Source organism: Eleutherodactylus coqui, chromosome 8 (assembly GCF_035609145.1).
Source record: "Eleutherodactylus coqui strain aEleCoq1 chromosome 8, aEleCoq1.hap1, whole genome shotgun sequence".
In the NCBI taxonomy this organism is placed as follows: domain Eukaryota; kingdom Metazoa; phylum Chordata; class Amphibia; order Anura; family Eleutherodactylidae; genus Eleutherodactylus; species Eleutherodactylus coqui.
Window position 1 is genome coordinate 137,997,520 of NC_089844.1, and position 144,179 is coordinate 138,141,698.

The window sequence follows — 144,179 nt, forward strand, 5'->3', positions numbered from 1 at the left end:
CCTTGTTCCTTCCCGCTCTCCCCCGCCACTCCCCACTCCCCGCCGACACCCGAATCTTTAGAGACGAGCGGGCAGGTACTCGCATAAGGCACTACTTGCTCGAGTAGTTTGCATTAGCTAGTACGCTCGCTTATCTCTAATAGGGATTGTGGGACAAAAGATTAAAAATGTTGAATTTCAGCACCTGATCTTTTTGATCCCTGGGACATAAACTGGCACCAGAGCCTAACTCCAAAGACACACAAACATTGGGCTGAGACAAACATTCATGTGTGGAGGGGGAGCTGGAAAAAACAGCAATCAGATGAACAATCGTTCACCTGACAGTTGTTAATGGTGTATGTAAGCCATGGCTGTACTAAATACAGTAACAGAAACACTCATACAGATCTAATATCTGAATAAAATTGCACAGCTGTTGTTTATATTAACCGCATAAAAATGCAAGGTTTTTAACACATATTTTGATCAAAACCTATAGGCCCATCTGTGGTTAATATAAACAAAGGTTGCGCAGTTTTATTAAGCTGCTAAATATGTATTAGTGCTGAAGCTTGTGCTTCTATTACTGAATTTGTCACAGCCAAAGCATGTGTTTCTGTTACTGATTTGGTCGCAGCCATGGTTTGCTTGCATCTTTATATTCAATTTATTTGTTGGAAGTGCTGCCTTTTTATTTGCTGTGGTTGATGGTGTCTGAACATCACACTTTGTTATAGCATGCCACACAATGTGGCTTCATGTGGTCATCATTTGGTGCTAAGTGGACAGTTTTTGGCTTTATGTACCCACAGGATGACCTTCTATGGGAAATTTAATATTCTCTTTGTCTCCTCTTTCCATCCCACCTTCACATTCCAGCTTGCAACCACCGTCGCTTTACACACAACTGTGGACCACTAACATCTCCATTGGCTCCAATGATGTCTTTCTTTTTGTTTATGTGTCAGCTGGGCGGTCCTCAATAACATGGACATCACCCACTGACAGTGAGCAGCAGCCACCGCCGCCCATTGGACACATTTACAAGGGCATATGTGGGAATGGGGGGGAGGGAGGATGAACAAAAAAGAAAGTTGGAATCAGTGGGGCTGTGGATACAAAGCTATGCAATTGGCCTTGCCTATATGAGCATATTACAGGTCTTCTTCATGGGTGGAAAACACGTGATTTGGTAGCACATCTCATGTGGAAACGGTACGTGCTGACGACAGTGATAAAATAGTATGGTGGGTGATGGACGATCGTTCATCCGCTATACAATCTGAATCAGCCTGTGTGAAGTCCTGACAAACAAGCACCGATCTCGTTGATCAGCACTTGATACACGACTCCGATTGAGACGTTATAGTAAAGGGTCCATGGATACTGCAACTCGGCACCTAAAACCAACTGCAACTCAAGGATCCAGTTCTCTAGTGAGGACTGTAGCAGTGGAACATATGTAACTGTTTGGCACTATATGGGACTATATAGCAATATGTGAGCAAAGTATGAGCACTATATAGCACTATCTGGGCAAGGCAGTAAGTATTATGTATTTGAGCACTGTATGCAGTAACTGGGTGCTTGATGTCACTCCCCTGGCAATATATGCGCTGTTTATCGGAGCACTAGCGCTATTTACCGACAACAGAATGGACGCTTACAATGTATGTTTGTGAAAAAAAAGTGAAATAAGGAATATGTGCAAAACAGAAAACCGAAAGCTGCATCATTATCTCTGGGTTGATTCTGGAGACATTTACATCCCTTGATGCTTTTATACATTGACCTGAGCTGCTGCTCTCATAGCAGGGAAGGAAGGATCAAGGTGCTGCAGGCTCACAGCACAGAATAATGGGATTCAGAAGACGAATCCAAGCAGCTGAACCAAACACAGAGCAGAGGGAGACGGAGGAAAAAGCTCCTTGTTTTTGTATGAGGCAAATGATGCATTTATCTCCCTGAATGGCAAAAAGCTCGGCTTCCTCTTTGAACATCTCTTGATGAGTTCCTGTTATTACTGTGTTTTCAGGATCTTGGCTGCCTCGTCATATTGGCTGTGGGAAACAAGATTCTGAATATCTCTTGTCAGTGTCGATTTCCTTTCTAATCACAGCAGCTGGAGACGAGGAACATGTTTATTGCTGCATTGTCAACCATGGAGGACACCGCCAAAATGGAAGATACAAAGAAAAGTAGTCGAGCCCAAAATAAACCAACTGATTCATCATACTAAGGAGTTGTGTCTTCAAAGCTGGTTTAAATATTAGCCCAGGGAATTGTATTAAAAGCAGCCCTTTTTTTTAAAATTAAAAATGTCAAAAATAATGGGGTATAGTAATTAAGAACAGGATGCAGTAGTAAGTATATTCTTCTACGTAGGAGGACAGTATTATAGTAGTTATATTCTTGTACGTAGGAGGACAGTATTATAGTAGTTATATTCTTGTACATAGGGGCAGTATTATAGTAGTTATATTCTTGTACATAGGGGGCAGTATTATAGTAGTTATATTCTTGTACACAGGGGCAGTATTATAGTAGTTATATTCTTGTACATAGGAGCAGTATTATAGTAGTTATATTCTTGTACATACGGGGCAGTATTATAGTAGTTATATTCTTGTACATAGGGAGCAGTATTATAGTAGTTATATTCTTGTATATAGGAGGCAGTATTATAGTAGCTATATTCTTGTACATAGGGGGCAGTATTATAGTAGTTATATTCTTGTACATAGGAGGCAGTATTATAGTAGTTATACTCTTGTACATAGGGAGCAGTATTATAGTAGTTATATTCTTGTACATAGGAGGCAGTATTACAGTAGTTATACTCTTGTACATAGGGAGCAGTATTATAGTAGTTATATTCTTGTACATGGGAGGCAGTATTATAGTAGCTATATTCTTGTACATAGGGGGCAGTATTATAGTAGTTATATTCTTGTACACAGGAGGCAGTATTATAGTAGTTATATTCTTGTACATAGGGGGCAGTATTATAGTAGTTATATTCTTGTACTTAGGAGCAGTATTATAGTAGTTATATTCTTGTACACAGGAGGCAGTATTATAGTAGTTATATTCTTGTACATAGGAGCAGTATTATAGTAGCTATATTCTTGTACATAGGGGGCAGTATTATAGTAGTTATATTCTTGTACATAGGGGGCAGTATTATAGTAGTTATATTCTTGTACATAGGGGCAGTATTATAGTAGTTATATTCTTGTACATAGGGGGCAGTATTATAGTAGTTATATTCTTGTACATAGGGGGCAGTATTATAGTAGTTATATTCTTGTACATAGGGGGCAGTATTATAGTAGTTATATTCTTGTGCATATGGGGCAGTATTATAGTAGTTATATTCTTGTACATAGGGAGCAGTATTAAAGTAGTTATATTCTTGTACATAGGGAGCAGTATTATAGTAGTTATATTCTTGTACATAGGAGGCAGTATTATAGTAGTTATATTCTTGTACATAGGTAACAGTATTATAGTACTTATATTCTTGTACATAGGGGGTAGTATTATAGTAGTTCCATTTTTGTACATAGAGGCAGTATTATATTAGTTATATGCTTATACATAGGAGCAGTATTATAGTAGTTACATTTTTGTACATAGGAGACAGTATTAAAGTACTTAAATTCTTGGACATAGGTGGCAATATTATAGTAGTTATATACTTGTACATAGGCGGCAGTATTATAGTAGTTATATTCTTGTACATGGAAGGCAGCATTAGAGTAGTTAAATTCTTGTACATTGGAGGCAGTATTATAGTAGTTACATTCCTGTACATAGGGGGCAGTATTATAGTAGTTATATTCTTGTACATTGGAGGCAGTATTATAGTAGTAATATTCCTGTACATAGGAACAGTATTATAGTAGTCATATTCTTGTACATCGGTCGTAATATTATAGTAGTTATATTCTTGTATATGGGAGGCACTATCATATTAGCTATATTCTTGTTAAAATTTATGTAAATAGGAGGCAGTATTATACCGTGTTTCCCCAAAAATAAGACCTACTTCGATAATATGCCCTAGCCAGTGTTTTTTTGGGGGGGGGGCCTACACTGAAAATAAGCACTAATACGCTTGTTGTGAAAAAAGCAGTTCTCATCTAGCAGGTGCTGCCTGGGTCCCTGTTGCTGTTCTCTGGCAGTCCTGCAGGCTTGCGTGCATTCCTCAACAACGATGGAGCATCTCTTGCTGGTATTGTGGCTTGAGTACCCCACCTTCAGCAACGATTACTGTGATTGGTAATTAGTGCTGCCTCAGCCAATCAGAGGCGGCGCTCAATGGACCGATTATAGCCATTCATTGAATGGCTGTGATTGGTTCATTGAGTGATGGCTTTCATTGGCCACGGCGGCACTCCTGAACCAATCAGAGTAATCGCTTGCTGGAGGCAGGGTATACAAGCCACATTAGCAGAAAGAGATTTTCTGTCTGTGTTGGGAATCCTGGTAGGTGAGGCTGCAGGAGTGAGCACCTGAGACCAGTATGATAGACTTGTATGGCGCCTGCTAGGTGAGTATAAGACACCCACAGAAAATGAGACCCTGTGCCTCCTTTGGGGCAAAAACTAATAGAAGACAGTGTCTTATTTTTTGGGAAACACGGTATCAGCTATATTCTTGTACATAGGAAGCAGTATTATAGTAGTTATATACTTGTAGATAGAGGGCAGTATTATAGTAGTTATATTTTGATACATAGGGGGCAGTTTTATAGTAGTTATATTCTTGTACATAAAGCGTAGTATTATAGTAGTTATATTCTTGTACACAGGGGACAGTATTATAGTAGTTATATTCTTGTACATATGAGCAGTATTATAGTAGTTATATTCGTGTACATAGGAGGCAGTATTATAGCAGTTATATTCTTGTACATAGGGAGCAGTATTATAGTATTTATTTTCTTGTACATAGGAGGCAGTATTATAGTAGTTACATTCTTGTACATAGGAGCAATATTATAGTAGTAATATGCTTCTACATAGGGGACAGTATTATAGTGGTTATATTCTTGTACATAGGCGAGCAGTATTATAGTAGTTATATTCTTGTACATAAGAGCAGTATTATAGTAGTTATATTCTTGTACATGGGAGGCAGTATTATAGTAGTTATATTCTTGTACATAGGAGGCAGTATTATAGTAGTTATATTCTTGTACATAGGGAGCAGTATTAGAGTAATTATATTTTTGTATATAGGAGGCACTATTATAGTAGTTATATTCTTGTACATAGGGGGCAGTATTATATTAGTTATATTATTGTACATAGGAGGCAGTATTATAGTAGTTATATTCTTGTCGACAGGAGGCAGTATTATTGTAGTTATATTCTTGTACATAGGGGGGCAGTATTATAGTAGTTATATTCTTTGACATAGGGGGCAGTATTATAGTGGTTATATTCTTGTACATAGGGGGCAGTATTATAGTAGTTATATTCTTGTACAATAGGGACAGTATTATAATAATTATATTCTTGTAGATAGGAGCAGTATTGTAGTAGTTATATTCTTGTACATAGGGGGCAGTATTATAGTAGTTATATTCTTGTACATAGGGGGCAGTATTATAGTGGTTATATTCTTGTACATAGGGGGCAGTATTATAGTAGTTATATTCTTGTACAATAGGGACAGTATTATAATAATTATATTCTTGTACATAGGAGCAGTATTGTAGTAGTTATATTCTTGTACATAGGGGGCAGTATTATAGTAGTTATATTCTTGTACATAGGGGGCAGTATTATAGTAGTTATATTCTTGTACATTGGAGGCAGTATTATAGTAGTAATATTCCTGTACATAGGAACAGTATTATAGTAGTCATATTCTTGTACATCGGTCGTAATATTATAGTATTTATATTCTTGTATATGGGAGGCACTATCATATTAGCTATATTCTTGTTAAATTCATGTAAATAGGAGGCAGTATTATACCGTGTTTCCCCAAAAATAAGACCTACTTCGATAATATGCCCTAGCCAGTGGTTTTTTTTGGGGGGGGGGGGGCGGGCCTACACCGAAAATAAGCACTAATACGCTTGTTGTGAAAAAAGCAGTTCTCATCTAGCAGGTGCTGCCTGGGTCCCTGCTGCTGTTCTCTGGCAGTCCTGCAGGCTTGCGTGCATTCCTCAACAACGATGGAGCATCTCTTGCTGGTATTGTGGCTTGCATACCCCACCTTCAGCAACGATTACTGTGATTGGTAATTAGTGCTGCCTCAGCCAATCAGAGGCGGCGCTCAATGAACCGATTATAGCCATTCATTGAATGGCTGTGATTGGTTCATTGAGTGATGGCTTTCATTGGCCGCGGCGGCACTCCTGAACCAATCAGAGTAATCGCTTGCTGGAGGCAGGGTATACAAGCCACATTAGCAGAAAGAGATTTTCTGTCTGTGTTGGGAATCCTGGTAGGTGAGGCTGCAGGAGTGAGCACCTGAGACCAGTATGATAGACTTGTATGGCGCCTGCTAGGTGAGTATAAGACACCCACAGAAAATGAGACCCTGTGCCTCCTTTGGGGCAAAAACTAATAGAAGACAGTGTCTTATTTTTTGGGAAACACGGTATCAGCTATATTCTTGTACATAGGAAGCAGTATTATAGTAGTTATATACTTGTAGATAGAGGGCAGTATTATAGTAGTTATATTTTGATACATAGGGGGCAGTTTTATAGTAGTTATATTCTTGTACATAGGGGTCAGTATTATAGTAGTTACATTCTTGTACATAAAGTGTAGTATTATAGTAGCTATATTCTTGTACACAGGGGACAGTATTATAGTAGTTATATTCTTGTACATATGAGCAGTATTATAGTAGTTATATTCGTGTACATAGGAGGCAGTATTATAGCAGTTATATTCTTGTACATAGGGAGCAGTATTATAGTATTTATTTTCTTGTACATAGGAGGCAGTATTATAGTAGTTACATTCTTGTACATAGGAGCAATATTATAGTAGTAATATGCTTCTACATAGGGGACAGTATTATAGTGGTTATATTCTTGTACATAGGCGAGCAGTATTATAGTAGTTATATTCTTGTACATAGTGGGCAGTTTTATAGTAGTTATATTCTTGTGCATAGGGGCAGTATTATAGTAGTTATATTCTTGTACATAAGAGCAGTATTATAGTAGTTATATTCTTGTACATAGGAGGCAGTATTATAGTAGTTATGTTCTTGTACATAGGAGGCAGTATTATAGTAGTTATATTCTTGTACATAGGGAGCAGTATTAGAGTAATTATATTCTTGTATATAGGAGGCACTATTATAGTAGTTATATTCTTGTACATAGGGGGCAGTATTATATTAGTTATATTATTGTACATAGGAGGCAGTATTATAGTGGTTATATTCTTGTACATAGGGGGCAGTATTATAGTAGTTATATTCTTGTACAATAGGGACAGTATTATAATAATTATATTCTTGTACATAGAGTGCAGCATTATAGAAGTTATATTCTTGTACATAGGAGCAGTATTGTAGTAGTCATATTCTTGTACATAGGGGGCAGTATTATAGTAGTTATATTCTTGTACATAAGGGAAAGTATTATAATAATTACATTCTTGTACATAGAGTGCAGTATTATAGCAGTTATATTCTTGTACGCAGGAGCAGTATTGTAGTAGTTATATTCTTGTACAAAGGAGCCAGTATTATAGTAGTTATATTCTTGTACATAGGGGGCAGTATTATAGTAGTTATATTCTTGTACATAGGAGCCAGTATTCTAGTAGTTATATTCTTGTACATAGGCGGACAGTATTATAGTAGATATATACTTGTACATAGGGGCAGTATTATAGTAATTATATTCTTGTACATAGAGGGCAGTATTCTAGTAGTTATATTCTTGTACACAGGGGACAGTATTCTAGTAGTTATATTTTTACATAGGGGCAGTATTCTAGTAGTTATATTCTTGTACATTGGAGCAGTATTATAGTAGTTATATTCTTGTACATAGGGGGCAGTATTATAGTAGTTATATTCTTGTAAATAGGGGGCAGTATTATAGTAGATATATACTTGTACATAGGGGCAGTATTATAGTAGTTATATTCTTGTACATAAGGGACAGTATTATAATAATTATATTCTTGTACATAGAGTGCAGTATTATAGCAGTTATATTCTTGTACATAGGAGCAGTATTGTAGTAGTTATATTCTTGTACATAGGGGGCAGTATTATAGTAGTTATATTCTTGTACATAAGGGACAGTATTATAATAATTACATTCTTGTACATAGAGTGCAGTATTATAGCAGTTATATTCTTGTACGCAGGAGCAGTATTGTAGTAGTTATATTCTTGTACAAAGGAGCCAGTATTATAGTAGTTATATTCTTGTACATAGGGGGCAGTATTATAGTAGTTATATTCTTGTACATAGGAGCCAGTATTCTATTAGTTATATTCTTGTACATAGGCGGACAGTATTATAGTAGATATATACTTGTACATAGGGGCAGTATTATAGTAATTATATTCTTGTACATAGAGGGCAGTATTCTAGTAGTTATATTCTTGTACACAGGGGACAGTATTCTAGTAGTTATATTTTTACATAGGGGCAGTATTCTAGTAGTTATATTCTTGTACATTGGAGCAGTATTATAGTAGTTATATTCTTGTACATAGGGGGCAGTATTATAGTAGTTATATTCTTGTAAATAGGGGGCAGTATTATAGTAGATATATACTTGTACATAGGGGCAGTATTATAGTAGTTATATTCTTGTACATAAGGGACAGTATTATAATAATTATATTCTTGTACATAGAGTGCAGTATTATAGCAGTTATATTCTTGTACATAGGAGCAGTATTGTAGTAGTTATATTCTTGTACATAGGGAGCAGTATTAGAGTAATTATATTCTTGTATATAGGAGGCACTATTATAGTAGTTATATTCTTGTACATAGGGGGCAGTATTATATTAGTTATATTATTGTACATAGGAGGCAGTATTATAGTGGTTATATTCTTGTACATAGGGGGCAGTATTATAGTAGTTATATTCTTGTACAATAGGGACAGTATTATAATAATTATATTCTTGTACATAGAGTGCAGCATTATAGAAGTTATATTCTTGTACATAGGAGCAGTATTGTAGTAGTCATATTCTTGTACATAGGGGGCAGTATTATAGTAGTTATATTCTTGTACATAAGGGAAAGTATTATAATAATTACATTCTTGTACATAGAGTGCAGTATTATAGCAGTTATATTCTTGTACGCAGGAGCAGTATTGTAGTAGTTATATTCTTGTACAAAGGAGCCAGTATTATAGTAGTTATATTCTTGTACATAGGGGGCAGTATTATAGTAGTTATATTCTTGTACATAGGAGCCAGTATTCTAGTAGTTATATTCTTGTACATAGGCGGACAGTATTATAGTAGATATATACTTGTACATAGGGGCAGTATTATAGTAATTATATTCTTGTACATAGAGGGCAGTATTCTAGTAGTTATATTCTTGTACACAGGGGACAGTATTCTAGTAGTTATATTTTTACATAGGGGCAGTATTCTAGTAGTTATATTCTTGTACATTGGAGCAGTATTATAGTAGTTATATTCTTGTACATAGGGGGCAGTATTATAGTAGTTATATTCTTGTAAATAGGGGGCAGTATTATAGTAGATATATACTTGTACATAGGGGCAGTATTATAGTAGTTATATTCTTGTACATAAGGGACAGTATTATAATAATTATATTCTTGTACATAGAGTGCAGTATTATAGCAGTTATATTCTTGTACATAGGAGCAGTATTGTAGTAGTTATATTCTTGTACATAGGGGGCAGTATTATAGTAGTTATATTCTTGTACATAAGGGACAGTATTATAATAATTACATTCTTGTACATAGAGTGCAGTATTATAGCAGTTATATTCTTGTACGCAGGAGCAGTATTGTAGTAGTTATATTCTTGTACAAAGGAGCCAGTATTATAGTAGTTATATTCTTGTACATAGGGGGCAGTATTATAGTAGTTATATTCTTGTACATAGGAGCCAGTATTCTATTAGTTATATTCTTGTACATAGGCGGACAGTATTATAGTAGATATATACTTGTACATAGGGGCAGTATTATAGTAATTATATTCTTGTACATAGAGGGCAGTATTCTAGTAGTTATATTCTTGTACACAGGGGACAGTATTCTAGTAGTTATATTTTTACATAGGGGCAGTATTCTAGTAGTTATATTCTTGTACATTGGAGCAGTATTATAGTAGTTATATTCTTGTACATAGGGGGCAGTATTATAGTAGTTATATTCTTGTAAATAGGGGGCAGTAATATAGTAGATATATACTTGTACATAGGGGCAGTATTATAGTAGTTATATTCTTGTACATAAGGGACAGTATTATAATAATTATATTCTTGTACATAGAGTGCAGTATTATAGCAGTTATATTCTTGTACATAGGAGCAGTATTGTAGTAGTTATATTCTTGTACATAGGGGGCAGTATTATAGTAGTTATATTCTTGTACATAAGGGACAGTATTATAATAATTACATTCTTGTACATAGAGTGCAGTATTATAGCAGTTATATTCTTGTACGCAGGAGCAGTATTGTAGTAGTTATATTCTTGTACAAAGGAGCCAGTATTATAGTAGTTATATTCTTGTACATAGGGGGCAGTATTATAGTAGTTATATTCTTGTACATAGGAGCCAGTATTCTAGTAGTTATATTCTTGTACATAGGCGGACAGTATTATAGTAGATATATACTTGTACATAGGGGCAGTATTATAGTAATTATATTCTTGTACATAGAGGGCAGTATTCTAGTAGTTATATTCTTGTACACAGGGGACAGTATTCTAGTAGTTATATTTTTACATAGGGGCAGTATTCTAGTAGTTATATTCTTTTACATTGGAGCAGTATTATAGTTGTTATATTCTTGTACATAGGGGGCAGTATTATAGTAGTTATATTCTTGTAAATAGGGGCAGTATTATAGTAGATATATACTTGTACATAGGGGCAGTATTATAGTAGTTATATTCTTGTACATAAGGGACAGTATTATAATAATTATATTCTTGTACATAGAGAGCAGTATTATAGTAGTTATATTCTTGTACATAGGAGCAGTATTATAGTAGTTATATTCTTGTACGTAGGGGGCAGTATTATATTAGTTATATACTTGTACATAGGGGGCAGTATTATAGTAGTTATATTCTTGTACATAGGGGGCAGTATTATAGTAGTTATATTCTTGTACATAGGAGCAGTATTATAGTAGTAATATTCTTGTACATAGGAGCAGTATTATAGTAGTTATATTCTTGTACATAGGTGGCAGTATTATAGTAGTTATGCTCCTGTACATAGGGGGCAGTATTATAGTAGTTATAGTATTGTACATAGGAGCAGTATTATAATAATTATATTCTTGTACATAGAGAGCAGTATTATAGTAGTTATATTCTTGTACATAGGGGGCAGTATTATAGTAGTTATAGTATTGTACATAGGAGCAGTATTATAATAATTATATTCTTGTACATAGAGTGCAGTATTATAGTAGTTATATTCTTGTACATAGGGGGCAGTATTATAGTAGTTATAGTATTGTACATAGGAGCAGTATTATAATAATTATATTCTTGTACATAGAGTGCAGTATTATAGTAGTTATATTCTTGTACATAGGGGGCAGTATTATAGTAGTTATAGTATTGTACATAGGAGCAGTATTATAATAATTATATTCTTGTACATAGAGTGCAGTATTATAGCAGTTATATTCTTGTACATAGGAGCAGTATTGTAGTAGTTATATTCTTGTACATAGGGGCAGTATTATAGTAGTTATATTCTTGTACATAAGGGACAGAATTATAATAATTACATTCTTGTACATAGAGTGCAGTATTATAGCAGTTATATTCTTGTACGCAGGAGCAGTATTGTAGTAGTTATATTCTTGTACAAAGGAGCCAGTATTATATTGATTATATTCTTGTACATAGGGGGCAGTATTATAGTAGTTATATTCTTGTACATAGGGGGCAGTATTATAGTAGTTATAGTATTGTACATAGGAGCAGTATTATAATAATTATATTCTTGTACATAGAGAGCAGTACTGTAGTACTTATATTGCTGGCATTTGTTCTATTGAAATGGATGTGTGTTGCAAGAATCTATGTGATCTTAGCCTGCTTCAGAAATCATTGACCTGCCATAAAACATGTTCAGCTTAAACCCCACTTAGAGAAAATAAAACAATTTTATAATTCCTGTAAATAACTAAATTGCAGTGTCCTTCAGGAAGCTGAGCCATTTGAAGCAAATCGCCCACAGAAATTAAGAAGGACTAGCAAGAAGATCTGCACTGAGCTGCTGCTGACTAAAGACTGCAAAAAGAGAAATCTTCTGAGTAGGAACAAGGGATAAACAGCTGCCTTCCCCCACACAGCAGCATACCCAAGCTTAGAGTGTTTGATGATAACTGCACTGATCATAAGATGTACCCAAAAATCCTCACAGCTTTCATCCACAAACAAAGCTGGGGCAAAACAACAATGTCAGTGATAAACCAAAATCACACTATTGTTATATTGCACAAAGATAGACTGGCAGCTGATAGCTATCAAATATGCAGCACTCTGTATGGCACAAAGCTGTTTGGAATGGCATGTAGGACAAAAAAATCAGACATAAAGGGGTTGTCTGGATATTTTTAAAACAGAAATCCAAATGTATAAAAACGATGAAAGTAGCAGTACTTACCATCCCTCAGCCCTCCGTGAACTTCAACAGTCAATGCTACTTTCACTTCATCGCTTACCTAGGCACAGCGGATCGCCTAGGACTGCATGGGACTGAACCAAATGAGCCGCGTTACCAGAGTTAACTACTTGTACAGTTGAGCTGCTGCACCCAGGCAAGCAATGAAGAGGATGTAGTGCTGCCATTTAAATGGGCTCCCCAGACATTATGGCCAGGTTGGACCCCCATCAATCAAACATTGATAGCCTATTCTAAAAGATAAATGTCCTAGAAAACTTTTTAAAGTTATGAGACACAGGTTACCGATTTAAAGCCCTTTTACAATTATCATGCAAATACCGTATATACTCGAGTATTAGCCGACCCGAGTATAAGCCGAGTCAATATGTTTTACCACAAAAACTTGGTAAAACTTATTGACTTGAGTATAAGCCTAGCTATACTCGAGTATATACTAGGTAAAGAAAAAATACAATACTCACCTCCTAGCCGGTGTCTGTGTCCCTGGTGCGATGATCTCCCCAGCGGTGCGATGAGCTGCTTCAGACTTCTCCCCATTGTCATCTCCTTGCCTGACTTTGAATTCCCCCGCTGTCAGTGCTGTGTAGGTAAGCGCTGTGATAGGATCAAGCACCAGCCAATCACAGCCAGCACTCGATAAACCAATCGCAGCCATTCAGTGATGTCATCCACTAAATGGCTGTGAATAATCGAGCGCCGGCTGTGATTGGCTGGTGCTCGATCCAATCACAGCGCTTACCTACACAGCTCTGATGGCGGTGGATTTCTAAGCTGAGCAGGGAGCTGACAGCGGGGAGAATTCTCAAACAGCTTGCCACTTGCACCACTGGGGAGACTATCACGCCGGGGACACAGATGCAGGCTGGATGATGAGTATTGTTGTTTTTTTTTTTTTACCTCACTCGAGTATAAGCCGAGGGGGGCTTTTTCAGCATAAAAAAATGTGATGAAAAACTAGGCTTATACTCGAGTATATATGGTAATCTTTATATGGTGTAGTTTGCACGATAATTGTTAGGTGTGAATATGTGCAGCAAGCGAGAGACCAGCGATAAATCATTATATTAACGATTGGCTCTTTCATGGGGACCTGAAAATCATCGTTGGTCTGCATCGTTTGGTAAAAACAGGTGTTGTATGATTTCTCGAAGGCAGAAGGGTTGACTAGAAGTGTGGTTGTGTTCAAATGAATGATTGAAACCACCCAATTACTGTTCAGTGTAGATGTATGCCTAGTGAACGATATGTGATCGCTACATCACCGCTGATTGCGTATTCACTTCACTTTATCTTCCCGTGTAAATGGGCCCTTAGTCTAACTAGGTGTTGGCCACAGTCTGCTTCCCCTGTGCCCAGTGAACCGAATAATCAGACCACAATAGTTGCTATTATTTATTATAATTAATTATATAACCAAAAAATATTGGAATGTTGACTTGGAGCCCAACCAGGAATCTCTCCCACTCATCACTGTTCAATATATCTACTAGAGATCAGCCTTTAAATTTCCATGTAAATGGATGTACGTTCCAAGTCTTTCTGACATTCCATAAACGGTCATTGGAAGCCATTGCTCACACCATGAAGTCCTTCGTTGTCTGTGACGTGTGCATCAAATTTGTTAAGCTGTTCAACTAAGTATTAGGAATTAGAATATCTGAGAAACATATTGCATCCCTGACAAAGTCTCGATTTAATTGCGTTGTGTGCTCCAGTCAAAAACTTCTGTCTGAAGACCTTTACAAAAATTGTTGATGCACAGTCTACGTTCTCTGATTGGCCCATCATGCCTTCATCAACAGTGTACCCGTCAGTGCCACCCCCACACTTGTCAAAACAACACTTTAAAATCCTCTCAAATGTTGCGTGGGGGAGATCACCTAGCATCACTTTTCTCAACGCACAATTTTTTTCTTCTTTTTTTTGGTTTAAGAAAATAAATGGAATTTTGAATATTGATAGCACCAATTGTGCGGCATCTCGTAAGATTCTTCACTCTCGCATCATTGTGTATTTTTGTACCTCTAAGATACATAATAATATATTCTAGACAGGCACTACACACTCCATCGTGCAGTGTTATCCACCGCCACTCATCTATAACTCAAAAGTTTGGCTATACAATCATTAGGAGGATATTTCATTGTTCCGTTTTCAGTCTACCTCTCAATAAGAAATTTAGTAAAAAAAAAATTTGGGGGGTGACGTCTCCTTTTTCCCTTGTCTGCAGAATCCCCCATAAACAGTATCAATTATGCACAACTATCTAACACATTGAACTTTCTCATTGGCTTGGAGGGTTGTCTTGATGACCAAGCTCTGCCTTTTATGACCTTAACTTCTCCTACGAAGGGCAGATGTCATGGTATATGTATAATGTACTTTCAAATCATACATATAGATTCTTAAAAAATGTTCCTACATCATCCTAAAACACAAACACTTATATAACATAGGCAGTTTTCCCAGCGTCCTACAGGTCATTAGTTACAACATACGGGTTATCATATAAGCTCCTTGCTTAGACTCTGGCAACGTTGTAACATTCCATATAGGAAGTAACATTCCAAACAGGAAGTGACAAGTATTGCGGATTTTTTGTATCCTGCCGCTTTGTGGTTTGTGGTTTTATTGGAATAACATGTAAAGAGTAAACAGCTCTGTGACCGTCTTCTGTTGCCACCATATTTTTTTTTCTAGGTCACATTTCCCCTTTAACACAAGCTTCAAACTGGTGTGGTGCGCCTGTTGGAAGGATTGTTGTGTAGGGTGTCCTTGTAGTCTTTGGGAATAGAGTTATGAACTTGAAGAAAGTTATGCTCCCTTTCAGAATTCAGTAAAGAACCAACAGTCATCTTAGTAGGGTCTCGGGCGGTTAGCGTGTAGAGGGAGATATCGCTAGTGGGAATGGGGTTGAAACTTTTACCTACGGGAGAAGGGTCTCTAGAGCGAGGCTCTGTAGAACGGGAGCTGGAACGCCTACGGAAACGATACCGGTAGCTTGGTATCCGGGTAAAGGCAGATTTCTTGAAGAGGTCAGAATGGGATTTAGCTCTTATTTGCCGATGCTTTTCAATAAACATGTGTACAGCTAAAACTCCAACCATTTCAGCAATAATGAACGACAGAGCCCCGAAATAAAAAGACCAGCCATAAGAATAGTTGCTCTTCTTGGAGTCACTCTGGCCAGGGTCTCCGGCATTGGCAGAAATGTAGACAATTATTCCAATAATATTGCTCAGACCTGAAAGAGAAAAGAATCATTAGGGGAATCCAAAAACATTCAGAGAGTGGTTCTTAATTGTCATGATCGTATAAACCAGAGATTCTCAGTCTTTTTCTATTGGGGCTTCATCACTGCAGTTGGGTAAACAGAGCCTGGTGGGGAGTAGTGGTACTGGACTAATGAGTAAGTAATGCCTGTTTTATTCAGTTTCCCAACAGTGACTTTTTTGGCTGAAATCGGACAACCCATTTAACTAGTTACAAGCCACTTATTAGAGAGGATTAAACAGCTGAGGATTTTCTGCTGTAACTGCACTGTATGGTTGGGGTCACACAGGATGGAATTCCAGCGGGATTCTCGTGGAATGGCCGCACCAAAAAACCAAGAGAATTCTGCTGGAAAAGCGCAGCTTCCAAACCTGCAGCCCATAGCCACTGGTTTTGTAGCAGTTTTGCTGTCGGCATTCCACTGCGGTTTTCTCTCCCTATAGAGAGGAGAGAGGCCGCTGCGGAAAAGAGAAAAGAATTGACATACTGCGGAGTTGAATTCCGCGCCGCATGTCAGTTTTTGTGCGGCTTGGCCACAACAGATTGGCCGCAGCGTGTGGACAAGATTTTTGCAAAATCTTGTCCACTTCGCTGGCTAATCCCGTGATTAGGATCCGCAAGCGGAACTGCTGTGCAGACTTTCCGCGGTAACTCTGACCCGTGTGATCGCAGCCTAACTCTACCTGCGTTTTTGCTGCGGAAATTTCACAAAAAATCCGTAGCATCTCTGCAACATGACCCTTGTGGGGTCTTCTTGTGCAGTGGTGTTAAAGTATACCAAGAATGGCGTGATCGAGGGAAAACATTCACCTTGGGTCTAATATTCTTGTAGAACAATTTTAACACCTAGTGGAATCTATGCCACAACAGATTGCTGCAGTTCTACAGGCCAAAGGAGGTCCAACGCACTACTAGATGGGGACTCTAATACAGTGGCCTTTCAATGTATGTCTATGCAGGGAGTTTGGAGCTCGATAGCAGAAAAATGTAGCGCAGATGGCGATTGTACCTATCAGGTATTGCATTTTTTGACTCTTTAAATGAATGTCCTTGTTTTTTTTCTCTCATCTCTGTGATTTTGCTACTGAGTTGGGGTCAGGATATGAGTCTGTAATACGGATACACAAATGCACCTGTAATATGCTTGCATGGAATTGGCCTAATACTGAACTCAGTTCTAGTTTTGGGACTGTACTCACCTGCAGAGACAAAGAAGATCCCTGCACTGAGAATGACATTGTGCTTATTTTTGTAAAACTCACTGGCAGCAACACATAGACCTCCAAAGAATAGAAGGCCAACACTGAGGATAGGAAAGATACTGGAGGCCCGTACTGCACCTACAGGAGACAGAGCAGAGATATACAGTATATTAACACAGGGAGGAATTAAAAACACATAAGCGCAATATATAATCTATATCAAAATCTATAGGTGTAGCTTGAAGCTCCTGAGCGCCAATGCAAAATCTATAAAAAGCCCCCCTACCCACCATGTGCTGTTTATAATACATGTGCCTTCTTAAGAGGCATAGGGGTCTTTGGGTCTGGGTATGACTGCGGTCTTTGCACCCCCTGCAGCTACAGATTAGATTGTTAGATAAATATGAAATGGAGAGTTGCTCAACTTTCATATATATTTTGAGTTTTAACCTCTCACCATTTTTGGGCTCACTGCTTGCGATCAGTAAATAAAAAGATTCTTCTTTACAACAGAGGCTGAAAATCAGCTCTGAATATGTACAAATGCCACCGCTGCAGGGCACGTTGCAGGAGAGAGCCACTAGGTGTGGCTTTAAAAGGGAATTTGTCCACACGGCCATTCAGATTTACTACTATTTATACCAGGAACTGGCGTAAATTACAGTGTACATCAGCATGGGTGGACTGAAAGATGCGCCAAATGTATTAAGAGGCTTGTTCCTAGTTATGCATTTGGTACACATCACGGCAGCAGCATTTTTACTTAGACTGGTGTCTAAAAATCAATCTAAAGGCCCATTTAGACAAAACAATAATCGCTCAAAAGCCATCTTTTGAGCGATAATCGTTGTGTGTAAATGTGCCCATCTTTCACTGTTCGGCCGAACGAGGAATTTCAGTTCTGCCTGAAAGCCATCCTTTGGCAGAACAGCTGATAAGATGGACTGCACGCTGTGATCTGCTCAGGAAGAGCTGATTACAGCTGATTGCTTTGTCTCAGCTGTTCTCAGCTGTCAGCTCTGCTGGTAGAACAAAGCAAAGGTAATCAGGGAACAGTGGGAGGTCTGTTCCCTGATTACAACTCTCGGCGGCTCACACGCAAATAGTTGGTACTAATAGGCATTAGTACCAAGTAGTAGTTTATGCAAAATGATCGCTCAAAAGCCATCTTTTGAGCGATCATCTTTGTGGTGTGAATGCACCATAAATCAATATACTCCACTGTACATAGTGTGCACCTATATCAGTTGGATATACTCTGCCACTCTCTCATATCTATCTATCTATCTATCTATCTATCTATCTATCTATCTATCTATCTATCTATCTGTGACTTTACATGGGACAACTATCATTCAAGTATTAGCTCAATAAAGCAGATGTAAGCAGCAGTTGCTCCATTTACATAACCACCCAGGTGACCAGTGAGAATCTGTTTGCTAGTTGCTTAGTTTGAGCTCACTTATAATAGTCACTGGCTGATTAATTATCCTCTGGTATAAACAAGTAATCATCTTTCAATGACTAGCCAACAGCTTTGCAGGGAAGTGTGCGCTTGTTCAGTATGTGCCTCCCACTGAATGCTGATTGGCTTCTGCCTTTTTTTAAAAAATTTTGCCTTCCTACTTAATGCTCATTGGTTCCCCAAAACATATAAATATATGCAAGTGATGCGCAACTGAACAGTCCTTGCTGGTCTTCGAAAGAACACTGGCTGCTGCGGTCTCTGGCTAGTTTTGGTCTTTGAAGATAAACTCCCTGCAGCACCAACTGTTCAGTCAAACCAGTAAGATGTAAGTGCGTTCAGTGGACATTGCAACCAGCGAGTGTGCATTGGGGAGGGGTCAAAAAAACCTCCCCCCCCTAAAATATGAATGATATTTTTGGCCCATGCAAATACTTCCAATTCAGTCAACGATCATGAAATTGAATGACAGGTGAACAACAATCACTCTGTGTAAAAGCACTCAAACAGTTGTTCTTACGCTTTAGCAATTATTTTGAGTGACTGTTCAGACAATAGTTTTCCTGTGCAGAGCCACCTTATCTCCATCTATCTCTATTCTCTTTATTTCATATATATCTATCTAATATTTATCATGTATCTCATATCTATCTATCTATCTATCTATCTATCTATCTATCTATCTATCTATCTATCTATCTCCTATCTATCTATCTCCTATCTATCTATCTATCTATCTATCTCATATCTATCTATCTATCTATCTCATATCTATCTATCTATCTCTCCATCTATCTATCTATCTATCTCATATCTATCTATCTATCTCCTATCTATCTATCTATCTATCTATCTATCTATCTCCTATCTATCTATCTATCTATCTATCTATCTATCTCATATCTATCTATCTATCTATCTATCTCATATCTATCTCTCCATCTATCTATCTATCTCATATCTATCTATCTATCTCCTATCTATCTATCTATCTATCTATCTATCTATCTATCTATCTATCTATCTATCTATCTATCTCATATCTATCTATCTCTCTCTCTCTCTATCTATCTATCTCATATCTATCTCTCCATCTATCTATCTATCTATCTCATATCTATCTATCTATCTCATATCTATCTATCTATCTCATATCTATCTCATATCTATCTATCTCATATCTATCTATCTATCTATCTATCTATCTATCTATCTATCTATCTATCTATCTATCTCATATCTATCTATCTATCTCCTATCTATCTATCTATCTATCTATCTATCTATCTATCTATCTATCTATCTATCTATCTATCTATCTATCTCCTATCCATCTATCTATCTATCTATCTATCTATCTATCTATCTATCTATCTCCTATCCATCTATCTATCCATCTATCTATCTCCTATCCATCTATCTATCTATCTATCTATCTATCTATCTCCCTTATCATATCAGTCTAGCTCATATCTACCTGATTATTACAAACATGAAATATATGCAATTGCCCTTTAATTGCCCTTCATGTTGCTTTGATTTTAGCTACAACACAGAAGATTCTAGTGAGAATTTCACCGTTCACCTGGGTGACTCGGATAAGAACCCCGTCCCTTTGATTAACGTTTTCCAGCTGTGAATGTGCTACCTGCCGGCGGTCTGTTCTTGCAGGTTTTTCTTTTTTTCCCACTGTAACAATTGTGTATCTACTTCTGTGCTATCTCTAATGCGAAAGAACAGGTTCAAAGTTCCGAGGGTATAAAAAGACACAAAGAAAAATAGACGTCTGTCTCTCAATAAATAAAAAGCTATCTAGCCAGGCCGAGAAATGCCCGGGGCATCCAGATTGCAAGAAACTTGTTACAGAGTATCTTTATTTATACAGAATCCCAGCAAGCATCTTGTTCCTATCAGCCAACTTGCTCGGGGCACTTAGAGCGGCGCACACGATTGGCTCTGGACCGGCAAGTACATTGACATGGATGTCACTGATTATTGACCGTTGAGTGGCTGAGCTCTGCAGCGGCTAGGCTGTTTTGCTTGCTTTTATTTAAATGTAGGCAGTTCACTACAGAGGGTGAAGGGTTGATCCGTTAATATACAGTATTCTCAATGCTATATTAATCACTTGCGTCTCAGGGGGGCGGTCATGAGGTCATGACGTGACAACAGATGTATTTGAAAGAACAGTAAATCTGAAGTATATACAGCAACATAACTAGTAGGGATGGTGTTGGGTGCCAGGAGGGCGCCAACAAGCCACTGTCTTGGCAAGGGTAATTTGATACAGGGGTAGGGCAGCAAACTAAATCCTTACCCCAGGCGAAGAAAGGCCTAGATACTCATATATAGCTCCTAAAAATGTCTCTTTTTGAACCGATCAATGGATCTACATTAATACATTTACTGTATTACATGGGCAAATGCAGGTCCAATTAAGGGAGGAGGGGTTCCAAGAGCTTTGGTGCTGACATAAGAGACTGCAAATTTCTGCAATTACTCTCACTTTACCAACTTTCTGTATATATTATATCACACATTTTTACATAAGGTGGTTGAGAGGTTAGTGATAACATACATGTCATACTCCTGCAGGTTCACAGTGGCTTGGCAGTTGATACATAGTATCTCTGGTGGTCTAGAGGGGTGAAGAAATTAACACTGATATTCATCATCCATGGTTGTCTAGGATAGGTAGGGGTTAAGCAGATAAGTATCTGATTGATAGGGATCTAATCTCTGGAATCCCCACCAGTTACATGACCTGGGGTCCTTAGTGCCCCTGAACAAATTGGGCGGTAGTCACACATGCACATTACTGCTCCATTCATTTCAATGGGACTGCCAGATATAGCCAAGCTCAAGCACTTGGCTAACTCCTATAGTTCCAATGAAATGAACGGAGAGGTAGTTCACATGTGTAATCACCACTCCATTTTTTGGGGGACACTTAGAACCCCTCTTCTCGTGATCAATGGCGGTACCAGCAGTTGGACCTCCACTGATCAGATACTTCTTCTCTATCCTGTGAATGAGGATAACTTCATTTCATGAAGCAACCCCTTTAATATCTAGGTTGCCTATGGTGAAGTGGTTAATACACCTAATGTTATATTTAACTATTTTACTGAACTGCTTAGACAGGGGTCTAAATCAACTGCGATTTTCTGCTGAAAATCAAAGAATGCTCTACTTTAAAGGTAGATTCCGCACGGACGGCATCCATTGAAGTCAATCAAAGCTATCCATCCCGCAGCCCTTTCCCAATCATCATTGAAAGGTCGCAGGATCCGCACCATCGCCTAGTGACAGCACGCCATCATCTATACTGCGCATGTGCGCCAGCCAGTGCATTCGCAGTATAGATAAAGAAGACTGCGGACAGGTACGTGGGGTAACCGGCTGGGCACCAGGTCGAATTCCGCTGCTGGATCCCGCACGCAGAATCCGACCGGGTCATGTGCAGTCAGCCTAAGTCATAAATATGTCATCCCCACCTCCCAGTGGCTTGCACTTCACTTTTCCCTTCAGGCTCTGTGTAAATGTTTAGAAAGCTCCTTAAGGTACATTTAGACAGAATAATCATTCAAAAAATCACTAGATCATTCGAATAAGAACGATAATCATTCAATGTAAATATGGCCAACAATTGAATGAGGAATGATAATTTGTTTGCTTATCATTCATTTCATGCAAGCTTGAAAATCATCGTTGGCTCGTTTGCTAATCGTTCTATTTAAAAACTGGTTGTACTTAGGGAAACAATGTGTGGCATTATTAAAAGTTTATTCTAATCTAGGAATTACTGATAAGAAAAAGTAAAAAGCCAAAGACATCTGTGTGACCACCCCTGAAGAGACGAGCTGTGTCCAAGAGAAGCTGTCACGCTAGTCTGGATGGACCTATCGGTATGCGGGACACCTGTATGTAGACTATTTTTCCAGTTTACAACAAAAAATAAATAACTTTTCGGTTGTGTTCTCTTGACACAAAAAACGGGTCTCCTTGTAATTATGTCTAGATGTTTGAGACTTGTTGTTATGCTTCCCCTTCACCACTTTCTTCCATTCTCTGCCTCTCTTCTGTCAGAAGAGAAATTGCTGAGGATGTATTAGTTGACCGTGAATATCCCAGACCGCTTTGTATTGAGGTTGAAGAGCAGACAGGGTGATGACTCAAAGTAAAGTCCTTACGCAGTAAATACTCTGCAGTGTCCTGCTCGTAATCTGCGTCCTCCGGAAAATGATCAATTTTCTTGCACATTCCTCTGAAGGCTCCTGCGGGAGAGAGATAACTAGTTACACAAAAGAAGTGACTGTGCCAAAAAATACTGGAACTTAAAATTCTGTCTTCAGAGATGAAGGGTCCTGCAAGGCACTAACATCCAAAACCACAAAACAGACGTCATCTTCTACTTAACACCTTATACTCATGAGACATTTACATCCTTGCATAGTAAAGAAGTCATCAACTCTCAGTAGAACAGGCGAGGACATATTGGGATTTGATTGGTTGGATTAATTTACATATTCCTACAGTATTTTGTATATTTGGGGTGGGCGAAGAGCCTCCCACACAATATTGAGACATGAAGCATAAAGTTCCCCAACTATTATTGACTGAGTGTTGTAAGAAACATTTCTGTCTAGCAGTCCATAAGATCTTGTGGTCCACCTAGGCAGTGATATTAGAAGATCTTCTCATTTATTTCCTCCAGACCATGACAACATAAGTAGGGCAGGGCAACATCACTTTCTTCAGTGGCTCTAAACACCTGGAAAACCATAGAGAGCTCTCCTACCAGCAAGGTTCTTCCATGGTTCTCTGCTAACTAATTGTCCGCTCTCCAAGATTTCTCCCTACCTCTCCCTTCTTCTGGACATACCATCTCTTGAATGTAACCCTAAAGCTCACCTTTTAAGACAAGCTTTGTAGTATTACACACTATTCTACCAAAAGTAAATAGACACCTGAGCAAGAATAAAAAGTAGTATTTATTTCCATATGTTACTAATTAGTGGGGCTCCTTTGGCCCTAATGACAGTGGATTCTCTCTGTGACATACTTTTTAGTAACTTCTGATGCACTTCAACTGGTATTTCCTTCCATTCACCCTGCAATTGTCTGGCAACTTCTCTGAAAGAAGATGCATCGCCCCATCTACAGTGGTACAAGGAGCGTCGTCAGTGGAAGAACATTCTATGGAGTGATAAATCCTGCTAGGCCATCTTCAAACCATCTTCTTTGAAAGAACTCAACAGGTATTTGCAGGATGAATAGAGGGAAATACCAGCTGAAGTGCATCAGATGTTAGTAGAAAGTATGCGCCGGAGAGTATCCAATGTCATTAGGGCCAAAGAAGCCCCACTAAGTAGTAACATATAGAAATACATATTACTTTTGATTCTTGCTCAGGTGTCCAATTACCTTTGCATAGGATAGTGCACGTGGGCTTTTTAAATGAATGTTGGATCATGCAATACATGGATGGGTTCTGTCCACCAGAGTGGGAGCCACTCTGGCACATAGTAGGGAGTACAACGTATATGGAAAGAGGAGTTTAGAGATGTAAGATGCAACTGTGAGGTGTTGCATTGATAAATACATAGGTCAGAAGCAAAGCATTCCATAGTCCAGGTGCAGCACGGAAGAGGTCTTGGAAATAGAAGTGGAAGAGTCAGATGAGGGCCGACAATGTCATATGTCATTGATCTAGCATTCAAAACAGGTAACTGGCAAGCTAAAAATCTGATGTAGAATGATATGGGAACATCTGAGTGAGCCTCAGTCTTCATGCCACACTGTTTACGTTTGCCCTTTGCCAACTCCTATATCTCTGCACAGATGCCACACTATGCCCTCTACAAGGCACTTTTATGTTCTGTACAGAACAGTGGTACTCTAAAGACATAAGCACTCACTAATAATTATTTGCAACTTCTAAGGAAGTTAGAACACATGCTGCTTATTGGAGAAAGAATCAAAGTTACTCTACTTAATACATTGTTAAAGGGGTTGTTCAGTTGTACCCTACCTTTAGGATAGGCCATCAATAATATAGATCAGTGGGCATCTGCCGCCTGGGATCCTCATTGATCAACTGCTTGCTGGGCTGATGCGCACATGCTTTGAACTGATTTCTGCAGAAAGCAGACAGCTCTGATCCCACTGCAGTGGCCAAACGTGGTATAACAGGCAAAGTTCCCATTGAAGTGTTTGGCCTGCAATACCAAGTCTGGCCACTGCTGCGGGAACAGTGCTGTCTGCTTCCCATAGAAGTCATCTTCAGCTCAATGAACAAGTGCCCAGTAGCTGATCAGTAGGGGGGGGGGGGCTCTGTTGATCTATTATTCTTGGCTTATCCTAAGAATTTAGGTACCTTTACATGGGGCGATTATCCTGGAAATAGCCAACTTGGGTAATAGTTATCCCATGTACACGCAGCCGCCGACAGGGCACTGAGTGAGAAACCACTCACCTGTGGGAGTCGCTTGCATTTTCAGAGAACTGAAAACTCAGTGACTATCAGGCTATGTAAATAGGAGTTGCTCAATCTTTGAATGCAGACGGGCGGATCGTAACGATGAGCGATCTGCTCTGTCCCGATTCACTTGAATAACTATCGCTCCTGTGTATAGCACAGGAGTGATAGTCACTGGTATGGCTGTTGGGCGTTAATGCGCCCGAGCGTCATACTGTGTAAAGGTTCCTTAAAACATCAATAGTTTACAATTGGACCACCCCTTTGAAGCCAATGTATAGATTATGAACCGGCCACATACAGGGCTGAAATCACAATTCTGCAGCTTATCACTAGAAATCTGTTGCCATTTTATTGACTGACACCCCTTATAGCATAGGGTACAGTGAGAATTGTAGTTTCACAACAGCTGTAGAGACAAAGATTGGGCACTACTACTCTATACAGGCATTGAGCTAGCACGCAACAGCAATAGCATGTAGGGTCATGCAGCCTATACTAGAGTCCATTATTCAGCTTTGGATGTGAATGGAGTATAGTATAAGCTAGGGGGTTCTCGAAGTGGTTTTTATGGACCCTCAGGGGTCAATTTTGACTTGCTGGTGGTCCATGTCAGCAAGAAAAACATTTGCAGTTGCACGAGATGTAAATGGGGGTCCACGTGAGCGAACCCCATTAAGGCAGGTCATCATCAACAATTAGGCATTCTGTAAATGACATAATACACCTCACACAGATTGTGTACCTAATACTTATAACAGACATAGAAATGACTTACCTCTTTGATATTTCATAAAATGGTTTATGTAGAGTTCACGCAAAACTTCTTGGGCCCTGGCAATGGACAAAACAGAAATGTGCCGTAGCTAATTTACCTATAAAGTTTCTACTGTGCATCGTTTTCACGTGATCCGCCAGAGCCCAAGAAGTTTTGCGTGAACTACTCCTATCTGCTTTGTGGTGTGTCATGTTCATGTGCAAGTTATTACAAGTTTTCATAGTGGCAGCAACGCATCGCGTGTATACCTGCTGCTTATCCTGCATTATGGACTATCGCAAAAAAAGGTTTTAATAGCTTTTCCATCTTCAGACCTCGTGGAAAGGAGTTGTAGCGCAGTCGCCAATCTTCTTACGAAAAAAAGAAATCGATTGCAAATCACTGGGCGTGGAGCTGTGAGACTATCAGAGCATCAGGCTCATCTCTCGCAGTAACAGCATTATTGGTGTATTAATAATATTAATAATAATAATCTTTATTTATATAGCGCCAACATATAACAATAGGGGTGAGGGTCCTGCTCCAACGAGCTTACATACTACAAATAATGGGGTGATACAGAAGGTAAAGGGGCTGGAGATGTGCACAGTATGGCGAGGTGGAGAGTGTGGGATGGCCGAGTCGAAATGACTGCAGGGGGCGGTTCATGGCGGGTATCAGGGATTGCTATCAGTAGGACAGGGAGCATGTTATTAGGCGGAGTACAGAGGGATTTGGTTTAGGGAATATGGTATGCCTCCCTGAAGAAGTGCGTTTTTAGGGCACGCCTGAAGTTTTGTGTGTCAGGGATTTCCTGGATAGTTTGGGGTAGTGTGTTCCAGAGGACTCGTGCTGCTCTGGAGAAGTCTTGGAGGTTTGAATTAAAGGGGCACTTAATCTAATTTCGTTAGCGGAGAGAGTCAATGTAGGGCGGCACGGTACTGTGGAGGGCTTTATAGATAAATGTAGTGCGTTTGAAATAAATTCTGTATTTGATGGGCAGCCAGTGCAGTGACCCGCACAGGGCAGAGGCGTCTGAGTAGTGGCTGGACAAAAAGATGAGCCTCGCTGCCGCATTCTGGATTTAGTTTGGCGTTGGGGGAGGCTGATCAGTAGTGAGTTGCAATAATCAAGCTGAGAGTGGATGAGGGCAACAGTGAGCATTTTTAGCATGTCCACAATGAGAAAAGGGTGGATTCTTGCGATGTTCTTGATGTTTGGACAAAAGATAGAATATAGGTGGTAAAGGAGAGATCGGAGTCGAATATAACCCCAGGGCAGCGGGCATGCTGTCTGGGAACTATGGTGGTGCCACACACTAAGATGGAGATATCAGGATGAGGTCGGTTAGTAGAGGATGGAAACACCAGTAGGTCAGTTTTTTGAGAGGTTCAGTTTTAGGTAGAGAGAGGACATAGTGTTAGAGACAGCGGACAGACAGTCGGTGGCATTCTGAAGGACTGGGGCTGTGATGTCACGGGAGGAGGTGTATAACTGAGTTTCGTCAGCATAGAGATAGTAGTGAAAGCCAAATTTCTGATGGTTTGTCCAGTAGGGCCTGTGTAGATCGAGAAGAAGAGGGGGCCAAGGACCGAGCCTTGGGGACCTCAACAGCAAGGAGAAGAGGAGGTAGAGCCATACACTGAATGAGCAATCAGAGAGGTAGGAGAACCAGTAGAGAGCAGTGTCCTTTAGTCCAATGGAGCAAAGAATACTGAGGAGGAGTTTGTGGTCAACAGTGTTAAATGGTGGAGGAGGATCAGTAGGGAGTAGCCCCCTCCTGATTTGGCTGTCAGGAGTTAATTTGACACTATTATAAGGGCCGTTTCTGTCGAGTATAGGGGTCGGAAGCCGGACTGTAAGGGGTCAAGGAGAGAGTTTTCTGATAGATAGCTAATAAGGCAGAAGAAATCCAGGCGTTCTAGTAGTTTGGAGATGAAGGGGAGATTTGAGATGGGTCGGTAGTTGGCACCATCAGTCGAGTCATGAGTCACTTTCTTTAGCAGTGGGGATATGATGGCGTGTTTGAATAAGGAGGATAAAACACCAGCTTAAGGCCTCCTTCACACGGGGACACGACATCACGGCGAGAAAATCGCAGCGATGTCGCATCGCTGCACCGTGCCATATCGCTGCGTCTTCTCACGGCAATACAAATTCGCATGTGGCGCTACAAAGTCATACAACGATTTTCTTTTTTTGGGTGGGTGGGGAGGGCTTGAAATATAAGCCCTACCTTGAAAATATACCCTAACTGCTGAAATTTTTTTAAAAAAAAAAGCATACATCACCTACACACGCTGTCCGTGGCTCCGCTATAGCTTCTCCCCAGTCCACTTGTCTGTTTCATCTCTTCTGGCCGGGGATTGTAAATCCCTGCTTCCTGGATGCTTAGCCAATCACAGCCAGTTTCAGCCAATCACAGCCAGCGCTTCCAGGAGGCGGGGATTTTTAATCCTTGGCCAGAAGATGATGAAGGAGAATAGTGTCAGAGACCTGGGGAGAAGATGCAGCCGGGCTGACAGCGCCGGAAAGGTGATGTACGTGTTTTTTAAAAATTTTTCTTGCAGCTAGGATTTAGATTAGGGCTTTAACAGTAAGATTTCCTATTGTCAAAGCTGCATCACATCGCACGAAAATCGCGTTTTTGTGCGATGCGAAAGAGAGGAAGGCTCCAAAGGAAAACATGGGCTACAAAACCTCGCGCGTCGTGGGCATATCTCCGGACACGCAAGGTTTTTGTGTTGGGTTGTTGCATTCTACAAAACATAGGAAAACATGGGCTTCACATACATGTGATTTGTAGCATTGTAGTAACGTGACAAAATCGCGTGACTTTATCGCCCGTGGGAAGAAGGCCTTAATATAGTGGTGAGATGGGAGATAACCACCGTGGAGAGGGACCAGAGGAGGTGTGGGGGAGAGGGTTGCTAGCGCAGGTGGTGGGGTGAGCAGAGAAAGCAATCTCTATTCATTTTATGTAAGAATTTTACTGGGTTCTGATTTGTTTCGTCCCAAATCCAAATAGTTACTTGCATTTTTTGTCTTTTCAATAAAGATCTGAAAACAAATTGTGCATATTTTTCTTTTCTTACAATTGTTCACTCTCCAAAAAACCCTATCAAAGTGAGCAGTACTGTGTCAGCCGTGAAAAACCTATTTGACTTTGAGGAAAATTCAATATTAGGCAGGCAGGGGGTCTACGGAAAACAAAAAAAAAAATCGGCAAGTTGACTACATGGTAAAAAAGTTTGGGAACCTCTGGTATAAACAAAATATTTGCATAATTTCTCAACACTGTATGTATATCTAAAGTGTAAAATAACGCCATGTCATGAATGCTCCCTAGTGAACTGAGATCCCAGTGTGTTATGAGGCATTGGATATCCTTTTCAAAAAGCTGCCATACAAATATCTACTATAATACCAAATGACTGGGGTGGGAATGGTTAACACACTTGGACACTCTAGTATTAGAGTGTATTTGGGCACCTTCCATTGTGTGTGAGGGAGGAAGAGAGCAAAATCAATTTTCTGCCAGAGGGAAGGGCAAACATAATGAACCAGACAGAATTTCCAAGTCCCCTGCATTTTTGTTGGATTAGGAAGAAGTGTTTACCTTGTGCGGCGGCTGTTATCTGGGTTCAGTTTACATCTGTATGTGGAATTATTCTCTGTGCCCACAGATAATAACTTAAGTGTCACTTGTATAATCCCTTCACACGCTGCAGGCAGCAAATGGCTGGTGTTAGTGACAAATTGATGGTCTATGATGATAGTACAGTAACAAGCAGATTATGGAATTAAAAGTTATATGACATTTATGTTAACCTATAAAGTTTTATCTATCTATCTATCTATCCATCTCATATTTATCTATCTCATAACTATCTATCTATCTCATATCTATCTCTCCATCTATCTATCTATCTATCTATCTCATATCTATCTATCTATCTATCTCATAACTATCTATCTATCTCATATCTATCTCTCCATCTATCTATCTATCTATCTATCTCATATCTATCTATCTATCTATCTCATATCCATCTATCTATCTATCTATCTATCTATCTATCTATCTATCTATCTATCTATCTATCTATCTCTCCATCTCATATCTATCTATCTATCTCTCCATCTCATATCTATCTATCTATCTATCTATCTATCTCTCCATCTCATATCTATCTATCTATCTCTCCATCTCATATCTATCTATCTATCTCTCCATCTCACATCTATCTATCTATCTCTCCATCTCACATCTATCTATCTCTCTATCTATCTCATATCTATCTCTCCATCTTTCTGTCTATCTATCTATCTATCTATCTCTATCTCATATCTATCTAACTATCTCTCCATCTCATATCTATCTATCTCCTATCTATCTACTATCTATCTATCTCATATCCATCTATCTATTTATCTCTCCATCTCATATCTATCTATTTATCTTTCCATCTCATATCTATCTATCTATCTATCTATCTCTCTATCCCATATTTATCTCATATCTATCTATCTATCTATCTCATATCCATCTATTTATCTTTCCATCTCATATCTATCTATCTCTCTATCCCATATCTATCTCATATCCATCTATCTATCTCTCCATCTCACATCTATCTACCTTTTTTTACCTCTCTCGATTGTCTATCTACCCCTTCCTTCCTTCTTTTTTTTCCTTCTCTCAATTACCTATCTAGCTGTGTTTTTCGTTTTCTTTCTTTCTTTCTTTCTATATCTACTCCATATGTATTAGTTTGTTAATTCATTCTTTACGGAATTTTATATAGATGTAAGAATATTCAATGCATACACATTTGCACAAGCCACTAAGTATTCTTGTCATTGATGGAGTAAGTCATGAGCTGTACCTTTAAAGGACATTTTCTGCCATTAGCTAACTAGCTTTGCAGACCAATATAACTGGCATATGTCACGGAACGAGGCTCCCTAACATCTCTGCATTCCATGACTTGAACTGCAGATGCTTTAGCAGCTCTGAGAGGCATGTCACCAAGGTTTGCTTCCTCTCATCTCCCCTCTAATTGTGCCCTCAGTGCAGAAAGGTAGAGAGGAGACTGAGCAGGTCTCAGCATGAGAGACATCAATGAAGAAAGAGGGAACAAGTCAGGGTGACTCTTCCTAATTACATGTGATTGATGGGTATTCTGTACTTGTAGTCAATGGACTGACCCATCACAGAGCCACCAGTCACTGGAATAGAAATAATTCAGGACACTGACAGTTTAGGGCAATGACCCACAAAATGGCCCAATGGGCTGTGTAGAACTTAGATCTACAGGGCATACAACAGTTTTAGAATTCAGATGCTCAATCTGATAATTCAGAATATTTAATTATGCAGCACCTGCTTGGTCCCATGAGCTTTTGAATCACCTAAGAAGCATGAAATGGGACGGCATAAAGGGAACCTGCCTCCAGAGGGCACTATTGAGATTAGAGTATATTTTTATGCCTTATTAATGGGAGTAATTGTGCTCCGTTCATAGCCCTCAGCAGTGTCAATTAGAGGGTAAGTCAATGTGGCGTCACCACTCACAGTGCTGTAAGAAGGTGAGTCATGTCTTAGCTGAGAGGGGTATAAAGACATGGGAATGCAAAGCTTGCAGTTTCAAGGAACATTGGTGCCAACCGCCCATCTGGCACACAAAAGTGCAGTAGATTTTGCATCGGAGGTCCAGGAGCTTTAAAGAGATTTTCTCACTTTTTATTATTGATGACCTATCTGCAGGATACGTCATCAATAACAGATTGGTGGGGATCCACCACTTGCGATCCCCGCTGGTCATCTTATCCTCCAGCTCCTCTATCAGTGTAGTGGTCTCAGGAATCGGATATGTCGAAACCCTAAAAGACTCTATGACACTTTTCACTCCCTTCTTTGCCCCTTTCCCCCCGCCCCTCCTTGTGACGGATCTCAGTGCTGAAGAGCTGGCTGCTTACTTCAAAAAGAAAAGAAATAACCTCCCAATCCCAGACTAGCCCCGACTCTAGTCTTTTCAGTACTGCATGTAGCTCCTGCTCACTCTCTGTACTCAAAACAATGACAGAGGAAGAAGTCTCCAGATTGCTTTCCTCTGCTCGCCCCACGGCCTGCGCTAGGGACCCCCTCCCCTCACACCTCCTCTGGTCCTATCTGACCTCTGGCATTTTTCCCTCCTCTTTCAAACATGCCATCCTATCCCCACTGCTAAAGAAACCAACTCTTGACTTGACTGATGCTGCCAACTACCGAACCATCTCAAATCTCCCCTTCATCTTTAAACTACTAGAACGCCTGACTAATTTACTCCTGCCTAATTAGCTATCTATCCGAAAACTCTCTTCTTGACCCCTTACAGTCCAGCTTCTGCTCCTTACACTTGTCAGAAACCGCCCTTACAAAAGTGTCATACAATGTCCTGATGGCTAAATTGAGGGGAGACTACTCCCTACTGATCCTCCTCGATTTCTCTGCAGCATTTGACACTGTTGACCACAAACTCCTCCTCAGTATGCTTCGCTCCATCGGCCTAAAGGACACTTCCCTCTCCTGGTTCTCCTCCTATCTATCTGACCGCTCATTCAGTGTATCCTTTGCAGGCTCTACCTCCTCTCATCTTCTCCATGCTCTTGGGGTCCCCCAGGGCTCGGTCCTCGGCCCCCTCCTTTTCTCTATCTACACAGCCCCTATTGGAAAACCATCAGAAGATTTGGCTTTCAGTACCACTTATACGCTGACGACATCCAGTTATACACCTCTTCCTGTGACATCACATCACCAGTCCTTCAGAATGTCACCGACTTTCTGTCCGCATTTTTTAAAAGTATGTCCTGTCTCTTCCTAAAACTGCCCTTCTGGCGTTTCCGCCCTCTGCTAACCGAACTCATCCTAACATCTCCATCTCAGTGTGTGGCACCATAACTCCCAGAAAGCGTGCCCGCAGTCTTGGGTTATATTCGACTCTGATCTCTCCTTTACTCCTTACATCCAATCTTTTGCCCGAACATGTCACCTACCTCAAGAACATCACAAGAATCCACCATTTTCTCACCGTGGACACACTAAAAATGCTCACTGTTGCTTTCATCCACTCTTGGCTGGATTATTGCAACTGCCGTCCCCGCAAAAGACTTTCCCCTCTCCAATCCATCCTGAATGCAGCAGCCAGGCTCATCTTCCTGTCCAGCCGCTACTCGGACGCCTCTGCCCTGTGCCAGTCACTGCACTGGCTGCCAGTTAAATACAGAATTCAATTTAAACTCACCACCCTCATCCACAAAGCTCTCAACAGCACCGCGCCGCCCTACATTGCTTCCCTCATCTCAATCTACCACCTAGCCCGCGCCCTCCACGCCACTAATGAAATCAGTGCCCCTTTAACCCAAACCTCTCATTCCCACCTCCAAGACTTCTCCAGAGCAACACCAGTCCTCTGGAACGCACTACCAAAAACTATCTGGGCAATCCCCCACACACAAAACTTCAGGCGTGATCTAAAAACACACCTCTTCAGGAGGCATACCATATCTCCTAAACTAAACCCTTTTTACTCCGCCTGATAACATGCTTTCTTTCCTAGTGAGTGCAATCCCTGCTAGCTGTAATCAACCGCCCCCTGCAGTCATACTGATTCAGCCACTATACTGACCATTGTCTATGTGTATACGAGCATCCCTCACTCTCCACCTCGCCATAACGTGCACATCTCCAGCCCTTTTACCTTCTGTATCACCCTATTATTTGTAGTATGTATGCTCGTTTGAGCAGGACCCTCGCCTCTACTATTTCCACCACTTGATTACTACATGTAACCGTGGTTTTGTATGTGTTCCCCCTGTCTTGTAAGGGTTGTGGAATATGATGGTGCTATATAAATAAAGATTATTGTTATTATTGAAATCAATGGGAGCAAAGCCATTTATTACAGGTCTGGCCCTGACCAGCAGGACCAGACGTCCTCATTGGTGGTCAGGGCCAGAAATGTAATAAACTGCTTCGCTCCCATTGATTTCAATAGGAGTAAAGCCATCTCTTACACTTTCAGCTCTTACCATTGATGTGGACATCCAGCCCGGATGCACTGACAGCGGGCCAGAGGATCAGATGATCAGTGGGAATTCCGAAGAGTGGATCTCCACCAATCTGCTATTGATGAGCTATTCTTAGAATAGGTCATCTATAGTAAAAAGTGAGAAAACCCCTTCAAATTACTCTTCTGTTGACAGGACTCTCATGGCAGAAGGGGCAAGCTTTTACCTGGCTAATTGATTGACATCTCACTGAGTATAAATGCTTCATTAGATCAGTGAGTTAATAGAGGGTGTCCCTTGTTCATAGCTCTTCTCTCTAAGAGAGAGTAACAAGCAGGTAAGAAGAGTGTCTCTCTCTAGAGTACCCAGCAAGTCTTTATAGTACACCAACAGCCCATTGAGTTCAATGAGAACTGTGTAATTATTCATTTCCCTGCAGAGTAATTGACAACCGCTGCTGAGCAGCTCACAGACTACAGCTGATCGTAGGGCATCCCAGCAGAGAGAGAACCTGTGATCAGCACATTGTTAAAAGGGTTTTTCAGGCATTTACTATTTATGACCTATCCTCAGGATCACTGGCGTACCGTCAGGGGTCGCAGGTGTTGCAATGGCGATTGAGCCCCTGCATTCTGGGGGCCCAAAGGCTGCCCTCCGCCATATCTAAATGCACATTCAGTGCATTACTGGCTGGTCGCACGGCCGTCCGCGTGATTGCTGCGGTGCAGTCAACCATGCGAGCCAGAGAATAAGCTTGCCAAAGCACAGAAGAAGGGGGGGAGGAGGAGGAGGGAGGAGAAGGAGGAGGGAGGAAGACACATGGCATGGCACGGAGCAGAGCAAGCTGATGATGTCATCACCCTGTTGCTCCTGCTGACACAGCGTACAGCGTCTGCGTGCCCTGCTGCTCTCCTCTTCAAAGAAGTGGTACCTATTTATCATCTATCTGTCCGTATATCCATGTATCTGTCTATCTTATAACTATCTATCTTTTCACGGCTGAAATAAGTTATACCTCCCCCTTTACATACTGTATATAATTGCACACTTTACACACAATTAAAAAACGCATCAAAACACATGAGTTTTAGTAGTATATGCAATATCTTAAAAACTTATGTGGTCTTTGAATACCGCATGCAGTTTTTTATGTGTTTTTCTTCATTGTGGTTCAAAAGTACAACAAAAAACCTAAACATACCCTAAGGCTACTCTCACACATGCGTTCAGAAAACACAGCTCGAAATTGTGGCATTTTTACAGCAATTTCGAGCAGCATTTTTAAACACATGGTACGGTGTTTGATAGCGCGTTTTAATGCACCCCATCATTGTGATGGGTGAGGAGGTGCGTTAAAACCCATGAAAATGCAAAACTAGAACAAACAGCTCTCAAAAAAGCATTACAAATACCGCATTAGAGCGCAGGTCTGAGTAACCTCATTAAAATCAATGTGAACATTGTACCACAGTTAGCATGACGCTCTGAATGCCATACTTTTTATCGGTGTGTGTGTGAGAGTGGCCTCTGGGGCTACAAATAAATTTTCATGTAGTGCAGGAAATGAGTCATGTTTGGAAAGATTAAACCAAAGGCTAGATCATGTATGTACATTCGTTTTGCAGCTGTATGCAGCATGATTTAGGTATGGCTATGGTGGGGGTGGAGGAGGAGGCCCCAAGCTGAACTTTTGCACCTGGGCCACTGAACCTTTAGTTACCCCCCTGTCAGGATAAGTCATAAGCAGCTGATTGGTGGGGGTCTGCTGCTCGGGATCCTAGCCGATCCCCTGATTCTCTGGCTTGCTGTCAGTGCAGAGGAGCCAAACATCTTCATCAGAGTCAGTAATAGATAGCTTTACTCCCATTGAAATCAATGGTAGCGATTACTTTTCAATAGTTAGTCGGCAAGGATCTGCCGCTCGGGATCTCCATTGATCAGCTAATCCTCTAGTGTCAGTGCAACCAAGCTGGATGTCTGCAGGCTTTACTCCCACTGAACTGAATGGGAGTTATGCCTTCTATTACATTTCTGGCTCTGACCACAATGAGGAGCGAGAAGTATAATAGGAAGCATCACTCCTACGGATTTTAGTCAATGCCTGGAAAACCCCTTTAAAGGGATTCTGTCATCAGATTCATATTGCCTGAACCACAGGCAGTATGACCCCGTGACATAGAAGCATATTGCCTCTGTAAGTGCTTTATTCTGAAACTCAAATGTCCGCTGCATGAAGACTGACAGCTGCACTCCCTGTTTGTGAAAAGTGAGAAAGCTGTCAGTTTTCATGATATGGGAGGGGAAAGGCTGGAACGGCCCACCCCCGTGACTCAAAGCTCAGCTCGGAGTCAAACTTCAAAGTGCATTTATTCTGAAACGCTGCAGCATTTCAGAAAAAAACACTCACTGAGACAATAGGCTTCTCTGTCTCAGGCAGCATGAATCTGATCACAGAACTCCTTTAAGGACTCTTATATTACAGAGGGTTATCCTTAGTGGAAAATTATTTTAACCTCTTAAGGACCAAGCACAGTTTATTTACAGTGCTTGGTCCTATGCTTTAATCCTGGATGATGGTAAAAATACGGTGCAGGATTAAAGCTCCTGTTCCTGTAGTGTAGCACAAGCAGGTCTGGTCCTCAGCTGTTAGTGAGGACCCAGGGGAGAAGGCAGAAACAGTTTTTAACCCCTTCTGTCTTCCCCTTTACAGGCTTTATAGCGCTCAATGAGCACTAAATTGTGAAGACAAAAGTGGAAGTGTCACTTATGCTATTCAACCTGACAATCATGTGACCGCTGGGTGCTCCCTGCCACAGCAAAGCTCCAGGGTTCTAACAGACCCTGATCAGTTCTGTTAGTGACTACTGTCACTACAGGGGAATGTTTTTCCCTGTAACTGGGGCTCCTATGGATACAGTGGAAAAGAGTGAAAAAAATGTGAATGACACCCAGTGGAGGACCTTGCTTTAAAAAAAATTACCAAAATAAGTAAAAAAAAAATTATAGAATAAAAGAAAAATATACATATAAAAAAGAAAATGACCCACCGCCAACACAAAAAAAAATGTTGCCGTATGCACCCTGTAATCCGTGTCTATACAAATTATATATCCAAATGTCCAAAACAAAATGTACTTTATTTTAATGTAAATATACTAATTTTAAAAATAAACAAGTAAAAATGTTTAGAAAAATCATGTTTTTAACTTTTTACCCCTAACAAAGCTAAAAAAATGAGGAAGAAAAAGTTAGTGAAAAGTTATACAAAAGCATAAGCTATCTTTTCTACACCAAGCAATGGTGACCAGCGTAATAGGAGAATTCATTAAGAGATATAAAGGGGCTAGACCTATGCTTCCCTTTGAGACTACCCTGAATAACAAAGACCCAAAAGTAAGGAAAATTGCTCCTCTACGTAAACGCTACATAACACCTCAGAGTATAACTAAACCAGCTTTCATTAGCTCCTGGGAGAAAGAGCTTGGCGTTTCTTTATCCCAAGAAGACATCAATTCAATATTAGCAACTTCATTTGGTATCTCCCCCTGCATTATGGCTCAGGAGGCGCACTATAAACTGCTTGTAAGGTGGTATAAGACCCCGCAGTGGCTCTATGCTTATAAATTAGCCTCCCACGATAAATGTTGGAGGTGCGGTAGAGAGGAGGGGTCATACCTCCATCTCTGGTGGAACTGCCCCCCCCTAAAATCCTACTGGAGGGGAGTTGAGGAGATCCTGAGGAAAATTAAACCAAACTTCACACTCTCACCAGAGATACTGTTCCTCTGGAGGCCTTCCGCAACATTCCACCCCAGAAAGGACAAACTGATGGCATTCCTGATAGACTCAGCTAAAGCATTAATACCACTGCACTGGCAATGCGAAGCACCCCCCTCACTAAAACAATGGAAAGAAAGAGTAGATAGTCTCTTCAATCTAGAAGAGCTGTCGAGTTGGAAGAATGGCACACATAACAGATTTATCAAAATCTGGAACCCCTGGCGCAGCTTGAGGCTCCTGAACATCTTTTCTCATAGAGGTACCTCTCCTACTACCACCACCACCTGAACCCCCCCCCCCCCTTCTCTCCCGTCCCCCCCTCCTTCCCCCCCCCCATTTACCCCCCCCCCCCAGTCTCCACTTAATTGTTTATTAAGAATTTTATGTTTGATGTTTTACCTCAACGCCTTGGTCTCAGGATTAGCGCTAAGTAGCGCGAAGCACCGGGATGATTGAGATGCAAAATGCGTACTTAGTATGAATGTAAGCAAACAGCTATACCTCAACCTAAGCTTGTAATTTGATCCAAATGATTGTTTGTTTCTTGCATTGAGTGAAAAGATAACTGTTTTTGATATCCTAGACGATTTGTCTGTTAGAAAACTTGAATAAAAATTGATTTAAAAAAAAAAAAAAGTTATACAAAAAAAATTGCCCTACCGTATATACCGGCGTATAAGGCGACGGGGCGTATAAGACGACCCCCCAACTTTCACCTTATACGCCGGTATACAGTGGAGAAAAAAAAATTTCATTACTCACCTGCCCCGGTGTTCTGTCGCGCTCCGGCAGGATGTCGCTCGCTCCTTGTCCCCGGCGCAGCATTGCTTTCTGAATGCGGGGCTTGAAATCCCCGCTTCCAGAAAGCTAATACACACGCCGGCAGCCATGACATCATTGAATGGCTGTGATTGGCTAAAACACACGTGGCTTCAGCCAATCACACTATTCAATGACATCATTGAATGGGTGTGATTGCTAACACGTGCGCCTTCAGCCAATCACAGCCATTCAATGCTGTCATGGCTGCCGGCGTGTGTATTAGCTTTCTGGAAGCGGGGATTTCAAGCCCCGCATTCAGAAAGCAATGCTGCGCCGGGGACGAGGAGCGAGCGACATCCTGCCGGAGCGCGACAGGACACCGGGGGAGGTGAGTAATGAATTTTTTTTTTTTACACTTTTTTTTTTTTTGTATTACCGGCGCATAAGACGACCCCCGACTTCAGAGCAACAAAAGCAACAAAAATTATTTTTGTAGCTGAAGAAAAAAAAATAGGGCAGTAAGACCACCACAAGTGACATCCCTAAAAAGTGTGTGGTCCTTAAGGGGTTAAACAAGTGTGACTACTGTGGCAATAGGGAATTAGTCGCTTTCCAAGACTGCCATCTTCTCTACCTAAAATGGTCATGGCACTCTCAGTAATTCACTTGACAATGCAAACTTCCGTAAAGTCTGGTGCCTGTCTGTTTTATTGCATCACAGCAACTATTCACAGCACTTCACATTGTACATTATTGGTACACAAAAATAAACCCTGGCCGTCTGGCCACGAGCTATACATTATCTTTGTACCTCACTAACAAAAAAGACTAATGCCTAAAACTATCACAGTTCATCTTATCAAAACCAGCATAATCAAAGTCTATTAACACTCAGTGGCACTACTAGTGGTGCTGATCCTGGGCTCGACACTCTGACGTCAGTGTGTGCATCCGAGATCCTCCTCCCCTGACCTCTCCTGCTTGGTTCCGCTGGAAAGAAGGAGGAAGGAACCGCTTCGGACACACACCTCAGACAGTATGTGCACCTGCAACAGCGCAGAGAAGAGGAGGAGCGGTGATTGGACTACAAGGAGGAGGTAAGTGTATGGGTTGCAGGGGAGGGGTGCTTGTACTACTGGGGTTACTGTGGAGTTAATATTATTACTGGGGCCAATATAGGGGAAACTATTAGTACTGAAGCCACTGTGGGAGTCACTATTACTACTCAGGCCACTCTGGGGGTCACTATTACTACTGAGGCCACTGTGGGAGGGGTTACTATTACTACTGAGGCCACTGTCGGGGTCACTATTACTACTGGGGCCGATATAGGAGACACTATTACTACTGAGGTCACTGTGGGGAACTCTGTTACTACTGGGGCCACAGTGGGGAGTACTATTATTACTGGGGCCGATATAGAGGATAATATTACTACTGATGCCACTCTGCACGTGGCAACATACCTCAGCAGGAAAACTATAGAGGAGGTGAGGGGGAGAGCAACATAGTATGAAATCAGCAGCGGAAACGTGGCCATTTTCCAGTCAAAATCTGCACCAATGCTGCAGCCAGGAAAAAACACAGGGAGTTGCTCCGTGTCTATTTTGAAGCGGCCCTGTCATTTTTATAACGACGGAGGTAAAAACCATACATTGTGATGAGCCCCGCCCCCTGACGTGTTTGCACTTTGCAATAAATAAGTGGGTTTTGGGTTGCCGTTTGGGCACTTGGTCTCTAAAAGGTTTCCCATCACTGACTTTCTCTGCAAAACAGACTACGACAGATACCTCTAGTGGCCATATCTGGTACTGATCTATCACATTACATAATACGACACCTATGTCTGTATGCCACCAGGCTCCAGTTGAGTACATCCAGCATTGTAAAGAAAAGGGTAGTGATGTTCAGATACAAGGGGTTTATTTTCAGACAAACAAAATTAAAGACCAAAATCGGGAAAAAAATCTGAAATACAAAAACAAGGAGCCGTCTTCTCTACTTGTTTTTGCTCTCAAGATCATGCCACACTTTCACAATGACAGCTAGAGTGCTCATATTGGACAGTGCCAAAGTATATGTGGTGCCAGATCATGCTCATCAAGAATGCCAGACAGAGAGTGTCCCTAGAAAACAGTTTCAGTCAAAGAGTGCCAAATGAAACAATCCCAGCCAGAGTGTCCCTATAAACAATGCCCTCATAAATGGGCACATGTGCTGCTCAATTAGCTTCCATAGAGTGCGGCGCTGTATAAACTTTATTTATTGCTTCCAATTGACACAGGAAACAATTACATGATTCATCTCATTATTACTAAATATCACGTCGGTTCGTCATCAAATCCTTCATCACTTCTCAGGAATATAAAATTAGTTAGGGCAGATTCACACAGCCATGTGCCTGAGAAACGTGTGTGCAACGCGCTTCAGACAGCACACGGACACCCGCCCATGTGCCGCCTGCTCTCCACATACCCTGCACATTGCTTGTGCTATTCGCATTGTGAAAATGAATAGCACTTGCAGATTTTACTTTGACATAGACCAATGTCACCCATGTGATGATGTGAATATCCTGATATTATGGGGCCGTATGCTATCCGTGGAAGACAGAGACAACACGTGGCTGACTATACAACTGTGAGAATGGGCCCTAATGAACTGATATCGAGCAGAGGACAGTGCATCTTCCTTGTACATAATAATAATCTGCTACTCCCGTAGTTGTTTCTTAGCTATATCTGTACCTGAGAAAGCTGGGTGACAATCAATATGATCACCATTATAGCTCCCAAATTTTCCGGGCCATTGATTGGAAATTTTCTTTAGATAGGTACTGATTATCCTAAAGTTGACTCTGCATTAACATGGTCATTTATAGGCCCCACTGTGCCCCCTGAGTCATTAATAAGGCCCCACTGTGCATCCTTAGTAATTTATAGGTCCTGCTGCGCTCCTGAGTAATTTATAGGCCCTGCTATGCCCCCTAAGTCATTTATAAGCCCTACTGTGCTTAGAGTCATTAATAAGGCCCCGATGTGCACCTTTAGTAATTTATAGGTCCCACTGTGCTCCCAGGTTCCCAGATACTGACGTTAGTCCACGATTATCTCCTTCCACTATTTCTTGCATAACAAAGCCGATTCACTGTTTTGTAGCCAGGGAAAGCTGAGTGACAATCAATGACTGTCATTGCAGCCACCACAAGAGAACTGCTCCCTTGTCTGGGAGTCAGAGACGTTGCTTGCCACTTTGAAGAGTCTGCAAGCTGGTGAAGAGGGTTTTGGTGATGCAGCGAGGGCACGGAGTCTTGTTTGTTAGTGATGGCAGAGATGACTGTTGAGGGGAATTGTACTGTGTATAATTGGGCTCCTCATGTATGAGATGGTACAAAGAGCGCTGTCTCTTCTCTCCGACTCGCACATTGTTAAGATACAATGCCCGGGGTCCGCTCTTTTCTTCCAGTCAGTGAGAGAAGTGAACACAGCATGAAAGAGCACGCAGGCGAGTATTTAAGAGGAGACAGGTAACAACCCAGTGGAGAGGAAAGATCACAATATTAATTAAAATATGCTGAGTCTGTCAGTGCGCTGGGAGTTAACGCTGCATCGGTAACGACTGCCAGTTTCCATAGTAACCATGGCACTATGTATTAGGGAACACTCATGTGCATCTTCCTTACACGCAAACTACAAACAGACCCTGACAGCTGTACACGAGGAGCGACAACTCAGGGACTACCCACCGGCCCGCTCAGCCAGGCTCAGCCAATCAAGCCGTCAAATACAGACTACAAGTGCACTAATAATTCAAACCGGCTCATAGCTATAAGGCATACTTGCGTAAAATTTTCTCATACATGCCCCACCCATTTTTTTAGGGCACGTCCTTGAATCCCAGTTCGTGCATATGACCCTCTCATCACACCTCAAGATGAGTATAGCACTCAACCAGACCCCTAAACAAATAAAAATCATAGACCAGATCCCCTAGACAAATACATACCTCAGACCCCTAAATAAATATAAATCCCAGACCGCCATAATAAGTACAGATACCAAATCAGACCCCATATACTAATACAGACCGACAGGCCAGACAGGACCCCTAAACAAATACAGCGCCCATACAACTAAATAATTATAGACGTCAGATTCCCATAATAAGTGCAGATGACAGACCAGACCATCTACACAAATGCAGATCCCAGACCAGACGCCTAAACAAATACAGACCGGACCAGACCCCCTAAACAAATGACAGACCCTTATAATAGGTGCAGATGCCAGACCCCCTAAATATATATAGACCAGCCAGCCTAATAAGTACAAACCCAGATCCCGTAAACAAATATAGACCCTGTACAAGATTCCCTAAATAAATACAAATTCCAGATCCTAGACACAAGCCTAGACCCCCTAAGCAAGTAAAGACCCCAGCCCAGACTCACTAAGCATATACGAATCACAGACTAGACAACCTGAATAAATACAGATCTCAAACCACAAAATAAACACAGGCTCCAGACACAATCCCCTAAATAAACACAAACCCCAGACCCCTAAACTACTACAGATCCTAGACCAGACCCCCTTGAAAGGTTTGTCAAGCTTTGGACTATTGATGACCTCTCCTACGGTGCTCGAAGCAAACTGCTCTGCACACTTTGCAGTAAACCCGTTTGTTTTTGCAGACCGGCATACAGCTGATTGGCAGGGTTCCTAAGAGACGGACTCCTGACGATCAATTATTGTTGACCTATCCAAAGGATAGGTCATCAATAGTTCAAAGCTGGACACGCCCTTTAAATAAATGCATATTCCAGACCAGACTCTGGCCTGGCATCCAGACATTGCTATGTGCAAATAAGACAGTTTTTCTTGATGACAACTGTCAGAAATCTGCCAATTAACTGCAGGGCACAGAGTGTTGTCAGAGTGCTGGACCCATGACCTGGAAGCAGGAAGTACAGCCTGGAGGGGATGAACTACACAACTGGATTATGAACAGCAGAGGTCACGGATACTTTGACAGATCGCTCAAAGAAAAAAATGGAGTGCTTCTTTAATGACTTCTTGTATAACTCAAGTTTTTATATTAAACATATTTTTTTAGCAATGTTTGGTGATTTTTTTAAACTTTTGCTGCCACGATCTATATGTTTGAAAAAAACGTAAAATCCTGCAATTTTCCCACTAACCACTAAGCCTAATAATAGTCCGACTTCTTCTGTCCTGTAAGCTCTCAGCAGTCATCTCATTATCATCACATGTCACAGCTCACCTCCTCCTCTATCCTGAACAGGTCACAGAGAAGTCAATGGGTTCCCTCCAGTCCACTCCGTCTATGCTCTATGAGGCTGCTGTAAAAGATATCTTTAAATGCTGTTAACTGGAGATCAGGTAGGATGGCCGTCCCATAGGTATGTACAGACAATACAATAAAAAATCTACAATCAGAAAAAAACTAATGAGAAAAATGGAAAATGTTATACTATCTAGTTTTAATTAGTAAAAAAATAACATACTTTGTAGCACTTTTATTAGATTACTTTATGTATGGAGTTGTTATGTGGTACCTGCATGTTGGTATTAGTTGAGCACTGTATTGCACTACTACTTAGGAACTGTATACGTTAATTTTGTATTAATGGTGGTGACTGAGCTGCATGGAAATGTTTGGCCTAAGTATGTCGCTGATGATTGGGCAACATCCTGCGTGGCACGTATATTTAGGCATTGTATGTTCTGATTATTTGTACATTGTACGGTAGCAGAGGGTGCTGCACTGCACGATCACTACATTAGGGGCATCTGGTGTGTGACTTCTTGTGATCAGAGGGGTATCATCATTCCTTGTGGAGAATACCTAGAAGGTGAGTGAGAAGACTTATAAGGCCATTCATGCTCCTCTGGGAAATATTTGCAAATAAGGAACATATAAGGCCATGCATGCTTCTCTGAGAAATATAAGTCTCCTCGCTCATCTTCTAGGTGCTCTCCTTAAGGACTAACAATACCCCTTTCGACTCACATCATAGGCCTCTCACTAGTCAAGCCAGAATCCAAAAATCTCTGAAACAGCTGTCTGTGTATGGATTCTGGCTTGGTTTTCCATTCCCAATCACTGTTGCATAGACCTGTGTAAAGGGTCAGACATTGATTTGAAGGAATTCTGCAATCCAAAAGGTGGCGCTGCAGAAGTATTATTCCATCTTTCTTATTTGCATTCTTGTGATCATTAATGTGGTACCATGTGATGGGTCAGTCACAATCTGTTCTTAGATAATGTGCTGACCTGTCCTCTGTGCAGCAGAAGGCAACATTTGGCAGTTATGGGTTAACATGGGTCACTTGAGTGACTATGACTGCGGGCAAATTGTTGGTGCCTTGAGGTGTGGTACCAGTATTTTTGAAACAGATGCACTTGTTGGCTGTATCTACACCACAGTTTCAAGAGTGTACCAAGACTGGTTGAACCATGCACAGGCATCCAACAGAAGATCACACAGCGGTAGGCCACATGTGGTTGATCCTAGAGGTGAGCATTGGGTGGTTGGTCTCGTATCTCAGCAATGATGTGCCACAGTGGACCAACCAACCCAGCAGTAGAAATAGCAGAGAAGTTAGACAGATTTCCACAGTGACCTGCGACGTACATGGAGTTGACTGGTGTTCTGTAGCCGAAGACCGACAAAGGGTGTCCCTGATGACGCTGCATCATTACTAAAAATGTCTCGCACGGACCTTGGACATGTGACAGAAAGTCATAAGGAGTTATGAGTACTGTTTCCTGCTGAACCATTAGGATAGTTTTCATCTGGTTTAAACAGCATGTAGCCATATCCAATGGGTTGTACCATTGGGGTTCAAGAGGCTTGGTGGCAATATCATGGTCCCAGGAGGCTTTTCCTGGCATGGCCAAGGACAGCTGGTCATCATACCAGAATCATACCAGAATGGTGAATCCTGGTTAGCTGACTATCTGCACCCATATCTTCAAGAATTCTTGTGTTATCTTTCAAAAGAACAACGTTCCATGTCATCAAGCTTGGATCACTAGGGAGTGGTTGCCCAAAAAGGTGGACCAACCCGTTATTGAGTAGATGTTCCAAATGCGGTGATACTCACATATATATTAATTAGCTAGATTATATGATGCACTTTGCCTCTTCTGCTTTTCTGCCTTGCTACCAGCCTTATCCCAACCTCTATATTGCTAAGTGCTCGCCATCACCCGTCTCTCTCTCGGCAGCGATACAGCTGGATTTTACAGCATAGGTTGCCCCAGGGTTATTTTATTTTAAATCCTCTAATGTGGCTGAATCATTTAAAGGTCACAGTTCTGAAACAAGGAGCTTTGCTTTAATACGCCTGCTTTGTGGAAATCTCACACTGATGTGACAGGAGGTCACGCGTGTTCACAAGCCGCACGCAGCCGGCCCTGTGTCCCCAAAGATGTGTTAATGTGCTCTTGTGGATAAGACATCGGGGCGGCTGGCAGCCATGGGACGTATGTGGGCGTCAATAATGATGAGCCGCGGGTACACAAGGACACTGATGTGTAAACCTGAGAGAGTGTCAGGGAATTCATCACACGTTTCATTATATCAGATTTGTTATATGCGGATCTGTATGATTATAGATATGGTTGTAAAATGTATCACCTCGAGGTATTTTAGTTGTCATGTAGCACTGAAAACGATAAAACTACTTTAGCACTAGTCAGCTCTCCTGATATGTCTATTTTAGAAAATAGTATTCGCAATACGTTCTGGAGCATCTTTTATTAGCATTCCAATTGTGCAGTTCTTCCTGGAAATTGATGAATTAAAGGGGTTTTACTATAGATGGTCTATCCTCAGTAGTTGGTCACTCAGGATCTGCCGCTTATGTCGCCAGCGATTAGCTAATTGCCCAGTCCGCTTTCAGTGCATATAAACAGTTTCACAATGGGAGTGAAGCCGCTTATTATACTTCTGGTTTCCTAATGGGGTTGGAGCCAGAAGTGTAATAGGCAGCTTTGCTCCCATTGCTTTTAATGGAAGTGAAGCTGCCTATTAGACTTCCTGCTTCCTTCAACCCTGATGATGACGTCTGGCCTCATTGCACTGATAGTGGCCCAGGTGATCAGTTGATCTCAGCCCCTCCACTCACTGCAGCGGGGCCAGATGTCCGCATTGAGGTCAGAGCGGGAAGTGTAATAGCAGGTCTAGCTCCCATTGATTTCAATGGGAGCTACACCTTCTATTGCCCTTCCGATTCTGACCCCAATTCAGACGGAGCTGTCAACATTTGGCCTGCTGCAGTGAGTGTGGGGGCTAAGATCAGCTGATCACCAGGGGTCCCATGTGGCACACCCCTGCCAATCAACTATTGATGATCTATTCTGAAGATAGGTCATCACTACTTCAAAGGGTTAAATAGTACCCAAAATACCCCTTTAACTCAGAGGGAAGCCTGGGCATTTCCCAATACTCTCTAGCATTGTTCAGTCACTACTTATATTTGCAGAGTATGATCCCCTGATGTTGTAAACTGTAGACGGACAAAGCCTTGCCCATCCATGTCAGCTAATGGCCACAGATTTTTGCAATAATACTGCCAAAATGCTCTCCATTGGTCACTGCAGGTGGGCGGGAGTTTGGGCGCATGTGGTTACTGCTTATTGAGACCATAACTTCAGAGTGTGCAGGGGTACACCATATGAACTAGGGGAACGATAATGGTCAGTTATCAATTTTGTCATACATTTCCAGGAGGAATAACAGAGGAATAGCACAATGCAAAGTTATAAGAAAAAATATTTTTTCAGATGGAATACATGTATTTACTAAAATAAAATGAAAAGAGTTTAGTACCGTGTTAGCTCGTGGAGCAAAATGTGATTGTTCCAGTAAGAGAAACCAAGTAATCTTGTAGATATGATACCTTTTACTTTGGCTAACAAAAATACATGATGTTATAGTGAGCTTTCAAATCTACTCAGGGTCCTTCCTCAGGCTAAATGAAATAGATCTGAAAGATATATATATATATATATATATATATATATATATATATATATATATATATATATATATATATATATATATATATACATACACACACACATGCACAGACATGGTGTAATTAATCTGCACTTAAAAGTATACCACTACAGGATTAGTAGAGGAGTAAATCCTTAATTAGTCCATTGAAAAGGGATGTGGAAGTTTTTTAGTCTCTAAATTGATGTTAGGGAGTCACTAGGCCAGGGTGTTAACTCTGCTCCAGATTTCTCATATCATCCACTGATTCAAAAAGCCACCTCTGAGGTTCATTCCATTCTTGAGAATATCAAGGATACTTATAAACTTATACTCACAAATTCTTCTTGTACTCCCAAATACCAATGTCACAGAGGAATTTTGGGCGTACACTGAGAACAATCACATTTTACTAAAATTGTTATGTCAGCAGAGTGTACAGGTCCTCTTTAAACGGGCGGTCTGGTTTTGCTTACCCCTTACCACACAACAGGTCTTCCAACCATGAACTAATCATAAAGTATCCAGCTGCCCAAAATCCCCTCTGTTCACACTGGCATCATGGCTTCCATTTTTATAGGCTTCACGTCACACATGACAGTTCTGTTATGACCCAATATGATCATCTCTTTGACAGAGAACAGGTTGTCTGTCTAAATAATGACAAGTGCTGTAGGGTTCCCATATCTTTAGGGCTCTCTAGGCCCATACACAGACTGAGGCTCTGTTCATACTACTGTTACTTAGTTTTTGCCAGGTTATCATTGCTCTGCTGCACTGGTTCTAAACCTGCAGTACACATACCCTAATAGACTCATTAGAAGTCAATGAGATCTGACAGGATCTATTAGGATCTGTTGCAAAACAGATCTGTCATATCTGTGATGGTATCTTTAAAGATGGAAGCTGTAAGGGACCACAGCCAGCGGGTTCTGAGCTTTCCCGGCTTTCCGGATCGATGACCAGCCTGACGGACATAGGGCGCAGGAGTTGCCATTGCTGAACAAACAGCGCTTTATTAACTGTAGAACAGGAAAACAGTAACTTGTGACCCAAGTTACTGTTAATCAGAGTCTGAGGGTTTACTGGGATCAGCGATAAACAAGAATTGTCTGACTAAACAGTCTTTAGGTCTATTAGCGCAGAATGCCTGCGACAGCTCTACGTGTGGATGACCGGGGATAATTCTGTTCAAGGACCGCTGGCACAGATTCAGCGTCATCGAAGGAGACAAAACAGAGGAGCTGCACCTTCAGCCTTTTAGGCGTTTTGACTTTCTCTGACTGCCTGTTACTTATTCCCCATAGTACAATGTCTATAGTAGTATGACTGCTACACCGCAGCACAAACTGGGAGAAACTCCCTTTTCCCTCTGTCTATAGCTTATCTGCTCTCTGCACACTCTTCAAGCTTCCCAATGGCTGTATCTCTTTAGGATTGTATCTGCAACACTGCAATACTCTAGGAGAGACTCCTGCTTTAACCTCTGTCCTGTACCAGCACCTCTCTCAACTACTTGATGTCTCTTCTCCCTCCTCAGCACTATTCCTCTGTTCACGTCCCTTTTAAAGAGACAGTACCATTACAAAGAAATCAACATCATACTATCATTAAAGAGCAATAAACGGTACCGCTCTTACAGAGACCAATCTGCGAACCTTGAAATGTGTTACTCTCTAGTCCAAAATAAAGTAGCTTTTTAATCCATTCCATCGACTTTACTTTCGTTTCAACACATGCCAACAGATCAAGCCTCAGTTCTTTTATACCACCTCTGATAACAGCATCTCATGCTTACATGATCTTTGGTTGACCAGAGCGCTAGGGTGGCAGCACCTATTCAACATCACTCTTCTGCTGTGGGTCTCCCTTGAAGGTGCTTTGCCCAGTTCTTTTTCTACTTGCTTCACAAAATTAGGCCAATGTGAACAGAGCTGAAAATAAGGGTGATGGAAGAATACCTCTGCAGCGCCACCTATTGGAAGGCAGCATTCCTGCAAGTCAATGTTAGACTCTTTAGGGTGCGTTCACACGAGTGCATAAACGGCGAGTTTTTGCGCCAAGTCGTATATACGTGACCATCTGAGGCATTGGTTTTGAATGTATTCGTTCGCACGGGCGATTTTACGGCACGTAAAAACGGGAACCCGAAAAAAAAATGGAACATACGCGACCGAAATACGCGCCAACGCATATTCGATGGCTGAAAAGATAGTTTGCAAAGTAGGAACAAACGATAATACGCTTTCTAGCTCTGGTCATGATCGCCAAAAAACGTTCTTTCCGGCGATTATACGCTGCGCACGTGCGAACGTAAATACGCCTACGCTCGTGTGAACGCACCCTTATACTAGCCTTGTAACAATGACTGGAAATTGAAATCCAAGCCAGAATCCATACACAGACAGTTGTTTCGAGGTCTTTGCCCCTCATCAGTGTGTAGTAGGTTTCTGGCTTGGCTAGCGAGAGGCTTGTGATGTGGGTCAGGAATGCTATCTTTTCTCCAGAATCCACACACAAGCACCCCGAAACAGCTGTCTGTGTGTGCATTCTGGTTTGGCTTTCAATTCCCAGTCATTGTTACAAGGCTTATATAAAGAGTCTAACATTGACTTGCAGGAATATTCCTTTCCAATAGGTAGCGCTGCAGAGATATTGTTTCATTCCTCTTATTTGCATATTACCCAGAGGAGCATGAAAGGCCTTATAAGTCACCTCATTCACTCGCCTTCCAGGTGCTCTCCCCAAGGAGAAATGATAGCGTTCCTGACCCAGAGCTGAAAAGGGTTGTCTGGGAATATAAGAAAGAGCCTGCTTTTTTCTTCGCTACACGGTATTGCAGATAATCAGCATTCATGTGAATGGCGGAGAGCTATAATAACAAGCACTGCAGTCTTTGATGCCGTTTTTGAGCCAAGGCTAAGAAAGCAAAGTATAAGTCCTTCCTTTATATTTCCTGTATCTTTTGAATCTACTTCTGACTTCGGCTCAAAAAAAGTGCATGAAAAACTGTCACAAAAACTGGTGTGTGAAAGCTGGTTTCATATAGTCTTTTTTTTTGGCTTTTGACACCACTGTTTTCTCAAAGCAAACAATTCCAGATGAAGGTCAGTAGTAAATGAAATGTTCTATAAACATTGTGTTTTTTTGTAGTTGTTTTTTTATCCCTTTGCCGTGGTTTTTAGGTCTATGTCGTTTTTTTGCAATGCTATGGATCTGTCTTCTTTCTAGCATTTTTCCACAGGCTTCTGAATAGAAAGAAAAAGCAAAATAAAAAACGCATGTGTAACTAAGAAAATGCCACAAAACCCAGTAAAAACAAGCATGCATCATCCAAAAAGGCTATCGGGGAAATTTATCTTAGCAGGAATTTTTAATACTAGTTTTCTTCCCTTTTCCATTTTAAAAGCGACAAACCTATGAAATGTTGCAAAAATCTTAAAATCATTTAACTTCAATAAGACAAGTTTTTGTTTTTTTACATTTTTTTTCGTCCCCACCTTGAGGGCCTATTCACATGTCCGTATATCGGCCATGTTTTTACGGGATACAGTGTGACCTTTGTGCAGGTGGAGGGGGGCAGGCTGGGAGCAGTGCACTGAGCTCCCACCCCCTCTCCGCCCCTCATCACTATTTGCAATGGGAGGGGGCGGGATGGGGGTTGAACTTACCTCCGCCCCTCCCATTGCAAACAGTGGTGAGGGCCGGAGAGAAGGCGGGAGCTCAGTGCACTGCTCCCGGACCCCCCCCCCCCCTTGCAGAAAAGGACACCGTATATCGGCCAGGTGAAAATCCGGCTGATATACGGACATTTGAATAAGGCCTAAGAGCCATAACTTTTAATTTATTTTTGTCAGTATTGCTGTATGAGGGCTTGTTTTCTGCAGGAAATAATACCATGTAAGGGGGATCTCCGGTGCTGAAAAAAATGTTAGAAGGGTTTAAAATTAATAAAAATTGAATACTCACCTCCCCCGGCAGCTTCCCATCCAGCGCCTGACTCATGGAACCTGGAAGAAGCAGTTGACAGTCATATGCCGTATGTTGTGCACATGACTGCTCAGCCACTCACAGACTTTACTGCTGATGCTTCTATGGCTGCTGAAGCAAGTGAGTGGCTGCGCAGGTTCTGTGCGGCGGGCACTAGGCCTGCAGTGCAGGAGCGGTAGTCAATTTTTAATTATTTTTTAAACCCTTTTAACTTTTTTTACTCCTAGAAAACTTCTTCAATGTACCTTATTATGCACTGAAACACTTTAAAAACTTGAAAATGGGGAACTTGAACTATCTGGATATAAACTGGGAAACTGAAACCTGCAGATCTCATAAAGGTAACATGTTTCTGTCAATAACTAAAGATAATTACCTTACCCAACTTGTACATGACCCAACTAGCGGGCAGCCAATTTGGACTTAATATTAACCAATAGACTTGACATGATAACAAGGGTTCAAGTCGGGGGGTACCTGGGAAATAGTGACCATCATATAAGAAATTTACACTTGTCTTTCAATAGGGAATTTAATCAGGGATCTACAAACATACTAAACTTTAGGAAAGCAAAGTTGAGATGCCCTCAACTTTATTGACTGGGACAATGTCCTCAAAAATAAGAGTACAGACAATAAATCGAAATTTTCACAACCATGTTAAATATTCACTGTGAACAGTTCATACCTTACAGGAATAAAAGGGCTATGAATATGAAAAAAAAGCAATGTGCCTAAATAAAGATCTAAAGGGGGCAATAAACAACAAAAAGAAAGCATTTAAACACCTATGGGTGCATTTACATGAGCGTGTGCGTACATAGGTGCGGGCAAAACCGCGGCACCCACATACATGCACAAACATGCGTAAATGCAGGTCTGTGCAGCATTGCTTTCAATGGGGCTGCGGTTGCTGCCAGCGGCCCCATTGAAAGCAATGATCTGCTGGCAACCCCTGCAGTGATTTTCAGGGAAAGGCTTTAAATATAATCACTGCAGGGGTTGTCGGCAGACCATTGCCTTCAATGAGGCCGCCGACAGCTGCCACAGCCCGAATGAAGGCAATGTAAGAACATCGCGATCCTCTGCCACACCTGACAGCTGTCGCAGGGGATTGTTTACTCCCCGCGGTAAGTCCCCTTCTCACTGAACAATGTGACAGTGCTGTCACAGCGTTTAGTGATGAGGGGTCTCCCTTCAGGAAATATTGACACGCACCACAGACCTATGGTGCATGCATGTCCTATGTTTTGCAGGTACGTGCGTTTGCACGCCTGTAAAACACGGACATGTGACCACATCACAGGGAACCAATGGTTCTAAAAGACGCATGGTTTGTGCACAACTATGAATACACACGCACATGCTCGTCTGAAAGCACCCTTAAAACAAGAAGGCAGTGAAGAAGCATTAAAAAGCTATAAAGAAATAAAATAATGTAAAAAGCAAATAAAAGCAGCAAAGGTGGAGACAGAGTTATTGCCAAAGAGAATAAAAATATCTCTAAAGTGTTCAACTATATAAATAGCAAAAACATTAAAATGGAAGTGTTGACACTTTAAAAAGTAATGAGGGAAAAATTCTGGAGGGTGATGAGAAGAATGCAAATCTGTTCCAGTATGTTCACACTAGAAATTAAATTGTCAGGTGAAATGCAGAGTGATAAAGTAAACTCTCCATGAAATGTCACCAGTCTAACCTAGGAAGAAGTACAGAGCCGCCTTAAAAAGATGAAAATAGACCAATCGCCAGGTCCCCATGGCATACACGCCTGAGTACAAAGGGAATTCAGTAAAGTGAAAGGCAGACTGTTGTTTCTTATATTTAAGAATTCTATAGTGATGGGGTCTGTTCCACTGGATTGGCACATAGCAAACGTGGTGCCAATATTCAAAAAGAGATCGAAAAGTGAATCTAAAAACTGCAGGCCAGTAAGTCTACTGTGGGTAAAATGTTTGAGGGATTTCTAAGAGATGCTACCCTGGAATACCTCAATGAAAATAGCTGTGTTACGCCATATCAGCATGGGTTTATGAGAGATCGCTCCTGTCAAACCAATCTAATTAGCTTCTACAAGGAGGTAAGTTCTAGACTGGATCTGGGAGAGTCATTGGATCTTGTGTATCTGGACTTTGCCAAAGCATTTGATACTGTGCTGCATAAAAGGTTGGTATTAGTGATGAGCAAGCATACTCGCTGAGGGCAATTGCTCGAGCGAGCATTCCCCTTAGCGAGTACCTGCCCGCTCGAGAGAAAAGGTTCGGCTGGGGAGAGCGGGGAGGAACGGAGGGGAGATCTCTCTGTCTTCCCCCCCGCTCCTCCTGCTCACTGCCGCAACTCACCTGTCACCCGCGCCGGCAGCCGAACCTTTTCTCTCGAGCGGGCAGGTACTCGCTAATGGCAATGCTCGCTCGAGTAATTGCCCTTAGCGAGTATGCTCGCTCATCTCTAGTTGGTATATAAAATGAGAATGCTTGGTCTGGGCAAGAATGTGTGTAAGTGGGTAAGTAACTGGTCAGTGATAGGAAGCAGAGGTTGGGTCACTGTTACTAATGGGGTACCACAGGGTCAATATTGGACCCTATTATTTTTAATATATTTATTAGCGATATTATGGAGGGATTGTATGGCAAAACAGCAATATCTGCAGATGATACAAAATTATGTAAAGTAATTAACACAAGAGAGGACATGATCAGGTTGCAAATGGATCTGAATAAGTCGGGGACTTGGGCAGAAAAGTGGCAAATGATGTTTAACACTGATAAATGTAAGGTTCTGCACATGGGCAGAGGAAATACATGTCACCATTACACACTAAATGGGAAACCACTGGGGAACACTGACATGGAAAAGGACTTGGGGGGTTTTAATTACCTGTAAACTTAACTGGAGCAACCAGTGTCAGGCAGCTGCTGCCAAGGCAAATAGGATCATGGGGTGCATCAAAAGAGGTCTAGGGGTACATGATGAGAACATTGTTCTTCTGCTTTAGGCCTCTCTCACACGGGCGACACGGCATCGCCGCGAGAAAATGGCAGCTATATCGCATTGCTGGTTCATATGATATCGCTGCAGTTTCTCACCGTGATACCACGATTTTGTAGCTCTACAAAGTCGCATGTGGTGCTACAAAGTGACGCAACTTTGTAGCACCACATGCAAGGATTTTTTCTGTGGGGGGAAAAGGTGGCTTCAAATAGAAGCTCTACCCCGAAAATCAGCCCTAGCCGCAGATTTAAAAAAAAAAAAAAAGTATGCATCACCTTAGAAGGGCTCTGCTGCATCTTCTTCTCAATCCCCGACACCGTTTCTTCAGCATCTCTTCTGGCTGGGGGTTGAAAAATCCCCGCCTCCTGGAAGCGCTGGCTGTGATTAGCTAACGCTTAGCCAATCAGAGCCAGCGCTCGATGAATGGCTGTGATTGGTTCATCAAGCACTGGCTGTGATTGGCTAAGCATCAGTCAATTGAAGAAGAATAGTGCCGAGGACCAGAGGAGAAGATGCAGTGGAGCCAGAGAGCGCTTCTAGGTGATGTATACTTTAAAAAAATTTTTTCCTGCAGCTAAGGCTTAGTTGATGGCTCCGACACTAGGATTTCCTACTGTCAAAGTTGCATTGCACTGCACAAAAATTGCGTTTTTGTGCAATGCAACAAAGAGGAAGGCTCCATAGGGATATATGGGCTACAAAACCTCCCGAGTCAGGTTTCATATTATGGGATCTGGGGGGGTTTTGTGTCAGGATGTCGCACACTCCAAAACATTGCATGTGTGAATTAACCCATTGGAAAGCATAGGTTGAACAAACACGCAATTTGTCGCATTGTCGCAACACGAGAAAATTGTGCGGCTTTGTCACTCATGTGAACGAGGCCTTAGAAGTCACTAGTCAGACCACACATGGAATATTGTATACAGTTTTGGGCATCGGTACTCAAGAAGGACATATTAGAGCTTGAGCATGTTCAAAGACGGGCAACTAAATTAACAAACGGAATGGGCGGACTACAATACCCAGAGAGGTTATCAAAATTGGGCTTACTTAGTTTAGAAATAAGACGGCTGAGGGGCGATCCAATAACCATGTATAAATATAATAGGGGACAATATATCTCTCCCATCATCTATTTATACTCAGGACAGTTACTGTAACAATCCTATAAAAGTGGGTTGAGCTTCTACACCCATTGCGTTTTTATATCATTCTAGTGTGCAGTGGACAGAGCTGTCAGAGTCCAATAGGACAATGCCACCATGGAAGCTTATATATAAATCGGCAAGGGGTAAAAAGATCCCTGACCCTTCTAAGAGAAATGGAACAACTTTTGACATACATGGAGGACATCTCGGTGGTCCACATCTGAGGAGAAGGGAACATATGGGCAGATTGCCTGAGTTGATTTAAACTAATTCCAGGTGAATGGTCTCTGCACCCAGAGGTGTCTGCCCAGTTAGTGACCAGATGGGATCTGTCAGATATGAGCCTGATGGCAACCAGAGCAAATGCAAAGCTAAAGATTTTCTGGTCTCTATATTGTGGTGATAACCCATATGCTTTAGACACCTTCTCCGTCCCATGGAACTTCCAACTGGCATATGTGTTTTCTCTGATGCAGATGGTCTGTTTTTGTCCTCATATCATGCTGGCAGAAGCGTTGGTCTGTTCTGGATTTCCTCTACTCCCAAAGATATGTCAAAGAACCTACGGGAGAACATCTCGTGCTTCTCTTAATGAAGGTTGCGCCTACACAAATTTTGTAATTCTCACTGGCTTCTACAGAACCAGTACCTTCATAAACCATGTCTCAGGACTCTCCATCTTTTTTCAATAGATCTTTGGTCAAAGAACTTCTGGTAAAGTGTTCCTGATAGCTGTTCAAAGAATTCAACCTACCAGGTTTAACCCATTACTGCTCATGGTTCTGAGAAGATTATGTGGACATCTCTTTGAGCCTCTTTAAGAAGTTGATTAATCTCCCTTACAAGAAAGGTAGTTTTCTTGTAGAAATTACAAATGCCAAGCAAGTTAGCAAACAATAATCTTTGGCCACTAGGGAGCTGTGTGTCCTTCCATGCAGATAAGGTGATTTTAACAACGCCCGCCTTCATTCATACCTAAATGTCCATCCTACATCAACATTAATCAGGAGATAGTTCTACTTCTGTACTACAGCTACCTCAGATGAGAAAGACCATTTACAGCCACTTAATGTAGGTAAGTGTCTGAAGCTCTATCTTCGACAAATAGTTTCTGATGGATAAAAAACACTTTTTTATGCTCAAAAGTGGCCCAAGGAAGGTGAAATAGCCTCTAAATCCACCATAGCCACAATAAAGACAATTTAGACAATAAAGGATTGCCATCAAACAGAAGGTAAAACTCTCCCACAAGGCATTACATCGGGGGCAGAACACTCCCAGGTTGCAGTGGAAAACATATGTCCAGCAGTGTCATAGAGCACACCTAATACCTTTTTATGGCATTACTGACAGGGGCATTAAAGACTCAGAAGCCAGGGTGCAAACGTTTAGCTTGCCCCCACCCCCCCACCTGTACCTGTACCCCTACCAGCATCCATACCAAAACCGTGCTGCATACAGCTGCAAAACGAGTTTACATACTTGATCTAGCCCCTTAGGATAAGCTTTCCAAACATAACTAATTTCCTTGACTTCATGGAAATGGGTTTGTAGCCCCTTGGGCTGTGTTCATGTTTTTTGTTGTCTTTTTGAACCACAATTTAAAAAATGCATAAAAAACAGCATTTTTAAGAAACTGCGTACACTATTATAAACAGCCTGCGGATTGAAACAATACATGCTTTTAATGATTTTTTAAATTGTATGTACAGTGTGCAATCATACACAGGAAATACCCAGGTTATACCAGCATGGTCCAGTTCATTTTATACAGGAGATGTATAACTTATATCAGCTGTCCATGTATAATTATATACAAGAGATACCCAGGTTATACCAGCATGGTTCAGATCACTATATACATGGTCGATATAACCATATACAGGGAGATGTATATAGTGATATCAACCATGCTGGTGTAAGGCCGGTTTCACATCTGCTTCGGAAACCGTCAGAGGTTTCGTCACAGATCTGGCTAAAAATACTAGAAGAAAAACCACTGCATGCAGTGCTTTTTTTTACGACCAACAGCTAGGCCATCTCTGGATGGAATTGAACAGCGCCTAGGCAGAATTATAGTCAATGGCGTTTGTCTGGCGCTGTTCAGTTCCATCCAGAGATGGAGCCGTTCAGCCACGGGGATTCCTCTTTCCTGCTCCCTGAATGGAGCAGGAAGGCAGAATCCCAAATGCAGGTGTGAAACCACCCTAACCTGGGTATCTCCTATAAATAATTATATATGTACAGCTGTTATAAATTATACTTGTAAATAGTAATATGGAGCATGCTGGTATAACCTAGGCATCTTCTATATATAAATATATACTGTATGTACAGCTGGTATAAGTTATATAGCTCCTGTATATACAGATATACCAGGGTATGCCAGTATGGTCGATATAATTAAATACAGGATGTATAGCGTATACCAGCAGTACATATATAATTATATACAGGGGATATCCAGGTTATACCAGTATAGTCCATATCACTATATGCAGGGGGATGTACATCTTTCTGTATATAGTGATATGGCGCATTCTTGTGTAACCTGAATATCTCCTCTATATAATTACTGTATATATATATTGCTGGTATAACTTATACCAACTGTACACATATGATTACATACGGTTATACTGCATGGTCGCCGCTTCCCTCCTCTGCTATCAGTCACTACCAGACAGATCAATCACTGTGGTCGGCAGTGGACTCACTAATGGTCTGCAGTGGTGACGAATCACAACGGCAGTCTCTCAGTGGTAGGGAAGGCCACATGCTGGGGCAGTCTGCAGCGTGGAATTGCCTGCCCGCTGTCCAGGTAACAGCCCACCCCTCTCTGAGTGTCACTGAGAGCTGGCCCGCAGGCTGTGGCAGTGATACAGTATATGGTAGGGGCCCATGGGCCCCTGTTCGCTAAATACGCCGGTAATTACAAACTAGCTTTCTCTGCTAGGGATAATTCTTTTTCTGGTCATTTGCTATTGAATTCTGCTTTGTCTCACCCTTAGGCCTCGGTCAGACGGGCGTTTTTTCGCGCGATTTGCGCATGCGCATGAGTCCGGCGATTTTATAAAACCATTGCTTTGCAATCGTATCGGACACATGAGCGCTTTTTATGCGCTCGTCCGATAAATTATAGAACAGAAATCGCAGATCGCACCTATCTGCGATTCCTGTTCTCTTTTCTATATGCGCTCAATGGGGCCGGCGGCAGCAGCGCCGACCCCATTGAGAACATATAGTAGACAAATCATTGTAACAGCTGTGGCAGAGAAGAATGATGTTTGCCCATTGAATTCAATGGAGCCGGCAATACAGCCGGCTCCATTGAAAGCAATGGGCTGCGGGCGATCTTGCGATGAATTTTCGGGAAAGGGCTTAAAAATATAAGCCCTTCCCTGAAATTCATCCAGAAATGTGTAAAAACAAAAAAATATATATACTCACCTGGTCCCGGCAGACGGAGTTCAGCCGCGGCCGGCCGGCAGTTCTCCTGAACTGCTCTGAGTAGTATTCAGCAGCCGGGGATTTAAAATCCCCGCCTGTTGAATAAGCTGCCTCTGATTGGTCACAGCCCCACCAATCAGAGGCAGCTCTCACTTACCCATTCATGAATTCATGAATGGGTGAGTGAGTGCTGCCTCTGATTGGCTAAGCGCAGGGACCAATCACGGGCAGCTCTCAGCTGTCATTCATTCGCGGCTAGGAGCAGTTTTTTCGGGCGATTTTTCAGCCTCGATCACGTGATTTGCGGATGCGCATCCGTCATGCGATCTGCAAATCGCGGGAAAAAACGCCGTGTGACTAAGGCCTTAAAGGATCAAGCTGCATCTCCATATGTTTGGGCTGCTGTGTAGGACGTCTAGGAAAACAGCAGCATTTAATTAGCCTTCCAATAAAGTTTACTTTTAGTTTACCTGTAAAATTCTGGGTTTGGTCTTTAAAAATATATAATGGGGTGAGGAGCTAAGCCCCTTTTTATAGGGTTGTTCAAACTTTTCATCTAATTCCTTACGTCATTTGCTCCCAGATGTATGTGCTGCTGTTTAGACTACAGGAAAGAAGAATAGCATAATGAATTCTGTCTACATTACACATAGCACTACTTATTACATTACACATAGCACTGATGATTTCATTAGCCATAACACTACTCATTATATTACACATAGCACTACTCATTGCATACTGCTAGCTATCCAGCATTAACAAAGCAGTTATTACTATAAGATGACGCGATCATACGAAACGACCCACAGAGTTGTCAGATTCTAATATTGTTTTCATGGACAATTTGCTGCTTGTTATAGTCTACTGGGTGCAATACTGTCTGATAGAAGCAAACAGGATTCCGTCCCACGCCATGAAGACATGGTTATTGCATTTCATTTTACAATGTTGCATTTTAATTAGTAGTCCAATAAATATTAAATTAAATAGCATGAGAGGCATGAAGAGGAGGAATATTTCAGAAACTGCTGAATGCTAAGTGAACAAAGAGACCAAAGAGATTCTAAGAATAAGGCCGTATTCGCAATATGCAGAAAACAGAACCCATTGATTTAAGTAGATTAATTAACATTTCCATATTTTGTGCGCGCATTTCAATTGCGCAGAAAATAAAAGAATAGAAGCTGTTCTATTTTTTTGCATATTTGTGCACCAAAGGTCCCTATAGAAGTCAATGGGGGTGCAGAAATGTGCATGCAAGGAGATGCATGAAATGCTGCGTAATTCCGCTGGAAAAGGAACACACCTGGAACTAATTAGCCATTTTAATCAGCGCATCTGAAACTGCCTTGCAGGACAAAAAGTACAGTAAAGAACGCCAATACGCGCGCAAAAAGCATCATATATTTTAAAAAAATGCAGTGTAAATACGCTTACGCTCGTTTGAAGTCGGCCTAAACCTTAAAGAGGGTCATTAATATGGTGCGCACCAGACAGACTAGGGCGCTATTGATCTCACCACCAGGTGAGACATTTGCATTAAGGAGAATTTCTACCTTCTAACATTATTTTGTGATTTTCTTAATATGTCCAGAATTCTGTGCTAATTAACTCGTACCACTCTGATACAGACCACCAAATCTCTGTGCATAGTTAAGTGATAAAATTCTGTTTATTAGCACCACTTCCAGTGGGCATCGGCAATTCTCTCTCCCCAGTACACCAATCACAGTCTTAAAGGGAACCCATCATCAACTGTAAGCACTATAAACTAAGTTATGGTACTTATAGTTTAGGTGACATGGAGTCCGGGGAGCCTTTTTTTCTACTCAACCAGTCCCCCGTTCCTGCGGTGTCCCCCAGTAAAGTCAGCTCACGCACAGCAGTATCCCTACTTCCAGAAGGCTGTGCGTGCGCTCCCCTAGAAATGAATGAGAGTGCGTGCGCAGCCTTCTGAAGAGTCAAGCTGCTCTGTGCACACTGACTTTGCTAGGGAACCCCTCAGGAACAGGGGACCAGGTAAGCAGGAGACAGAGCTCCCCGGACTCCATGTCACCTAAACTATATGAAATCTGTAACAAATAGTAACTTTAGGTATTGCGGATTTCAGGATGGCTTATGAACTGCCCTGCGGAAATTCCACAGCGTAACCCTTATAGTTGATGACAAGTTCCCTTTAGGCCTCTTCCACACGGGCTACAAACTCGCACTACAAAATCATGGCATGTATGTGAAGCTCATGGTTTCCAATGGGTTCTTTCACATGAGAGATGTTTTGTAGCCTGAAAGAACTCATTGGAAACCATGAGCTTCAGGCTGTTTCCACACGGGCGACATGATAGCATCGGAAGGAAATCGCAGCAATATCCCATTGGTGGTCCATGTGATATTGCTGCCTTTTCTCTCAACTATTATGCAGATTTGTGGAGCTACAAAGTCGCACAACTTTGTAGCACCACTTGCAAGGATTTTTTTTGGGGGGGGGGGGGGGGGGCTTGAAATATAAGCCATACTCCAAAAATAAGTCGTAGATGCAGAAGAAAAAAAGAATACATCACCTTAGAAGCGCTGTCCAGCCCCGCTGCATCTTCTTCCCGGTCCCCGGCACTGTTCTTCAGCATCTCTTCTGGATGGGAATTGAAAAATCCCTGTCGCCTGGAAGCGCTGCCTCTGATTGGCTGAGCGCTGTGACGCTTAGCCAATCAGAGCCAGCACTCGATAAATGGCTGTGATTAGTTCATCAAGCGCTGGCGCTAGATTTAGATAGATAGATTATGAGATAGATATGAGATAGATAGATAGATATGAAGTAAATAGATAGATAGATAGATATGAGATAGATGGATAGATATGAGATAGATAGATAGATAGATAGATAGATAGATAGATATGAGATAGATGGATAGATATGAGATAGATAGATAGATAGATAGATAGATAGATATGAGATAGATAGATAGATATGAGATGTAGATAGATAGATAGATATGAGATAGATAGATAGATGGATATGGGATAGATAGATAGATAGATATGAGATAGATGGATAGATATGAGATAGATAGATAGATAGATAGATATGAGATGTAGATAGATAGATAGATATGAGATAGATAGATAGATATGACATAGATAGATAGATATGAAATAGATAGATAGATAGATATGAGATAGATAGATAGATAGATATGACATAGATAGATAGATAGATATGAGATAAATAGATATGAAGTAGATAGATAGATATGAGATAGATAGATATGAGATAGATAGATAGATATGAGATAGATAGATAGATATGAAATAGATAGATAGATATGAGATAGATAGATAGATAGATATGAGATAGATAGATAGATATGACATAGATAGATAGATAGATATGAGATAGATAGATATGAAATAGATAGATAGATAGATATGAGATAAATAGATATGAAGTAGATAGATAGATATGAGATAGATAGATAGATAGATATGAGATAGATAGATAGATATGAGATAGATAGATAGATAGATAGATAGATATGAAATAGATAGATAGATAGATATGAGATAGATAGATAGATATGAGATAGATAGATAGATAGATAGATAGATAGATAGATAGATAGATAGATAGATATGAGATAGATAGATATGACATAGATAGATATGAAATAGATAGATAGATATGAGATAGATAGATAGATATGAGATAGATAGATAGATAGATAGATAGATATGAAATAGATAGATAGATAGATATGAGATAGATAGATAGATATGAGATAGATAGATAGATAGATAGATAGATAGATAGATAGATAGATAGATAGATAGATAGATAGATATGAGATAGATAGATATGACATAGATAGATATGAAATAGATAGATAGATATGAGATAGATAGATAGATATGAGATAGATAGATAGATAGGTAGGTAGATAGATATGAAATAGATAGGTAGATAGATAGGTAGATAGGTAGGTAGATAGATAGATAGATAAAACTTTATGGGTTAATATAATTTTCATATAACTAGATGATAGATATTAGATAGATAGATAATAATTAGATAATGAGATAGATAGATAATAGGGCTCTTTCAAATGAGCGTATGCGTTTTTATGTTCTCTCGACCGCGCCGTAAATTCAAATGAATGGACGATTTTCCGCGATCATGGCCAGATATAATTAGCATATTCTCATCCATTCACACGACTGTAAGCGACGTTTTTAGTGAAAAAAATTGTCGCACCCTGGAAAACCCTTGCCCAGCATAAATCCTCGTAATGCCTTCAAATGCCTAAATAGCGGCACCTGTAAGCTTTTCACAGTGTTGGGCGCTGCTAAGATCCCTCCCCCTCAATTTTTTTTACAGCTCCCATAGAGGTCGGCGCCAGAACCCAAAACAACGTATAAGCGCCGGTGCATATTTCGGTCGCGTATGTTCCATTTTTTGTGTTGCAACATTTCTACATGCCGTATATTCGCCCATTTGAACGAATGCATTGGAAACTAATGCCTCAAATGGTTGCGTATATTGGTCGGGCGTAAAAACACGGCATGTATGCTCTGGTGTGAATAAAGCCTTAGATAGATAGATAGATAGATAGATAGATAGATAGATAGATAGATATGAGATAAATAGATAGATAGATAGATATGAGATAGATAGATGGATAGATATGAGATAGATAGATATAGATAGATAGATATGAGATAGATAGATATAGATAGATAGATATGAGATAGATAGATATAGATAGATAGATATGAGATAGATAGATATAGATAGATATGAGATAGATAGATAGATGTCATGGATGGATGGATAGATAAATAGATAGATATGAGATAGATAGATAGATAGATAGATAGAGAGATAGATAGGAGATAGATAGATAGGAGATAGATAGATAGATATGAGATAGATAGATAGATATGAGATAGATAGATAGATATGAGATAGATAGATAGATAGATAGATAGATAGATGTCATGGATGGATGGATAGATAAATAGATAGATATGAGATAGATAGATAGATATGAGATAGATAGATAGATATGAGATAGATAGATAGATAGATATGAGATAGATAGATAGATAGATAGATAGAGACCATGAGGTCTCCTTTTTATAAGGAGACCAGTAGTATGGGTGAATGAATCTTGCAGCATTTATCTATATGCAGAATCTGATGTGTTTCATGCAAATGGATAAATTTGACATCACAACAGAAGCGGGGAATCTCTACAGGAGCAGCAATCAGGCAGAACTAGGCCGAGGTTAATATGGCAGAAAAAATGCACAGCTAGAAAACAAACAGCTCGATCGTGATGGAGGCTCCGAGAGGGAGGCCAACACAGAAGAAGGAGATTCACAGATTGTACTGTCAATGGGGATAAACAGGGGGCATCACAGTGCCCTCCCTGGCCAGACCTCCCTGCTTCTGGTAGCCCCGTGTAATGCTCACAGGTCACCTGCTGGCATCATGTACTGGCACATCTATCACTTATAATACCATGCTTCCAGGAGCAGAAAACACGATTGGAGGTTTAACAGCCTTTAATTTCAGATATAGGGAAAATATTTAGCAAATATCGGCCTAAATTAGAAATGTCGCATCAGTCTGAAAGTGAGTAAAGACTGCTGTAACAGGCTCGGCTGATCCTTCCTAAAGGGCTGCCCAGGATTAGACAGAAGTCTGTTTGTATCTCAGAAGCAGCACCCACTTGTGTTGTGTATAGGCTGTGCCTCTGAACTGGTATTTTTGAGTAGAAAATTAGGTCATTTTTGGATTTTTAAAGGTCTTGTCTCAACACTACAGACCCTCTTTACATGGAATCTGACCTCCACATACTGCATTTCCTCTACAGCGGCCACTACAGGGGTAATGTAGTATTACAATTGTTCCATTCAAATGGATCTGAACCTTCTCATCAATGACTGGTGAGAGATACCCTTTTAGCACTTTGATTTGACAAATAATAAAGGACCCCCTTCCTTTCTGACACCCATATACACAAATTGGGCAGATGAACAAGGGTTACCTTGTTTGGCTCCATTGAATTCAATGGGAGAACATAGCAATCCTCTGGCACAATGCTGTCACAGTGTTCAGTGACAAAGGGACTCCCCACAGAGATGAAGAAATCCTCTGCCACAGCTGTCACAGCTGTAGCAGATGATCGCGATGTTCTCTGTATGTCAATATGCCAGCCCCATTGACCACAGGGGAAACCCCTGAGTGTGACAGCTGTCACAGCCGCAGCAGGGGATAATGGACAGCTGGCGCTCGATGTCATCCACTGAATGGCTGTGAATGATCGAGCACCGGCAGTGATTGGCTGGCACTCAATCCAATCACAGCGCTTACATGCGCAGCACTGATGGCAGGGGAATTCAAAGCCGAGCAGGGAGATTATAGCGGGGAGAATTCTCAAGCAGCTTGCCGCACTGCCGGGGGGACCGTTGCGCCAGGGACGCAGGCTGGGAGGTGAGTATTGCGGGTTTTTCGTTGTTGTTTTTTTTACCTCACTCGAGTATAAGCCGAGGGGGGCTTTTTCAGCATAAAAAAATGTGATGAAAAACTAGGCTTTAACTCGAGTATATATGGGTTTTATTTTCCTTCCTTATAGCTTTTAAGTGCTTCTTCGCTGACTTCTTGTTTTAGTAGTTTAAATGCTTTTTGCTGTTTATTGCCCCTCTACATCTTTATTGAACCACATTGATTTTTACCTATTCCTAACAATTTTATTCCTGTAAGGTATGAACCTCTCACAGCAAGTATTTGGGATGTTTTGCAACATTTCCCATTTATTGACTGTACTCTTATTTTTGAGTCAATAGGGTTAAGAGCATCTCTGAGCTGATCAAACTTTGTCTTCATAAAGTTTAGTATTTTCATAGCTCCCCTATAAAGCTCTCTCTTGAAAGACAAGTTGAAATTTATTATATTATGGTCTCTATTTCCCAGGTGCCCCAAGTCTGCATCCCTGTTATTCTGTCAGGTCTTGTTCGTTAATATTAAATCCAAAATGTCTGTCTCTGTAGTTGGATCCTGTACAAGTTGGGTAAGGTAATTACCTTTAGTAATTGACAGAAACTTGTTACTTTTATGAGATCCGCAGGTTTCGGCTTCCCAGTTTATATCCACATAGTTAATGTCTCCGATAATAATTACCTCATTGTGATTTGCTGCTTTATATGTTTGCCTTAGGGTGCGTTCACACGAGCGCATAAACGGCGCGTTTTTGCGCCCCAATCGTATATACGTGACCATCTGAGGCAATGGTTTCCAATGTATTCGTTCGCACGGGCGATTTTACGGCGCGTAAAAACGGCAACCCGAAAAAAAACCGGAATATATGCGACCGAAATACGCGCCAACGCATATTCGATGGCCGAAAAGACCGTTCGAAAAGTAGGAACAAACGAAAATACGCTTTCTAGCTCTGGTCGTGATCGGCGAAAAACGTTCTTTCCGGCGATTATACGCTGCGCTCGTGCGAGCGTAAATACACCTACGCTCGTGTGAACTCACCCTCAGTAATAGATTTTCAGAAGCTTCTGTTATATTTGATGGTCTATAGAAAACCTCTATGAGTATTTTATAATTGTCTTCCCTCCATGTATCTCTACCCATAGAAACTCCACATGTTCATCTCCCTCCCATATATCTTCCCGTAATGTGGACTTTAAACAGGGTTTTACATAAACACAAACACCTCCCCATTTCTAGTTGCTACGATCCCTTCTGACCAGACTGTAACACTGTAAGTTCATTATCCAGTCACAGCTTTTGCCCAACCAGTTCTCAGTTATTCCTACTATGTCGTAGTTTTCCTCAGACATAATTACTTCCAGTTTGTCTACTTTATTGGTCAGACTTCTAGCATGTCACCATACAGTTTAGAAGGTTTTTTTTCTTTATTGTAGACGTATGCCTATTATCTGTTCTGCCAGCTCTAACTGTACTAACCCCTCCCGCTGCTCCACCCCCATTTCCATTATTTAGTGCCAGATCTCTGTCTTCACTGTCTTCCCTCTATCTCTCTGGTTTCCTGCCCAGTCCCTAGTTTAAACATCTCTCCAACTTTTTACCCATCTTCTCCCCAGCACAGCTGCACCCTCCCCATTGAGATGCAGCCCATCCCTACGGTGGAACCTGTAGCCAACAGCAAAGTTGTCCCAATTCTGCAGGAACCCAAACCCCTCCTTCCTACACCAACTCTGGAGCCACTTGTTTACCTATCTAATCTACCGTTGCCTTTCCGTTGTGGCATGTGGTACAGGGAGTATTTTAGAAAATACTATTTTGAAGATCCTTGCCCTAAGCTTACATCCAAGTTCCCTGAAATTGTTTTTAAGGACCTTCCACCTACTCCTAACTTAGTCATTGGTACCAATCTGGACCATGACCATTGGATCCTCACCAGCCGCTCCCAGTATTCTGTCAACTCGATCCACAATGTGTCAAACTTGAGCGCCAGGAAGACAACATGCCGTTCAACAATCCCGGTCTTTGTGGCAGATTGCCCTGTCTGTCCACCCAATAATTGAGTCCCCCACTACCAGGATCTGTCTAGCCTACCCTGCACTCCTTTTTCCCTTCTTCCTGGAGCAATCATTCCCCTGAGGGTCAGAGCGCATGTCGTGCTGCAGCGGTGCTAATCCTGTAATGGCATCCTCCTCATCTGCCAACTTTGGAAACTTGTTGGGGTGTGCCAATTCAGGACCAGCCTTCCTGGATCTCTTCCCTCTACCCATCCTTTTAACTGTCAACCAGCTAGCTGCCTGCTCAATCTCCTCTCCCAAACTACCATGCACTTCTACATCTACCCCAGCGAGTGCTGGCTCAGTGAGCAGCAAACCCCTTTCCATGATGCAAAAAGATCTCAGTGTTGCAAGCTGCTCATTTAAATCCAGGATCTGGTACAGGTAGTTCCAAACGTGCAACATGCTCACATCTCGTATAGCAGCATGTAGCTGTTCAAGGACTGTATACATGGTACAAGTTGTACACTGGACGGCATTGTCAATCGTGGGGTACATTCTAAATGGAGATTGTACAGATAGATTAGATAAAAGTAGTCTATGCAAAAATTTCAAATAAATAAGCAGTAATTTAATAAGTTCCTCTTCCTAAGTCCCTGAATCCAAAGTCACTAATTCCAAGTTGCACACTTAAGACAAAATATACTTAGAACACAGTACAGTTAGTAGACCACCACGCACACTCACTTATGGTTTGAATTATATAGCTCTTATCTGTAGCATTTGTGCTCCTCCTGTTTGAAATGTCCCCAATACCAATAGTGGCCCCCATAGTGGCCCCAATAGTGAAAGTGACCCCAGTAATTGTAAGCCTGTTTAGTAATACTGACTCCCATAGTGTTTGCAGTTATAATAGTGTTCCCCATTGTGACCTCAGTAGTAATATTGACCCCTAGTGACCTCTGTAATAGTAGCGACCCTCCCCCCATAGTGGCTGCTGTAGCAATCGTGTCCCTTATAGTGGCTGCAGTAATAATAGGGTCCCCCATAGTGGCCGCAGTAGTAATAATTTTCTCCACAGTTGCCCCAGTGGTAATAGTGCTCCTATAGTGGCCTCAGTAGTAATAGTGTCTCCCATAGTGGCTTCAGTAGTAATAGTGTCCCCATAGTGTCCCCAGTATTAATAGGGTCCCCCATAGTGGTCGCAGTAGTAATAATTTTCCCCACAGTGGCCCCAGTGGTAATAGTGCTCCCATAGTTGCCTCAGTAGTAATAGTGCCTCCCATAGTGGCTTCAGTAGTAATAGTGACCCACATAATGACCCCAGTAATAATAGTTTAATGACCCCAGAGTTACCTCTATTGTGGCCCCAGTAGTAATAGGGTCCCCATAGTGGTCCAAGTAGTAAGTGGGTTCTCCTAATGTCTCCAATAGTATCCCCAATAGTAATAGTAATCCCCATAGTGACCCTAGTAATAATACTGATTACTATAGTGGGCCCAGTAGTAATAGTAACCCCGATAGTGGCCCCAGTTGTGATAGTGGACCCAGTAGTAACTGTACATTATATTGGTGGCCTTGGTAATAATAGTTACCCCCATAGTAGCCCCAGTAGTACTAGTTACACCCATAATGGTAACAGTAGTAATCGGTTACCCATAGTCACCCCAGTAGTGATAGTGTCCCCCATTAGTTATCCCAATAGTAATAGTGCTCCCATAGTGGCTCCAGAAAAATTATAGTGTCCCCAGTAGTAATAGTGACCTGCATGGTGGCCCCAGTAGAATTTGTCTCCTATATTGGTGGCCCCAATAGTAACAGTGTCCCTCATAGTGGCCCCAATAGTGATAGTGTCCCCAGTAAAATTAGTGAGCCCCAGTAGTAATAATGACCCCCATAGAGGCTCCAGTAGTAATTGTGTCACCTATTTTGGCCCCAGTAGTAATAGTGCCCCCCTTTCCCATAGTGGTACCAGTAGTGATAGTGACCCCCGTAATAATAGTTACCCCAATAGAGGCCCCAGTAATAGTGACCCCCATAGTGTCCGCTGTAGTAAATGTCCCCTATATTGGTAGACCCAGTAGTAATAATGCTCCCCATAGTGGCTCCAGTAGTAAATGTGTCACTGATATTGGCCCCAGTAGTAATAGTGACCCCTCTTTCTAATAGTGGTACCAGTAGTGATAGTGGCCCCAGTAGTAATAGTGACCTTAGTAATAATAGTTACCTCCATAGTGGCCCCAGTGGTATGTGTCCCTATATTGGTGGCCCCAATAGTCATAGTGATCCCCATAGTGGCCCCAGTAGTAATAAGTGACTGACCCCTATAGTAGTCCCAGTAGCGATAGCAACCCCCTATTGGCCTCTGGCCGGCCAGCATCCTTACAGGCATTACACTCCTCAGTCTGCAGTTCCAGCCCGTCAGCAGCAGCCACTGCTGTGTGTGTGACAGCTGACCTCTCCCCTCGGTGTTTGCACTGCTTAAGTATGGTGCATGTAAACAGCGGGGGAGGAGAGGTCAGAGGTCACAGACTCTGCAGTGCCGCCGTCGGACCAGTGGTGCAGGCTATGTGAGTGGAATGCCTGTTAGCTTGCTGTATGGCTGGCAGACAAAGAAAATGAGGTGGCGGGTTGCATCCGGCCCATGAGACTTGTGTTTGTCATTTGTGTGTTAGGGCTTAACCTCTTAAGGATACGGCCCTTTTTTATCCTATATTGTTTTTTCCTCCCCCCTTTTAAAAAATCATAACTCTTTTATTTATCCATTGACACAGATGTCTGAGGGCTTGTCTTTTGCGGGACGAGTTGTTTTTTCAATGGTACTACGGTATATAATGTACCATATAATACTTAACAAAATGTTTAAAAAATTCGGAGTAGAGTGAAATGGAAAAAAATGACATTCCGCCATGTTTGGGTGCGTCTTGTTTCTATGGTGTACACTCTGCAACAAAAATAACATGATAGCTATATTCTATGGGTCATTATGATTACTACGATACCTACTTTATATGTTTTTTTTTCTGTACTATTTTTTTCAAAGATATTTTTTTTCAATTATTTTCTGCCACCATCTTCTGACAGCCATAACGTTTTTATTTTCTGTCGACCTAGTTGTGCAAGACCCCATTTTTTGAGGGACGTTCTGTAGATTCTATTGGTACCATTTTTGAGTACATACGACTTTTTGATCGCTTTTTATTAAATTTTTCTTGGAGATGGGGTGACCAAAAAAATTCTGGTGTTGACGACGTTCACCGTGCGGGGTATAGCTTGATAGTCACTCCGCAATGGCAGCCCTGGGGTCTTTTAGAAGGCCATGACAACCACACGGCAACTCGCGATCTTATCGCAGGTGGCTGAACGGGACCTCCAAACATTGGTCGGGGCATTTAAATGCCGCTATCAGAATTGATGGCAGCATTTAAAGGGTTAACAGCTCCGATAAGCGGCACAGCTTATCGGAGCTGCTGTGGGCGCCGCCTAAAAGAAACAGCGGACACCCGCATTGTATTCAACCCGCGATTCCCCTCCACATACACCCTGAAGTTGCAGGACGTAACTGTGCACCCTGTGTCATTAAGGGGTTGAACAGACGGGCACATGCGCTAATACGCTTGCTACTAAGAGTCTATTAGTGCATGAATCAGTGTTTATTTTTTTTGACTATTCAAACTCTGCGCTATTGTATGCGTGCTTGAAGGAAAAGCAAGAAGATGGGGCAAGTTCTATCTTTTCTTGCGTGAGAATCCCGCTAGTGAAAACGAAACCATTGAAATTAATGGTTTGGTTTTGTCCCGTTTTGCGGTCTGGATTTTCACCGCTGGAAAACGGGACAAAACCATGTTTATCTGTTTAAGCGCTTATACGTAGGGTAAAAACGCGCGTGTGAATGAGCCCTTAGTTTGCATGGGTATCCTACACTGCGGATGGACAGATAGAGCAGCAGCACCAGCTTAACATTTTTCATTTAATATTAGCGCGCCGTATAATCACATGTATAAAGAATTGCCGCGATCGAGTCCCGATCTCAATTAGCGTATTTTTAGTCATTCACACAGGGCGCTGCTGCGTATCGGGAAAAAAATACGCAGAACCGATGAAAACCATTGATCGCTGTAAAATGTTCCTAATGACAAATAATGGTTAATTAGGGTCAGCAGTCTTCTTTTCGCAGCGTTGTACGCCGTGTAACTCCCTCCCCCTCCCTTTTTTTCAGGTGCCATTGATGTTTATGAGAGCTTCCTGTGTATTTCGGGAAAAGATAAAATTGGTAACTGAAAACAGTCACGCATGTGTTACTTTTCCTGGCACGATTTTTTTTACGCAGCCAAAAATCCAATGGATGGTCGTGATTTTCGGGCGATTTTTTTTTTAATGTGGCATTGAATGTCTGTGATTGGTTCATCGAGCACTGCAGTGATTGGCTGAGCCGTGGAGCTCGAGAACCAATCAGAGCCAGAGCTTCCTGAAGGCGGGGTTTATGAACGCCCTGACCAGGAAGCGCTCACTGAAGACTACAAACAAGTGCTGCGGAACTGCCGGTGGAGAAGTTAGGTAATGTCTTGTTTTGTTTGTTTGTTTTTTAATCCAGCTAGGGCTTATATTTCAAGCCCCCCTGAAAATCTTTGCAAATGAGCGCTACAAAGTTGCGGTATCACCGTGGGAAGACGCAGTGATATCGCACAAGGCACAGCTGCGATATCGCTACGATTTTCTAGTAGGGATATCACTGTCCCCTGTGTGAAAGAGGCCTTGAGTTGCTTTCACACCTGCGTTGGGTCACTTCGGGGCTTCTGTCTCTCTGTTCCATTTTTGGAGGAGAGAAACTGAAATCAAACTGAAAAAAAACAGTTTTAGGGTGCGTTCACACGAGCGTAGGCGTATTTACGTTCGCACGAGCGCAATGTATAATCGCCGGAGAGAACGTTTTTCACCGATCACGACCAGAGCTAGAAAGCGTATTTTCGTTTGTTCCTACTTTGCAAACTATCTTTTCGGCCATCGAATATGCGTTGGCGCGTATTTCGGTCGCATATGTTCCGTTTTTTTTCGAGTTGCCATTTTTACGCGCCGTAAAATCGCCCATGTGAACGAATACATTCAAAACCATTGCCTCAGATGGTCATGTATATACGTTTGGTCGCAAAAACGCGCCGTTTATGCGCTCGTGTGAACGCACCCTTATTCCTCATTAATTTAAGTGGGGTTTCAAAAAAAAAAGAAACAAAAACGGAAAGTAGACAGAACGGCTTCCGATTGCTTTCATTCAGTTTTTTTGGACAAAAAAATAGCGCAGTTTGCAGTTCCTCCTTACTTCCTACTTTGGTTATCGCCTACTGCCTTGATTGAACTGGCTGAGCAGCCTAATTAGTCCCCGGCGTTATCGATTAACACCGCAAAATTGCACAGCTCAGTGTGCAATTTCTAGCAGAAGGGGGGTGTATTTGCACACCCCAATAGACTCCTAATGGTGCCTTAGGTACGCAAATGCGCTCAAAACTAGAGCATGTCACGTATATTTTTATGCACGGGAAAATATAGCACAAACGCTGACTGTGATTGCAATGGGTTCAACGCTCTGCAGTTTGCGCAAGTGATTTTGTGTGCACGAAAATATGCGCAAAAAACGCTCATCTGCAGGGGCCTATAGGCTTTCTTCACACAAGCGATGCGTTTTCACATAGATCGCATTGTGTCAAAAAATGGCGGCAATTCTAAACTGTCTCCCCCTCGACCGACGGAATTCCTGGCTGCAACGTATATACCGTATACTGAGAGGAGCATGATATACGATGGATTTCTAGACTCCAACCCCGAATGTGTCCAAACCCCCCCACCCACCACCTGTTTCCTACTTGCTTTGGCTACGGTAATATTTATTTGGTCCTGTCAATAAATGTTTTTTTGAACTTACATAGAGACAGATACGAGATAGATGGGAGTCAGGGTCCTATGTGCTGCTGGCTGCCAGCAAAGGGGTGGGGTAAAAAGAGGAGGGAGTTTAGTAGCGCTAGTTGTGCTAAATTTCACTCCACTCCCTTTGCCAGGAACTCCCATAGGAGACTATGGGAGCTTCTATTGCTGCGATAGGCTTCTATGGGAGCTGCCGACTGATCAAAGTCAAAAGATAGGGCAAGTCTTATTTTTCTCAGCCGCGTGTAAAAGCGCATGTGCTAACTCTTCCCGCTGGACGAGTTTATGCGCCGGTAAATCGTCCATCTGAACTAACACATTGGAATACAATGCTTCAGATGGGCATGATTCGACTGGTGGACTGGCAGGAAGGAAACTTCTCTGAAGAGTGTTGATCCAGGGATTATTCTGGCTGCCGTTATGGAGTTAAGAAGGAATTTCCCCCCCAAAATAGCCATGATTAAATGTTTGTGTTAATAAGGCCTCTTTCACACGGGCTACAAAATCATCACTCCAAGCACATGTATGTGAAGCTCATGGCTTCCAGTGGGTTCTTTCACATGAGCGATGTTTTATACACTGAAAGAACCCATTGGAAACCATGGGCTACACATGCATCTTGTAGCCCGTGTAAAACAGGCCTTAGGCCTCTTTCACGCAAGCGTTGCGTTCTCACGCTGGCCGCGAAAATCGCATGAATGAAAAATAGCCGCGATTAAGTCCCAAGCCTCAGACGCGTTTTCTTGTTCCATTCATACAGGCGGCTGCGGCGTATTAGTGAAAATATTCGCTGCAGCGCAGAAAACCCTCGGTCAGCATGAAACCTTGGAATGACTTATAATAGTTAAATAGAGCTAGCGGTAATCTTCGCCCAGCACTGGCCGCAGGTAAACTTCCTCCCCCCTCCCTTTTTTTTTCAGCTCCCGTAGAAGCCTATGGCAGCCACAGCATATCTCGGCCAGAGATAGGGCCAGACCTATCTTTTCACGCAGCGTATAAAATGGGTCGTCATTTTCAGTCGCCGATCTACTATTATTCCAGGCGCAACGTTTTTACGTGGCTGAAAATCGCTCATCTGAATAAATACATTGGAAACCAATGCTTCTGATGGTTGCAATTTTTTTTACGTGGCTAAACTAGCCGCGTAAAAACACTTAAGGCCTAAGTGGCTGAATGATCGGTATTTAAGCCCAAGCAATAAGTGAACGAGCCAATGCCGATTTGTAGGGTGCATTCCCACGAACGTATATCGGCTCGGTTTTCATGCTGAGCCAATATACGTCGTCCTTATCTGGAGGGGGGGATGGAAGAGCCAGGAGCAGGAACTGAGCTCCCTCTTGGGGAGAGGCAGAACGGGGCGGGGCTAATAAGCGAAACTTAGCCCCGCCCCTGTCCCGCCTCCTTTCATTGCAAATAGTGCAGAGGGGCGGAGAGGAGGCAGAGAGGGGGCGGGAGCTCAGTTCCTGCTCCTGGCTCTTCCATCCTCTCCCCCCTGCACATGAGGACGACGTATATCGGCTCGGCGTGAAAACCGAGCCGATATACGTTCGTGGGAATGCAGCCTTAGTCCTGTATGAAAGAATGAACGAAAAGCAATGATTAATCATTTGTCGCTGGATCGCTGGCTGCGTTTACACTGAACGATTATTGTTTATTTCCTCTTATTTGAACGATTTTCTGAACGCTAATCATTCCGTGTAAAAGGGCTATGAGGCCTCCTTCACGCAAGCGTGATGTAACTGCGCTCTGAATCGAGCCAAATCACATCTTCTCACGAGCGTTGCTGCGCAGGTAAGTTTCCTTTTCTGCTCTGCCAGCCCTGTTCATATTGGGGTGGGGCAGTCTAATTAATAGTAATTAACAGTGTAATCCCACAGTTACTAGCATTATTCCTTCGGACACGCATTTGTGCAGCCCTATAGATTCCTATGGAGCCTCAGGTGCGCAAATGCGGGCAAAAATAGAGTATGTTAAGTATGTTCATCGATGGCAAAAATGCGCACAGTAAATCGACCAATGTGAGTGAACCGGTTGAAACCTATGTGTTTTAATAGTTGCGGTTCCTTCAGCCGATTTTCTGCGTGCAAAAACGTGCGCAAAAGCGTTTGTATGCTAAGGCAGGCCCTCACGCTGAAGGTGACTACGTGCCTACCTTTGTATCTTCATAAATCCAAATCTGGCATTTAAGTGACTCACAAACTAGGAAGATTTCCCTCTCACTGGTGTACACACAAATTAACAGCAGCCACTAATCAGATCAGCTCAATCTCTTAATGACTTTCAAATAAACCAATTTCCTAAAACCTGTCTGCAACACACTGATATGTGCGCTCAGCTGACGGGAGTCTTAGTCCGCGATGTCAGCTGTGTGTTTAGAGGATTGCTTTTTCGGATGCGTAATGGGTGGCATTGTGGCAGAGATTAAAGATGCCAACTACTATTTCTTAATATTTCCTTATATATTAACCCTTAGCCTCTCAACAAACATCTATAATAGCTTACTAAAATGCATCTTTCTCAGGGCTCTTTTACAGGGGTGTTACGATTTTCGGCACCCTGCAACGCGGACGAAAAACATATTAATGAGCGAAAGCTGCGACCAAGTTGCGACTAAATCTCTCGTTTTCTCGCCCATTCAGACGGCCGGAATTCTATCAGACATTGGGAAAGACTGCTAAACTCTTTCCCACTCACTTTGCCGGCTGATCTCGCAATAGTAGCTCCCATAGAAGCCTATGGGAGCTGCCGGCAAAGGTAGGGGAAGGGACTTTAGCAGCATTGCCTACCCTCTCTCCCCAGCCTATGGAATGTTCTGGCAATGGGAGGGGGAGGGACTTTAGCACCGCGAGCCGCTGCTAAACTCACTCCTACCTCCCTCCCACTCCCCTGTTCTGTCGGCTGTCATAGACTTTCATAGGAGTCTATGGCAACCGGTTACCTATTCCGGCAAAAAGATAGGACAAGTCCTATCTCTTCCGGATGCGTGCTAGAAAATCGCCCGTCTGAGCGGATGCATTAGAACCCAATGCTTCAGATGGTCGTGATTTTCGGCCGGTGTTTTATCGCGGCAAAATAGCCGCAATTAAACACTCATGCGAAAGAGGCCTCAGGGAGGAAAAACATAAAGAAAGCTATCTTCATATTGCTCCTCTCCTGAACCAGCTATCCCTTGAAGTTACTGTATATCGCCATAGGGTGAACATTAAGGCTGCCTTCTCACAAGGCATTCTATAATGGAATGCCCACAGCAATTTTGCAAGAATTCCATGGTCGACGAATCTGCAGCTAAATGGTGCGAATTTGCCCGCATTTTCACTTGCGGAGCAGCTGCGAAATTCCACAGCATTAATATATATACTAAGTTGTGCACCGTGTGAAGGTATTTTTTTAAAATCCCCTTCATATGGCTTGTACTGTAAATGCTGCAGAATTTCCACTCCGATTCCATAGCAGATCCTGCATGTGTGAAGGTGGCCTAATTCTATCACAGAGACTTAAATAATTAAAGGGTTTGCTGTGACTTTAAAGGGATAGGTCACGAATAGCTGATCAGCAGGGCTCTGTCACCTGGGATTGCCGAACCGTTCTCACCATGTACAGAGTAGACAGCACTATATACTCTGCAGTGGTTCAACAAGGTATTGCAGGCACAGCTTCCATTGAAGTGAATGGGAGTTGTGCTTGTAATACCACACTTGGCCACTACAGAATATACAGATCTGACTACTTCTTCCTCCATACACTGTGACAGCGGCCTAGCAAGCAGTTGATTAGTCGGGGTCCTGGGTAATAAATCCTGCTAATTAGCTATTGGTGAGGAAAGGTCTTCAGTTTTTAAGAGTTATTAAACCCTTCCAATAATGGCAGCCTGTCTTTTGATTGATGGGGGTCAACTCCGTTTATCCATATGAAGGAACCCCGTACCCTTCACTGTTTACCCAAGCACAACACTATACAAACAATTGTGGCAGCATCTGGTTCTGCAGCTCTGTTCTGTTCATGTTAAAAGGAGCAGCTGCAGTACCTGACAGACCCACAACTGTTTGCATGGCGCTGTGACACATAAAACAATAATGAAGGCATAGCAGCTCTTTCATTTACCTGATTGATAGAGGTGCTGGGAGTTAGACCAGTAATGATCAAGTATTGATGGCCTATCCTAAAGTGTGAGAACCCATTTAAAGCGTTTAGATGGAAAGTAGTTCTGAAAATACAACACCCAGTATGCCCCAACAACCTCCTTTATGTCACAGCTACACGGTCAGTATGATTTTTGACAGATTTGTCAGCTATTCCGTCTTTGAAGTTTCAGCCGCTTACAAGAAAATCACTTGCAAGTAACTTTAAAAAAACGAAGCATTGAGATGATGGTGAAGGATTAGGCAGTAGTTTACTAAGACGCTTACTTCCTCATTGGACACTATTATTAGTCGAGCGCAGCACAACTTAATCACTGCTGTATACATGTGTGTGCACAAAGCCAGCTGTATGCAAACTGCCATCACAGACTCTTCAATCACTGTTATGTCTCCAAGCTCTTCTGATTTCCCTCACAAAAAACACCTAAAAACTCAGGGGTGAAGAGTTTTAAAGGGGTTGCCTATTAGAGGTTACGGACATCATAGAGGGGAAAGAGGGGCACTTGGAACCCCGCTCTATGAGTCACAATGGAGAGCTGCTCTGCATGAGCAGCTCCTGCTCTGGCGGACCCAAGCCTTCGTGGTTTTACATGTATGGCTGTTGATCTGAATAGCCACCATGTATTGTTGCAAAATGTCTGGCTGCCTATGGCTTCCCCCAATAAAACCATCTGTTTTGAAGAGGTGCCGGGACCAAGACTGGGGAAAGAGGCACATTAGGAAAGGGGTCTTGTCTGTTGTTAGAGCCTCGTGTGACGCAGAGTGTTTAGGCAGCAGAATGCAGTCCTAAGCTCTCGCTCACGACCTGAAGGTTGCAGGTTCAATCAGCCTTCCATCCTTCCGAGGTCGCTAAAATGAGTACCCAGAAGGCAATGACAAACCACCCTGCAGATCTGTAGGTTGCGGGTTCAATCCCCGCATGGTACAGGTATCCAGCTGAAGGTTGACTCAGCCTTCCATCCTTCCGAGGTCGGTAAAATGAGTGACCAGTAGTCAGTCACGACTCAGTGCTTACACCAGGGTACTTTACCTCACCTTGTCTGTTGATACAAACCTTTAAAAGTAACCCTCTGAAGGGGTCAGAAGTGGTGGGGAATAATATTACTTGGTGTCCTCCTTTATTGACACACTATCTTCTGGTTCCTGGGGGACTGCTCCAGGGATACAAGTGACACTTCTTAAGGCCCTTTTACATGGAATGATTCCGTTCGAAAACTCAAACATTGTTCGCTCATTCAAGCAATAAATCATTTGGTGTTTATGGACCCTTAGTCTACTGGATGCACAATGTACATTGGTAATCAGCCACTGCATACAGTGGGCATCGGATAGTTTAAGATGTAGCCCGGCCTTTATTTGATCCTTGGAACAGGACCTCAGAAACCAATGGATCAGTGACTGTATGTCAATAAAGAGCACCAGATAATACACCCCCTGCATATCTATTTATCCTGCCAAAGAAGGGAGATTTCAAGGACTGTGGAATCTATAGAACAATCGCTCCGATTCCCCATGTCAGCAAGGTACTACTGAAAATCATCCAGAAACAATTGGGCAATATCCTTGACCAGAAACTTCCTGATGTTCAGGCTGGATTTTGCAAACCTGAGGTTGATCATGGAAAAGGCAAGAGAGTATCAGAAAAAGCTCCATCTGAGTTTCATTGACTACATCAGAGATTTCGGCTGTGTTGAGCATGATAAGCTTTGGAAAGCACTGAGGGAGGTAGGAGTACCAGCATACCAGATCACTTTGATCAAGTACCTCTACAGCAATTAAGCCACACTGAGAGACAGGTATGGGGATACAGAATGCTTCGATATCAAAAATGGCACAAGACAAGGATGCATCCTTTCTGCTTTTCTTTTCAAAACTATATGTGGAAATGATCATGTAGCGGCTGGACTTAAATGATCAAAATATTGGGTTGAAAATAGGTGGAAGAACCATCACTAATCTAAGATATGCAGACGATATGGCCCTGGTAGCAGAGACAACAAAGCATCCGAAGACGCTGATCCTAAAGCTAAAAGCAGAAAGTGAGACGATGGGACTTCACCTGAACATCAAGAAGACAAAGATCATAACCATTGTCAACAAAGAAGTCCTCATAAAGGTCAACAACGAGGAAGTCAAAGTGGTTAATAGTGTCGTATTCCTGGGGTCCTTCATCGATCATAGTGGCAGCTCTACAGGTGAGACAAACCATTGATTAGCAATGCAAGGTACAGCCAAGGTGAGCCTGGGCTCAATATGGAAGTGCAAGGATGTCTTAGTTGTAGTGGCCCAGAGTTGGGGTACCTCTAGGTGGTGTTTGACTGCCCCAGTTGGATTGTCTTTGTATGGTGGTCTATGTACTGTGTTCATGTTAATGTCACCATTGTTGATGGTGTTGGTGTGTCTGTCTCCCTAACCTGCTCAGAGTGGTGTGATTGGCCGTTAGAGAGGTTGGGGGTGGAGCTAGGAGTGCTGAGGAGAGTAGAGATGTAGTTGGTGGAGGAGGATGTGGCTGGGGCTGTGCCAAGCCCCAGGCCTTTTCCCAATTGCCATGGGAAGTATACTCTCCGGGGAATGGATCTCAGAGACGGCGGATGTATCAAACACTCCCCTGCCTAACCAGATGTTGGAGAGAAAGGGACTGACTCTGCTATTTCAGTTTAGAGGACAGATTTGACGTAAGCAACTGCCCCGCAAGAATGCCGCTAGAGAAGCAAGTTCAGGTACATAGCGAGTGGTGAATGAGGAATAAGTGTTTCCCCTCCATGTCCAGAGTGTTCTATAAAGAGCTCTACCATCAGATAACTGAGACTGATGATAACTGTACTACAGGAGAAGAGTGACTCTTAAATACCAGAGTGTTGTAAGCAAGACTGTATGTTATTCTTGGAAAATCAAAGTTGGAAATTGTGAGTAAAAGAAATCTGTGGGCCTCTGGTTTAAAACTACATTTTTGACTGTGGACTCATTTATTCGGCTCGGGTGATTTATCACTCAGAAGAGGCACTGGTGTCACGTGAACAGATAAGTAACAGGAGTTCTATAGCACGGTTGCTAATTTTATTCCCCTGCGTGTAGCTGGGCCATGTATTTGGAAGCACCGAGAGGAGACAGTAGTGCCATCATGACCCCCCACCATCTTGCATCCCTGCTGTCTCCCCTGGCCAAAAGTCTGACCCCGGCCGCTGCACAGTAACCATCGAACAAAGGTTAATCGCTGCCATCGTCTTCCTGATTGCAACATATAGCTGTGAGATGTGGACATTGTCGATAGCAGACAAGAAAACTTAATCGCTTTCGAGTTGTGGTGTTGGAGAAGACTTCTACAAGTCCCTTGGACAGCTAGGGCCACCAACAAAGCTGCCCTGGACTGGATCAACCCAGAAGGCAAGATCATGAAACAGAGACTGACTTACTTTGGACACATGATGAGGGCGAATCCGCTGAAAAATAGATGCTACTTGGAATGGTCAGTAGTAAAAGGAAACCGGGAAGACAAAAGACACGTTGGCTGGCCACCATCAAGAACACAAAAACGGACATTAGGAAATTGAAAGCAGCCATAGAGAACCATGGAGAGGAGTGTCCTACTGAGTATCCAAGACACGACTGAACTGATAGATTCCAATTCTATCTATCTATTTTTCTCAAATTTATAACTATTGTTATCATAGCTGACTCTCTATCTTGCCCCTATAAAACTACTTCCTGTCCTGTACGAATTTAAGAGTATAGCAATTTCTATGCTAGAGTACAGGCAGAGAAGTGTTGTCATGGGGCACCAGGTTCAGAAGCTCTATCCCAGGGTCTGATAACTTCAGACAGATGCAGACTGTGCGGTAGACTAAATTAGTTTGGCAGTCAACAGTTGTGTTAGGAGCTATGAGAAGGATGACTATTACAATGAATGTCACCGTGACCCATCCCGCCAAGACACTGATCCCTTTCTCTTGTTTTTCCATTTCCTATATGATTAAATTAACCAATTCTCAGTGAATTCATTTTAAAGCATTATTTTCCATGGACTAATCAAGCCTTTAGTAACATGGGTCGAGCTGACATCTGCGATGTTTGATGGACGCCTGATGGTGGATAGGAAGGCGGACATTCATAAAATAAAAGAGGTTTTTTTTGCCAAGAGTGACCTTAAAGGGGTTGTCCCGCGCCGAAACGGGTTTTTTTTTTTCAATAGGCCCCCCGTTCGGCGCGAGACAAACCCGATGCATGTGTTAAAAAAAAACAAACGGATAGTACTTACCCGAATCCCCGCGCTCCGGTGACTTCTTACTTACCTTGCTAAGATGGCCGCCGGGATCTTCACCCACGGTGGACCGCAGGTCTTCTCCCATGGTGCACCGTGGGCTCTGTGCGTTCCATTGCCGATTCCAGCCTCCTGATTGGCTGGAATCGGCACATGTGACGGGGCGGAGCTACGAGGAGCAGCTCTCCGGCACGAGTGGCCCCATTCAGAAGGGAGAAGACCGGACTGCGCAAGCGCGTCTAATCGGGCGATTAGACGCTGAAATTAGACGGCTCCATGGAGACGGGGACACTAGCAACGGAACAGGTAAGTGAATAACTTCTGTATGGCTCATAATTAATGCACAATGTACATTACAAAGTGCATTAATATGGCCATACAGAAGTGTATACCCCCACTTGCTTTCGCGGGACAACCCTTTTAATAATGGGGAGCCCTCATTTACTAGGGAAAAAAAACTTGAAAGCTGTAGCCTACACAATGTGAAAATTCATCACATAACATTTATAAGAGGGTGCAAATCAAAAATGTCCACCACCTCACACCAAATCCAGCATCCAAAGACATGCTTCTCCAGATCCTTGAGAGGAGGGCACCCAGCACCAGGCCACCTTGCTAGTAGTCTAATAACTTGTGGAGAGGGGTGGCCCTGCAGCGTCTACACTACCCATCAAGAAAATTATGAGACAATTTGCTCAAGTCTGGTTCCTCATATTCCTGGGTCCATAGCAGCTGTAAGGTTTGTCCCTATGGTATTTACACTCTTGCCTCCTTGTATACATGTATCTCTCTCATATCCCTCTCTCTCGTATATCTCTCTGGGTGTGTGATATTGGTCTGAGAATCTTGGACTGATATCACACTTGTAAATCAGGGATTTTCTATGCAAGGGCAATGCGTTTTGCGCGAAAAAAGCATCGCATCGCGGTACATGGGATTTTTCAAAAGAAAAATTTAGAAATTTGCATTGCACTTACACGAAACTCACATTTACATGCAAGTGCGATGCATTTCTTTTCTTATCCCATAGGGAATAATAGGCGATTCTAAGACAGAATCGTCCATAAATAGGACATGCAGCGATTATTCGACTTCCGTCCATGTCGCAATCAGATAGAACTCACATGGGAAAAGTGTTCATGTGAATGCAACCTCTCTTGTATATTTGTCTCCCTTATCTGTCTCTGTCACTCTCATATCTATCTCTGTCTCTCTGTTGTACCTTTCTCTCTTTCTTGTCTCTTCCTTTCATATCTGTTTGTCTATCTCATATCTCTCATCCCTCTCTCTTTCTCTTATCACTCTCTGTTTCTCTCATTGGTCTCTGTTACTCTCACACCTGTCTCTGTCTCTTGTCTTTCTCTTTCGTCTCTCTCCCATATCTGTGTGTGTGTCTCTCTCTCTCATATCTGTGTGTGTGTCTCTCTCTCTCTCATATCTGTGTGTGAGTCTCTCTCTCTCATATCTGTGTGTGTGTCTCTCTCTCTCATATCTGTGTGTGTGTGTCTCTCTCTCTCATATCTGTGTGTGTGTCTCTCTCATATCTGTATGTCTATCTCAGATCTCTCCCTCCTCTCTCTCTCATATCTCTCTCTCTGTCTCTCTCATCTGTCTCTGTCACTCTCACACCTGTCTCTTTCTCTTGTCTCTCTCCCATATCTGTGTTTCTCTCACTCTAGTCTCACTTTCCTGTCTCTCTTGTCTCTCTCATCTGTACCTGTCTTTCTCATATCTGTCTCTCTGTTGTGTGTGTCACGCACTCATCACTGTCTCACACGCTGTCTCTCTGTCTCATTAGGGGTGTGGTCATGCACGGCCCATCGGATTTATTATAGTTTTCTCCAGAAGCTAGCATAAATTATAGCTACAATCTGGCCCCCACTCATGGCTGGCATAGATCTTAAATTTTGCACATCGCTCCTGCGTAGATACGACAAATATATTAAGAAGTTTGAGCCTCTCAAAGGGGTTTTCCGAGACATTAACCAAAATTATACATAGTTAAAATAAAAATAAATTGACTACTCTCCTATCCCAGTGGCGGTTATGTGCCATTCATTGTGCTTCTTCCATGGCCATTGAGGCCTGTGACTGGCGGAGGGGCCATGAACACAATGAATATTCATTTAACCCTGTGCAATTTTATTTTTAATGTCCCAGAAAACCCCTTTAATGCCTTTTTTCACCAGTGCAAAAGCCACCATTTCACATCCTAGTCTAAGTTAATATACCGCAGTGTCCCTATGATAACACAATGCCCAGTACAGGAAGAAGTAGTGATCGGGCACAGAATTACTTCTCACATTTGATATTGGTGTACCCACGGATACGGATGGCCACTAACTCCGGACTGTACGTGTTTATAATGATTCCATCTTTCTGCTTCTTTTTAACCGATGTGAAAGTATCTCATAATATCAGCCTTTCCCTGCCAGAGCCTCGCTCCTCCTCACTCGCTTTTCTTCGCTTGCCCTCGCTTATCCTCGCTCGTCTTCACTTCAACATATGGTTGGAGTTTAAAGAAACCAATTAGATTTGTTTTTTAATTATTTACAGCAACGCTCTGGCTGTGTGCCCAGCCTGGCACCTTTAATGAGCAGCATGACATTACTGGGGTTGTGGTTGTACAGGGGTTTGATGTGACACGTTATCAGGTTATTACATGACTTAGCACTAGTAGGAACCATGTATGGGGAAGCTTTCTCAGCTGTGGCCTATATTCTGTGAGGTGGTCCATGAATTATAGATCATACTGTATGTAGAACAATATGAAAGGATTGTCCAGGCCGAGCGATGACATGGAACACCTCCGATTATCAGATTCTACGTATAAGACGTCTTATCGTAGTTAATAAGAAGCTTCTACTGTGCTGGTCAGATGCAGATAGGTCAGGCCGTTTTATAAGTAGACCACAAAATAGGTAGGTCGGGAGGGGTAACATCATTCCTTAAGGAGAGAGCACCAAGAAGGTGAGTGAGGAGACTTATAAGGCCATCCATGCTCCTCTGGGTAATATGCAGATGAGGGAGATGGCACAATACCTCTGCAGCGTATGGATTCTAGCTTGGTTTTCAATTCAAAATCATTGCTCTATAGACCTGTATAAAGGCTCAAGCATTGATTTGAAGGAATGCTACCATCCAATAAGTGGTGCTGCAGAGGTATTGTTCCATCTTCCTTATTTGCATATTACCCAGAGGAGCATGGATGGCCTTATAAGTCTCCTCACTCAACTTTTTGGCACTCTCTTCCTAAGGAGTGATGTTACCCCTCCCGACCCACTTCATAGGCCTCTCACTAGCCAAGCCTGGATCCTACTGCCCACAGATGAGGGGCAAAACCCCCGAAACCACTGTCTGTGTATGGATTCTGGCTTGTTTTTTTTAATACCCACTCATTGCTCTACAGATGTATATAAAGGGTCAAGAAATGATTTGAAGGAATACCGCCATACCAAATACTGTGCCTCCCCCTCAACTTTGAAGGTATGGAAATCGGACACCTACTGCGGGGCGAACAACACATCAAGACAGTTATTTAAAGGTTTTTTGGGACTACAATACTGATGACCTAACTTCAAGATAGGTCATAAATAGTTGATCAGCTGGTGGTCTGCTGATCAGGATCTCTGCCGAAGAGCTAATTGAAATGACAGCGGTGCTTGGGTTAATGCAGCCTCTATGATGTCATGAGCCCAGAGTCAGCCCCTAAGCATAAAGGATAGTGCAGAAGGACCTTTTGAGCCCAACCCCTCAATAGGTCTTTATAGTTATTTGAGCATTATTTGAGCTCTGCAGAAAGTGGTGCGAGGGGTAGAGTGTGAAAGAGGTGCTTGAGTGAGATGGTCTGAGGGTGCAGGCAGGGGCGTAGCAATAGAGGATGCAGGGGATGTGGTTGCACCCGGGCCCAGGAGCCTTAAAGGGCCCATAAGGTCTCTCTTTTCCATATAGGGAACCCAGTACTATGAATAATGCATTATAATTGGGGGCCCTGTTATAGATTTTGCATTGGGGCCCAGAAGCTTCAAGTTACACCTCTGGGTGCACGCCTGAGAAGAGAAGGCACTGCCAGGACATAAGGACGTTGAGTGAGAAGGCAGCACAACATCTGAAAGAAGAGACACCGGAGGTCCCCTGAACCTCGAGGAGACAACGGAGCCACGATCTGCAAAGAAGGAAATCAATTTTTGAGCTGCTGTTACAAGGCCCATACCCTACGGCTTGTGTAATCAGAAACCCGTAAGGGAATACCAGAACAGAGATGCTAGTTCTCATCAGTAACAAACCGTAAGTGAGATCCACTCCAACCTGGATCATAAGAGTGCACACTAGTACAGAGTCTCAACAGGCCTGTTGGAGGGAAACGCTGCAGCAATTTTCTAGTTAAACGGACAGTGCTCCCTGGTTATGAACAGAGACTGAATGCAATAAACTGCCATGCATCTTGGTAGTACAGACGCTGTGTTTAGTTGCAATGGGTATAAAAAAAAGTCTACACAAGCCTGTTATAATGGCAGGTTTTTATCATGTTAAAAAATCTGACAGAGATGAATCATTTCCGATTTCTTTCTACCTTCAATGTGACCCGTTATCTGTACAAGTCCATTGGAAAACAAACTGCAATTTTTTAGGGTTGGAAAAAAAAACTGCACTGAAATAATGTGGTTGCATAAGTATACACACCCTAAAACTAATACTTTGTTGATGTCCACTTTGACAGTCTTTTCGGGTCGGCGTCTATCAGCATGGTACATCTTGACTCGACAATCTTTGCTCACGCTTCCTTGCAAAAGCGCTCCAAATTTTTCAGGTTGCAAGGGCATCTCGTGTGCAGCGCCCTCTTAAGGTCACCCACTGATAACAATAGGATTCAGGTCTGGGCTCTGGCTGGACAACTCCAAAACTCAGATCATCTTGTGGTGAAGCCATTTTTCTGTTGATTTGGAGGGATACTTTGGGTCGTCGTTGTGCTGAAACTCTTATTTTTTGCAGCAGAGACCTAAAGGTTTTGTGCCAAAATGGACTGATATTTGGAATGGTTCATAATTCCCTTAACTTTGACTAAAGCCCCAGTTCCAGTAGCAGAAGAACAGGTCAAAGCACAATGCTGCCCCTGCCATCTTTACTGCAGGTATGGTGTTCTTTTGGTGATACACTGTGCTGGCTTTGTGCCAAATATGCCTTCTGGAATTATGGCCAAAACGTTCCCCCTTGGCGTCATCAGATTAGAACACGTTCTCCCGCAGACTTCTGGCAGACTTGATGGAGGTTTTGGCAGAACATGGCCAGCTTGGATGTTTTTCTTTGTTAGAAAAGGCTTCCATCTTGCCCCCGACCCCACAGCCCAGACATATGAAGAATACAGGAGATTGTTGTCACATGCGCCACACAAGAAGGACCTGCCAGAAATTCCTGCAGCTCCTTTAGTGTTGCTGTGGGCCTCTTGGACCAATTTTCTTCTGGTCTTTTCATAATTTTTTGAGGGATGTCCAGTTCTTGGTAATGTCACTGTTGTGCCAAATGTAATCCAGTTCTTGATGACGTCTTCACTGTGTTCCATATTATATGTAATGCCTTGGAGATGTTTTGGTCCCCTTCTCCTGAGGCGTTCGTATGTTCTTTACAAACTAACTAAGAAAATGTCAGGAATGTCCTCCTAGAAGAGCTGAACTTTATACGGGGTCATTTAGAATCCCTGTAATTAACGGCAGCGGAGTGCTGACTACTATCTAACAGGAGTTTAAATGTGATTGGCTGATTCTGAACACAACCCCATCCCCAAATATAAGAGGGCGCTCACAGTTATGTAACCACATTATCTTAGTTTTGTTATTTATGTTTTTAACCCTACATGATTGCAGCTTGTCTCCAATGGCATTGTACAGATAACGGGTCACATTGAGGGTGGAAATTGAAATGATTCATCTTTGTCGGATTATGAAATAATACACAGTGGAGAGCGAGGTGCTTCATGTCCTAGCATAATCTAAAAAATAATGCAAATAAGAACAGCGAGAACTTGGCATTATCTAGTCATGCATGAATAATTACACACTGAAAAATGGAGGTAGTACAAGTCCCAGCATTACCTAAAATAATAATGTACAGTGAACCAGTAGGGAGTGTTGGAATAATTGTTCTAGATAGGAACGCAGCCTTACTGGAGGCCATTAAACGGATTTTCTGGGCGTTGGATAGTGACGATTTATACTCTAGTAAGGTAATATATATCAGATCAGTGAGGGTCTGCCGCCCAGGACCCTCGACGGTCATCTATCTAATCCCTTAACACTATAGGACGTACGTTTATGTCCTGGCTGCCTTGTACAGGACATAAACATACATCCTGTGCATGGCATGGGCTCAGAAGCTGAACCCGTGCCATCTGCAGCTGGGGCTGACTGTGGTTGGCAGACAGCCTCCCCGATGCACCAGTGGGGATCACTGAAAAAAAATCAAATCCTGCTGTTAACCTCTTAAATGCCTCAACCAGTGTTGACTATGGCATGTAAACGGTTCACAGAGGGGGCAAACTCTTTCTGTGATGTCATTAGTCCATTGCAATGTCATTGCAGAGGACTGATGGTTTGCCATGGCAACTGGACGCTATTGCCTAGTGTCCAGGACTGCCATGAATTAGCATTGCTAGCAATAGCGATAATATAATATAGAAGAATCGCAGCATGCTGCAATTTTAATCACGTGAGCAGAAAATCACTATGATTTTCCACTCGTGTGCAGTAGGCTGCACTTTCCATAGTTATCCTATGGAAAGTGTGTCATGCAAGCTTCGTGTGCGATTTATCGCCGCGGATCTCATAATGACACCTTGCCCGTGGACAGCCAGCCTTATAGGGCTAAAGGTAGGTGACAGATTTCCTATAAGGGCTCCAACCCACTAGCGATAGGTTTTCTTGCGATGCGAAAGTGAGTATAAAATGCATGATTATGAAACCAATGTTCTTTAATGGTGTCATATTCATTTGCGTTATGTGCACTCAAGTCTCGCAGTGTTAAGAAAAACCTGCGTTATCGCCCATTGTTTTCAATGGGGCCAGCGGCAGCAGCGCTGCCCCCACTGAAAGCAATGGGATAGCATCACGCTAGCTGTGACAGCTATGGCAGGGAATTCCTTCATCCCCACAGGGACCGCAAGGCAACCCCCGCAGCGATGATTTTCAGAGAAGGGCTTGAATTATAAGCCCGTCCCTGAAAATCATCCCTAGTTGTAAAAAAAAAAAATGTAATCCCTTTGAATTCAATGAATGGTTGAGCGCTCCCTGTGATTGTCTGAGCACTGTGACCAATCACAGGCAGCGCTCAGTTGTCATTCGATGAGGGCTGGGCACTGCCTCTGATTGGTCACAGCGCTGAGCCAATTAGAGGCAGCGCTTTCTGAAGGCAGGGATTTTTCAATGCCCGGCCTCCAGAAGACAGCTGCTGTGTCCGGAGAGAAGAGCCGGACGGCTCTCCTTGGTGAGTAAATTTTTTTTTTACAGCTTGCTATGATTTTCATGGAAGGGCTTATATTTTAAGCCCTTCTCTGAAAATTATCATCGCGGGATTTGCTTGCAACACAGTTCTTTCAATGGGGCAGCAGCGCTGGCCCTATTGAAAGCGATGGGATAGCATCACAGACCTCTGCCACAGCTGTGACAGTTGTGGCAAGGGATTCCTTCATCCCCACAGTCCTTGAGGGGATGAAAGAATTTCCTGTCAAAGCTGTCACAGCTGTGTCAGGGGAGCGCAATGTACTCCATATGACTTCAATGGGGCCAGCGCTGCGAGGCTTGAGTGCACACAATGCAAATGAGTAAGAAACCATTGAAAATCATTGGTTTTATAATCATGCCTTTTCACTCACTCTTGCATCGCAAGAAAACCAATCGCTAGTGGGTTGGAGCCCTAAGCCCAAAGTAGGCCATGTCATTAAGGGGTTAAAGAGGTAGTGACACTTAGATGATGACTGCGGCCTATTCAGCACATACCAGGCACAGCTCTGTACTTTCATCGTGGCTGCGCCTGTTATAGCAGCTCTATCACATTTACTTGAATGTGAGTGATGAACATGAAATCACAGACCTGTGAAAAGTTGAGTGCCACAGTCTCTTCAATCAGTTGTTTGATGAGAGTCCCAGGAAGGGAACAGCTACCGATCAGATATTGTCCCGAAGATACCTCATTAATATTCTTGCAAACCCCATTAGGGTTCATTCACACGGGCGTATGCAATTTCGGTCTGTGAAAAAGGACTTATTTTGATGGCGCATTAATGTGCATGTTGCTGGAGTTTTTGTTGCATATGTGCATTTTTTTACATCCATGTACCTTCTGTGTGTCATCAGGTTTTCAAATGGACAAAACAAGGACAAGAAGGCTCAACCTTTTTTATTTTCACTGTCTCCTGGCAGTGAAAACCGCAGCGCATATGCATGCAACAATCCAACAACCATGTTTGCTGCATTTTTCTAAAGCCCCCATAGACTTTCAGGGGCTATTTCAGTCTGTTAATACTACAATTTTTTTTTCATGTGCAACATTGACCTGCATAAAAACACACCTGAATGCACCAATTTACTTTAATGTGCTTGTGTGCTATGCGTATTCAATCAGTAAGAAATATCTACAGCACACAGACAGAAAATACACCATGTGTAGGCAGCTTCACATGGGGGTATGTGTTTTCGTGCACGACTCAGCGCAACATATTTGCGCTACAAACGAGTCTTTTTTGCACGCAATTGGAAATGGCTATTTAGCCTAATTCCTGATGTGTTCTTTTTCCTGTGAAATTGTGCTTTTTTTCCCACCCATCTGCTCAGGTATTTCTCACGCATTTACGTGCATTGAAATCAATGGGTTCTATTCTCTGCATAATGCACGCACAAATACGTCCGTGTGAAGGCGGCTTTAGCCTAAATGCATCTGTCTAGCATCCCGCTTACAATTCAGCTTGCAGAGCTATTGGCTGAAGACAGAAGGTGACTTCCAGGTATACGTAGAAGTAGTGACAATAGTATGAGAAGCGCAGCAGGAAATAATCCATGTAATGACTCATATTAAGAGAGATATGCTGCTGTCAGCAACAAGATGTGATTTTCTGCTGTCATTAAAATGTGCAGCCATTTGGAGCTTAATGCTCTCCGCTCTGACTGCAGGACATCATCCGAACAAAGTTACTAAAGCTGCCATAGAAATAATCATTTTCATGTAGTTGGAAAAGCTAATTATCATGTATATGGGGCAAAAACAATTGGATACAATCAGTGATCGGTCACTGCGGTTGCCTTTTCCCCAGAAACAACGCCACCCGTGTATATAAGCTGCGTATGGAGATCTCCTGACTCTCCCGAAGGCAGATGCCTGGGAAATAAGCATTGGGGTGTTGAGATAAGCTGCAGTCAGAGCTGTCCAACAGTGGCTTAAAGGGGTTGTTTGGGACTTTGGGAGTCTATTGATGACCTATCCACAGTATAGGTCATCAATCGATGATTGGCGGAGATCTATTACCCCACGGATCAGGTGATTCCTGGTGCTGCTGTCAGCAAGGGAGGCAGACTGCACTGTCCATAGTGCAGTGGGTAGGGTTGGTATTGCAAGCATAGCTTCCATTGAATTCAATACCAGTTGTGCCTGCAGTACCAAACGTAGCTACAACGTTGTCAACTCTATCTGCATCCAGTGCTGACCACATTGACATCGGAACCAGGAATCAACAGATCGGATGGGATTCCAAGTAGCAGACTCGGTACTTCGGTGGGGATCCCGAGTGACGGACCTCTGCTGCATATATTGATGACCTATCCTTATCAATAGGCCATCAATGAAAAAAAAGTCCAAAGTCCTGGACAACCTTTTAAAGTTGTCTACATTACACTAAGGCCCCATTCACACGAGTGTATGTGTTTTTACTGCCACTAGCACGCGCCATAAAATCGCATTAATGAAAAATAGCCGCGATTGCGTCCCAAGCTTAATTAGCGCTTACTCGTCTATTCACATGGCCACACCGCAAGAAAAATATGCAGCAGCACAGAAGTTCTTTGGTCGGCAGAAATCCTCGGAATGCCTTCTAATAGCTTCAATGGCTTAAATAGCAGCAGTGTCGGACACAGGTAAACTTCCTTCCCCTCCCTTTTTTTAGCTCGCATAGGAGTCTATGGGAGCTTCCTGCATTTTTCAGCAAAAGATATATCAAGACCTATCTATTCACGCAGCGTGAAAAATCAGCGACCGAAAATAGTCGCTGATTTCACATTCTGATGGTGCGATTTTTTTGACGTGCCCAAAAATCACCCATGTGAAGGAAGGCATTGGAATCCAATGCTCCACATGGTGGCCATTTTCATCTGACGTTTTTTTCGCGGCTAAATACCCGCGTAAAAAAGCTTGTGTGAATGAGGCCTAAAGTTCATAAAAATCAACAATTTCAACCAAAACAATCGTTCATCAGGTCAAATTTAGCAGCAAACTATCATTTTAGCCAACCTATGGTAGACAGTCCAGTTTGTAGCACTGTGATGGCCAATGCGGTCTAAAATGCGTGTGGCTGTCAACAACCAGTGAACAGATGATCATTTGTTCAATGGTTGTTTAATTATCAACACAATTCTCTGTAATGTGTATCCCCCTTTATTCCCCTGTCCCCATTCAGAACATGTATTTTTGGGGGTTGGAAGGAAGAGCTGTCAGCTGAGCAAGGATTCAGCATCTGGGGTACCATCAAGTGTATCTGCAATAGAATCAACAGCAGACAGAAGGCCGAGCCTCGGACTGTATATCTGCACACAGACCTGCAGCTAGTACTGACACGGATCCACATGTGGATTAGCCCTATCTAGTAGGCCTAACATGTATGCTAATAGTCAGTGTGCAGAATCCACATCAGTAAGTGCAAGTAAAATGAACGGAAACAGAATGGACCTCATTATAATCAATGGCATCCATTCGGTTTCGTCATAAGATGGACATGTTCGGCTAGGGGATTCCCTAAATGGAGTAGGAAAACAGAATCTCTGCCACAGATGTGAAAGCAGCCTTATTGAGTCTACCGCTCTTCACCCTCAGTAATTGGGGGATCTCATGCAGGGACTCCATATGGCTTTTGTAAAAGGGTTATTAAGATCACTAGGAATATTTATCCTGTATGTTATATCTATTGCCAGATTCCCGCACCACCTCTGTACGAGGTATTAACCTCCGCAGCCCTGCTCCTCTCTCCCTCAGGCTGTGGTATACTTGACATTGTTTCCATGAGTCTAGATTAACCAAATTCTATAATACACCCCCTTCACACACTGTTGATGTTCGGCATTCAGCCCATTCTCCTTTTAATTTCCCTTTTAAGTCAAGAGAATATGAGATGTCAATGATTAAAAATGCAGAAGACAGTTCTAGTGTACGATGAATACTGAGTCTAAAGACGAAAATCGTATTTTGTCTTGTAAAAATGTCGTAAAAGTAAGAGATGAAAGAGAATTATTCTGTGATGTAACCCTGATAGGAAGCTCCTATAATAAGTGCACCTATGTATAGTACTTACTACCTCCCTCCTCCACAACCATAAAGATGTCTAGTAATTAGTTGACTCCTTTCATGTTAAAAATATGATTGACTTAAATGCAAGCTGCATATATCCATGTGCTCCCCCTAGTGGTTGTAGCAGGCAGGCAGAATTCTTTAATTTATCAAGTCAGTGAAACAGAGCTGCCCTATACAGATTTTATAAATTATTCAGTACAAGGCTTTGGACCTAAATGTGGAATAGTGGACGTTAATTTTTGCAATGGGCCCCACATCAAGGATACTTCGGCTTATTAATTCCTTCCTGCTGGATTTTCCCAGTGACATAGCCACATGAGGTCTTGATTTTTGCTGAATGACTTGTACCTTTCAATGGTACCATTTAACGTACAATATAATATGTTGGAAAACTTTTTAAAAGTTCAAAATAAAGTGGGAAAAAGGGAATTTTGCTAATTTTTTGGTGCGAGGGGTTATTCATTGTAGGGTAAAGATTTCGTGTTGGCTTTATTCTGTGGTTCAGTACGATTTCAGCAATACTGAATGTTTGTAATTTTTTATGCAGCACCTCTTAACCCTTACCAATCCACTGTCTGACTTCTAAAGACATTCCGATTGAAGGCTGTACAGCTTCCGATGTCGGAAGACGTCCGGCAGGGTATTCTTACTGTATATTACTGGCCGCTCTTTTGCTGGGTGCCTCTCCAGCATGTCCAGCAGGTGGCGCCATTGTATAATGGCAGAAAGAGAAAACCCCCTAGGAAACCCTGAATCCAAAATTGGATTGCAAAGGGTTAAGAACAAAAAAAAAACTTAAAGAAAAAATAAAAATTGCTTCTTGTCGCAATCTTTTGACCCTCATAACTGATTTTTTTCCGTCAACGCAGATGTGTGACAATTTTTTATGCGGAGTGCCCTGTAGTTTTTATTGGTACTGTTGTGAAGTAGATCGGAATTTTTGATCCCTTTCTCTTTTTCTTGATGATGGGGTAACCAAAAAAAGCACAATTCTGGCATTGCATTTTTGTTTCTAATGGTGTTCACCATGCGGTATAAATAATGTGATATTTTAATTATTTCAACTTTTTGGGATGTGGCGATACTAATATTTAGCTATTGATTCTTGACGCGGCGATTGGGAAAAGAGGGGACTAAACTTTAAATATATTTAACATTTACTAATAATTTACAAAAACTTTATTAAAGGAGTTATCCAGGGAAACACTTTTTTTTTCTCCAAAGCAGTTCTACCTGCTTTAGTAATGCCATTTCGACATCTGCACTGGAACCTCCGGTTTGGAGGTTCTGTCACAGAGCCGGCAAAAGATACTGGAAGAGAAAGAGTTGCATGCAGGACTTTTTCCTCTGGTAAAATGCCAGGTAGCTGAGCGGATACCGAACGGACCCGTTATAGGCCATTCTGTGCTGTTTAGTTCCGTGATAAGATGGAAAGTTTGGTCAGGGGATTTCCATTTCCTGAATGGAGTAGGAAAATGGAACCCCTGACACAGATGTGAAAGTAGCCCAATATAACTGCTACTCCACAGCTTTTAATGACACCTGGCATGTTCCATACATGTACAGCAGATGTCAAGAACAGATTTTCCTGAACTCAACTATCAATGACCTAAAAATGAATGTTCACCATTACATGTTTAGGTCCACAGTCCTGCATGGATTAATTTCATCACATATGTATAGTAGAGTTCTGTTTTTCCTAAATGGATAAATGATAAAATTGTGGAATCACATAGCATCCACTAGGGGGAGCTCACTGCATATGGATTTATACAGCTATTACAGTATTGAACTCAATGGAAGTTGGTTGTATAACTCTGTAGGAAGAGGGCACCCCCTAGCCACAGCTGTAGGTATTCACTATGACAGGTTCAGTGCATTTAGGGGACCAGTTCATCCACTATGGGGTGCACAGGGCTCACATACTGTGCCTTTACAGTAAGTATGACACTAGTAACAACCAATTTGGACACCATTATAGAGAAAATTCCAACATTCCCAAGCTTCTGATTGGCTGATTGGCAAGTCTGCCTGGTTGAATGTTTTTTGAAAAATAAAATTATATATATATATATATACAGATTGACGGCCTTAGCAATGTGCAACCCGAGTTATATAGGGCACTGACCTCCAGCTTGTAGAGGGGACCTAGGCAGATGTAGACTAGGGGCGATTGCCCCCCTTTGGTCTGCCTGGTTAGATGATCTTTCTCTGCGTGATAGCGTCTTGTGGAGCTACATGAATCAGCATCCTCCTGGCCCTGTCTCTCTCCATCTGATGATACGAGGTGCTGTCAACCTGTTAGTGCTCCGCAATACAATTGCTTCGTTCTGCTGCTGTATTTACGTTATCACCTTGGATCTGGCATTGTATTTATGTACTGAAGTTGGTTCTGGTGCTGTATTTATGTTATTGTTAGGTTGTGTGTCTTGGACCTGTGGGTCTACGGATTTCCATGAGCACAGCTTCACAGGTGAGGGTTAATTGAGCTGGCTGGGTGTGGTATTCTCCACCAGCAAATCCCCCTCTGATCTGCTGCATATAAATACCAGCATCTCTTGGTAGTAGATGCTGGTCATTTTAGTGCTTCACTGTTTTACTCTCTTGTAAACCCACTCAGAGCTTGTGTTATGCATGCTTGTCTGAGTGCCTCTCTCACCTTCCCTGAGGACGGTCTGGACATCTGTTGTTCCTCCCCTCCTTGCATTCTGGGGTGCGTGCATCGAGTAGTGTGTGGTACGGTGACCACACAGGTGCATACACCTGCAGGTTTCTCCTTCTCCCTTGGTGGGTGCGGCCTCCAGACATCTGATGTCTTATGTGTGTGTCAGATGGGTGATGTCTGACACTATTCCCTGTTATGTCAGCACAGTAGCTGACTTTCTTTTCCCTTGGTGTGAGAACACTTGGACTAGCTATGGTTTACTATCTGTATGCATGTGAGTTCTGGGTGGTGCTACTGTTCCATGTGGTATGCGTGACCTTGTGTGTTGGTGTGAACAGTGACATGTTTTGTATGTCTGTGCAGGTGGCCAGACATGTGCTGTATGTGCAGTCCTGTTCTGTGTGGTGTGCCTGACATTGCGTGTTGGTATGAACAGCGACTTGTTATGAATGTCTGTGCAGGTGGCTAGACATGAGGTGTGAACTGTTCTATTCTGTACACAGTGTTGTGTCCCACATGTGTTTTGTACATATCTCCAGGTTCCTAATCAGGGATAGCCAGGGCCCAGATGAAGTCAGTGGGGCCGACCTTATCAGGACAATCACTCGGCTTTTAGGCAGGGGTTCTCCACTTTCCCTGATTAGTAAGGGACAGGTGTTATTCCATCTTTACCTGGAGTGGTGCAATTGGTCTCTGCAACATGATGAGAGTTGTTGTGGTTTTATTAAGACACCATCTTGCTGAGGTGTGGCGCTTTAGTGTGCCGCATGGACATAACAGTTATGAGGATGGTTCTGGTGCTGTGTTTATGTACTGAGGTGGGTTCTGGTACTGTATTTATGTTATTAGCTTGGTTCTCTTATTGCATTTACTGAGGTTGATTTATGCTGTATTTGTGTTATGAGATTAGTTCTGGTGTTGCATCCAAGTGCTGAGGTTGGTTCGTGCCGAATTTGTTATGTATTTGGTTCTGGTGCTGTATTTGTTATGAGGTTGGTTCTGGTGCTGTATTTATGTTATGAGGTTGGTTCTGGTGCTGTATTTATATTATGCGCTTCTGGTGCTGTATTTATGTTATGAGGTTGGTTCTGGTGCTGTGTTTATGTACTGGGGTGAGTTCTGGTACTGTATTTATGTTATAAGCTTGGTTCTCTTATTGTATCTACTGAAGTTGGTTTATGCTGTATTTGTGTTGTGGCTTTAGTTCTAGTATCCCCCAGAGACCCTATATTCACCTCTCCGGATCCTCCGCGAATACCTCGCCCTGCGCGCATGCGCAGTGCAAAGCATGACGCACTGGCGCTGGGCTATGATGCGGATTCCCACGATACTTCCGCTGTGTCCACTGTGTGGAATATCGCGGGACGGACGGCTTCCATTGACTGCAATGGATTCCGGCTATGTGATTTTTCTGCACAAAATAGAACATGCTGCGATTCACCCCCTTGAGTGGAAAATCGCATTTGATTTCCACTCGTGGGCAGGGGAGAATCTTTTAACACAGCATGTCTATGGATGGGCATTGATGCAAAATTGGTGGCGGGTTTCTGGCCGTGAATCCCGCAGCGATAATCCGTCTGTGGGCTTTAGCCCTAAGTTGCTATCTTGCTGCTTTCTGCACAAGCATAATATAGACAGACTGCCTATCAGTGTAATATATATATTTTTTTTTTCACATGATGGCTGTGCCCAAAAAAATTCCACATAGGGTGCCATCTAACCTGAAGCCAGCACTGTATATATACCATATTCATATCACTGTATAACTTTTTCAGAACTTTGGGAAAGTTGCTGACCTCACTTATCAATGTCAGCAGCATGGAGGCTCTTGCATGTATTCAACTGCTGCCAATGATGGATTCCGGCTTTCATTAGAGTTTCCCTTTAGGGCTTATTCAAATGAAGATGTCTGATTTTGGTCTGGGTGACGGTCATCTAAGAGGTTGGACAAGAATAGTACGATTTTTTTTTTTTACAGTCCATGTAAAAATCCTCATGTCTGCATAGCCGCATTGGCTGTAATGTTTCAGACAGCATATGGACGTGAAAATCGCTGGTGACTAAGCCTTTTTGCTGAGTTTCATAATGCATCATATTCTAATTAATAAAAATAATTAGTAAACAGCGTCTGCACAGAGGTGTAAAGCACTCATCTTTATACTAAGCAAAATGAGCAGCAGTGATATATTTAATGTGTGACAGTGTCACCGATGTTACTGCTGACAGCTCCCAGCACCAGCCTAGGAATAGGATTATCGGAGGCTCCATAGATGCAAAGGCCTTCATCTTCCAAATTAATCAGTCTTATTTGCTGCAATCTGGACCCCTGTAATTATTTGCACCGTAACACTTCTATACCCACCTATACCTGTTTAATATATAAAACCTAAAGACCTAAAACAATGTTCATCCTGAGATGCTTGGTTCATGAATAGACTTCAAAGAAGTCAATCTGTTGTCTATCTATGGCAGCCACTAATGGTTGACCCTCAGCATCTGTTACGTATGTAGGAGAATGTGGGACCTCCATCTATTAGCCGAGCAGAGAGCCACTACAAGCGTTTGTTCCTCTGGATGACATATTGGGCATATCTACTTAGATTAGCGTTGTATATACCGGTCTACGTAAATTTTGCACCATCATAAGTGTGCCAAAAGTATTAAGTGACACAAACCACTAAAAGTGGCTGTACCACAATTGCACAGGATAGTGGATAACTCGCTGATCGGTAGGCGATCTCGAGAATGGACCTCCCATGTCCCGCTCTGCCCGATCGCTTCTCCCTTTGCAGTGATGTCACTGGGAATGGAGCATCAGCCAAGCATGTAGGTATCTCCGCAAGTCCCACTGAAAGTGAGTGGAGTGCTAGTGCGCTTACAAGACCAGCGCGCCATTCAGTCGCCTCCTCACTGTGGGGGTTGCATGTTGCATTGAGGAGGATGGAAGACATAAGACCCCTGTTCTCAAGATCGGTGGGGGTCTCAGCTATGAGACCCCTACTGATCAGCAAGGTAACCCCTGTCCTGTGGATAGCAGATAATTTGCAATTATGGTACAACCCCTTTAATATATTTGTTGCATAAAGGCTGACTGAAATCTATGCCTGGTATGAACTAGCATGGGTTTCAGCTGTAATTTACACCCGTCCATGGCATGAATTATAGTAAATCTGGTGGGCCACAGCAGCCACATGCCAAAAGGGCAATTTTTGAATGCCAGAATATAGGCGCAAGAAGGTTTGTTACATACTCCCCATTGAGTTCAATGGATAGCATGTAATACTTAATGTCACCTGTGGGGATGCTACAGGAATACTGAGCACTTGCTGCACAGCTCTCCCACATTTTATCACTGATTTCAGTAACATGATGCCTTGAGATCAACTTATTTTTCAAGTAATTATGAAAAAGTAGAGAACCCGTTTAAGGCCGCTGCATATTTCGCCTTGAGCTTGGGATGTGGATTGAAGCCGTGATCACCGGCTCTGCCGTGCGCTCCGTGATGACAGCTTCTCCTAACTTTGCATGTAGATTAACTGCGGTAATTTACATAAGAAGTGAGAACAGAAGTCATTCCCTGTCAACGCTGCACCTTTACCTCCAGATCTGTCAGCAGACCTATATATGGGGGGGGGGGGGGGGGGGACAACGCCATAACCCATTACCAGAAGCCGGCTGTATTATACTATATACCTCAACACAGCAACAAATACACCTCAAACAAGATTTGTATTAATCTCCACAACTGTGCGGATGAAATGAGACTTCACTGGGATTAGTGCAGTGTAATAACCCAGCTGTCAAGACATAGATCGGACCTAGCAACGGTGGATTTGTCCTGCTTTCCTGAACACAGCGATGGGCTGACACATGAAGAAAGGAGCAATGAAATGGAGAATATTCCAGGAGCCCCTCCTCCCCCGTGTATTATATACTGTGGATAATCACCGTTCGGAAAAATCCAATAGACTCTGTACTTTTAATCCTCACCATTTGCAACATCACTGCTTGCTGTCCATGAATGACAACGGTCTTATATTTAAGGCAGCAGAATGCATTCCTAAGCTCTCACTCACGACCTGCGGGTTCAATCCCCGCATAGTTCAGGTAGCCGGCTAAAGGTTGACTCGGCCTTCCATTCTGAGTCAGTAAAGCTTGCTGGGAGGTAATAAACAAAAAAATTACCTGAAAGTTCTGTGAAATAAGTTGGTGCTATACAAGTCCCTTCCCTACCCAGTGGTTGAAAACCTGTCCAGACCAGGGGCGTAACTATAGAGGGTGCAGGGGATGCGGTTGCAACTGGCCCCTTAGCCTTAGGGGGCCCATAAGGCCTCTCTTCTCCATATAGTGAATAAAGCATTATAGTTGGGGGCCCTGTTACAAGTTTTGCATCTGGGCCCGGGAGCTTCAAGTTACGCCTCTGGTCCAGACCTAATACCTTTCACAGCTGAGGGTTTTGCTACAGTTGTATCCAGTCTAAAAAAAAAAAACAGGAAAATCTGGCAAACACATCAGCAGCACAAATCTGTTACAATGTATCAGTGCAGATGATAGCTTATCAATCTGTTTAGCTCACAGAGGATTGTCTAAATTGATACATTGTAGCCAGCTGTGAGTAGAATCAGGCCCTTTTCACAACTTCGTTAGTGTCAGTTCAGGTTTCTGTCTGTCTTCTCCGTTTTTGGAGGAGAGAAACTGATATAAAATGGGAAAAATTTTTTTATTTTTTTACCCCAATTGATTTTTAATGGGGTTTAAAAAAAAGGAACACAAATTTAAAGGCTTCTGTTGCCTTCCATCCTGTCAGGTTTGGTTTTTTTTGTGGATGGAAATACAATGCTACAGACTGCGCTATTTTTCCGTTAAAAAAAAACCTGAAGCCTGACGGAATGGAAGCAAATTGAAGGTTTTCCTTTTGCTTTCTGTTTTATTGAAACCCCATTGAAATCAATGGAAGAAAAAACTGATCAGTTTTATTTCAGTTTCTCTTACTTAAAAACGGAGCAAGGAGATGGAAACCCTGATCTAGCGCTGGTGTGAACACAGCCTCGGGCCATGTGCACACGGGTGGAATCCGTGTCGGAATTTTCCACATGAATTTCGCCTCCAAAAGCCGCATCAGAAATGCGCGACTGAGCTACGAATTTTTGCTCTGGACGTGTACTTGTATACCTGTGGATTTAGCCCTTTTCAATGTGCAAATCTGCATGTATATTCAGCTCAGAATCCGTGTCGAAAAGTGACACACTTATTCTCTTCCCTTTTTTCTCTGCACGCGGTTCTGAAATCTGCATGCGAAAGATATCCACACTCTATAATCTGCAATGAGGATTCCCATGAAACCAAGGGGGCATGGATCTGCCACAAATTCCACATTTCACCCACAGCAAAATAGCGCCATGTGAACATACGGTTAAGTCATTTTTTCATTTGCTGTGTTCATATATTCATATATGTTTTGGCATATTTTCTATTAACCTGTTCAGTGCTGGGGTACTTCTCTCATTAAAGCGGTTAGGACAATATCCATCCAAATGTCCTATTAGGATGACCCCTGCTCTCTGGGAACCAGAACTGACTCTTAGGTGGCATGTTCACCTTGGACATATGGACATCATAAAGGGGCATCCCCTTGATCGCCCCTACGTTCTATGAGTCACAGTTAAAAGCTAATCTCATTTTGGTGGACCCTCTATCTACCTATTAATTGGACTACTAGTGGTGACTACAAGGGAAAGTAGGAGACAGACAAGATCAGCTGTTTCTAGCCCTCTTAGGGAGCTGGTTCCATATTAAAGGGATTGTCTAACTCCCTTTATAGAACAATTTTTAGGATATGCTGTTATAACTACACAATCCTACAAAAAGTATTTGGACACTTCTATCAGTAGAAAGGATTGTGTCTTATTAGCGTCTCACATGTCCTAAACCATGCTATATAAGTTGCTGACCATTGGAGGTGGCAGCCATAGTTTGTGACAGGAACTGCACACTATTGTATGAACGTGTCATCTCGCTGCATACAAGCCGTCCGTCACGAAGCCCAATGCATCAGACCATCTATAATTGTGCAAGAAGCATCTTCATTGGACAGTTGAGCAATGGAAGAACGTTCTGTGGAGTGATGAATCACACTGCTCCATCTTCACATCAGATGGAGGTACCTGGCTGTGGAGGATGATGGGAAACGGCTTCTCCCCGAGTATGTTGTGCCAACATTTAAGTACGGCGGAGGTCCTGTTATGGACGGGGATGTGTTACATGGCATGGTCTCGGTCCATTGGCTGTAGTGACAAGACCCATGACCACGGAGGTGTACCCTGACATTGTAGACAATAATGTGCTGCTGACAGTGTGGTAATACTCTGGGAATGGTCGGCCATACTTCCAACAAGGCAACGCACCTTGTCACACATCCAGCGCTGTTTTACATTGGTTTGAGGATATGGATGTTCCAGGATTGGACTGGCTGCACAGAGTGCTGATCTGAACCCTACTGAGCAGACGTTTGCAGGATGAGTGGAGGGAAATATGCTGAAGAGTATCAGACATTAGTAGAAAATATGTCACAGAGAGTATCCAATGTCATTAGGGCCAAAGGAGCCCCACTAGGTAGTAACTTATGGAAATAAATACTGTATTTGATTCTTGCTCAGCTGTCCAGTTACTTTTGGTAGGATAGTGTACTTCTATGGCAAACTACAGCATCTAAACAATGACATGGAAGCCATGGGTTGTAATACGCCGGCAGATAAAGCACATATCTGTAGAGTGACCAGATATACCCCAGAGAGATGTTTATAATGTTACTCATTTACTTTATTATATTTAATTTGCACTTGTGCATTTTACAGCCGCACTGAGTCAGGACGCGCTCCCCATGCTGCATATATAATGCAGATATAAAATAATAACTTATCGCCAGCCTGCAGTTTATCATTGTACAAGATTAATTCAGCTCTTGGAATATGCAAATATAATGCTTTGCGTTTACGTTCATCTGTCTCAAATATATCTAAGCACCAGTTTCTAACTAATCAGCCAATAATTTACATAGACGTCCTCGGGGTCATAAATCGTGAAAAACCGCAGCTCTATAGTTATCTGAAGTGATAAAAAAAGTTTATAATTGTTTCTTAAAGGGATGTCTGGTATCAAAAATCAATTTTAAGGTGCCCTATTGGAAAGTAAGAGTGAATGGAGGTCCCCAGTCAGAGTCCTTATCTATTAGCTAGGATAGAGAGCAGCTACTGAGAGGGTTTTTCTCTGGAGGACCTGGCACATGCATAGCTCATTGATTTCCATGAAAACTGTGTAATGCTTCATTTCTCCTGCGGAGGTGCTGCAGGGAAATTAAACACTTGTTAGATTCTCTATCACTTTACAACTCCAGGTCCCAACAAGGGACAACAGCTGATTATTGGGAGCTCTTTCTAATAAGAAGTGATTGTACTGTCTTCTGTGACTTCTTAGGGGTGCATTCACACAAATGATTTTCCCATGCAAGTTGCATCCGATTGTAATATGGACAGAACTCTCACAGGACGATAACCCATTAATTTAAATGGGTTCATTTACATGAGCGATTTTTCACTCACACCAATAGTGCGAGATTGAAAAGTCGCGGCATGTCCTATGATTGGGCTATATCGCTCATTATTTGCTATGGGACTTAAAGAAAAATCTCACCGCACTCACATGTGGATGCAATTTTTTATCTTTACTATGGAAACAATATGTGATTTTCAGGCACGTAAAAAATCACATGTACCACAATAAGATGTTTGTCTCGCAAAACGCATCGCACTCTCATTACAAATCACAGGTTTATGAGTCCGAGCTTCTTGGACCGATATCACACTCACCTGTGTGAATGCACCCTAATGCATCCTGAGCTGAAAGAGACCCCCACTTAGCATACCTCTCTATTAGCAGGAGCCATATGAAAGTTGTTCTTGACCATGTTGGACTACCAGCACTCAATGCAGCTGATGTGTCTCCCAGCAGCAAACCCTCTTAATAGCACTTTCTTTCTGGGGGACCATCAGTATGAATGATGGCTGTCCAGGCCATGCAATACATTGAAAAGGGATATCTTAGATCAGATAAATATGGCAGCATTCCTTAAAAAATAGCACCACAACTATCCGCAGGCTGTTTGCGGTATTACAGATCTGGTCCATTCACCTAAATGGAGCTGAGCTGCAATTCCAGATACAACCCATGGACAGGTGGGGTGCTGTTTTCATAGTGCAGCAGCCATGTTTTGCTAATCCTAGATATTTACTTGACATATATACATTTACCATTCCTCTTTGTTAGTTCTATGGATTTTAGAGCTTTTCACTGCCACAAATCAATGGTTTCGTTTCAACGAGCGGGATACTCGCGTGATATTACTACGCACGAGAAAATATAGCCTTTCTGTATTTTCTGAGTAGTCAGAAAATACTGCAAATTTATCACATTTTGACCTTTTTGGTGCATGGAAAGGTAATGTGTCCAGTAAACTGTGCCTAATAGATAATCCCATGTGCGCCATCTTGATAAATTGGACTCTTTTTGCACCATTTTCACACTATTGATATATTTTTCATAGAGTATGCAGCACATCTGAAGACCCTGATGCCGTCATTCCTCCTGGAAATGTAGAACTTGACAACAGAGTGATACCATTATGCTTGCCCATACCTGTCCCTACCCCATGTACTACATATTTCTACATTATATCATCTGAATTAAATAGACTTGAGGCCCCTCGTCCCAGAACTAGACATTTGAGTTCTATGAACACATACCTAGTCTTGCCTGCGTAGTACCTATCCCTGAGATTTGCTCATTGGGACCAAATGAGTGCAGAATAGATTACAAATTACAATTAATTAAAATTTGAAATTTAGAGGGTAACTCCACCTTTAACAAAAATTCACAATTCGAATCTACATTAAAAGTTCAGTAAGTTTGCAAATACATTTCTTTATTGTTTGTGCGCAGATTTCAAGTTATTCCCTGCCATTTCTTTTCCATTCACATTACTGCTGCTTTCAAAAGCAGATAGCAGTTTGGCTCCACCCCTTTGTCAGACATGTGACTGGACAGCTTAGCTCTAAACTCTCATAATACACGATAGTAACAAAAATCAAGCAGAATAATGGATTTAGCTTTGGATGTGAATGGAGTAGAAAGCGCACAATCCCTCCGAGTGAATGAATAAATCTGCGTCATCTCACAACAGTTTTCAGCAAACAAACATCCCTTTGAAATGACAGAACTTGGTCTTTTGTGCACGTCTCGGTATTCAGCGGAGCTCTGCCATATAATTCTTGTCTCACAACCATCAATTGTGTCTGTCGCGTCTCAGCGTTTAAATGTATTTATCTGCTCGGCAGCAGCGGACACTTTCTCCTTGCTTACCTTTTAGGGGTCTGGTTTATTCACATCTACACTAGGGATTCAGTTTCCCCGCTTTGTTATGGCAGCATGAAAACAGAACCCCCTGGGTGAACGGATCCGTCTCCTAATGGAACCAAACTCTTCCCAAAGGGACCCCCATTGACTATAATGGGGTCTATTCGGTTCCTGCACCTGGCCGGGATTTTTACCTGCACGCACGTCTTTTCAATCCCCAAATACAGAACAAAATGTGAAAATTTCAACAAGTAAATGTCCTTGTAAAAATATGTTATTTTTCGTACACTATTTGGCTTGTCTCTCTGACGTCTGTTCTTTGTCCTCCTGTGTTAGTGGATGCAAAGAGCGTCTCTTGCTTTGGAGGACCTGTCCTATCCTGCATCCCATGGACAACTTATTGATTTATAAATAGGATTGTGTAATGCTTTGATTCTCCTGTGGAGGCGCTGCAGGGAAACTGAACACTTGCTGCTAGTTTCTCCCACAGATTACAGCTGATCACTGAGGGTCACAGCAAAGAAAAATGATTGTCAAGAGAGCCTTATAACAAAAAGGCAGAATTTAGAAAAGAGACCCCCTCTATAAAAGAAGGTGGGTGACATACAAAACGGCAGTCATTCCATCTTCCATTGAGTTGTCATCTAGCTCTGTAAGAGAGTGATTAATCTACCTTTTCAAGATACTATATATGGTGGGAATGTGTCACAATATAACTAAGCTGATTACCATTCAGGAGTCCGAGAAAGCTGGGTTACAACAATGGCGGATGTGTTCATGTCAACAATATTGGATGCCATCCAGCTTTCTCGTGAAAAATAAGTAAGATGGTAGATTTTATAGACAATATCCATACATTGAACTCTTTGTCTATAAAGTCAGCTGCATATCACCTTTATCAGTGAGACAGTGTTGCTGCCCTTCTGAAATGTAAGTGGGGGGAACTTTTGATTTTTCTTATGGGTGATATGTGGGTATGGGGATAACTTTTTTCTTAAAGAGGCACTTTTTCAGAGAACTTCTGCTCATCTTATAGCCTGAGTGTGTTTTTTTTTTTTTTTTTTTAATCAATCTTGTACTTTCATTTTTATTTCCATTTTTCCACTATAAATGCCGGTTGAAGTGCCTGCCACTAGGGGCTTCCCTTACAGCTCCTCTGCAATTCCCTGCCAGTTGTTAGATATTGAGCTTCTGTAATAGCTGGGACGTTTTCTTAGCTGTGGGAGAGGTGGGGGGCTATTTTCACAGTATTCTCCCTGCACTCACAGACTGACAGATATGAAGGCACTGTGTAAAAATTCTCCATATTCTCTGCCTCTCGTGTGTGTATATTCTCTGTGTTTACTAGTCATTTGACCAGAATGTCTCTTAACACTCAACTTCTGTAATTGTCCTGGGACAACAAAAGGGTAGCATTCAGATACTGCCGCCCTGCTGATTGGACCAGAGATGGTGAAATGCAGCATAGGAAGTAAGGGTAAGGAAGTACATGACAGTGAATTACTGGTAGAATAGTAGACTTGTGACACCTGAAGATGGATTAAAAACACCAGGTCAGCAGAAAAATGGAAAAGTTGACCTGAAAATCAGAGCTTAGAAACAAGATATAGGGTGCAAACAACAGCAAATGAGAAGGTAAGGAGAATCTGGTATATTTTACAAAATTGCTGAAAACTTAGGAGAAAATGTAAGTAATTGCATCTATAATTGAAAACTGTTTTGTTTAAAAGAATTGTCTATTAGGAAATTTTGAGAAAATAAAGGAATCCCTCATTCGGGTCAGCCATGAATTCAATGGAGCAGATAGTGGCTACAAAAGCATCTCCCACTCTGGAGGACCCAGCACATTCATACATCACATGGATAGCCTATTAAATTCAATAAGAACTGTGTAATCTTTCATTTTCCCTCAGGTGGCGCTGCAGAATAATTGAACACTTTCTGCCAGACTCCAATTATAGCTGATCACTGCAGATCCCTTCAAACAAAAAAGGATCAGAACCAATTAGTGATTAACTTACAATATTATGAGACATTTTTATGGTACTGTAGATCAGACACCAGAGAATTTTTCTGTTTTAGGTTGGCAGTAGTGCAAATGTAATGATTCTAATGTAGGCAAGTAGGCTCTGTTTGCCACGACTGCATGTGGAAGCTCAAAGTTTACAGTAGTTGGCAGTATTACATAGAAGCCCCCATAGGGTTGTACTCAGCTGGTAGCCTATTAGTCTTGGAATGCATGTTTGACACCAAATCATGCATAGAATTGTGTGCCTGTCCATCTTCTATATATTATACAGCCACAAAGGAGTTTCTCAGCCATGAAAGGACAAGAGGCTGCAGGCTAAGTGCTAAAATGTAGGGCATGAAATACGAGGGTGACTTGTTATACCCCTGCTATCTACTTTAGGGGGCAGATTATTATGTAGCATATGGAAATGGTTACATCACTACTCTTCACGTACAAAATACAGCGTTTGTTTACTACATCTAACATTTCTGTTCTTGAATACTCCTATGGCACCATAGCATGTAGGCTCCATGGTTATCACTCCCACCTCATACCTAAAGTATCCCATAGGCAGCAATCGTAAGCAGAATTTATATACTGGACTCATAGTGTGGCATTATTTTGGGTACCTGTCCTACTTGGCTTGGTTGTTATTCTTTGAAATTGACCCTAGTGTTTAAGATAGAGACATCAGACTGTGAGTCCAACTGGCTACCAGGTCCAAGGGTGGACCGGCAGTAATCTTGGCATCAAAGGTCATGGGCCCCTTACTAACAAGTATAGCCATGATACACTGGTTTGGGTAAATAAATTGCATATGTTCTGATGACTTGTATTTGTCACCCTTGTGCTGTCATGGACCTTCTGGTGACCCTTCTGCTCACACACTGCCAGGGACTGATATGGTTCTATGTAATAAATGCTGGGTAATATCTTCCTCTAATATTATATTGGCATTACACAAAAGGTTAACAAATGGGAGATGCCACAATGCCTCTGCAGTGCCACCTATTGGAAGGCAGCTTAAGAGGCATTGTAGCATCTCCTAGTTGCATATTAATGTTTCTAGTGGAGTTAACTCTCTTGATTGATGCCCAATAGTACTTTTTGCAAGCTAAGCAGCTCATGACTACTTTTTGGTCCGCTGCATCAACAGGCCCCATCACCAGTGGGTTATCACCGAATATCCAAGTTTTTATGGCGATCCTATAGGCTCAGTCATTACAGACCAGAAAGGCTGATGGAGTGTATTGATATGTATAATCCACACCTATACCCCTGCATGTCACAGGGAAGGATGTCCGCCCGTCCTTATAGCCACATCATTAACTATTAAGTGTTTTTGTTTGCCTTATAGTCTTTATATTATAGGGTTTGATAGAGGAAGAAGGGGACAACCGTCCAGAGTGACATTACTTCCCAGCTGGAGGGTTCCTTTAAATTTAGACTTTTCGAATCCTACGAAATTAGGGGTGACCTTCAAGTGCAGCGTTGCCTCCTTATAATTGCAGGCGAGGTATTAGACGTATATAGTAGTGTTTGTGTGTTGTATTTGTGGTGTTGACTGGAGCTCCATTTTATCTCTTTTAGAATATAGAAGGTGAACGGATCTGGAAGGCAAAACATGAGAGATTGGAGAAAGCTTGATTAATCTGCGCAATGAAAAGAAGATTAAATACAGGGGGACTCTGTGACTTAGGCAACACAAGGAGTTTTATTGTCTTCTTAACCCTTCCCGGGCTCGAGTCATAACATTCGTAAGCCCAGTATCCCACAACCTATCATGTTGACTCATTATTCCTAATTTGTATCCTGTTGCTCCTTTAATTTTTAGGAAAGAACCAAAAAAAGAAAAGAGGCCAAAGCAAATGAAAATTCTTAAACAGCAGCTGCCACGAAGATCCTATAACTTTCCCTGGATGTGATGATAGATAGTGTAGTCCATGCCTCATATAACTTACAGGATGATAGGGATTGTAGTCCATAACAAAAAAAATTATAAAAACGAACTGGGATATTTTTGACTTCTATCAATGGTATTGATATTGAATGCATGTAGTAAAGTGAAGAGGGCAAAACTCTTCGCTATATAGCTGGACACTGGCTGCGAAGTGGTTAACCCTTTCATCCGAATAGAACTCAGTAGCAATGCTCTGTTAGGTATCTCCCACACAGAAGCTAATATTAGAAAATATCCCACATTGCAAAAAAAATCAACATAGAAACAGAACTGAGTTATTGTCAAACTGATACTTGAGATCCAAGCCGGGGTGCTGGGTAGGTGGAATGATACAGGGTAATGAGGGGAGCAGAGTCCTGGTTGAAGTTGAAGGGTAGGAGTGTGCCAGGGCACATACTGTATCCATAAGCATGATGAACTTATCTTAAAGGTATAGTAAAATAATTGAGATTCTCATGGGCAGTGCTGAGACTTGCAGTCTGTGGAACAGATAGAGTGCAGAACTCTGCTTTTCAAAGGCAATGTAAGCATATTCCAACCTGACCTCTTAATCCCTAGCTAGGATTAGTCAACCATGGTCTTCAAGACCCATAGACCTCAATAGTAGCCAAAGGGTTACATTTACAATAAGTATTAAGAGTATACGTAATGTTTTCTAAGAAATTTAATACGCAACAAACATGGATCATATGAGGTCCACCAATATATTCTGTGGACCTGTGTCTGACCAGTGGTGGTGGAACCTCTGGGACTATGAAGCTCTGACAGCCTCAGTCCTGATACATATAGAGCTATAGTTCTACTACATGAAACAACATAACAATGCAATTACACATAAGCACATGGTTCAAAGGTCATAGGTGTCTACTATGATGATAATATACCTTCAAGGCAGCAGGTTCTCCATAATCCTGAATGAGTCATCACCTCTTCGTTCTTCTTGCTGGTTTCATTGTCATTGGTGGATTTCGCTTTACAGACCCCTCTAGAATACAGCCAATAATCCGTGCCCACTGCTATGGTCATCAGACTAAAAGCTGCGAAGGCCCCCACAGTGGTAATTAGCATCTGAACACCTCTGTCACACATCCTCATTCTTGGTCATTGTAGTTGGGCTCCTTTCTTGAGAGGAACCTGGTTGAAGTAAGGTCAAACACCTACTAAGATTGTATTTCAGAATAATCCAGCCTGAAGAACAAGTTCAATGACCTTGAGAAGAGTCAACTTTTGCTCCTTACACTTGTCCTACCACCTTTAAAAGTAATAAGGTATAGAGGTTGTACTTTGTGATGATCTCCTTGGGCTCAAAACAGTAGGGTTGGAAGTTTCCTAGTGTTCAGCTTCAAAAGTAGATGCCACATTGATCCCAACTGCAAAGATTGTTCTTTCTTTAGTGTGATAGGTGCATGGACTGTGGTGCTGAAGGGACAGCTCATAGCCAGGCTCCGTGGTGCTGAAGGGACAGCTCATGGTCGGCTTCAGTGATCTGCTCAAGGTGCTGAAGGGACAGCTCATAGCCGGGCTCTGTGATCTGCCCCTGATGCTGAAGGGGAAGCTCCTAGCCCGGTTCTGTGCAGCTGAAGGGAAGCTCCTTACTTGCTCTTCATTCAGTCACTGCACAAATGTTCTGTCTGCCTTGTCCTTGTGCAAACTCAAATGACGCAAGAAATGCTGGTGCATGATGTAAATCCCTAACACCATAGCTCTGTAGTAAGTTGCAAACTGATGCTGAACAGGTTGCTCTTGCTTTCTGTGCAATCTCCTGGCATGTGTGTTGTCTTGGATGAGCAGCTTCACCCTCCAGCTAAAGGTATCTGATGTATCAGGGTTAGGAGAAACTACAGAATCCTCCACTAAACCTTGTTGCAATTCTTCTACTGGGACTCATTGCAAGCATATTTCAGAATTCTGCATCCCATGGTCTGAAGAGAACTTGGGTTTTCTATGCAGACATAACTCAGTTCTTGATGTGCCCACCTAGGATGGATTCTAACTCTCATTCTCCTGTACAAGACAAAGTTCCCATTCCATCTTATGTTTTATGTTCCAGGGAGTCTCTTTAGACTGTTAACCTAGGTCTCCATCCTAAGCGAGTACATTCAGCAGATGTCTCACAAGTTAACACCTACCTCTAGCAGCTCTTCTTATCTTTAAGAGGTCTTGCCTTGCTGTAGATTCTTTCTTGCGCTTGCTTATAGACTCTTGTGCTGTTCCTCATTGAACACTTTCCATCTTCTGTCTTCTTTCTCTGTATCAGATAGTGTCTTCTCCTTCCTTTCATCTGCTCCAGCCTCTGTCTATACTCATTGCTTGCCTCTTCTGTGTCCTTCCATCCAGCCTCACATCTCCTGACCCTGTCTCTCTCTCTCTGATACTTAGTATTACACAGCTATTCTCCAGATCTGCTATCCTCGCCCCTACAACGCCACTCAGACTTTCATTATGCAAAAACTGAAGTCTACTGATGCAGAGAGAATGAGACCCTGGAGAAGGCACGTTTTTAAAGGGACAGTGTCCATGTTCTGATTGGGAAGCTAATCATCTGAGGAGCTGCACATACCCGTCCAGTTTATAATTGCCCACATCTCATTCCAGAGCTGTGCCTGTCTCCTGCTCTGCTGTAAGGGCTGCAAATGTCATTTGTAAAGCATGTCCATGCATCCTCTCTGTGAATCTTCAGCTGGCTGCTCTCTATGTCACTCAGTAAAAGTGATGGCCAAATAGCAGTTATTATCCCTCAAAATGTGAAAAAAAACAATGTCTTGTGTGTGCGCCTGCATCATATGGATAATATTATAGCCGTACAGGATCTGTGTTGTCTATACATTGAAAGGGCAACTGGTAAAATTTACTCTAGTCTATGCTATTTAACTAGAATCACCTTTAAAGGGATTGTCTGATTTGCAAAAACCCTAATATAGAATTATGTATATATATATATATATATACCTAATCACACATAATTCTCTATATATAACCAATTGCTTGGTAGCAGAACACAATGGGATCAGTTTACCCTTACCCAAAATAGTGTCTTCTAATGTAATGATTTCTGAGTAAGTTCAGTTGACTGGAGATAATCACAATCTCTGCCTCTAATCATATTTATAGGATCAGGGAAGCAGAAACCTTGGTTGCTTCTTTGTAGCGTCTACACACTGGAAGAAAAGTGTTTGCCAGTGATTTTAAAGCCCCGATCAAAATAGTCAACTGTCAAAAGGTTATATTTGACTCTTTTTAACCCTTAACACTATTTTGTGAAGAAGGCAAAGAGCACGCAGTGTGTAGATTTAAAGGGGTTGTCCAGTTGTAAAAAAATTGCTGGCTTGTCCTCAGGATAGGTCATCAATAGTAGATCAGTGAAGGGTCTGTCACTCCGAATCCCTGCTGATCAGCTATTCTCTGGGATGGTGCACTTGTGCACTGAGCTGATTTCTGCAGGAAACAGACAGCTCTATTCCCACTGCACTGGTAAGGCTTGGCATTAAAGGGTATTGAAAGGAATGGGAACTTTATCTGTAATACCAAGCCTGGCCACTGCAGTGAGAATGGAGCTGTTGCCTCCTGCAGAAATCACTTAAAGGGGTTGTCTCGCGGCAGCAAGTGGGGTTATACATTTCTGTATGGCCATATTAATGCACTTTGTAATGTACATCGTGCATTAAATATGAGCCATGCAGAAGTTATTCACTTACCTGCTCCATTGCTAGCTTCCCCGTCTCCATGGCTCCGTCTAATTTCGCTGTCTTCTTGCTTTTTTAGACGCGCTTGCGCTGTGCGGTCTTCTCCCCTTCTGCTCGGTCCAGGCACGAGCGGCGTTCTGGCTCCGCCCCCTTGTATGCATCATCGCGTAGCTCCGCCCCATCACATGTGCCGATTCCAGCCAATCAGGAGGCTGGAATCGGCAATGGAACGCACAGAGCCCATGGTGCACCATGAGAGAAGACCCGCGGTGCACCATGGGAGAAAACCGCAGTGCATCCCTGGGAAAGGACCGGCGGCCATCTTAGGGAGAAGATTTTTTAAAGTCCTTATTTCGTCGGATCGATAAGTAGCAAGCGGTTTAAAAACTGCTTTACTTTGCTATTTTATGGCAGGGGGGTGACAGGGGGAATGGGGTAAGGTAAAAGTTTGAGGTTTGCCGCGAGACAACCCCTTTAATTTCATAAGCACATGGGCCAGGGGAACAATTGATCAGCATAGGTTCTGGGTGACAGACCCTTGTCTATCTATTATTTATGACCTATCCTGAGGACAGGCTAGCAATAGTTTACAGTTGTACAACTCCTTTAATTGTAGCATAGACAGTGATGAAATATATATCACAACTCACACCTCCATTTTTCTTCTTGTTATTCTTTAGCACCTTTTCTTATACATCATTACTGTAAAATCCCTAATTATGCAGATCTAGCAGAGCTAAATTGTCACATACAGTAACTCTTTGAGGCTGAATCATTTGTGCATCATTAGATCATTAGGACCTGAATAGTTGAACTAGGTTAAACTAAAGGTACATGTACACACATGATTGCTCAAAATTCGTCAGAAACTGACAGTTTTGAGTGATCATTCTGCATAGGTACTAATGGGCTAATGAGCCCTTTTGTACTTCATTGCATGTATTTAGAGAACAGCAAGTGGTCTGCTCTCTAAATACATCACTATTGTTCTCCAGAGGGACAGCGGCTGTTAACAACTGTTAAAGAATGTTATCAGCTGTTATCAGCACTGCCTGCGGACAGCGGACAGCGTAGGTCCATCTTATCTTATCGTCCTGAGGGACGAGGATTTCATGCAGACCTGAAATCAGCGATGGATGAAAAGTGCACGATGGGCGCACAATGATTATCACTCAAAAGATGGCTGTTGAGCGAATTTTGATTGATCATCGTGTGTAAAAGGATCTTCAGAAGCAGAGACTAAAAAAGCCTTGACAAGAAGTTATCACTGTCCCTGCACCAGATATCTGGTGTTAAAAAAAAAAGGCGCAAAATTTGGTAACTTTTTGGATTTTTATGCAAGTGTTGCCAATTCTTTTTTTAATGTGGGCGGGGCAGAGATGGGGCATGGTCACCTTGGCCTATTAGCAGAAATCTGCACCAGCTTGTTTTTTTTTTTGGCACACTGCTGGCTTGAGATGCACCTAATAGATCAAGAGGCACATCTTCTGATGGCAGGGCTGCACATTAAGACTAGTGTACAAAGCACTGCTCTTAATACATCAAACCCCTAATATTTACCAGTAACCTGGTGTGATGTTTACTGGACAATGAATTCTCAGGTCAAGGTCCTTGAACAGCCTCAGATCAGTGGTGAAACAGAGCCAAGCCAAGGGCTGTAGCCATAGATCTTAAAGGGAACAATCCCTTTTTGTTAGAAGGGTCCGTTGTCATCAAGGTCCCATTGAAGAGACCCCTGGGAATCAACTGTAATCTGTTGGGAAATAATGCAGCAAGTATTCAATTTCCCTGCAGTGCCTCCACAGGGGAAATGAAGCATTACACAGTTCTTAAGAAATCAATGGCTTGTCCATATAATCCACGGATTTGTCAGGTCCTTCAGTGGAGAAATACTTTGTAGTCATAGATGAGGGTCATGAATGTGAGAGCCCCCACTATTAAATCAGAAGTGCCATTACACAAATATGGGTAAGGGGCAGGCCCAGCATTGTAGCAAGGAGAAGTGAGACTTGCTGTTGATAATGATGCCATTGGGTAGCACCAATTATCATGGTGCAGCAAGTAGACAATTGAGGAAGCAAGACTGGTGCTAGATCGCAAGTAAGTGATTGACAGAATCAGTCCCTTTACTATTCAACCTCAATGTGATGTTCTCTTTACCAACTTCCCCTTCTTCCGCACTGAACTGTGATTCTTCTGCCCCGGACCCTCATTATCACTCACTCCATTATTACATGTACCCTTGCTCTGTATCATAATCTGCCATCTTTCTAATCTTTCCCCTACTCTTTATCTCCCTGGATCCTTATCTGCCTTTTGTTCTTATCTCTTTCAGTGTCTTAACTTCTTATCTCCACTGATTTCATTAAATGCACTAAAACCATGCCAAACATTAATTGTAAAAATATTCGGATATAATGCTAGATCAGTACCATTGAACTCAGGCTCACTAAGCCTGTGATGGAGATTACCATTTAATTCAAGGCAGGCATTTTGCATATTTCTATTGTCTGCTTGTCAATCTTACTCCTGTGAGACAGGCCAGGTCCTCAGGATAGATCACCAGTAGTTGATTGGCTGGGGGGCGCCGTTCTTGGCCGTGCATCTGTTCAGGCGCCCGCTATTAGCGCTACAATGCAATGTACAGTATGAAGCAGATAGCTCTGCCCCTGTGTAGTGGCCAGTGCTGGTAATTGCAAGGGCAACTCTCGATGATTTTAATGAACTGCTCCTGCAATTGCAAGCACCAACCACTACACAGCAGTAAGGGCTTTTTCACACGGGAGCTGCGATTTTCAGCTGCCCAAATCGCGTCCGAAAATAGCATGAACGAGAGGCAGCCATGACCAAGTCATGGCTGCTTCTCCCGTTTTCTGGCCCATTCAGACTGCCGGGTGCGCGTGTATATATGCCGCAGTGCGGAATACAGCCGGCCAGGGGAAGAGAGTTCAGCTCTGCTTAACTCCCTCCCCATTCCCTCCCCCTCTCTACCCCTTGCTGGCAAGGGGAGGGGTGGGATGGGGGTGAGAGCTTAGCTAGTTGTGCTAAACTCCCTCCCCTCCCTCGCCTATGGGAGCTGCCAGCAAGGGGAGAGGGACTTTAGCAACACCCTCCCCTTTCCTTTCCTGATGACTCTCATAAGCTCCCGTAGGGGTCTATGGGAACAGCCGATGTATTTCGGCAAAAGATAGGACAAGATCTATCTTTTCCAGGCGGGCGTAAAAATGGCCAGCCGGAATGCGCCCGTATGTGCTGTCTTTTTAGGCCGATTTTACGCATCGGAAAATCGCCAAATCTCAACAAATGCTTAGGAATCCAATGTTTCAGATAGTCGCGATTTTTGGTCGTTTCATCGCGGCAAAATCACTGCGATAAAACACTCATGTGAAACTAGCCTAAGAGCGATCTGCTCCATGCCCTGTGTATTTTGCTGATGAAAGAGGGCATTGCAACAGCTGATTGGTCAGGGTCCCGAGCAGCTGATCCCAGCCGATCAACTATTGATGACCTATCCTGAGGATAAGTCATCTATACAAATAGCCTGGAAAACCCCTTTTAAACTTTAGTGCTGGCTCTGATTTCAACCCTTCTACATGACTTGTCAATTAGTCTCATTATTCACCGTTCACCCCCATCTTTGCCTCCAGATGTAAAAGGGGATGAACAGTGAAAATTGCCCGTGATCAAGAGTGGCGCTGTGTCTGGAAAATATCAAGAAATTCTAATCTCACACAACCCTTTAATGGCAAACCTTCTGTTACAATTCTTCGTTGTCTCTCCCTTTCTTATGCATTAAGACTTATTGCCCTACATTAATATGATCACCTTTAATATCAAATGTTGCATCTCATATTTAGGTAATATCTGCCTTTTCTTCTGTGTAATAACAATGAAATCCCTTGCATGCTGTTGCCTTTGGTTTTCCTTCAAATCCCTCCTGGTGCAGATTGTGATGCCTCCATCATTGACTTTCAGGATTGGTGAGCTAACTTTATACATATGTGGTCATGAGTCGTTATCCTCTTTCCATATGGACCTGCTTATGATACAGCAGTGGTGCCTGAGTGGACAGTAAAGAGAGCCACATGAAAAAATTTCGCAAGTTTGTAGCATAGGACCAGGGAGTTTTTGTTCTATGGTGTTACTCAGTTTCTATTTAAACTCTTAGATCAAAGTGTGCCCAGAGGAGAGTAGTATATGTAATATCATATACCAGAAAAGGCAATAGGAATTGGTGTTGTTGGAAGCAGCTTATCTAGACATGAAGAAGCCAAATTTCTGTAGAACTAAGAATCAGCAGAATACACACTAACATTTACAGCCTGTATTCTGTAATTGGAGACAAAGGAGCCATAAAAAAGCAGGGGAAACATTAGACCAGCCAAGGACAATACCCAACTAAGAAGCTTGGACACTGAGGTCAGGCCGCCTACATTTGGTGCTGGAATAGAATATGATGATCATGTTTGAACAAGCAAAGTAGATACCCTGCTTTCAGTATACAATTTCTTTTGTAATTTCATCCCACATAACACTGCCATATAGTGCCAATAAAATACTGAAATATACTGCTCTCATAGTAATACCTTATACAGACGAATATGCAATATCAAAACAATACACCCTTAAAGAGCCCGCATAATACTGAATATATTGTGAAAATAATACTGAAATATACATTTCTCATAATACTACCTTATAGTGTCCAACCTATAGGCAGTACCCAAATAATAATACCTTCTAGACCTCATATAATACTAACATATAGTGTCCACTCCTCATAACATTACCTAATAGTGCCCAACTAATATGCAATTTCTAAATAATGCTTCCTTAAAGAGCTCATATAATGCTGTCATCTAGTGCCAAAATGATACTAAAGTATACCGTACATCCCTCATAATACTAGCACACTAATATGAAGTATCCAATTACTCTCTTAAGGAACCCATATAACACTGTCATATATTGCCAAAATGATACTAAAATATACACCCCTCATAATACTACCATATAGTGCCAAATTAATACGTAGTATCCAAATAATACTCTCTTAAAGAGCCCATATAATACCACCATATATTTCCCACAAATTGAGTTTGCAAAAAAAATACCATCATACCCCAGTAAATAATACTGAGTAGATACGTTTACTCCTAGGGTTCCTATCTTATAGTAAACCATCCCAAACTGTTGTATAAAGACAAGTACAGACCAAAGGTGGAGCAGTTGTCCACAGCCACCAATCACATCTAGAAGATGAAAGAACAGATCTGATTGATTGCTAGGGGCAGTTGCCCCACTTTTTGTCTGCTCGGCGGGATGTTCCCTTTCATTAATAATGTTTTGCATATTGTTTAACTATTTGGATGAATTAAACATGAGTCGGTCTTAAAAGCTTCTCCTTCAATTAGGCAGTAAACCTAGCGTCATAATGAAAAACAAACAAACCTCGCATGTAGCATTTAACCTGATGAATATTAAATGTGTAATCACTTGTGAAGGCTCCTGCGCTGATCTGTGTCCAGACACATCCTGATGAATTAAAGTGATGGTATTCGGAGTCCTGGGAATACAGCGTTATCTGGAAAATCATGATGAGGGTGATGACTCTTATTCTGTTATAATGAATTCTTTTATATTGGCCTCAGGGGTCCACATAGAATTCACGTGGTCCCATAGTAAAACTCGGAATTGGGACTGCCTCCCCCCAAGAGAGAAACAAATATCTGTTCTATTAGACACATTTATAACACATTGAGATAAGATACAGCAACTTGGCTCTAATATATCTCTAATGCAGTCATCCTATAATAGTCAAATACCAGCTTTTCACAGTGATAGTGATTACAGTGCCGTTACCTCCAGTGATCACAGGTGACGTCTCCTCTGATGATGTCTCTGGTGAGTTCTACTTTCCTTTTTCTTCTCTATTCAGATTCACGCTGTCATGAAGACTATTCCAGCCATGACTGGTTTATGCACACTCTTCCCATCTTGTGATAACCCTCTATGCTCCCATAGTAATAGTGTCTTTTGTGGTCTTTGTGGCCACCCATTTAGTACTTGTGACCCCCTTTGTGGCCCACACTTAGTAGTGGCACCCCCCTTGAGGCCCTGCTTTATAATAGTGTTCTCCGTTGTGGCTGCAACTTAGTAATGCTGACCCATTCCATGCAGAACCTCTAACAACCAGTAAAAATCTTCTTACATACTCTCACAGTTACACAGACGCTGACACTGACCGGAGTGCTCCGAGCATCACTCAATCCCTCCGCCCATGTCTCCTGCATACTGAACTCTGACAGCAGGAGAAGAATGAGTTGGATGGTGCACTGAGCGTGTCGGCAGGCATCGGCGCGACGATGAGTATGTAAGAAGATTTTACTGTTAGCTGGTGATTTAGTGGCACGGTGATAGGCTTTCTACGAGTGGGACAAGAGGGCCATTTGGGCATGAGCCCCCATGCCCTGTGGACCTCATAGCAGTCACTTGGTCAGTCACTAATGAAGCATGCTACTGATTTACCTATTCTAAGTATCTGCTGTTCATGAGAAAAACTAAGTACAATGTTTTTGAATTCTACGGTTTTACATATCGGGTCATAATAAAAAAAGATCTGGTCCTTAAAAGGTCTTAAAATTAGGAAAATACACTTATTGTTAAAAAAACCAAAACATTCCTCCCCTAGAAGAAGTCGTCAGAATTGAATAAAATTTTCTCTGCATGATTGTAATGTTGATATAAGTGATTACAATATCAGAGCAAAAGGGCCACCTCTAGCTTGGATACAAGATGTGATATTGGGAGGCCATGGAGGTTCCAGTACCCTGTTGTACCGCCTCTAGCTTGGATACAAGATGTGATGCGGGGGGCATGGAGGCTCTAGTACCCTGTTGTACCGCCTCTAGCTTGGATACAAGATGTGCTTCGGGTGGGCATGGGGGCTCTAGTACCCTGTTGTACCGACCGCATCTAGCTTGGATACAAGATGTGATACAGGGGGCATGGAGGCTCCAGTACCCTGTTGTACCGCCTCTAGCTTGGATACAAGATGTGATGCGGGTGGGCATGGAGGCTCTAGTACCATGTTGTACCGCCTCTAGCTTGAATACAAGATGTGATTCGGGTGGGCATGGAGGCCCTAGTACCCTGTTGTACCGCATCTAGCTTGGATACAAGATGTGATACGGCAGGGCATGGAGGCTCCAGTACCCAGTTGTACCACCTCTAGCTTGAATACAAGATGTGATACAGGGGGGCATGGAAGCTCTATTACCCTGTTGTACCGACTCTAGCTTGGCTACAAGATGGGATACGGTGGAGTGGAGGGCACGAAGGCTCTAGTACCCTGTTGTACCACCTCTAGCTTGGATACAAGATGTGACACGGGCGGGCATGGAGGCATACAGGCTCCGTATGGTATCCTGCCTCATATCAGTCCACATTTTCTGTAACTGAGCCTTTAGATTGTATAAATTTTTAGGCTGTCGAAGTTGGCATCCCAGATGGTCCTATACATGTTCTATTGGTGATAAGTCTGGCGACCGGCCGGCCACAGAAGTGTGACAATGTTGTGGACATTCCTGTGATCCCCTTGTGTGTGCGGCCGGGCATTATCCTGCTGGAAAATGCCTCCTGGAAGCCGCCATGAAGGAACACATGTGGCTGCAGAATGTCCTGAACATATCGCTGAGCAGTCATTGTCCCTCGTACCACTACTAGGGGGGACTGACTGTCGTATATGATGGCACCCAAGACCATCACATCAGCAGGGGACAGTGTGCCGCTCCACAGCAAAGGCAGGATTAAGGCACTTACCCTGAGGTTTCCAGACATGAACACGGGTATCGTCAGTGTCCAAACTAACTCTGGATTTGTTGCTGAAGACAACCCGGTTCCACTCCGTGGCAGTCCAATTTTGCTGTTTATGACAACACTGCAAATGGAGGCGATGGTGGTTGGATGTCAAAGGCAGTACACGTAATGGGCACCATGAGACCAAATGTCCTTCAGCCAAGCGCCTGGAAATGGTTCAGACAGACACAGGGGTGTAACAATGGTGCCATCTGTCTCTGGATGGCGGACAATGAAACAGATGGAGTTGGTTGCGCTTGTCGGACAATCAGACGATTCTCTCTAATGGTGGTCTGTCGAGGGAGTCCTGAGCCTGGTCACCTTGTGTGTTCTCATGCATCCACTGGTCCCAACACCTCCTAACAGTCCTGTCAGAAGGGCCGGTGAGGGAGAATTCATTGATACAACCATCCAGCTTCTCCCATTCAATAATGCGCTGCTCTCAGACTCTTATCTGGATGGAATCTCTTCTCTGCATTATAGAGGCGTCTAGGGGTCAACAAGCCCTACACAAGCGGAAAGTAGGTCCATTACAAACACGTAGCCTGAGATCCTTTTTGTAGGCCAAAGGTGAAACAGCTTTTAGGGCCACAGGTGGCAAGACCGTTCATTTAATCACGCCACAACTGTAATCATCTGTATATCTGAGAATTAACTACATGCCGAGTTTTACAGCAAAATAACACTTTCTAGGTGCTTGGTTTTTTTGTGTACAACCTCAGATGAACAACAACACACGGCAAATTACAGCAGATCAAAATGAAGAAGCAGTTTGTGAAAAATTAAGTAAACCCTTAGGGCTCCTTCCCACGGACGGATTTCCGCCGCGTTGCCCACAGCTATTAGGTTCTATTGAACCTAATAGCTCAGGGCTCACGGTGCGGAATTCCATCGTGGAATTCCGCACCGTGAAATCACCCGACCTCACCCGCGGCATGCTCTATTTGCCGCGGGTGTACGCGTGGACGGCTTCCATTGCAGTCAATGGAAGCCATCCGTCATGCTGTCTTCCGCTGTAGCACAGCGGAAGATAGCGTGAAACCGCTTCCCCGCCCACCGCCAGCCGCGTCATATGATGCAGCCAGCGCGTCATATGACGCAGCCGGCGTGTAATGTGATGCTGCGGGCGTGTCATGTGACGCGCCCGGCACATCACATGATGCTGCGGCGCGTCACGCGCTCTATTGCACATGCGCGCTGAAGCATCATGCGGGACGGAAGACGCCGGATCCGGAGGTAAGTATTGGGGTCTCTGGGGGGCGCCGTGACGGGCTCCGCCGTGGAATTCTGCGGCGGAGCCCATCACGGCCGTGGGAAGCCGGCCTTACTAGTTCCATAGGAATAAAGAGCCTAAGCAGTAGCCAGGTGATGCTAATCAAATGTCCTTGATTAGTTGATCATCAACAAGTGTGATTACCTCTTTAAAAAGCAATAGTTTGACAGTTTGCTGCTCTGGAGCATTCAGGCATGTGTTAACACATCAGCAATAATCTTGGGGAAGCAACTGTTGCTGCCCATCAATCTCAGCAGGGTTATAAGGCCATTTTCAAACAATTTAGAGTCCATTATTCTGCAGTAAGAAAGATTATTCACAAGTGGAAAACCTTTAAGAGAGTTGACAATCTTCCCAAAAGTGGACGTCCCAGCAAGTTGACTCCAAAGTCAGGCCGTGCAATGCTTGGAGAAATTGCAAAAAAATCAAAAGCTACATCTCATTTAATGGCCTCAGTTAATGTGTTAAATGTTCAAGTTCATGACTGTACAATTAGAAGACTGAACAAGTATGGCTTGTTTGGAAGGGTTGGCAGGAGAAAGCCTCTCTTTTCTAAAAAGAACATGGCAGCATTGCTAAAGTTTGCAAAGTTGCACCTTAACAAAGCACAAGACTTCTGGACCAATGACCCTTGGACAGACGAGACCAAAGAGGAGATGTTTGGCTATAATGCTCAGTGCCACATTTGATGAAAACCAAACACGGCATATCTGCACAAACCCCTCATACCAACTGTCAAGCACAGTGGTGGAGGGGTAATTATTTAGGCTTGTTTTGCAGCCAAAGGTCCTGGGTACGCAATCATTGAGTCGACCATGAGCTCTTCTGTATATCAAAGTATTGATATTGAGTCAAATGTGAGGCCATCTATGCAAAAGCTAAAGCTTGGCGGAAATTGGGTCATACAACAAGATGAAGCACCACCAGCAAATCTACATCAGAACAGCAGTGTGTTGCAAGGGCTCAGACAACGTCCAGACCAGAACCTTAATAGAGCCATACATAAACCTCAATGAACTGAAGCAATGTTACAAAGAAGAGTGGTCCAAAAGTCCTGCAGAACGATTTGAGCGACAGATAGTCATACTGAAAACGATTACTGCAAGTTATTGCTGCTAAAGGTGGTTCTACAAGGATTAAGTCATGTGGTGTACTTCATTTTTTACACACTGCTTCTGCATTTGGCCTAGTTTTTCTTAAATAAATAGGAACATGATATAATGTGGTGTCCATTTCTGGCTGTATTTACCTAATTTTAAGACCTTTTAAGGCCCCCAATTTTTTTTAAAATTATGTCCTGATACATAAAACCATAGAATTCAAAGAGGGTGTACTTGGTTTTCCAAATGACTATAGCACTGTTGCATATGGAGTGGCTATGGGTTTGTATATAGTGCATGTGCAGCCATATGGTTCCAGAGGACTAACATGAAGCTTTTGGGCAAAATCTGTCATAGGGACCCCCACCTGCCATGTACCATTTATAATACTAATGTCTTCTTATACGGCACTTGGGTTTCCCTGAGAACCAAGGCCAGGTGGGACTGCTACTATAGTAATTCCCTTGTATGGTACCACCATGAGTAATAGATAATACCACATTTTTTGTTCTTACAGGCTTAGGAATACACTGAAGGGACCATATTATAAAGAGGGCATGTGCCATGGGTCTTCATCACCCATTTTCTCTTGTCCCAAAGCTGGTTCTTCCCATTTACCCCATCTCACATTTTCTAGTTATCATCTTAGAAGTGGCCAGATATGAAGTTTTTGGTTTGGCTGCCTCTACAACTCTTAAAGACTTCACTGCAGAGAGTCACAGGCAATGGTGACCACCTCTGCTATATGTAGATGTGATAGGTGGTCGGGTGGGTTCAAGAGCCTTATATGGAAGTACAGTATGGGGGCTGTATTATAGATCACTATGATGTATTAAACTTCTTGTCCCACAATTCTGTCATGAAAAAGTTTGGCGTAAGTGCCAAAACTGCGACTTTTTGAGGGTTTATGCTGGACCCTATAAATTTTTGAAAAATGAGTCCTAGCATTAGGGTTTGGTGGCATATGGCTCATCAGATTTTTTATAATTTACCCCAGGACCTGGCATAAATTATATTTGAAAATTACACCAGTTCGTGGCTGGGGAAGATTTCATCCTGGTGCGCGGAGGTGCCTCCAGATATGACAAATCTATTAAGAGGCTTGTGCCAGTCTACGGCAATATCCCCCATTGTATTATATGTAATAAGGGGGATCATCCTCTGAAGCTCAGGGTTTCACCCTGTGTTGTGGTATGGAACGAGTACATGCCAAAAGGTCAGCCGTTGGCTACCTTAACACGAGTGTATGTGTATTTGTGCACGTGTAAGAGTAGGGTTTTTTTTGCGGAAGGAACTATGCTTTTTTGCGTGCACATCGGCGTACTTTACTGTTCTTTGTGTGCCAACAAGGCGTGTTCATTTGTGTGTGGCAAACAAAGACGCACCGATTTAAATGACTAATTCGTCTAACGAGTTGCAGATGTGTCCGTTTTGCAGCAGAATTAAGCAGCGTATTCTGCATCCGTGTGCATTTGCGCACCCCCCATTGATATCTATGGGAATCTTTGGTGCAGAAATGCGCAGAAGAGTAGAGCATGCTGCAGGTTTTCTGCGTGACCGAAATGTGCGTACAAAATATGGAACTGTGAACAAACCCACTGAAATCAATGGGTTCTAATCTCTGCATATTGCGCATGCAAACATGCCCATGTGATGCTGACCTTAGACTTGTAGTTCTACAACATCTGGGCAGCTACAGATTGACGCTCAGTTCTTATATCTGTAATCTGCTGTAATCCAATTTACATTTTTTTTTACTGATGATGATTTGGAAAACTGCAAAGTATTATATGAAAAGATGGCCGCTTTAGTATAACTGCTATGACGGATCATCTAGAGGGGCCACATCATCACTCCCATCCAGCTTTCCTGGACTCCTGCATGGCACAGCTGTGAGAAAGGAGCAGGGGGTGGATTACTACAGAACAAGTCTGGGAAAGCTGGGTGACGCTCTGCCGCCGTACCTTCTGTACCTCTAGATCCTATTTATTGAAACAGTTGATTAGAAATGCAGTTTTTCTTCATAGACCTGATGCCGCGCTGTAAAGCGTGCGCAGATCACAGCAGATTTTATGGTGTTTTTCACTCATTCCATTGTGCGCAAAGACCACGAAATTGCTGTAATCTCTCAATGAAATGTGACTGCTCTGAAGGTGGCAGAAATAAGTCTTCTGTGCAGCGTATTTACATGTGCAATAAGCAGTCGCTACAGCGGAAAATATTTCTAGAATGGAATCCGAAGGACATTTCATTAAATGATGGGGTGATCACCGGTGTCTGCAGATTCACATATCGCTGCAACTCAAGTGCATCCCTTTAAAGGGGTCTTCCCTTTAAATGCTGGAGATCATGAATTTGTGGCTGTCTGGGAACCTCATATGTTGGAAGCCCCCAAGTTCCTCAGACCCTGCAAGTAGAGTAGCTGCATCCAAGAGAGGAGTAAATGTAAAGATGGCTGTGCTAGTGACCCTCTTCATGGAAGTCTATGGCAGTTAGTCGCTAGTTGCCATGTATACAGCAGCGCTATGGAGCCCTCCGTGTGCCGCTACATGGTACATCCATGCAGCGCTATATTGCTGAGATATTGACTGCATTAAGAGGAGAATACCAGAGGATTTTCTTCTGTTACATCCCAAAACATCTGACAGGAATGTCCCCTATAACCCAATGTATATTCAGATGTATACAGAGGTACAGTATGGATCTATGCAATTACATAGGTGTATTACAGCTCCGTACAAGTCGGAGGTTGCATTAAAAGGGTTGTCCAGGATTTCCGGCATCCTTAGGTCATCAATAGATAGTTGGTGGGAGTCCGCCACTCGGGGTCTCTCCTGATCAGCTGATTCTCTGCACTACTGTCAGTATGGACGGCGGACGAAGCAGATCACACCCTCTATATTGTAATGTCCTGGTATGAATTCAATGGAAACTGCGCCGGCACTACCAATGCAGGCTGCTACAGCATGGACGGTGTGATCGGCTTCCTTCATTAGTGCTGAGAATCAGCTGATTGGCTGAGACCCCGACTGGCGGACTCCCACCAATCATCTATAGATGACCTATCCCAAGTCATCAATAGTTAATGCCCAAAGTTTTGGACAACCCTTTTGTGTGTATAAGATGAGGCAACTTCTAGAAGGCATCAACTACTTTGATATTAGAATTGACTTAGTGGAAGATATTAAGGATTTATTGCCATAGCGATTAGTCATAGAGAAAGCATTGGAGAGTGCAGCTGAAGTTCAAAGTACAGAGAAAGTCTCAGGGGATAATAAGCCATAGTGTCCGTTCTTTAGATAGGATGATGCCATCTAAGACTTTGCAAGCTCTTTGGACATTGACTGACCTGCGGGGATTCAGTTAGGCATTAGATGATGTAGCTGGTAATTATGATAGGAAGAATTTCCCTTAACCCTTTCCAATCCACTGTCTGACGTCTGAAGACATTATGGTTTAAGGCTGTACAGCTCCGATGTTGGAAGATGTCCGTCGGGGTTCTCTTACTGTATATTGCCAGCCTCTCTGCTGTCGGAGCCTATCCAATGTGTCACCTCATGCAGTACTGGCTTTAGCCAGCAGATAGCACTGTTATAGAACGGCAGAAAAAAAGTAAGCCCCCTAGGAAAACCAGGATACAAATCGGATTGGAAAGGGCTAAAAGAGAATCTAACATCATCTTCAGAAATGCATGGGCTTGTAAGAAGACAGAAACCAGAAGGCGCCTCGTAGGCAGGATCGTATGGTTCAAGGCTAAAACGTTTTAGACAAATAGGACTATTGTACTCCCCTTTAGGGTTGTACTTGAAGGCACAACTCTTGTAAGCACTTTTTTTAGGAATTGTCTTTGCTCGTGATTCAGGCCGTCAATCCTTCTGGTGGCCTTTAAAGAGGTTGTTCAGTTGTAAACTATTGATGGCCTATCCTTAGAATAAGGCCTCTTTCACACAGGCAACAGCAATATCGCAGCTGTGTTCTCTTCGATATCAATGGAAGGCCTGTCATTGGTTCATCGAGCACTGCAGTGATGGGTTCTCAAGCGCAGTAGCTCAGCCAATCAGCACCAATACTTCCTGGAGGCGGGATTTTTCAACCCTCTCACCTGGAAGCTCTGACTGAAGACTACAGACAAGTGTGTCAGAGCTGCGGAGGAGAAGTGCGGCGGAGTGGAGAGCTCCTGTCAGGTCATGTGTAGATTTTATTTTTTTTTAACGAAGCTAGGGCTTATTTTAGGGGACACAGTAGGACTTCCTACTGTAAAAGTTGCATCGCACCTCACGAAAACCGAGTTTTTGAGAGATGCGATGCAGCACAAAGGAAGGCTTCATAGGGAAACACGGGCTACAAAACATATCAAATTGCGGCAATATTCAGCATGTCACAATTTTTTTCTCGCAATGTAGCAGCCTACAAAACATCGCTAATGTGAAGGAACCCATGGGAAAGCATGGGCCTCACATACATGTGATTTGTAGCACTGTCGCATCACGAGAAAATCGTATGATTTTGTTGCCCGTGTGAAAGTGGCCTAAATTTTCAGGACTCTGCCTTTCAGGAACTATACTGATCAGCTGTTGAGAGAAACGATGGGTGCGCTTATGCACTAAGCTGATTTCTGCAGGAAGTAGACAGCTCCGTTCCCACTGCAGTGGCGAGGCTTGGAGTTTCAATCAAGGTTCCCATTGAAATTAATGCCTGTAGTACCACACGTGGCCACTGCAGTGGGAACAGAGATGTCAGCTTCTTGCAGAAATCATCTCAGTGCATGAGCGCACAGCTAATCGGTGAGGATCCCTGGCAATGGATCCCAGCTGATGGTCTTTTGTAAGGATAGACCATCAATACTGTAGTTTACAACCCCTTTAAAGATCTGGTGACAATTACTGCTGCACTGTGAGAGTATAATCTGATGTAACTACCTAGTGCTGCTCCGATCCATACAAGTCAGCAAGGAAGATCTTCACAGTCGTTCTATCTGTATTTTAGGCACTCGTGAACAATGCGTTTTGCTGTACGTACTGCTCTTGTGGGTTGAGTGCAACACAGCATCGAGTCAATATAGCTGCTTTCTTCCAGCAATAGTGCCCCTTTTCTACCAAGGTTGTGTCTGGTATTGCAATATTCTCTTGAACGAGGCGAAGTTGCAATACGAGACACAGCCTTTGGAGCAGAGTGGCATTGTTTCTGGAAGAAGACAGCCATGTTTTCTGATCTCATGCAGCTTCTTTAAGAGCTTCTCTGAGATTTGAGTAGGTGTCTGTTACATAAACCCTCCAGATGAAGTGATCTGCAGGACAGGTGCGAGGAGCGCGCAGGTGATCACACCTATAGTTGTAGTGGAGCTAACGCTTCTGTCTGCTGTGCAGTAATTAATAATGGCTGAGCACTTAGCAGCGACCTTGTATGAATGAGGATAATACTCTCCGCTGCCCATTCATCACTTGCATCCGCTGTCTCTATAATAGACTCTTCTGATAGTCGCCTGTAAAGTGAAGAGAGCATGAAGGTGACTTCTCTTTATCGAACATCAGGCATCTGCAAAGGGCTGCAAACACAACAGGTGCCTCATAACACACAAAACCGGACGCAACTAATAGTTAAAGGGGCATTCCATCTCATACAAGTCTCATCGCTGCACCTCAAGGACCTGCACCTCTATCAATAATGGGGTCCAACCGGCTGTATATGGTGTTTGGGAGTTACGTAAATAGCCAAGCGTTTTACGTGGTTTCCATAACTTCCACAGAAGTGCATAGGAGTTATGGAAATAGCGTAGCACAACCGGATTGTCTGTGTTCGTACCCCAAATATATTGTCAGCTTAATCACTTATAGTTTAGAATCGGCCTCTTCTTACTGTAGTGGAAATCTGCTGTCCGTACCGCGACTTCATGCTGAGCGTATGGTAGGACTTTGAAACACATTATGAACAAGGGGTGCTGCAGTATAAAGCATAGCGGGCAGAGCAGTAGTCTTAGCCACAGATGAGACAAGTGATTGGATTCAAACTACATTAAGGGCTCATTCACATGGGTGTGAGCGTATTTCCATTTGTGAATACAGAGCATATTCACAATCCGAAAAACATCTATTTCCTGCGCATTTCGTCCCCTTGCGCTCCTGAAGAAAAGCGTAGGCGTATATATGCTTGTGAGAGCATGACGTGATTGCACTGTGAACAGAGCGCTATCATGTGCATTCGCATGCGTATCCGAGCATTCTACTGTACTTTCCCACACTGCCGGGCCCGTTTATATCAGCACGGGATACACCCGCGCCGTGATTGTACCGGTTGAGCAACCTAATTAGCCCCAGGTGTTATCAATTAACACCGTAAAATCGCGCAGTTCTGTGCACCATTTTGTACAGACAGGGTGTGCACAAAAATAGAGCATGTTGCATATATTTCCATGAACACGCAAAAACACTGAATGTGAGGGAACCCATTGAAATCACGTAGGGAAAAGAACACACCGGGGACTAATTAGGCTACATAGCCTTTTAATTCAGGGCATGGCTGTGTCCTGCGCCCATATGAACGGTCCCGGTGAGTGTAGATATGTGCTTAACGGGGGCTGATATCGCACACGCTAAAGTGCGTTTTTCGCGCTAACGCAAAACATCTTTAATTCAAAAATGCATCACATCATATTGCTTCTGTGAAATAGCGATCCTCGGGGGGGGGGGGGGGGGGGTGTTCACGCCATCCAGAAATGGGAACCAGCTGCAGTCTTGTGTTGTCCGGCAGCTGGAATAGAGGTGCCAGCAGTGGGTACCAATAGGTGATGCCAGCCCTTCTATCTGTAGGCAATGGCAGGGATATACTCAGGCCATTGCTCCTTGTTCCTACATAACAGTGGGTGTTGCTGCTCATTTATGTGATGGAAATAAAGAATATTATATAATAATGTTAAATATTCTGCTGCGACCATCTGTTCCTGTAAATGTGAGACTGTAGGCAGGCACATTAGTAAAAATATTCTGCTGCACCCGACTGCCGATGGATAGATTACAGTCTGTAGCTGAAGCCTCCACAGAGCTCAATATCACTGCTGCACCATTCCATTACAGTGGTGCCCTCCCCAATAAAAGTTTACTTTTACCCTTCCCTCCATATCCAACCAGCCTCCATGGATCCCCACCGTTGCAGTAACTTATTGTCTTGTCTATAATGATATCACAACATAGTGATTTATTGCCCCGTGGCAGAAGTTGGCCATCATCGATGATACCCTACCGTGGAGGAGCCCTGACATGTAGGCAAGGAGGGAAGCTGTTGCAGTAAGATTGTTGCTTTGGAGAGTAGGGAGCCCACAAAAGGGAGTGTTTCCGGCTGGGACTTGTGGACAAGCTATGTTAAAGGGCAGGCAGTAGTGGACCCCCTAAAATGCAGTAGGCTCTGGCATCTGCCCAGCTTTGCCAGGTGCTGACGTCAGCCCTAACACCATGAATGGTCATATAATATTACACATCATGGACAACACTTTCATGGAGATAAGCAATAAGGAATGGAAGACCACTGTAGAAGGAAGTATATTAGCAACTTCCTTATGTTACTTTTGAGGCGTTTTAGGGGGTTTTCTGACCACGTTAGCGTTTGTAGTGTTTTCTGGCTTCTTGCATCTTTATAACACATCTTCTGAAAGTTATTTGTATGAAGGCATGGTTTACACCAAATGATCTTTCTGAAGAAGAGCACATTTGTTAGTAACCAGGCTTTGTGTGCCTTTGTTTAATGAACAGTGCCCCTGTGAAACCCTGAACTCCAATCTCACCTTCATTGAAACACCTTTTGCCAGTTAGCTTCTAGAGAAGTCATTAACACAGGCGTTCACTTACTTTTCTCCCTACAGTGTTGCTAATTATTCATAGTGCTCAGTAAGGCCCCGTTCATATGAGCACATGTGTATTTGTGCATGCATGAGTGTAGCATTTTTTCGGTATGAACAGTGTTTTTTTGTACTACTTTTTGGGCCTACAAGACATGTTCATTTGCACACGACAAACAAAGACTTACCAATTGAAATGGCCGATTCGTCTAAGTAGTTCCTGATGACTTCTTTTCCACCTAAGTTATGCAGTGTATCTTGCATCTCCTAGCGTATTGCGTGTACATTTATGCCCCCCCCCCCACCGTTGATTTCTATGGGGATCTTTGGTGCGCAAATGCATGGGAAGATAGAGCATGCTGTATTTTTTTTCTTGATCGCAATGCACAGGACAATACTTGCATGTGAACAAATCCATTGGGTTCTGTTTTTGGCGCAGATACGTCTGTGTGAATCTGGCCTAATGGTAAAACCGTCTGTGTGTTATTAGCTGCATTGTGTTTGCTTATATCTGTGACTTGGATAACAAGCAGACAACTTTGTATCAGTAATTAATAGAGAAATCCAGGTAATTCCAAAGGGTTCACTTATTTTTCTTGCAGCTGTAAATCAGGAATAACCAAATCAGTAGGCGGAACCTGTATTTTGGGTGGAGTTACCTTTTAAGTTTCTGCTGTTGTGATTTTTGATGCTGAGGACAATTAAAACATACCCATAACTAGCCCGTTCTACCAGCACAGAAAGTTTCTCTCTTTCCTGTTCTTCCGTCAAATCTGATGGCAACTAATCAAATCCTTAAATTTGCCTGTCTTACATCAAAGCTCGGAGGGAGTCTACATCCCAGGCTTCTATATATACAGCATCTGCCTGAGAACTGTCTCCCAATAATCAGCCTGCTGACATCAGTAACTGCCGACACAGGATTTATACCATCGCGCACAAACTTTAACAAGTACCCACAGGGCCATATTAATAAAAAAAACTAAAACTGAGCATTTGATCTGCATCCTCCAGAAAGAAAGGGAGAGCGGTTATATCTAGTAATGAGATCCAGACTGGCGAGACTCTGAAATCCCAGTGAAGCCCCCAGTGTCCATCTGGCCATAGACCTTAAAGGGGTTCTGTCATTAGAAAAAAAATTCTATACTTACCTATTTCTCCCCCATCAGTCTTATTACTGCATCTTCTCCTCGTCGAACTTCTCCTGGCTCCTGCAGTCCCCCCGGGTCACCTCACCTCCAGCCAGTCGATTCTTCTTCTTCCGGTGACGAAGCGTCCATTCTCGGCACTCTCCTTTCTGCAGGTCAATGTACACTATGTCACTAGTGATGTAGCATCCGCAGCCTAGCAGGGAGTGCCGAGCTACTGCAGAGGCTGCGCATGCGCAATGTCTCTCTGCAATAGTATATGAACACTTGCGGCAAGACAGCGCGCATATGCAGTTTCAGCAATAGATCGGCTTTACCTGATAGGCAGTGAACGTTACGTCACTAGTGATGTAACCTACACTGACCTGCCAGAAGGAGACTGCAGAGAATGGACGCTTCATAACAAGAAGAGGATCTGACCGGCTGGAGGTGAAGTGACCCAGGGGACTGGAGAAGATCAGCGAGGAGAAGACACTGTAAGAAGACTGCCTGGGGAGGAATAGGTAAGTATTGGTTTTTTTTCTCTAATGACAAAATGTAACGCCCCAATCAGCTTACTGTAGGTATGGTCGGAGGCCTAAACTTTGTCACGGTGACGCCACACTCTAGTTCGGACACTCTGGAAGATGCTGCAGAAATAACGGAGACAAGTCCAGCTTGGTTTAGTAATCTGAGAGTGAGCGGATTTAGTAACTTTTTGGTATTTTTCAACAACGGGTTAACTTTACAATTCTCTGAAGATGTATTTAGAGTAGGTATTCAAGAATGCAGTAATACACAAGCAAGATACAGTAATGCTGAATTGATGATACTTTAACTTCAACACTATCTCTTATTTTCTTGAAGATTTGGTTTGTTAGACAATTTCCCCACTAGTGAATATAGATGAAACAATTTAGTTAGATTTAACTGTAGGATTAGATGAGGCAGAGGGACAAGTGGCTGTATGGCTAACCCTGGCTTTATCTTCACCGGGTAGCTATAACTCACTGTTAGATGAAGATGGACCTCTGAAAGAATCTTCTGTTTTCTCTGCTGTAAGATGACAAGGGAGCGGGTTAATCACCACATTCTACCTTGGGAAACGATAACTGCTGAAATACTTCTCCTCGCCGACTGCAGAACTGCAACCTCTCCTCATTCGCTCATGGCTGAGTCTGCCTAACTGCTCTGCTTCACTACCTTTTATAACCTCTCTCTCGCCCGCACTCTTGCATAGGGACTTGTATCTTTGCTTGCCGCCCTTGGGCTCTGCACCAGTAAGCTCAAACCTGTCAGCCAATGAGAGACTAGCTGACATCAGGGTTGAGCTCTATTGCTCAGAGCAGAAGGGGAGACACAGGGTCTCTCCCCCAAATGGCACCTTCTGGATCCATGGATGGCATACAGACAAGTGAGACAGGAGAAGTGTACTGTGAATGTTCTGTAGGACCCGCTGGGCCACTACAAAAACCCCTTTAAAAATTGGAGGCAAATTGACCATTTGGGTATTAAGTTGTGCCCTTTGTCTCTCAGTGAATTACTCCTCAAATGAAATGTATTAACCCAAAGTGCATCATGTTTGTTGTCTGGGGTGTAGCTATGGTCAGTCGACTCAAAACAGATATGATGTTTTCCTCCAGTTCTCAGACCCCGGGCCAGACCAGACTACATTAAAAAACATCATCAGACCCCAGACCAGCCTGCACCACTATGCAGATCCAGTAGAGAGAGGGCAGACGGTTCCTGTAGCTTCTCCCACCTGGCACAGTTCAACTGTGTCCACCTCACACCCCTAATGTGATGTCCATGTTGTGTGCGCCCTGGCCAGAGGCAGATTAAAGAGACCAACTTTTTGCACCCCCTCTGAGAGCACCATAAAGTAGCGCCTGTCACACTGATGACAGTGATATATCTGCTGTATGTATCTGTGCAGTATTTTCAGTAGCAGCACATGCATAGAGGACTACAGGAAGTAGTCCTGGATGTTCATAAATTGTAGGCTAGCTCCACCCACTGATTGACTGCTACCTGCCTTTTACTGTGCATAGGTGGAGCTGCCAATCATTAGCTGGAGGATGGGGTGGGTGTGGCCAGCCTACAGCTCATTAATATGCAGGACTAGTTCTGTGTCTAACTGGTACTAATAAAATACAAGTTTCTCCACAACTACTGCACAGATCCACACAGCAAGCATATCACTGTACTCAGTGGGACTACCGCTAACTTATGGTCCTCTCACAGAGGACTGCAAAAACATGATGACAGAGTCTCTTTAAGGCTACCATGAGCCCTGAGCTCTATAAAGATTGTTGACTAGAGATGAGCGAACCTACTCGTTTCGAGTAATTACTCGATCGAGCACCGCGATTTTCGAGTACTTCCGTACTCGGGTGAAAAGATTCGGGGGGCGGGGGGAGGCGTGGCGGAGCGGGGGGTAGCACCAGGGGACAGGGGGGAGCCCTCTCTCTCTCCCTCTCCCCCCCACTCCCCGCTGCAACGCCCCACTCACCCACAGCGCCCCCCGAATCTTTTCGCCCGAGTACGGAAGAACTTGAAAATCGCGGCGCTCGGGCGAAAAAGGGGCGTGGCCGAGTACGCTCGCTCATCTCTATTGTTGACCCATCAGTCTAAATTTTAATGATGACCTGACGCTTACAGCATAGATACAATACCAGAACTGAGCTTACTGCATAGATATGATACCAGAACCAGGTATACTGCATCAATACGGTCAGATGGAAAATCTTTCGGCCATCGCCCTGTGTCTTTAATCATGTACGGCCAAAATGGAGTAAAATATGCGTAAGGCTGCTTCTTTAAACCAATCGTTGACCAGAAACTAATTTGTTCAACCACTTCTTCTATCTCCTGTGTAAGGCCAGTTGGCCACCTTTACACAGAGGTGGCGCAATGTGTCCAAGCCAACGGGATGGAGTCTGCAGGGAGACGTCTCCATGAGGAGCGCACACTGCTGTGATGCTCCAGTTACTACGGTAATGTAAGGAGCCGATCGTCTCATCTAGAGTTTTGAGTGTTTCTGCACATCCTGTCACCACCGACTGTCAGCAACAGAAGGATTTGTCAGGCGCCGCCGATGATGCGGAGAAATTATTTATCTGCACCCGTTCTCCTAATTTGTAATCCAGAATGCAGGAGAGTCACTGGAAATAAAAACCGATCTGACGGGCATTGGGTTCTAGAACCTTATGATAGACACTGCAGCTGCTGCAGAACCTCATATTACACACCACATCTGCTGAATCTTAGAATTAACTGGCTTTATGTCAGAAGCCTCCTGTTCTCTCCATAAGTGGGTTCTGCAGCAGCTGGGGCATCTTGGAGTATATATTATTGTTGCTGCAGTCTTTGTGTAGAGAAGTTGGGGCTTTTCAGTCCATAAGTGACATGAAGTTCTACATTGCTCTGCAAAGAAAGGTTCTGCAGTAGCTGGAGTGTTCATTATGAGGTTCTGCAGCAACTGGGCTGGCTACTGTGATATTTTTCTATAGCAGGGGTTTGTATGATGAGATTCTGCAGCAGATAGCTTGTATATATGGATGTTTAGCAGCAGTTGAATTATCCATAATGACGTTCTGCAACAGCTGGGTTGTCTATTATGCGGTTCTGCAGCAGCTGGGTCATTTATTATGGGGTTCTGCAGCAGCTGGCTTATCTATGAAGTTCTGTAGTACAGTAGTTGTAGTATATATTATACGTTTCTGCAGCAGCTGAGTTGTCTATTATGATGTTCTCTGGGTTGTCTATTATGATGTTCTGCTGCAGCTGAGTTGTCTATTATGATGTTCTGCAGCAGCTGAGTTGTCTATTATAAAGCTATGCAGCAGCTGGGTTGTCTATTATGAGGCTCTGCAGCAGCTGGGTCATCCATTATGAGGTTCTGCAGCAGCTGGGTCATTTATTATGGGGTTCTGTGGGTTGTCTATTATGATGTTCTGCTGCAGCTGAGTTGTCTATTATAATGTTCTGCAGCAGCTGAGTTGTCTATTATGAGGCTCTGCAGCAGCTGGGTCATCCATTATGAGGTTCTGCAGCAGCTAGGTCATCTATTATGAGGTTCTGTAGCAGGTCGCTTGTCTATGATGTTCTACATCATGAGGTTCTGTAATAACTATGATGTCTTGTCTGAGTTTCTGCAACAGCTGGGTCATCCATTATGAGGTTCTGCAGCAACTTTTCTATGAAGTTTTGTAGTACAGTAATTGTAGTATATATTATGAGTTTCTGCAGCAGCTGGGTTGTCTGTTATGACGCTCTGCAGCAGCTAGGTTGTCTATTATGATGATTCTGGGTTGTCTATTATGATGTTCTGCAGCAGCTGTGTTTGTTTTGATGCTTTTCAGCAACTAGTTGTCTATTATGAGGTTCTCTAGGTTGCCTGTTGTGAGTTTCTGCAGCACTGGGTTGCCTATTATGAGGTTCTCTGGGTTGTCTACTATGAGGCTCTGCAGCAGCTGGCTTGTCTACAATGTGCTGCAGTTGTTCTATTTATTATGAGGTTGGCAGCAGCCAGACAAAAATGATATTGGCCATACAACGCCGCACCAGGATCAGGTCTGCGCACAATTTCCAAAACCCCATAAACAAATTTGCCGTTGGGGCTGATTGTCTCATAAGAACGTGGAGACTTTATAAAGAATAGCGCTTCCAGCACATTGTCAACAATACTATAGTTTGCCCCATTATATTGCACTACACGTGTTTCTGCGAGGGCCCCGCGGTTTACCAAACTGTAGTCGTTTTAATTGTATTTTATGATTTGTTATTAAGTTGTGGTTTCTATTTAAAAATGATAGAATGAACTTCGCAGGGTGCAGTGTGTGACTCACTATGGAGATTCAGGCCGGGCTCACACAGCCATACGCTGATTGTGTATCACCCGCGTGTAATATACAGTAGCAATCGGCCATACACTTACATTGCGCCGCTCACACGAATTGTGCAAAATACGTGTACAAAAAAAAAATATAAAGCATATTCTGTCTTGGCACGTATAGCATGTGCATACATGCCAAGATAGTGCATGGCGATTGGCGGCACGCAGCAGGTTTGCATTGTCATTGCCTATTTGCTGCGGGTGGCACACAGCAAATTACGGACGGACGAAGATACTGCAGAATTCTACTCAACGTCAGGTTGTCTAGGGGTGAATGACTGCTAGTAGTTTGGCATTATGAAGTTCTGCAGCAGCTGGGTCACCTATGAGGTTCTGTAGTATCTGTTATATTTACAGCATCTGTAATCTAACAATCACATCTTAGTTGTGTTCACACTTGCAGATACAATGCAGCCGAGCTGAGGCTGCAATGCGGCCCAAATCTCACCAACATACAAATTTGAGTGCAGCCGATACGTTTTAGTATTGCAGATAATATCTATATAACCGTGTGGCCATTTACAATTAAACTACTTTTCGCTATACAGAATTTGAAAATTGCGCCAATTTACCTGTTGTCACAGTTTTGTCCATAATGTGTGAACACAGCTCTATGAAACAACAAGCTGAGCTCTGCTATATCGGAAGCCTTGTATTTTCCTCCTCTCGTTATCACCTTCAACCATCTCCATATCATCTCTCTTCTCCCCCTTCTCATCTCCGCCCTTTATTTTGATGCTTCATTTCGCTGCAGCTTGGGGCGATGAGAATGACAGACGCCGAGTATAAAAGTAGATTTCCTCTAATAAATATTTGATTAATAAAAATTAAAAGCGATTAACGAGGCCGGGTGATGATTAAAGGAAATGAGAACATCCCACCGGCAATTACTTGTTTTTGTCTTCTCACCAATTGGTTGTGTCATTCGGTAATTCAGCAGAGTTCTGGGAGTTTGTAGAAGGCAGATAGTGACTGAAGGACTCATTTATGACCCGGGGCCCACAGCAACTAATCAGAGCGCAGCTTTCATTTTTCCAGAGCAGTTTCAGAAATGAAAGCTGAGCTCTGATTGGGTAAGGCTATTAATTTGCGGATCAGGAAGACCCGACGCCAAATCAATACATATTGTTGGCCTAAAACCCAATCTACCTCTTTGGCAGTACTGTGCGAATCGTGGTATTGGCAAGGCACTTTTTAAGTAACTTTGCTTTGTAAGGTCAGCTACATTATTCTCCAATTAAACACCTATGTTGATGTAGCAGAGCCGAATTTGTCCTTGATTACCTGCACTATTTAGGAAACTCACATTGCAATATCATTTTGTGATATGTTGTGCCAAATGACAAACTTGGCTCTGCTACATCAGTAATTCTAATTCATCAGATCACACTCCTCCTACAAATAATGGAGACTTTTTATAAATTCGGATATCATCCGCATACAATGAGGCGGTAACGTCATTGATCTTCCCAGGACTGATGCTTCCCGCTACAGATGAGTACATATCAGACTCGGCTTTGCTACAATTAACAATGACGTAAATCTTTTTTTTCTGTTTTCCCTCTTCGGCTCTTTGGCGATATGTAAATGGCGCTATCACAAATTGCCCGAGTGAAGCCACGACAAACTTGATTGATTGAAATTGTAAAGCAAATCTCATCTCATTGTACCAGCGAGAATGGAAGCGTCAATCTGACTAACTCGCTTAGAATCCAAGAGCAGGCGACACCTCCCTCCCCCCTACCATTAACTCTTATGCTTCCAAACCCCATACTGTCAATGGTTCATTGAAGATGATTTACTTCACCTTGATAGGAAAAGACACTTCGACTCTCAATTAAACATCGTCATTGTAGTACTCCATACTCATCCTCATACTCCGTACTATATCGTTTACGTTCCGCAGCATGGCAATATCGCGGCCTCGTACCATAAGTGCCAGAGTATGTCACCAATTTAGGAGCTCCATGTCACTGCAAACTCAATCTCTCATATGCTTTTGTCTCGAATCATCTCTTATTGGCGCATAGCACTGCTACCCCGAGGTACCTTGTTCTCTCATTACAGTATATCCCATATTTTCATATTCTGTCACTTTGCACGTTTGCCTTCCTATTCTCCTACTAAACGTCACACAATATCGTAACAATTCCCACATTTTCTATATCACAGTCCCTTCTTCGAAGATATTCCCTAAGTCACATCACTCCGTCATAATCCCTATATAGTGTGCATGCTATTGCATCAAACCGGTTTTACCAACCTGCAGCATTGCTCTCTGCTTTCGGGTCCATAGCGCTGTCATCTGCTTCAGGACCAATTACCGATGGAAAGGGAGCCTCCCTCTTCTTCCACGCTGTTTGTCTGCTTTGGCCCCCAGGTCATCAGGGCTCTATTGCGTCCTCAATTTCAGCCATCTGGTCATTAGGGTAGCTTGATTGGCTTCCTCCTCCACGGCTTCCCAGCATGGGGACAGTGCTCCATTCACAGCTCTCAACGGCCACTTAGGTAGATGGGCCCATGGATTCCCCTTACTAAACTGTGATGTCTTCTGTGTGCCCTTTGACTACCCACTGGTACTTCACCACAAATTGCCGGTCACCGCCCGCAGCGCACATAGCCTGGCACAATCCAAGCCAATTCATCCTCCCTGTTGCCAGTTCCGCGATCAGCGATGGTGATAGGGAGGATGAGTTGGCTCTGATGCTACCAGGCTATGTGAGTGAGTGGCGTCGGTGATCAGATGCCCACTGACTAGCAAGTTATTCGCTGTCTTAGGGAGAATGGATAATGTGCTTTTGTTGGATAACCCCTTAAAATTAGTTATCAAGGTCACTGTGGCCCACAAAACCAACACACTCTCACCTTCTGCTGTCATCTTTCCCATTAATGGATTGGCTAAATAGTTGGATTCTCACCCCCTTAAAGTATGAGGACATCATAGGTAAGAAGCTACTTAAATTTGCTATGAAGACCATAAGTCGTACCAAATAATCAGGGTTGACCTGGCACACAGGAGGAAGATCCTCCAGAGCATATGTGGTTCAACAAGGAACCATGAATGGTAAGCACATGACAATCATTTTTTGGGTTTATTTCACTGCTGTGAGGCTAGAACTACATGGTGGCCATGGCATGGGTCGCTCGACCAAAGATCACACTGTAGCCCTACGATCTCCTTATATAAAGTCGTTGCGGTCTTGGTTTGGCTCCAAAGATTTGTGGGTCACGTCTGCTACAACTTACAAGTCGCAACACAACCAACTTTGACTTCTATTCGTTTAGGAGATTACAAGATTACAAGACTACACTGTGATCTTTAGTTGTGCAACCCATGTCACGGCTAAAGTTGACATGTAGTCCTAGGGTAACAGACTAAATTGATATTTTTCCTAGGCGATTTGTAATTCTTCACTTCCCCAGTGGGGGTGCTGTAGGGGGTATAGAGCACTTGGTGCCAGATTTCTTTACAAATTACAATTGAACACTAGAGATCTAAGTTAGAGACCTCCTGTGCTCGTCTCATTATTGGGGGACCCATCAAACAAAGTGGGAGTTTCTGATGTAAACAAAAAGATGGACATAATCTTGTGTATTGTTGATGGGTGGGCTCAATGTACCCTAGTCCCACCCTGCAAATAATGGTCTTTGAAGACCTGGAGTAAACTGCACTTGGAAGAGTCCTAGTCTTGTAGTCGGAGCAGTTGCAACCAGGACCTACTGCCTAAGGTGGTGCAAAGGAGCCCCCGCCATATAACAAAACAGAAAGGGTTGGGGGTGTTAGAGAGTTTGTATTGGGTCCCAGGAACTTCACGTTGCACTCATGAAAAACTGCAGGTCCTGAGGAGCATTGGCAAGGATTCAGCGATCATGCAATCCCTAACCTGCCGCCATAGCTGTCGTATTTTATCAGGGCCGCCTGTATAAGCTTCCAATCAGGATCTTTGCTTCCACTGGGGAAACTTGAGCAGCAGCCATAGAAGAACACAACACTGGCAATTGGCATTCACTGTTGTTCCTGAATAACGACCAGATCTTAATACAAGGGCCAAATAAACGGAGGAACCTTTATAATATCCTGACATTTTATCCCATCCTTCCCGCTCCTCCATCACAATTACATAGAAGCAACAAGTGCAGGAGAGTGAGGCCAGGAGCAGCTAATGAGTGCAGAGGGTTCTCGTGCCACCTTTTAATTGATGTGATGCCAATGCTTTGAGGGGAAAGTTAAATAAAGAATAATGAGTAGAATGGGATTATAGTGCAGATGAAACGTCTATGAGATCGCCTGCAGGGGAATCCGGCTGAAGGTCAGAGATGATGGCGGAGCTAGGTCGTGGCTTGCAAAACTAATGAGCTTTTCTTCTTCGCATCAACTTTGATAAGCTGAGGAGCTGACAGCCATGTTTCGTCTTGGCATCTCTTCATAATCTGCTCTTTCTCCTCATATGTTAGTGAGATCCTTTCTCATTCTCCAGCTTTATCATCGTTCTTCTGGGCAGTATCCATGACCATGCCCCTATCTTATCATCGGGTAAAACCTTGTCAGTGACCGCTCCATGTAGATATGACAAATAGCTGGCATAGCTACAGTATGATTTGCAAGGGTTCTAGGTAACCCCTAGTAGAGACCGGTCCATCAGGATGTTGGTTCAGGCCACCCTATTATAATGAAGTGATTGCTTACTAACCCCACCATCGCTTACTATATGAAAGAACGGCCGGTCCCTCTAAGTTCCGGAAAGCGAAGAGTAAAGACAACACTATAATGTTGTCAAAGAGCCCAATAGCATCTGAACCCTAATGCAGGATTTGGAGTTTTCAATGGGGTTTTCCAGGTTGTCATCACCTGTCATCACCTTTTGAGCTCTATAACCTACGCTATTGGGATCAAAGGTCAGGGAATGGGGTTCCGAGTAGCGGTGTTTTATACCTATTGGGCCCCGTTCCTGCGCGCCAGCAGTTTGAGTCCTTTCAGTTCGCTCTGCGCGTATGCTCTCCCATTTATCTCTAAGAGAAAGCACATGCACGGAGCAGACTGACAGGAGTCACGGGCATGACAGGTTCCCTTTAGGTTCATTCACATGGGCATGAATAAGTTGCATAATACGCAGTTAATGCAACCCTTTGATTTCAATGCGGTTATACACGTGTGTATTTTTTGTGAGATTTTCGGTCACGTGAAAAAATACGCAGCCTGTCCTATTTTGGTGGGTATTATGCACTAAAATAGGCCATTGAAATGTACGGAGCTGTGCAAATACACAATGAATATGCATGATACATGTGTACTAGAGATGAGCGAACGTACTCGGTAAGGGCGATTTCGCAATCGAGCACCGCGATTTTCGAGTACTTCACTACTCGGGTGAAAAGTACTCGGGTGCGCCGGGGGGCTGGGAGAGGCGTGGCGGCGCGAGGGGTAGCAGCGGGGAACAGGGGGGAGCCCTCTCTCTCCCTCTCCCCCCCCACTCCCCGCTGCAACCCCCCGCGCCGCCACGGCGACCCCCGAATTTTTTCGCCCGAGTACGGAAGTACTCGAAAATCGCGGTATTCGGGCGAAAAAGGGGCGTGGCCGAGCACGTTCGCTCATCTCTAATGTGTACTCACTGCGTATTTGTGCAAGAAATGAATGGGCTTTCTTGCATTTGTTTGTGTGTGTGTATATCTGCAGCACTTGCACGCACAAAATAATCGCAAAGAGCTACGAAATACACAAGGAATAGACGATTTTCAATCTGTAAATATGCTGCATATCAACCATTGATCTATCCTGAGGATCGGTCATTAATAGTATTTGTGACCGAAAACCCCTTTTAACACGATTATTTGTCCCCATCCAGTTATCATTGATAGACTGCACATCTCCATTTACAGAGAGGTGCAGCCGGCCAGCAAGCAGTTTTACGCTGAACTTATGTTTTACGTGAGCAAGCATTTTTATGCCCTGCTTTTCACGACCCAATGATCGGGTGAATATTCTTGCCTGATAATCAGGCCAAGTAAAAGGCTCTTTAGTAGGACAAATGGAGGTAGGAATCCAGATTGTGGCGTTCTATCGCACCAGCTGTAACCGCCACCTATAAACGAGGTTCTCCATTTATTCGGATATTCCAGGCTCAGAAAATGAATCTCGGAGAGATTCATAAGTCAGGGCTACACGAAATATCTTCCGAACAAAAAAGTTTTCTCATACCCATTTAAGTGTTCTATCAAGTTTCCTACTTGTATCTCTTTTTCTTCAGAAGATATTCTGCGTCGACCTGACTTTAGAATCACCCTGTATAATGAAATCATATGCACTGTATATTAGAAAATTGTATATCAACTGCTTGCTGTCATTAATTGGAAACCTTGTTGGGTACTGTTGTATCTTGACGCCACCGGAAGTGGTGGGTGTAGCCAAGTGTTAGGCTGCTTGACAGCCAGGTGACGCTCCCAGTACCTGATTGGCTGCACTCACCCCCCCCCCCGCCGCTGTGTTTTGTGCTGGGCTCCTGAGAATGCTGTTGGCCGGCTGTGGTGAGTGATCCCAGGGCAGTGGCTTCTCGTCGCCTGCCCCTCTCTCTGCTCTGTCGCGTGTAGTGCTGCCGTGAGTAACGCTGCAGTGTTTTTGATCCTGGGTCGGCATCTGCGGTACTGCTGACGGCAATGCGGCTTGTCGTAGTAACACTGCGGCGTGTGGGCTCCCGGCTGAGGCTTGTAGTTGTAACGCCATGGTGTGTGGCCTCCAGGGTCAGCATCTACAGGGGCCGCGGTGGCGGGGGTTCACAC

At 42.8% G+C, this 144,179-nt stretch overlaps 1 protein-coding gene across 1 annotated transcript; it reads right to left on the reverse strand.

Annotated features, from left to right (window-relative positions):
* Positions 1-14,249: 14,249 nt before the first annotated feature.
* CACNG3 (calcium voltage-gated channel auxiliary subunit gamma 3) lies at positions 14,250-110,735 on the reverse strand. Its single transcript, XM_066576541.1, has 4 exons — positions 110,525-110,735; positions 23,004-23,087; positions 17,343-17,483; positions 14,250-16,114 (listed from the first exon to the last, which is right to left on the reverse strand). Exons 1-4 carry the CDS (start codon positions 110,733-110,735, stop codon positions 15,597-15,599), a joined length of 954 nt encoding a protein of 317 aa, XP_066432638.1. The 3' UTR covers positions 14,250-15,596.
* Between the last annotated feature and the right edge of the window lie 33,444 nt (positions 110,736-144,179).

Coding starts and splice junctions, on each gene's coding strand:
- CACNG3 (XM_066576541.1), bottom strand. CDS start 110,735: ATGAGGATGTGTGACAGAGGTGTTCAGATGCTAATTACCACTGTGGGG. Junction 23,088..110,524: donor GAGAACCTGCTGCCTTGAAG/GTATATTATCAT, acceptor TCTCTCCCGCAG/GAGCCTTCAGAGGAATGTGC. Junction 17,484..23,003: donor CACTGCAGAGTATTTACTGC/GTAAGGACTTTA, acceptor TGTCTCCTGTAG/GTGCAGTACGGGCCTCCAGT.